The 144179-nt window shown below is 37.7% G+C and overlaps 5 protein-coding genes across 10 annotated transcripts in view; 2 read left to right on the top strand and 3 right to left on the bottom strand.

Annotated features, from left to right (window-relative positions):
* LOC129726050 (paternally-expressed gene 3 protein-like) overlaps nt 1-23506 on the top strand; it is a 31389-nt gene extending 7883 nt beyond the window's left edge. The window contains exons 2-3 of the mRNA XM_055682612.1: nt 20444-22672; nt 22730-23506. Coding sequence (XP_055538587.1) covers nt 20444-22672; nt 22730-22981 — 2481 coding nt within the window. The 3' untranslated portion in view covers nt 22982-23506. The remainder of the gene's footprint in view (nt 1-20443; nt 22673-22729) is intronic.
* On the top strand, nt 9502-48685 carry LOC129726051 (40S ribosomal protein S4). 2 transcript variants are annotated; one of them, XM_055682614.1, is made up of 4 exons: nt 9502-9506; nt 47488-47746; nt 48024-48121; nt 48177-48685. In XM_055682614.1, exons 1-4 carry the CDS (start codon nt 9504-9506, stop codon nt 48603-48605), a joined length of 789 nt encoding a protein of 262 aa, XP_055538589.1. In that variant the 5' UTR covers nt 9502-9503; the 3' UTR covers nt 48606-48685. The 2 variants fall into 2 exon arrangements, with proteins under 2 accessions (XP_055538589.1, XP_055538588.1); XM_055682613.1 differs by lacking the exon at nt 9502-9506 and adding an exon at nt 46915-47030.
* LOC129726049 (serine/arginine repetitive matrix protein 1) lies at nt 23502-31614 on the bottom strand. Of its 2 annotated transcripts, none has more exons than XM_055682610.1 (6): nt 31271-31614; nt 29990-31131; nt 29868-29929; nt 29616-29805; nt 28754-29272; nt 23502-26510 (listed from the first exon to the last, which is right to left on the bottom strand). In XM_055682610.1, exons 1-6 carry the CDS (start codon nt 31280-31282, stop codon nt 24803-24805), a joined length of 3633 nt encoding a protein of 1210 aa, XP_055538585.1. In that variant the 5' UTR covers nt 31283-31614; the 3' UTR covers nt 23502-24802. The 2 variants fall into 2 exon arrangements, with proteins under 2 accessions (XP_055538585.1, XP_055538586.1); XM_055682611.1 differs by having other exon boundaries at nt 29616-29757.
* An 8602-nt stretch (nt 48686-57287) lies between the features above and the next one.
* Nucleotides 57288-125097, bottom strand: LOC129725282 (uncharacterized). The gene is made up of 4 exons (XM_055680900.1): nt 124439-125097; nt 100049-100388; nt 85169-85343; nt 57288-58009 (listed from the first exon to the last, which is right to left on the bottom strand). The coding sequence occupies exons 1-4, from the start codon at nt 124469-124471 to the stop codon at nt 57820-57822; spliced, it is 738 nt and encodes a 245-aa protein (XP_055536875.1). The 5' UTR covers nt 124472-125097; the 3' UTR covers nt 57288-57819.
* A 10249-nt stretch (nt 125098-135346) lies between these two features.
* On the bottom strand, nt 135347-143932 carry LOC129722978 (nucleolar protein dao-5). 4 transcript variants are annotated; one of them, XM_055676878.1, is made up of 4 exons: nt 143515-143930; nt 141460-142992; nt 138435-138608; nt 135347-137067 (listed from the first exon to the last, which is right to left on the bottom strand). In XM_055676878.1, the coding sequence occupies exons 1-4, from the start codon at nt 143614-143616 to the stop codon at nt 136912-136914; spliced, it is 1965 nt and encodes a 654-aa protein (XP_055532853.1). In that variant the 5' UTR covers nt 143617-143930; the 3' UTR covers nt 135347-136911. The 4 variants fall into 4 exon arrangements, with proteins under 4 accessions (XP_055532853.1, XP_055532850.1, XP_055532851.1 ...); XM_055676875.1 differs by lacking the exon at nt 135347-137067 and adding an exon at nt 137136-138191 and having other exon boundaries at nt 143515-143932; XM_055676876.1 differs by lacking the exons at nt 135347-137067; nt 138435-138608 and adding an exon at nt 137136-138191 and having other exon boundaries at nt 143515-143932.
* Nucleotides 143933-144179: the final 247 nt, after the last annotated feature.

Here is a 144179-nt window from a genome sequence, read left to right as displayed (position 1 = left end):
CTTGTGTCTTCGTTGGAGGGTAACGATCTTTACGATACAGCATTGAAAACTTGAAAATGGTTTTAAGAGGACGAATATAAAATTGTTGGATTGGCCGGCCTAGTCTCCTAACTTGAACCGTATCAAAAATCTATGGAAGATTGTTATTTCCTACGTTGCAAAGCATCATCCAAAGAATGAAACAAACTTATGGAACGTCGTACAGGCAGTGTATAATGCTAGTCCAGCTTCTACTCGTGAAAACCTGGTTGTAAACATACCACGAAGATTGAATATGGTTTTACAAAACAAAGTACAAGCCACAATGTATTAAAAGTGACAATTGTAACGTGAAAGGTCACTTTGCTAACGTTATGTAGAGAAATAAAGCTTATTTGGAATGTTTTGTATATATATTTCAATAGTGTATTGATTATTTTCGCCACCTTAAAAACAATGGCTCAAGCAAAAAATTTTCGGAATCACCGACACAGAAAAATTCTAGTTATTTCTCTGTTCCTCTTTGAAAGAGAGTGTCTGCAGATCGTAATGACGTTACATAACATCATATAACAACTAAAATCAGTGCCCAAAATATGGAAAACTAACCTTAACTGCAAGTGTATTTATTATTTTCTCCATGACTGTATTTCAACCTACGAAATTTATAAAATTCAACTTTGACTAATGCTTTTCTTAAAACAATGCAAACCTCTCCTATTAATGGTGATTTTATAATAACGAAAAATTTTCATTTGAAACTTATTTTTAATGAGATATTTTGAAAGCAACTCAAATATCCTACTAAAGGCATAGCGAGATATGATATCAAAATTTTATAATATTTTCATATCCATGCATGAAATGTGAATATCTTTCGAATAACACGATAAGTTCTCATATCTAAATATGTTATTCATAAGTTATGATTTTGTTATGCTCTCCTGCCCGGGGAATCATTCACATGATTTACATGTAGTATTATTGTAGTAGCGGTCTTATCAGCATTTCTAATGATCATTTTCATTTCAAATGATAGTTTATGACTTTAGGTCTCATTTCACTAGGACTACTAGGAATGCTGAAATAAAAAATAATAAATGATACTATCGTCGTTTTCTCAGCACAACAATTGACCGTCTTGCCAGAAAGGCAAACAATTTTTTGGATCACTCTGATTACCGAAAAAATAATATTTTCACTAAACTATCTTCACCTCCATGTTTGAAATATTCCCATCTGTTTCTATGTCATTGATAACTACCGTTTTCTGAAGTTTTACAGCAGCAGAAGCTATTTGAATCACCTCCAACCTTTTTTAAGTAGTTTGAATTTGTTTTGCAGGGGATTTTCTTGAGCACCCGAATGGCACCTGTATGGCTGCAATTTTGTTTGATTTTGATTTAAAACAGTGTCCCTCCATTGAATATTATTAAAGTTTGCAAAATCAGTTTGGGGCCATCCACATACCTAGTGGACAGCTTTGGGGAGGGGGTGGGGTGTTATGTCTAATGTCTATGGTCCATACAAAAATTTTAGATTTTCTATGAGCAGTCGTCTAAGGGGGGGGGGATGAAAATCGTTTAAAATCTGTCCACGTGGTATGTGAATGACCCCGTTTATAATCTAAAAACAAGTGCTACTCATGTTTGTATTTAACTTTACACATCTCGAGTATTTTATCTCAATACACAGAGGGCTGATAAGCTGCCTAAAATAGGTTCCCTACTCTATCAAAATTTTTGTTTTAGCGATTTTTCATAACTTAACCGTTTTTGCATTTGAAATGCTTTATACGTCAGCCTTCAGGTAAATATTTTTCTAACATTTCATCACCTAGAAATTTTGAACCGAATTTATGTTAGTTATTGTTTCAACCTCTATATTTCACTTAAAACATTAAGAGAAATATGAATTAATTTGAATTGTTATTTAAAATTTTAAATTTCTGTCTTTTGATTTGTCTCAAAACAAAAATTTGTTTTAGTGTTTATCTTTTCACATAGCGTTATTAGAACGCTACTACTCTATACAAATATATTAAAGTATAATGCTAAATGGTAAGCGATTTCTCCGCTCATAAAAAATATAAACTTTGCTAAGCCAAATACATATGCATTCAAGCCGAAACCAGGTGGAATTGATTGGTCGATCATATGGCGTGAACATGTTTTCATACACACAAGCATCGTTATTTACCTATAAATTATCAAGTTGTTACCGCTGGTCTTATTCAGGCCGCCATTTTCCATTCTAAGTGCTCTTGAATTCGTTTTGTCACCCAAAACTTGCGATGGTTTACACTTGTCCATATTAATCTTTTTTGTTTGTCATCGGTGATTAATTAATAAACAGGAAAAAAATCCCTAATTGCATTGGAATATTTTTGTTTCAATGCCCATTCATCGCAAAAACTAACTAAACCTTTGACAGCACATTGAAAATATCTAAACAAAGTGCAATAAATATATAAAATGTTTGTATCCTCTTATCAACAGAAATTCTAGACTTTGTCTCAAGAAAAAACTGTTAATTTACAAACAAATATTTAGACCAGCAATGTTATATGCAGTCCCCATCTGGACAAGTTGTTGTACAACCAGAAAGAAGATGCTTCAAAGAATTCAAAACAAACTTCTGAAAATGATATTGAAGCGTCCTCGCTGGTTTAGCACGAATGAACTACACAGGCTTACTAATGTGAAAACATTAGAAAATATTCAGTGCGTCTTGAGCTACCCGACAGATCAGACGTATTTTCGGTTGCTTGTGGACTGGTCTTTGACTGCCTATAGCTTCAAAGTTTGTGTTTTGTCAGTATGTCTTTTAAAGATTACCTGGAAGTTAACTTACATCAGTCTTTCTCAAGACTACCTATTTCTTTCTTTCTCAATACTTGCAATTTGATATTATTTTTGAACTTTTTTCGTATCACCTGAAATGGCAGGACGAAAAAAGAAACCACGCATCGCTACGGAGAGGAAAAGAGAGGCATCTCTTTCTGAAACTAGCTTATGCAGTGAAAATTTATATGATATTCTGCCTGAGCAAGAAGCCGGCGAACTTGAAATGTTCGAAAGTAAAACTATTCAAAGTGAAATTTCTGTAAAAAAGGAGATTGTTCCACCTATTGTACCTATTGTGGTAACTATTGCTTCTAAATTTAATATTTTTAAAAGAGAACTTCCTACGTTTCTCTCCGACGTCAAAGTTACTTATCAAATTGGCCGAAGAGGCGAATGCCGTTTACTGGCCCAAACATTGAAAGATTGGAATCGTCTTATTCAGTATTTAACTGAAAAGATGTATAAATTTTTTACATATGATACGAAGAGCGCCAAGCCGTTCAAGGTCGTATTGAAAGGTCTCACCAACGATCAAACCGTTGATGAGATCAAAATTCCTTTGACAGAATTACTTGGTATAGCCCCTACCCAAGTAATTCTGATGAAACAAAAATCACGAGGCGAAAACAGTCAGCGAACTGGAATTTCCCTTGTAAATTATTTAATTCATTTTAACCGCAGTGAGGTTAATAACTTTTTTTTTTTTTGAAAAAACACATGCTTTATATAACGTGCGTGTAAAATGGGAATTATATCGAAAGTTTGGCGGAGGTGAAAAGCATATCACCCAATGCCGTGTTTGCCAACATTATGGCCATGGTTCAAAGTTTTGTAACATGGACCAAAAATGCCTCATTTGTGGAGACTCTTCTCACAAAAAGGACACATGTCCTGTGAAAGAGAGTAAAAATTTTCGCTGTACGAATCATGGTCGTAGCCAGAATTTCAAAATGGGGGGGGGCAAGCTCTTCAAAATTTTAGAAGTAAAAAAATGGTACACTAAGGTCGCTTTTCACGCGGCTTTTTTTCACGTGGATCCCGGAATTTACGCGGTTTTTTTACGCGGATTCCGAAATTGACGCCATTTTTACGCGGATTCCGGAATTTACGCGTTTTTTTACGCGGCACGTATCCCCCGCGTAAAAAGCGACTTTAGTGTGTTTTGAAAAATAGAAATAAATACTAGTCTTTAGTGATTGTTACATCAAGGCAACCAGTGAAAAGTTGCCCTTGACATCAGAGTGGAAAATTTGATTATTCTTTGTCCAACCTCGAATATAAATAGATGTTCTTTACTAAAAACTTTTAAGTTCATTTTAACCTTTGGACATATTATTTTGGCGACGAGGATCTCAAGAATCCACGAACATGGCAGAAGATAGAGTTGATCAGCAGCCGCAACCGGGAATTCGAGATATGATTCACAAGATGGCCCTAATTTTACAGCGGATAGCGGTCCAGCAGCAGCGTCAGTATCAAAGTCAGATTTTGAAGTCCCTCTCTTCGAACATCATCGAGTTTGTCTTCGACGAAGAAAACGGAGTTACGTTTGGATGTTGTTGTTTAACCGCTACCAGGACTTCTTCGAGAACGATGCAGGCCAGCTGAATGATGCGGCGAAGGTACAGTCTTCGGGTATCAAACGTCAGACGTTCCGGAAGCGGTTCATGTGACTTTTCACGATTGTTGTTGACCATCTGCCGATGAACACTCAGCAGGCAGAGAGCACTCAACCGCTGTTCAAATATTGTTGTGCTGAACGAGCGTTCAATCGTGCATGTTTCCATGGTAGAGCAAGTGCAATTCTAACTGCTTTCTCAGTCGCAGGGAAGAAAGAACGGGCTTTAGCTAGCAGGTCTATAAGATCCAACTCTTACAAGTTTTTACGGTCTGCTCTCATGCTGCTGCAATGTTTATATCAAACTTCCACTTCTTCAACAAAATTGTCAACTTCATAAAAAATTACGAAATTTTCGCTTTTGAGCTTGAACTCTTCCAACGAAATGCGTATTACGTTAGCGGGATGCAGCAAGGACAACACGTAGGCAGGTGCACTATCTTCATCGAACCGTGTTTCCAGTGAGGTTACAAGAGAATCAAGGTAAGGAATTATCACAGCTCGGTTCCAATACTCCAAGCTAGTTTATGCATGCGGATTTGCCCGGCACTTTTGTCGCTGCAATATCCTTGGTGGATCAACTGAAAAACCTGTGCAATTCCACGCAACATAGCGCAAGCATTTCAATCAATTATTTTTGATCTGGCTGATACTTTACACAGGTGTTTCTATGGGCTGAAGATGTCGTTTTGTGCTATTAGAGTTATTGAAAACAAAATTCTGCACCAATAACAACATTTAGGGGGGGGGGGGGCAACGGCCCCCTGCCCCCCTCTGACGGTGCGAATTGTAACGGCAACCATATGTCGAATTTTTATCAATGCCCAGCCCGTTTAGCAATTGTTAAGGCAAGGCAAGGTCAACAAAATTCAGAACAAACTTCAAAACAAAATTCTCCGAGCGTACCAGTGACGCATAGTTTACCTACTCATTTGCATACCCGTTTAACTTATGCACAGGTTACAGGTAGTTCGAACATTCTACCGCCTAGTGTTGGTAGTTCGAAAATGACCGTTAATATGGGTAAGCAAAACACGCTAGAAAATAATTGTACACCTATTACTCCAGCTAATATTGCTGCCGAAAATATTTTTTCTAATGTCAACTGCCTGGGGCCTATTACGGCAGGTAAACTTTCTTTTTTGCAACAGGCAATGTTCGATCTTATGAACGCCATGTTGCAGGCAAAATCAATGTTTGAAGCCATTCAAATAGGCACAAATTTTACTCAAATAGGCACAAATTTTACTATTAAATTGTTTCCAATTTAAAATTTAGCAATGATTTTAAATAAAACAATTAAAATATTAAATTGGAATGCTCGCTTATTGAAGGCCAATGAGAATGAGCTTTTTAATTTTTTAACAGTAAATAATGTGCATATTGCAATTATTACTGAAACATTTTTGAAACCTAACATAAAATTAAAATATGATCCCAATTACGTGGTTCATAGATATGATAGGATTCAGCGTTCCGGCGGTGGAGTTGCAATTGTTATTCATCGCCGAATCGAACATCGTGCTCTTCCCCACCTTGAGACGAAAGTTATTGAAACTTTGGGAATTGAAGTTCAAACTGAACTTGGGATTTTATTTATTGCCGCAGCATATTTACCATTTCAATGCACACGCGAGCACAAAAATTATTTTAAAGGAGATTTACAAAAACTCACCAGAAATCGTTCGTAACTTTTAATATCGGCGATTTTAACGCTAAACATCGTTCATGGAATAATTCTCAAAGTAATTCCAATGGCAAAATTTTATTCAATGTTTGTTCTTCAGGATACTATTCTATTTTGTCTCCGAATAGTCCTACATGCTTTTCTTCTGTAAGAAACCCTTCAACAATTGATTTGGTGCTTACAGATCAAAGTCATGAATGTAGTGATTTGATCACACATGCTGATATTGATTCTGACCATCTTCCAATAACTTTTTCTTCATCACATGAATCAGTTTTAAACCCTATGAGCGCTGTTTTTAATTATAACAAGGCTAATTGGGAAAGATACAAAACTCATATTGAGAGAAATTTCAATAATGAGCTTGATTTGCAAAACGAAGTGAATATTGATTCCGCTTTGGAAGCATTAAAATGTGCAATTGTTGATGCCAGGAATTATTCTGTTCCAAAGGCTCAAATGAAATTTGATTCACCAATAATTGACGAAAATCTTCAACTTCTAATTCGTTTGAAAAATGTCCGCAGACGTCAATATCAACGTTCTCGTGACCCTGTTTTTAAAACTATTTATAAAGATTTACAGAAAGAGATTAAACATAGATTTACTCTTCTGAGAAATCAAAATTTTGAGACTAAAGTTGAAGGTAATATTGCTGCCGAAAATATTTTTTCTAATGTCAACTGCCTGGGGCCTATTACGGCAGGTAAACTTTCTTTTTTGCAACAGGCAATGTTCGATCTTATGAACGCCATGTTGCAGGCAAAATCAATGTTTGAAGCCATTCAAATAGGCACAAATTTTACTCAAATAGGCACAAATTTTACTATTAAATTGTTTCCAATTTAAAATTTAGCAATGATTTTAAATAAAACAATTAAAATATTAAATTGGAATGCTCGCTTATTGAAGGCCAATGAGAATGAGCTTTTTAATTTTTTAACAGTAAATAATGTGCATATTGCAATTATTACTGAAACATTTTTGAAACCTAACATTAAATTAAAATATGATCCCAATTACGTGGTTCATAGATATGATAGGATTCAGCGTTCCGGCGGTGGAGTTGCAATTGTTATTCATCGCCGAATCGAACATCGTGCTCTTCCCCACCTTGAGACGAAAGTTATTGAAACTTTGGGAATTGAAGTTCAAACTGAACTTGGGATTTTATTTATTGCCGCAGCATATTTACCATTTCAATGCACACGCGAGCACAAAAATTATTTTAAAGGAGATTTACAAAAACTCACCAGAAATCGTTCGTAACTTTTAATATCGGCGATTTTAACGCTAAACATCGTTCATGGAATAATTCTCAAAGTAATTCCAATGGCAAAATTTCATTCAATGTTTGTTCTTCAGGATACTATTCTATTTTGTCTCCGAATAGTCCTACATGCTTTTCTTCTGTAAGAAACCCTTCAACAATTGATTTGGTGCTTACAGATCAAAGTCATGTATGTAGTGATTTGATCACACATGCTGATATTGATTCTGACCATCTTCCAATAACTTTTTCTTCATCACATGAATCAGTTTTAAACCCTATGAGCGCTGTTTTTAATTATAACAAGGCTAATTGGGAAAGATACAAAACTCATATTGAGAGAAATTTCAATAATGAGCTTGATTTGCAAAACGAAGTGAATATTGATTCCGCTTTGGAAGCATTAAAATGTGCAATTGTTGATGCCAGGAATTATTCTGTTCCAAAGGCTCAAATGAAATTTGATTCACCAATAATTGACGAAAATCTTCAACTTCTAATTCGTTTGAAAAATGTCCGCAGACGTCAATATCAACGTTCTCGTGACCCTGTTTTTAAAACTATTTATAAAGATTTACAGAAAGAGATTAAACATAGATTTACTCTTCTGAGAAATCAAAATTTTGAGACTAAAGTTGAAAAATCGAAACCATATTTGGAAGCTGTCGAAGATTCTTAAGAAACCTTCAAAGCCTATTCCAGTTTTAAAAGATGGTGAACGTTTTTATGTATCCAATGAACAAAAGGCTCAAAGACTTGCTCAGCAGTTTGAGAGTGTTCATAACTCAAATTTGAATTTTGTGAGTCCAATTGAAAATGAAGTCACACGTCAATTTGATTTAATTTCTTCCCAGAATTTTCTACCTGCAGAAATAATTGAAACTAACTTGAATGAGATTAAATCAATTATTAAAAATTTCAAAAATATGAAAGCACCTGGTGACGATGGAATCTTTAATATACTAATCAAACATCTCCCTGAGAGCACAAAGAATTTTTAGTGAAAATTTTCAATTGCTGCTTCAAAATTGCATATTTTCCCAAATTATGGAAAAATGCAAAAATTACTCCAATTTTAAAACCGGATAAGAACCCAGCTGAAGTTTCAAGTTTTCGACCAATCAGTTTGCTTTCTTCAATAAGTAAACTGTTTGAGAGAATTATTCTTAACAGAATGATGTCACACATGTATGTATGTATGTATGTATGACCTTCTAGATTCCACTGTCTGGCAGTGATAGGGTGAAAAAAAGACAATGCTGTTGATTCTTGTTCCTGCGTCTGTCTTGTTTTCGGAACCTAGAAGGTGTTAGCTCTACCGACCTTCCAAAGACCCTTTGCAGAATGACTGAGTACTTGCAGCGCATTCCGGAGTCAATTTCCATTCGGTAAGCCCCGCCTCGAAATAATATTAGAATCTAATAGATTTTATTATTATTCTCAGACTTTCAATTCATTTGACATATCAATATCAAAAAAATTGTTAACAGAATGATGTCACACATCAACGAAAATTCAATTTTTGCAAATGAACAGTTTGGATTTCGCCATGGACATTCCACAACTCATCAATTGCTCAGAGTTACTAATATGATACGAGCTAACAAATCTGAAGGTTATTCCACTGGAGCTGCTCTTTTAGACATAGAAAAAGCATTCGACAGTGTTTGGCATAAAGGTTTGATTGCGAAATTGCAAACTTTTAATTTTCCAATTTTCCTAATCAAAATTTCAAAAAATTATCTTACTGATCAAACTCTGTAGGTTGTCTATCAGAATTCAAAATCTGAAAGATTTCCTGTCAGAGCAGGTGTACCTCAAGGTTCAGTCTTGGGTCCAGTCCTGTACAACATATTCACTTCAGATCTTCCTGATTTGCCTCCAGGATGCACAAAGTCATTGTTCTGCGATGACACAAGCATTTCCGTAAAAGGAAAAAGCCTTCGTGTCATATGCAGTCGATTGCAGAAAAGTTTAGATATTTTTTCTTCCTACTTGCAAAAGTGGAAAATCTCTCCCAATGCTTCTAAAACTTAAATGATAATTTTTCCGCATAAGCCTAGGGCTTCTTTCCTCAAGCCAAACAATAATCACGTTGTCAAGATGAATTGGGTTATTTTAAGTTGGTCCGACAAGGTTAAGTACTTGGGACTAATTTATGATAAAAAACTTATTTTCAAAGAGCACATTGAGAGTATACAAGCCAAGTGCATCAAATATACGAGATGTTTATATCCTCTCATTAACAGGAATTCTAAACTTTGTTTAAAGAACAAACTTTTGATTTACAAACAAATTTTTAGACCAGCAATGCTTTATGCTGTACCGATCTGGTCAAGTTGCTGTTCAACAAGGAAGAAAGCGCTCCAAAGGATTCAGAATAAAATTCTAAAAATGATTTTGAAGCGTCCTCCTTGGTTTGGTACACTCGAATTACATAGACTTACTGGTGTTGAACCATTAGAAGCTATGTCAAATAAAATTATTAACATTTTTCGACAAAAATCGTTGCAATCCTCAATTGCTACGATAAGCTCTCTTTATAGCCAATAAGTTAGCAATTAAGTTAGTTGTAAGTTTACTTCCCCTTTTCTGACAAGTAAGTTTAAATTTCTACGAATGATAAGTCCTAATTGCGAAAGCAAACAAATCCTAACAATCAAAATTACAAATTTCTAACAGTGTTGAGAAGTCACCATTTGTGATTGGACATACATACTCATTATTTACTAATATTTATCATAAATACTTAAGCTACTAACAAATCCCCCCTTTAAAAAAAAAAAAAAAAAAAAAAAAAAAAAAAACATTAGAAAATATGTCAAACCAAATTATCAATCAATAAGTTCCAACAAAAATCGTTGCAATCCTCAATTACAACGATTACCTCACTTTATAGTCAGTAAGATAGGTGTAAGATTAGAGTAAGGTTTAATTTTAAATTCCCTTTTTTCTTGACAAGTAGGTTTACAATTTTCCTACAATTATATTCACTTAACTGCGGAAGCAAGTACAATCTTTTTATAAAATAAAGCTTTAAATATACATATGTAATAGTGTTGATATGTCACCGTTTGTGGCAGAACACACAATAAAAACTTTAAATAAATATTAGTAAATTCATCACAATACACCCCCCCCCCCTTAAAAAAACTAAACCTCTGACTTTTGTGACTGTATTAACTTTGTCTCTTTTTCAATTTTCTTTACCGATGAAGCTTTACAATTCCTTACAAATCTAGATCATAAAATGTTGCAATGCCATTGATAAAGCTCATAAGACTTGGCGTAATGTTTTCATATGTTCAATTTCATAAAAAACGGGCAACCATTTTAATCGACCATGTTTGATCTGGCTGAAACTTTGCACATATGTTCCTATAAGCTGATGAAGATGACATTTTGTGCTATTAGGTAGTAATTTTTTAACCACGACTAGTTTATAAGCCAGAACGCTATGTTTGATCGTTGTGACGTCTTCGGCGAAGTTGTAGATAATGATTTTGACTTTAATTTCTTTTTCTTATTTTTGACTTTTACCTTAAAATTTGTGTGTCTCATTTCTTCATAATCAATCAAACACTAATGTTTAACCAACCTTTTGTAGGATTTATTAATAGAACTAAAAACATGTTTAAGGGCATGAGCCCAAATGTACAAAACGCAGGCTACGGTAGCCGGTGAATGTGAAAAATTGAACACGATACCAATAACATATACCGTAAAACGGGGTGAATAGATACAGTGGGCCGAAAAGAAACATAACTTCCGAACTTGGAAAATGTTTTTATGAGTCTTTTAAACATTCGAAAATCATGTCGAAAAATTTTCTCGGATAGTTCAATTTATGGGTTACAAGCACTGTCAGTTTGTTTAAAAAATCCAAAATGGAGGCTCAAATTCAGAGCGTTTCCGAGAGCCAAAAATATTACCTTTGTGAGCCATTTTGTTCCACTTTATGCTTGTTCGTGGGCTGTACTGAAGGAATTTGAGGATTGCTGTGAAATATTTATCAATCTATGTTGTGTATGTAAAACTACCGGTTCGCTAATATACGGGGCGAAAAGAAACAGCGCCATAGCGAATATATTTACACAAAAACAAGTAGTTTTGAGAAAAGCAACTATATATTATTTATGTAGAATGATACCTGAAACATGTTTTGTATATACTCAGCCCATCTTGGTCAGGACTTTTAAACAAAATGGTCTAAAAACGCACAAAACCCGGATCTACTATGCCTGATGCAGGCTGCAGAGAATGTTATGTAGAAAAAAGCATGTCCCTTCGTCAATCGACCACGAAATATGAAATCAACTTCCTCAGCTACCATCAGAACCCAATCCAGCAGACAACCAAGCTTTCAGCCAAAAACTTGACAAAAGTCTGATTCATTTGCTGCGTGATGCTTGACATGCATTGACAAAGACATCAACAACTCGACAAAAAAAAAACAGACTAAGATCCCAGTTCTACCATTGCTACTAGAGGCCGTGTCTAGACGGAGTAGAAGAAGCAATTGTACCTTTTTCTCCAAAATAAAATTCGAATCCTTCATCAGAACAAGACAAACGCAGTCGACGGCGGGAAAGATGATGCTATGAGTAGTGAGCTGACGGAGATCAAGAGTGTATTGTCATCTTTGTCTCAGTCGCTTACAGATACTCAAAGCGAAATCGAAACCCAGATAAACAGCGCGATTGCTAACGGTATCGATAGTATTTTAAAATCGATCAGCAACTCTCTTCGTGAGAGTATGGCAAGCATTGAAGCCAATGTTGCCAGAAAGCTGGATGATTTTAAAATAAATGTTATTGGTAACAATGATCGGGATAAACATGCTGCAATGAGTAGAAAGAGGTCTAGAACTGAGAGAACGATTCACTCTGAGTCGGACTCTATTCCCAACAAGAAAAAAATAATTTCGAATAAGCGGGACGAACCAATTGAAGACGTAGCTAAGCAAAATGACGAGGTTTTTGTTTCTGAAAATGCTTTGACATACGCGAACGTTTTAGCGGGGTCAAGTGGGAATGCAAATAAATTGAAGCGAGTGGAAAACCGTAAGACTCGGCCGGTCATTGTGATTAAACCAGTCGAGTCTTCTCAATCTAGTGAAGATACTAGAATTTTTTTGAAAAATAATTTAGATCCTAAAATACACAAAATTAGAAACTTCAGAAACGGGAAAGCAGGTTCGATAATTGCTGAGTGTGCAACAGGGGATAACATTGAAGTCGTGAAAAAGGACATTGAAAGCAATTTAGGTGAAAAATATAATGCTGTTATTCCTACAACCGCTAAGCCTAAGTTGAAAATTGTGGGAATGAGTGATCAATATTCCCCCGAAGTCTTTATTGACTTGTTAAAAAGTCAAAATGAAGACCTCGGTATCAATGAAGTCAAAGTTATTGCTCAATTTGTAAATTCAAGCTTCAAATATAATAAGTATAACACTATTATTGAAGTTGATAAGGACACTTTTAACCACTTGATGACTGCTGGTAAAGTAAACATTGGGTGGGATAGGTGTTCGATTCAAGAGGCCGTCAATGTTTTACGTTGCTTTAAATGTGGAGAATTTGGTCATAAAAGCACAGAGTGTGTTAATCCTGAAACATGCTCCAAGTGTAGCAGACTACATAAGACATCGGAATGCTCATCGACTGATTTTAACTGCGTAAATTGTTTAAAATCTAAGAAAGAATTTCATTTGAACTTGGACGTAAAACATCCAGCATTTAGCACGCAGTGTCCGGTATATCGGAGACTGTTTGAAAAAAGAAAAAGCAACATGTTGTTAAGTAAATAGCAGCTGAAGCAAATGCAATGTGAGAGGAAGCGAGAGATAGTTTATCTAAATATTGCTGGTTTATCTACAAATTATGCCGCATTGCGGCATTTTGTGGAAACAACACGTCCGATGTTAGTATTGCTGGCTGAAACTCATATAGTAGAAGCTGATGCATTCGATCAATATAACATACCGGGTTACAAAGTTGCTTTTTGCCTTTCACACTCCAGACATACTGGAGGGGTTGCTATTTACGCCAAGGAATCTGTTAAATTCAACACTCGGTTAAACGAATGTGTTGAAAACAATTGGTTCCTGGGTATATCAGTTGAAAGAGGCATGACGATGGGAAATTTCGGAATTGTAAACCATTCCCCCAGTTCAAGTGACCAGCGTTTTTTGGAAATTTTAGATAACTGGTGGGAGAGTTTTGTAGATTTAAATAAATTAAACGTTATCGCTGGTGACTTTAATACTAATTGGCTTAATGAACCAAATTCGAATCAATTAAAGCAATTAGCAGATTTTTTCAATTTGCGACAAACTGTTTGTCAATATACAAGAATTTCCAGACAATCTCGTACATTAATAGATCACGTGTATTAAAATTTTGATAATGTTCATTCCTTTACAGAGGCCGATTACAAAATTACAGATCATGAGACAATTTTTGTTTTTATTGAGAATGACCAAAACCGTGATGATAAAGTAAAGATAAAGTGCTGGAACAGATATTCGAAACAAGCAGTGTCTCAACTTGTTTCGAGAAGCTTGGATTTTCAACCAGTAACTGGTGATTTGGACAATAAAGCAGCTGTTCTTACCAACACGCTGAAAGAATGTACCAATAGTTTAGTTTTAGAAAAACATGTAAACTTGCATAATGCAAACAGCTGGTACACTTTAGATCTTCTGCGTTTAAAACGAAAAAGAGATAAAAGGTACAAGCAGTTTTACAGAAGTAACAGTAACGATGATTGGTATAGGTACACCGCGGCGCGTAACATATATACACGTGCCTTGAAAAAGGCTCGATGTGAATATATACAGCGGAAGATTGATCAACATCAAAATAACAGCAAACAGTTATGGAAAATTTTGAAGAAACTAATGAAAAGTAAAGATTGTAGCCCGCAATCCATAACTTTTAATGGCTTAGAAGAACAATCGGCGCGAGTAATAGTAAATAAATTTAACAATTATTTCGTTAACAGTGTTCAATCGATAAATCATAGCATTGATTTGGTCAATGAGCCGGACGAGATAATACAGCCGATCAATAATAACTGTAGCTTTGATGGTTTTCATCCTATTACTTTTGCTGAGTTGAAAGATATTTGTTTTTCTTTGGAGAGATCGGCTGGTATCGACAATGTCAACGCAAAAGTAATACAAGATTGCTTTCATGTCATTGGACACGACCTGCTGGACCTTATTAATGAATCACTGCAAACAGGGCACGTGCCTAAAGTTTGGAAGGAATCACTTGTGGTTCCTATCCCCAAGATTACTGGGACGGATAAAGCCGAAGAGTTCCGTCCCATTAACATGTTGCACACATTAGAGAAAATATTAGAACTTGTTGTAAAAGGCCAGCTGATGGATTATTTAAATCGTAATGATTTGCTAATTCCAGAGCAATCAGGTTATCGAGAGGGGCACTCTTGTGGCTAAAGAAACTATTCTTGCTGTATTTTTGGATCTAAAACACGCTTTTGAAACAATTTCTAGGCCCTTATTGTTGCAAACATTGGAGCGCTTTGGTATCGTAGGGACAGCATATAAATGGTTTGAAAGCTATTTGTGTGCTAGAACTCAGAAGACTCGTTTTAATGATTTTGAATCGGATTCCATTGCTAATACACTTGGTGTACCGCAAGGAAGTGTTTTGGGGCCCATTTTGTTCATAATTTATATTAATGACATGAAGCGAGTTTTACGGTTTTGCGATATAAATTTATTTGCCGATGACACTGTTCTGTTCATTGCAGCGAAAAATCCAAACGATATTGTTGCACTTTTGAATCAAGATTTACACTATCTGGCGAGTTGGTTAAAGTTTAAACAGCTTAAATTGAATATTAGTAAAACACAGTACTTGATTATTTCTTCTGCCAACTCCAGACCAGACGTAAACATTGTATTTGATGGTGAGACGATTGATCGCGTAAATGAATTAAAGTATCTTGGAGTTATTATTGATGACAAATTAACTTTCAAGTCTCACATAGATAATGTCATCAAGAAAATGGCGAAAAAATACGGTATTTTGTGCCGTTTGAAAAATGAATTGACTGTTAGTAGTAAAATTAGTCTTTATAAGTCAATCATTTCACCACATATAGATTTTTGTTCATCCATAATATTTCTTGCAAACAATACACAAATGTTGAGACTGCAGCGCTTACAAAATAAAGTAATGCGATTAATATTAAGATGTAATAGATACACTTCCTCGAGTTTTATGCTGGGCGCATTGCAATGGCTTTCTGTGAAGCAAAGAGCATATTTTTGACAATGGTGTTTCTATATAAGATTTTGAATAATATGCTGCCTCGCTATTTGTGTGATCGAATTGATAGAGGAAGTGATTTTCATAGGTACAACACTAGAAACGCGGATGATGCTAGAACACCACATTTTTTATTCGGAAGATCACAGAACTCTCTGTTGTACAAAGGAATAAACTTTTTCAATTTGATGCCAAGACAAGTAAAACGTTCAGCAACAATGGCGGAGTTTAAAAGGCTTTGTATTTCAGACATAAAGTCTGTCTTGTAGACAGATTGTATAGAATTTTTTGTAAATTAATGACGAAGATTGTAAAATTTAAACTTTTTTTTTAATTTATTGGGTACATCAAGTTATTATGTTCATTGATGATGATGGATTTTTGTTTGGATATAGTTATATAATAATTAAAATTAGAGTTGAAAAAAAAAAGAGTCGGCTACACATGTTTGAGCCACGCGCGCGTAGACTGACATAGACAATCTGGATATTGAGTACATCAGGTTTAAACCCCTGAAATTGAAACGAAAAGCATAACGGGTTGATAAGTTGCTTTTTGGGTTGCTGTCACCTTTATTTTCTTAATTTATTTGCTTTTACGATTTAAAAAAAGGGTTCGGAGAAAAAACCTGAAAAGGCTTGGGTTTGCCTGTGGACTGTAGAGCTCGTTATCGGGAATTATAGTGTCAGTCTTTGTAATTGATACAGTTGCTTAAGAGCTATTATGATTTGAAAACTTCCATTCCAAAATCGTTACATATTCATTTCAGTTTCCAGAATGTACCCCAATATAGTAAAGAAAGACGTAGTGTTTCTTTTTATTTATGTTTGCTGTTGAAAAAAAGTTTGTCCTTCACGGTGTAAAAAAGCAAAGCTTTTTAAGTGTACAGGACAATCCTGCTGACACTAAGTCTCTCCCGAGCCGATACTCGAACCTACGACGAATGGCTTGTTAAGCCAGCATCGTACCTCGAGACCATCTGGGACAGTCCTTCATGGTGTACCTTTATTATTTTCGGAAAGACAAAACTATTATCATACAACCTTACCAAAGACGTAACACCGATTAAACAGTTGTGGCTCTAATAATATTTGTAATCATCAATACCTTTTTACATTAAACCTTTTTCACAAATTAATCGAGATTCAAAAACAAAATACTAAAAACACTAAATGACATCTTTAGCCCATAGGATGCAAAGTTTTAGCCGAATTAGAAATGATAATTTAAAAAAATATGTAAATTAAGAAGCCTGTTCAGTGTTCTAAGCAAGAATCAAACTATTAGGACTCTTTAAATCTTTTGAACGAAAAAAAAAACAAAAAACAATCAATCATCTCTTCTGTATCAATATAGACATAAATTGCACAATAAAGGCAACAACTGCACATAAAACTATCTTTGTTGCTTCTAGATGTTGCTAAAAAGCATAAAATAGTGTTCCATAAAAATCAATTCCATGCAATTTTGATGCTGCAGATTCTCTTTTTTTTATGTATTTATTTATTTATTTATTTATTTATTTATTTATTTATTTATTTATTTATTTATTTATTTCGTCAAGCAAATGTAGACTACAGTTATAATAATACAATGTTTAAAAATGTATAGAGCTCCGCTATTGACGAAGCCTAAAACTATGAACACTTGTGGTTCATGTGACTTGCCAGCCATCCCATGGAGATCAAAGATGAATCTTTTTTTGGTCAAGTTATCGTAGTACTTAAATAAGAAGGATTGGTCTGTCTATCCTCATAAGATGGCTGGCAAGCAATGTGTTTGTAGTTTGTATGACACGAACCCGAAATCCTTTAGAAGGGTATAAACTTCAATTCTAAGCAGGATGAATCCAACAAATTAAATAACTCATCTGAATATTTTTTTTCCTGACATAACTATGTCCCAAACATTGACATGAAATACAACATGACTAGCCATGCAAAATCAGGAGCATAAATTTAAATTTGTTAGAAAATAAGAAAAAATCTTATTACCAATCCCCACCCCCCTCCCCTTAAGCACACTTGTCAGTAAATCGAAATTGATGATATTAAAAGTTGTTTATCAATGCATCAGGGCGCCTACGTCTCCTACAATCACGCTTGTACATGAGTTTAAACTTTAAACCTCAGCGTGTTTTTGTTCGACCAAACAAAATACTTAAGATTTGTAATAAAAGGAAAACGAAGCGGGGAGCAGCAAACAACAAGTATTATTGTGGATAACAGGTAAAGCCCAGCCACCAACGCCGTTTAGCCCAATAGTGCCCTCGCCAGAAATACATAGAATGCAAATTTTACTTCTTCAATTCTCGCAGTATTTGAAAAAACTCAAAGATTCCTTGCCAAAAAGTGGATATCAGGTCCTGAAAAAGACGCACCGCAGATTCTTTCAGCTTCAATTGTCGTCAGCAGGGGCGGCAAAGGCTGCGGAATTGTGAAGTTAGTTCTCGGCAAAGAGGACGGATATAAAGTGCAGCGGATAGCGAAGTGAGGGTAAAAGGTGGTGCAAGCTGGAAATAAAGAAGATGCCCCGAAGAAAATTAGGTTAGCTAGACTTAAGAACATTAGCGGTGGAACCAGAAATTAGACGAACAAACGGTTTGGAGAAGCTATATCCACCGGTATTTCAGGTAACCCGTGACAATGGGAGTTTCGTAGCCGCAAGGTTACAGAGTCCGCTTTGATAAGCGAGTGATCATGGGTTCGAATCTTAGTAGAATCAGGCCATTTGGTTGTCAAAGGACTTTAACATGGGTTTATTCTCAGGCTCTCCACAACATACCCTTCCTTCAAACTGAATTCTATAGTACCTCTGCTAAGGCTGATACAAATTTCGGATTCTTTTTATGTCCAAGGTTATCAAAGTTAGCAGAGGGGGCAAAAAATAAATAACACGAGACGAAAAAAAAGAAATATATTTGATCAAAGTTTGTGTTCAAGTTATGACGTTTGTAACTTGCACTCAAATAAATGTTGAAAAATAACACTTTATTATTATTATTATTTATTTCGCTAGCCTTTCGACGACACTCTCGCTGTCACCTGACTTGTTTGTTGCTAAATTAAGCATTTATGCTGTCGGAAAACCAATGAAATGAACAAAACGGTTTGAGCTTTTCTTTCTTCCCCTTCCAATATTCAAGATTTTTGAAGGGGGGGGGGGGTGACATAAAATGAAAATAAAATTTGTAACGGCCTAACTTTCATTATAACAAAAAAGTCCCTCTCATAATAAAACTGTTCTGAGTAACGTATAAAAGTTCTCTTCAGGGAATTGTAATTATGGCGCGGTCTTGGCTGGAGGAACGAGGTTTCGATGAGACTCCTTCCTCTTGACAAAATATAAGTCCTACTTAAAATAAAACTAACCAGAGATGAAGCATTGAGCGCCTCTTCACCAGAGGTGAAGCATTGAGCGCCTCTTCGATAAGACTCCTTCCTCTTGACATAATAAGTACCTCTTAGACTTAACCTGGCCAGAGAGGAACGTTAGGTGTAGCCTCAGTTCAGGGAATTGTAATTTGGCGATATTGGTAGGATAGAAAGAGGCTCGGCAAGCTTGAAAACAAAAGGGTAAAATTCTCACATACAAGCACGGATATAAATGAAAAGCGTATCATTCACTTCAATAGTGATATTGCCAATAATAGGAAGTGCGGAATACAGAAATCACCTGGGCAATATCACAATATCACAATAGATCAAATGTGTCTGGTCGCAGTGATGAGTCCACACAGAGGAAAAAAACTCGTGACAATTAAAGAGAAGTATGCCAACCCTGAGGTATTATTCAGGGAATCTCAGCAAAACTCATGATTGGAACTATCGGCAATTTACAAGACTTAGCCCCCACACCCCTACATGTATGTACCCTGTATAAAACGGTTACAAAACGGCTGTTTCCTAAAGGCACGAAACGTGGAAAATGCTCGCAGAGGACTTGCGAGCACTTGTAGTCACTACCTGTCAAAATACGGTTCGCTGGGAATCCAGTTGGCATGGAAATTGAAAAATTTAGCGACGAATCGAGAACGACGGAGAAACCCAAGCTACGTTATGAAACGTAATGTTTTATAAATGGTTCAAATAGCTAACAGATAAAAAAGTTGCCTTTTACGATGCTCCAAGATGTTACTTCTTCCAATCATTCTATAACCAGAAATGTTTCAAATTTTGCACTATGAAACCAGATTCCGATTTTTACTTACGTATGGTAGGCAGCGAAAATGGTCATGTCACCGACCATGTATATTTGGTTTATTGACCTAATAAAATGATCGGTGTAAAATTTCAGCACAATCGGACATGATGTAGGAGTACCTCAAAGTGTTTAAAGTTTTGATGTTTTGACCCTCGAAAATGTACATCCCTAATAGAAAATCTAGTTCAAGATGCCTAATAAACATTAAGATGATTCACCATACCACATGTAAATCATTTCAATGTTTATTAAGCATCTTGAACATAATTATCTATTAGAAATGTAAAATTTCGAGAGTCAAAACACTGAAATTTTGAGAGCTTTGAATCATGTCTGGTTAAGCTGAAATATTGCACAGGTTATTATTTTGGGCAAATAAATAATACATGGTCTGTTCTTTAAATTCGATGATGCTTCAGGAGTCAGAATTAGCTTTAAAAAGAGCTTAAAAGACAAACACGTCTCATAGTGACCGCGACGTAAAAGTAGCACTATCGAATGTTGATTTAAAATTCTCTTTTTTTCTTTCCATAGGCATTCGCTGCAATTTTGATTGTGGCATTAGCAGCACCTAGTTTAGGAAACCCAGCACCGGACTGCCCACCCAGTGGACACAGCGGATATTCTTATCCAGCACCAGAAGTACAATTGTCCGTAGGAAAAGCAATCAACTCTGTCAGTATCACACCCGGATTTTCATCGTACTCCGAGGATGGAGCAGTGAAATACGCATCCGTTGGGCCTTCGTATAGCTCTTACGAGGCGTCTCCAGCATACTCCGCCTACGGTAGTGATGATGGGCTGAAGCTCTCGAGCTATGTTCCCGCCGTGAAAACTATTTCTGCGACTCCAGGTGTTGTCTACGCTAATAAATCACCAGCAGCAACATTCGCTTCAGTACTCCCAGCAAGTATCACTAAAGTCGCACCAGTATCAGCTTATGTTGCTCCCGCTGTGGCAACCAAATATGTGTCGAGTGGACCAGCGTATGTTTCGAAAGAATATCTTCCCCCGGTTAAAACCGTTGTTTCAACTGGACCTGCTTACTCTTCATACGTCGCTAGCCCGGCAATTTCATCTTACTCTGCAGCACCGGCTGTATCATCATATATTTCTACACCAGCTGTTAGCAAGATCGTAAGCTCTCCCGCTTACAGTTACGCATCAGCAGCACCTTTAGCCAAAGTCTCGTACGCTGCCCCAGTGGCTAAAGTTGCGTATGCCGCACCAGCCGTCAGTTACGCTAAGGTTGCTGCTCCAGTAGCCTACGCTTCTTATGCTCCTGCAGCTAAGGTGGCTAGTTTTGCAGCCCCAGCTGTGTCTTATGCTTCATACGCACCTGCCGCTAAAGTAGCAACATATGCTGCTCCAGCAGCTTATGCCTCGTATGCTCCAGCTGCTAAAATAGCGACCTATAGTGCACCAGCAGCCTATGCTTCATATACTCCTGCCACCAAAATTGCCTATGCTGCCCCGTCCGTGAGCTATGCTGCCCCTGTTGCGAAAGTAGCTGCTGTTGCTGCTCCTGCTGTATCATATGCATCCTACGCTCCGGCTGCTAAAGTTGCAAGTTATGCAGCTCCTGCTGCTTATGCATCGTACACCCCAGCTGCTAAATTTGCATCCTATGCAGCCCCTGCTGCCTATGCATCATACACTCCAGCCGCTAAATTTGCATCCTATGCAGCCCCAGCTGCTTATGCATCGTACGCTCCAGCCGCTAAATTTGCATCTTATGCCGCTCCAGCTTCCTATGCTAGTTACGCACCTGCTGCCAAGGTAGCGTACGCCGCTCCAGCGTCCTACGCCAGTTCATATGCCACCAGCTCAAAGATTGCTTATGCCGCACCTGCAGTATCATATACAGCCGCTGCTCCAGCCATAGCCAAATACGTCTCTGCTCCTGCAGTTTCCTCTTATTACGCAGCCCCAGCTGTCGCCAAATATGCCACAAGTCCTGCGATTGCAAGTTCTTATGTATCAGCTCCAGCAATAACTAAATATGCACCATACTCTGCTCATGCATATGCACCTGTATCATCAGCTTACGTTTCGCAACCCGTTGTTTCGAAAGTTGCTTATGCTACTCCAGCCGTAGCAAAGTACGTATCTAGTCCGGCCATTTCTACTTACTCAGCAGCACCAGTAGTTTCATCTTACCACTCTGGACCCGCTATATCTAAGGTAGTATCCAGCCCAGCTTCATACTCATACGTTTCAAGTCCAGCAATTGCAAAGGTCGCAGCTGCTCCTGCAATTTCAGCTGCATACATCGCTGCACCGGCTGTTGCTAAATACACTACCGGACCGGCTTACGCTGCCTACAGTGCTGGGCCCGCCATATCTAAACTGGCTGTTTCGCCTGGAGTTTCAGCCTATAGCTCTGGAGCGGCGTTTTCCAAAATAGTTTCAGCCCCAGCATACTCCAGTTATGTTAGCACTCCAGCAATATCCAAAGTCGTTGCCACCCCAGCCGTAGCCACATATGGTGCATCTCCAGCATACTCTGCATATGCCGTTGCCCCATCAGTAACCAAATATGCGGCTAGTCCCGCCATCGCAGCATACTCTACTGACGGTGATCATGGTTATTACCACGGTGGCTCAGTTCTCTCATCTGCGCATTATGGAGGATTAAGATATGCTGCTGCTGTGCCAGCTATCTCTACTAGCTATGCTGCCGCCCCAGCTGCTACCATTTACAAATCTGCTGTTCCTGCAACGATCGTGAAGACAGTCGCCGAGAAACACCTCGAATACTACGTAACTGATGGAACATATTACTGGCATTTCTTCAGCTAATACTGCTTTCTTTTTCAGGATGACCACCCGAGATACGCCTTTGAATATGGAGTAAATGATCCTCTAACAGGTGATAACAAACATCACAAAGAGGAACGCGACGGCGATGTCGTCCGCGGCCAGTACTCTCTGGTTGAACCTGACGGTAACGTGCGCACGGTGGATTATTATGCCGATTGGGCCACCGGATTCCACGCTACCGTAACCAACAGTAGGGACCAGGTCCACGCGACTAAAGTGCTAGGAAAACGTGCCGTTGTTGAAACGTAATACTCCAGGCTTCCAATCGCTGCCGAAATGACCCACGAAAGAAAATGAGTTTGTTTGTAGTTTTTAGAATGTAAGTAACGAAGAAAAATGCCAACGCAATTTATTTATTGATCGATGCAATATGTCAACAGTAGCGAACGGAAGAAAACGATTGTAATGAAACATCCTCTGTTTGAACTTTCTATTTTTTTTCTAGCGATGATTTTCATTAGCACCATTTCCATCCTACAATCTCTTGTAAATACTAATTTTAAAAAAGTTAATTTTCACGACACAAATAACCTAATGCCGTTTCCTGTATATCTGTTTTTTTTTTTCCTGCACACGACCTCTTTCTCACCTCACCTCACCTCACCATTGTTCTGTTAAACCATTGTTAACGAAATGCCAGCGAGAGTAACGAGTAGCAAGCATTTGACTCAATCAAAGGAAAAACGCATGATTTCAATGTGATAAACGTGTCATAAAATATTACTTGTATTTGTCTGAAAGAAGAAAACGAAATAAAAACACAAGAAAATTCCATCGAAGTGTTTATTTGTTCATTATTCACAAAAAAAAAATCGAAAAATGGTCCTGAACGGTCTCTGCTGCAAAGAAAAAAACTACCGTCAAGAGCGGATTTTATGCTAGTCGTGCGTAACTTTACTTTTTTCTTTGTAACTTAACAATGTGATTTTTATGTATTGAATTAGAGATAAAACAAGTTTTAGTTGTTACGAGTTTTGTAGTCAACTTCAGTTTGACGAAATAAATGAAAGGTGGTCCTAAACTATCACCTTATGGTAGACTAGAGATATGATGTATGAATATTGTAAATGTGTGAATATTCAAGTTCAAGATGCTAGTAGTGAATATATTGTTTTGACAAAATAGTAATTGTATTAGTTCTATTGTTCTCTTCCTACGACGTAATATAAACTTCTAACACTAAAATATTTATGCAGGCGGAGTACTTATGGTCTCTCCGTGTTACCTTTTTTAAGAATTCATGAGAAAGACAAATGTAAAAAAAAAAAAACAAAAAAGCATGTAAATCGGATGATATTTTTATTTATTGTATATGTCAATTATAGTTGTACCATTCACAATTCATTAAATACTAGGAATTGGTCGTGTTAATGATTCCAGAACGTACTTTGTTTTAAAGCTGTTTATCGTTGAAGTAACCGAAGGCAGCCAGCTTGAAATAATCTAAACAGGCACACATGACAGTTAAATGAAATGGTGACAAAAATGGAATCTAATGTGTGCACAAACGACATTAAACGACACCTAAAATAACGAGAGACCAGAAATATCTGCCACACTGCTAGCGTAAATTGAGAACATCCATAGATCCTTTGTGCAGTTATATGACATGTTCAACTGCTGAAGTTATTTTACAATACTAATTATATTGTGTATGATGCTGTCGTTTAATATCCAAAATTTCGATTACGTTTTCGTTACAGAGATATGACATTTTGGGTTGCTATGAAGCCAAAATGAAAAGCACATTAATGTTAATCTTAATTTTAATGAAATATTCAGAAGGAACTACGAACATAACTATTGGGGAAGCTGCAAGTGCTGTCCCAATGTATTTTATGTCACCGTTGCAAGTTACAATTTTTCTGAAAATCAGCAGTTTACATGTAACTTTGTTGATTTGTAAACCATTTTATTCTCTTTTATTATTCATGGTACAACAACACTTTACAATCAAATAGTTTGTAATTTGTTGAAGCATTCCGATTAATAAATCTGTGTGGTCTAAAAGTAAGTCTACAAGTTGTTCTTTCACACAATTCTGCGTCGAAATTTTTGTTTATATCGGTCTCAGTCGGAAATGCTTTGCTGTTTCTTCATCGACTTCAGTGCGCGTTCGCGCAGTTGCTTTTCCAAATCGTCATTTACCGCACCTCCTCCTGGACCACGGACATTTTCTTCATCATCCGATGAAGAACTACTGTCTCGTTGTTTGCCTTTGCCTTTCTTGTGTTTCTTATGTTTCTTATGCTTCTTTGTGTGTTTCTTATGTCTCTTGTGTCTCTTTTTCTTGGTTCCATCTGAATCGGAAGAACTGCCATCGGAAACGTCTTTCTTTTTCTTTTCTCTGCGACGCTTCTTCTTTAAACGTTCCGATTCTGAATCACTAGATGATGAGGACGAAACCTTTTCCACCTTTTTTTGCTTGACTTCTTTAGCCGTAACCTTCTTATCATCAACATGCTTTGACTCCGAACTCACTGTTCGCTTACGTTTTTTGTGATTTTCTTCCCGCGCTTTAGAAGCTGCCGCTTGAGAAGCGGCGGCAGCAGCAGCAGCTGCTGCTGCAGCTTCCTTTTCTTTTTCCTGCTTGAGAGCAATATTTTTCTTACGTTCTTCTGCCAGTATCGCTGCAGCTTCTTGCTTTGAAGGTTTTTTCAATGATTCATCCTCTCTGTCGCTTTCATCAGATGAATCTTCCTCACTGGATGTCGATGAATGTCTGCGTTTCTTTGAGGGTTTCTTCTTCAATTTATTCTTGCGAGATCGATCCTCCTCCGATTCACTGCTACTTCCTGTACTGTCACTTCCGCTGCTTTCTTTTTTATTTTGAGTCACGGATGCCTTGGTTTTGGCTTTATGGCTAGACGTTGACACTAGACTGGTTTTTGAAGTCGTTTTCTCCTCTTTATGCGTCACTGCATTATTGGTAGATTGGGACAACGTATTGGAAGCTGCAGAACTTGTATTCACTGTAGTTGAAGAAGCTGCAGAAACTCGCTCATGAGACTTCAAGAAAGGTGAGGGGGTTCTAGATAAGCTGCTGCTGTACCTAGATCTTATAAGAGGTTTCTTTTCCTCAACTTTGACAACTTCTTTCTTCGACAACTCTTGTTTTTTAACAACTTCCTGCTTTTTCGATACTCTTTTGGTTTCTTCTGGCTCTATTTCACGTTTTCTTTCCTTTTCTTTATTGACCTTATTATCAACAACAATCGGGGCGCTGTCTCCATCATCCCAAAGTTCTCCAGAGTCTAGAGTATCTCCTTCTGATTTCGCTCCGCTAGTTTTCCTATCATCGCTCCAACTGTTACGTGTATCAGTAGGTTTACGTCTGGTATCAGTTTGTTCCCGATTATTTTCTCTACTCGCGTTACTCGTATTGCCTCGTCTGTCATCAAATCTAGAAACAGGGGGCCCCATCGGAGGACGACCGGATGATTGCTGATCGTCCGAACGACGCCATTGATTAGAAGCTGGTTGATCGCGTGATGGTCGTCTATTGTAATTGTTGAACTCCCGAATGGGACTGTCCGCTCGGCGAGATGAAGTTGAGTAGCTACCACTGTTACGACTTCCTCCTCCACCACTGCTTCGTTTTGGCGAGGAATTGCGACGATTCGAGCTGCTGTTGTTGGAAATCGGGCCTCCTCTGCCTCCTTCGCTTCCACCACCGCCTCCTCTTGCTACTTCGTTTCCACCGCCTCTTGCTGCTGCTTTGTTTCCACCGCCAGAACGACCAGCACTAGAACCACGTCCGCCTGTAGAAGGTTTATCGCTACAACGATAAAGTAAAATAAAAATACCTACTTTAGCAACTTGAAACACATTAAATAGCATGTTAAAATTTGTTTGTATTTCTAAACTAGGTAGTGATTGCCATACTCTTACCATTATACCTGCAAGATTCGAAAATCAAAAAAAAAATATTTGAATACCAAATTAGATTCAGTGTCATAAATGATTGAGAGCTTTATGTTTGTCGCAGTAATTTTCTGCGACTAACAGATCTTTTTAAAATGATATTTAGGGTTATGTTGCTGTAAATAAAATATTTCATATGAGTGTTTCAGCTTAGCATTCCATCTGGCTATATAGAACCATGCGCTTGGCACAAAAAATGTAATAAACGAAAATTTACCAATGAATGATTGGAACACTATCCTGCATTGAATTTTCCCGCTGCTAGTGTTGCGCTACCAGAATTTAACTTCAATTCTAGCCTTTAAGAACGAGGAGGATGTTACCAACCACGGTAGGTCGATGCATTCAAAGTGTTTTCAGAGTATAATAAATTTCAAAAAAGAAAAAAAAATCGAACGGGTTTCGCACAAATGTTGCATCATATCGTTCATTCAACATCATAAAAATACACATATCTGCGTTGAAGCTTTAAAAAGCTGGTTCGCCATGAAAATTTATAACAACAGAATATTCAGGAAATAAGTTTTAATGTTTGTCATTTAGACAAAATAATTACAAGTAATTACATTGTAGTCTAACAACTTGAATTCGTAACTCGATAGTAAACTCTAAGGTCTGAAACGCTTTGACAGCAAACTAGATTTACATGATTGACAGCATGAACGATTTAATTGGGCAAATTGACAACTAATTTAATTGCAAGCTAAGAATTGAGTTTTAAATGAGTGTAAACCAAACAAAATTTTGGTTCTTACAATAACATGTGAGTCAATCAAACACCAATAGTTGAAATTTGTTATGAAGTTTAAAGAATGCTTATTTAAAAACAATATTTTGTTAGTCCCGTATTTGCGATTTCTGCATAGAAATTAGACAAGGTTTTAAATTAGACAAATATTTATCTTAAGCAGTCTTTCAACTTTAAGACCTGCGATTGAATTTTTAATGACAATAGCAACTCAAAAACAAAACCTAAAATTTACATTGTAGATGTGTGTAACTATCGTTTATCAATTCCTTAGAACGGTATAATTTTAAAATCATTCATGATAAAGAGCTTGGAAGAAGAATTAAGTTCCAGTAATGATTGATAATCAATATGCTAACCGGCTATTCGATGTGGAGCTGGACCATTCTTATTATCGTATTTGATACTCATCAAAATCATGTACAGAAAGGAACACGACTTCTGATCTGAATGAAGCTAGAAACGGAAAAATGTCGCTCGTTTGAGTATAACTTACGCGCCTACCTCTCTTCATCTTCGTCTCTATAATACGTGTCTCGCTCAGGACGGTTTGTAAATTGGCATAGCAGTGTTTGAATCAACAAGGAACCAGTCAGCTATTAAATGCAACTACCAGTTCAAAGGCATGCCCGGGACAGGAGGTGATCAGCTACGATCCTGCTCTGTTGCAAATGCTCAGCAGGCACCCGGTTGTATTGCGGCATTGTTCGGTGATATATTTTTTCGGATAAAAAGTATGCAGTCCGTAGGCCTTGGCAGGTTCAATAATGGTCATCAAAAGTGGCACATCTCGACGCAACAACTTGTCATCATTGACCAAAACGGAATACCAGATTGCCTGGTCGATGCTTTTGGATCCGAACCAGCTCAAACACCGTGCAAATTCTTGTCAGACAAGAAATGCTGAATATATGCCGCAGTCTTTCGGATAGTTTCCTATTCCACCACGCAATTCGTCCGGAATCAATGTCATCTGTTGCCAAAGGCTCAACCATTCAGGAGTTGGGCTGAATAGAAATCAATCAAACGGTGCGCCACAGTAAGCAGATGCAAACCAGAAAGGCCAGCCGCAGTTGCCGCAATCCGATACATGCAGCTGAGCACAGTGTGCCGTAATTTGCATGCGCCTGTTTTCGGCAACTGCTGTTCTAACTGAGGAAAGTGAGAAGGTCGCACAAATAAGGTAACACTTTCGAGAGAAAGAAAAACGAGGAGCGAGATCAAATGATGGTCCATTTGAAAATGTTCAAAATAAAACAAGAGCCTACAGGCGATCGTGATCTGGTACCAGAGATCAATCTACTGAAGAGTAAAAATAGCAATGCAGAAACCATCTTGCAAATACATACCGATTGTTTCGTCCTCTAGGTGAGCGTGACCAACGTTTTGGAGAGCGGGATCGATTGCGCGAGCGAGAGCGGTTCCTTGATTTAGAGCGATTCCTGGAGCGGGAACGATCCTTTCGGCCTCTGGAAGAGCGACGATCTCGTCCACTGCGATCATCTCCCTTTCGAGCGGTTCCACGATTGCCCCGATCCGGTTCTGAATCTGATGAATCCTTGTTGGAGCGATAGTGTCGCTTCTTTTGAACGCTGTTCTCCTTTTTCTGGATTTCAAAATCATCCTTTTTAGTAGGACGAGACGACGAGCGACTGCTACGGGAACAGCTTCTAGATCGTGATGTATCCCTACGACTGCGACTGCGGCTGCGACTTCGGCTTCTGCTACGGCTTTTACCAGTGTGCGGCTTCTTCGCCGGTGGTTTTTTCCTGCGATCTCCACTGCGGCTGCTAGAAGATGAACGCGACGAAACTGAGCTGCGAGAAGTTTTCGAATGTGAGCGTGACTTGCGTCCTCCTTTGCGAACTCTAAAATTAAAGATGGAAAAAGGAATTAAACCTATGACATAGAAATAAAATCTGCCGCATACTAGAAACTATTAAATTATCCTTATCCGCGTTAAGCGATGCTTAAAAATTGAACGATTTTCTTCGAAATTTTGAGAGCCTGAGGTAACTAGAAAGCACATTTAAGTTTTGTTTTGAGGAAAGCGGAATTATTTTGTCAATTTATAAAACTTTGATTGACCAATTCTACAAAAAAAAACATCAAATACAACAATACAGTCTACGTTACTATTTGCCGCGGCATAGGCCTTTAAGTTTTGCTTTTTATTATTTATTAATTGAAGTAGAACAAAAAAAAACTTACTTGATCTTTGACTTGGACCTGGATCGTGATCGAGACCGGCTGACACTTTTTTTCCGACTAACCGAACGAGATTTGGAACGGGAACGCGATGTTGATCGGCTATGGCTGCGACGCTTAACGGCTGGTGATATTTTTTTACCCTCTGCAAAATTCATTAATTTTGACTGCAACTTCGACATTGAACCGTTGTCTGGCAAAAGTTCGATACCTTTATTTCTAATTATTTCATTATAAACAAAAACTAATACATACCAGTTTGGTTATCCCGAGATTCGTTCTTCTTAGGTCGGGGGGGACTTGGTGAACGCTTGGTGCTGAAATATTTTTAAACATTCATAAACCCAATGAACACTCGGAACACAAGACAATCTTACCGCGTATCACGCTTATCCTTTGGCGAACGGCTGCGCTTTTTTGGTCTATCTGGAGATCGATGTGGAGATTTCGATCGACGTCGATCTCGAGAGGATTTACGATCCCGTGAGGACCTACGATCTCCAGACGATTTACGCTCTCGAGAAGACTTACGCTCTCTAGACGCCTTACGTTCCCGAGACGATTTACGATCTCGGGATGATTTACGTTCTCGAGACGGCTTTCGATCACGAGACGACTTGCGATCCCGCGACGACTTGCGGTCCCGAGATGATTTGCGATCCCTTGACGGTTTTCGATCACGTGATGACTTACGATCCCGAGACGTCTTCCGCTCCCGAGACGACTTGCGATCTTTAGAGTAACGTCTGTCGCGTGATCTACGCCGATCTCGGGAACGCGAACGATCACGAGACTTTCGGCGTGATTTCTCTGTATTATTTTCTGTCGACTTATTCTGTGTTTCTTTATTTTTCTCAGGAGACTTTTTGAGGTTTTTCTCGAGTAACATTTCTTTCGAAATCGAAGAGATTTTAGCCTCTTCCGTTTTCTTTGGTTCTTTATCCTTCGAAATTGGAACGTCAGCTTCAATAAAATCTTCAATCATTTTTTCCTCATCATCAAGATACTCTTCTGGTTCAGGCTTATACATTGGCCGAGCCTCTTTTTTGCTCTTTCTGTGATCATCCCTATCGCGACTGCCACGACTGCGCGATCTTCGCGACTTGATCTCTTCGAGTAATTTTGAGTCCTCTTCCCTCTTCATAATTTCATCCTTTTTCTGTTCTATAAACTCAGCTGGAATGCCAGTATCAGAGTCTTGCGCCGACAGTAAAAGAGCCCACAAATCTTCCATAAAAACGCGTGCATTTTTACCATTCAAAAAACCAGTCATGTTAATCTGCATCTTTTTTGGACATGGAAACTTTTCTTCTTCCAGTTGATTGTAGACAAATTCCACAATAACGTCATCCTCAATGTTGAGCATATCGGTTATTTTCTTGCTGATCCAAGGGCGGAGTACGTCCAGTTTTACTTTGGACATGTCCACCCGTTTGTTTAGACTATCTCCAAATTTCATCTGTTTTAACAGCTTTTTTTCCTTGTCACTAAAGCGAGTATCCTGTTGTTGATTGGTGCCCTATCGAAAAATGACACCATATATCACATCAAAATAAAGGTAAAATATTTCAATTTTAAACTATTTTATAGAAAATATTAAAATACTACAAAATTGTCGCAACAGCCAAACTGAGCCTAACTGCGGCTTCTTAACTCACCGTGAACATCATTTTAATTAATTTTTGTATAAACCTTTTAAACTCAAATGGTAGCTAACGCGTTCCCGGAACACTTTTTTTCAACCAAGTTTTTTTTTTCACTGATACCAGCCGAAAAATTTACTGACCAACACCTCTGTGCTGAAAAGTAACACAACACCGCCCTGAGAGACGTATTTTCACAACTCAATTGTTTCTAACAAATCAAACCGAGCACGGGTGCACTTTGCGGCTTATTTTTTCACTAAAATTCACTGCTTTCCGAAGAATGAAATATTTTCTCAGACAGATTGCAACACACGCAAAATGGCGCTACTGCGCGGCTATCGTTTTGCAGTACAAAAAAACATTTTGCGACTTTTTATCTCGTTGACAGCCGAATGACAGATTACTAAAGCGTCGCGTTAACCAATGACAGCCGGCGAGGATCACAAAAATTAACATCACACCGAGGGGCAAGGTAGCTTTTATCTGAGATACTCCGCAGAATTACTTTTTGCTTGTGAGTAAATCTAATTTACTCAATATTACTCCGAAATTTTCAGATGATTCACATCTTTGATTACCTTGAGAACAATAAAAATATATAAACGGTGGAAACAAGCAACATTCATGTGTTCGACATTTGACGTTTTGAATAAGAAGAGGCGAGTCAACTTGCTGGGAACAAAGCAAAATAATCTATGAATGGTATGTACATCTATATGCTTGTTGGTGGAAGTACTTTATTATTCAAAGGCGTTTCACGATCCCAGTTGGATCCGTTGAATTCCGGTTTCAACTGTCAGAGTAATATTTATTTTAAATGATAAATTTATCGAAGAATTTATTTAGTTTTACAGGAATCACACCTTTGTTGGGATTTTGTTTTTCAAATCCGATGCCATGTGAATTCACCTTTTAGTTAAGCATCATGTGAATGATAAGCGAAGATGTATATTGCGGTAGGAAAAAAGCTTAAGGATAGATATTCAGAGACACGAGAGTTACTCAAATTTGCTCTTTATTATTCAGTTTTTCACGGAAAAACTCAAATTTATTTTTTTGACGTCGAGGGGCAAGACCTCAATGTCAACAGAATTTTAAATTTTTTTTAGGTCAGAACAAGCACTCACTTAGAATTCTGTAATCAAATATAATATTGTTATATGGCAATGATTTAGGCGACATCCATAAATTACGTAACGCAAAAAAACCCGATTTTCGGACCCCTACCCCCATACGTAACGAAAAGTAACGCCAACACCTATCCTCCCATAAAAATTACGTGACGCTGCAGAAGGATTTCCTTGATAAAAATGCTCTCCCTCCCCTGTGTAACAAATTGTAACGCTCAAGGATACCCCCTCTCCCCCCTATGAGCGTTACGTAATTCATGAATGCCGCTTTAGTGCTTAGGGGCCAACCACATTCCAAGAGGAAAGCATGGGGGGGTATGTGTAATGTCCACGGTCCATACAGATTTTTTCGAATATATATGTCAGTTGTCCACGAAGGGGAAGAGGGGGGGGGGCAAATTCTTCAAAAATCTGTCCACGTGGTATGTGGATGGCCTTTTACTGGTTACTTGGGTATTCAGTTTTTTACGCACCATAATGGCGGGTGCTATAATGCGTGTTCGTAATTTGCGAACCTCTTTGCTTACGTCAGTTTTGTGATTTCTGGTGTTTTGACAACACTAATGTTGCCAGATTTATTGTTTTTCTTGCGAAGTACATGAGAAGTAGCAATACTCAGAGGGAGAGATATGCGAAGAAAGTGTTGTGAGCCAAACGAACTTGTCAAAATTCGAGCCAAACGAACAAGAAAGGTAACACATTGAAAGGTATTGCAATAAGGTTCAATTAATAATATATTTATTTTAACACGTTTTTCATGTTTTTTTGCTAAAACATGAATTGAGAATGCTCCAAAGTTGCTTCATCACAGTGATTTTTAACTGGTGGTTCAAAAACCCTTTGTATATTCTACAGAATAATGATGAAAGTATATAAAATCAAACATAAACATAAAATTTAACACCTTCACGGGTTTTTGTGATACACTTTTTTATTCCCCAGGACTTCCACCGTCACCATCAGTTATACGAGTCGAATATAATAGTTAGTGAACATTGCGCTTTGAGAAGAGATCTGGCACCTCTGATATGTGAAACCTAGTTGCCAAATCAGCGGTTTTTTTCATCGCTTATCTCTCCCAAACTGACGTAAGCAGAGTTGTCAAAGGGGTAGGTAACATATTGCGAATTTTCCATTATAGCATCCGTCATTATGGCGCGTAAAAAGCTGGATAGTCCTGGAAGGGAGAAACAAATACTACACTCAAAACAGAGAACACGCACATGCGTCGTTTTCTAATAGTGTGTAACCACATACATAAGACATACGTAACACTCAGGAAGAAATCTTCCAAAAAAGTTGGTACAAAATGAACTACTCGGAGGTACCAACCTCTGTAAAAAAAAAACCTCTGTTGTAATTTATGGAGGTTGTATACCTGCGCAGCCCTGCATTTGTCTCGTTCCTACTCGAAAAATGCTCATTGATTTTGTAAATAACTTTTCGACAGTTCCTTATGGGATTTTCTTTGGGGCTCGATAAAGCCGAGAAAACGAAAATTCATTTTGTTCATTATTTGTCGAGCAGTTGGACAGGAGGAGGTACGGAGTACTATGGGGCAACGTGTACCAGAAAAAAACGCCAGTGTTACGTATGTCTTATGTATGTTGTAATCCTAAAATTGCCGTAAGCAGAGAGGTTCACATATTACGAACACGCGTTATAGCGACCGCCATTATGGTGCGTAAAAAGCTGGATAGGTATCGAATACTATTTGCTCGAAACTCGTTATTGATTTTGGTAAGCAGAGAGGTTCACATATTCCGAACATCACATATTACGAAGCCATCATGGTACGTAATATGCTGGATAGGTATCGAATACCATTTGCTCGAAACTCGTTATTGATTTTGGTAAGATATCTGTGATGTTAAGCGAGCTGATCATATAAAATGCTGAAAACGGCTTTCCTGTTGAATACGACGGTGCAGGAGCTTTCAGTGCGAATTCGGTTTGAGTTAACGGCACAGAAGAAGGAAGGAATTGCTGACGCAGTACAGAAAAAATACCTCTTCGAGGCTGGGAGCAACACTTTCGATTGGAACATTTTACCACCTGGAGACAATACTGGCTACTGCGTACATGTTTGGCAAACCATACCGAATCCTTCTCGATAATTTCTTTCTCTGCCAACTTCGATGCAGTCGGATCGATGTATTCTGCAAATACAGGATAACCATCAAAGTTAATGTTACTTCAAACAGACACAAGTGTCTGTCATGCATTAGCAAAATTTTGCGCTACAAGCTTGGTAGGTATATGTCGTGGGAACCATAATGATCGTGTTCCAGAATCAGTCTAAAAAATTCTCGATTGAGAGGTGCCATCCTTCTGTCTACTCTTTTATAGGCACTCCTCCCAGGAGCGTTCGTCACGACAAATAGAACATCAAGATCGCGTGTAATAAAGTTCTGCACGGCAACTTAGATCACTTCCTAATATTATTCTAATATCGTCAAACGAGGATTCTCGTCCGGGCCCAACAATATTGGGCCGTTCCCAAACCACGTGGTCATAAAGAGGGAGACTGGGGGGGGGGGGGGGAGTGTCAAAAGACCACGCACGGAGGGTTAACGGAATGACCACGGGGTCGTTTTTCCTGACTTATAATTTATTGTTGCCACCAAGTCAAGAATGAAGCTTTTGCATTTTAGTAACAAAGAATGTACTGAAAGTTTAATAATAAAAATGTAAAGAAATTAAAGGAATTTTTGGCACTTGACAAATGAAAAGACTACGTGGGTAAAATCGCAAGGGCGGGGGATTTGGCCAAAAGACCACGAAAGACCACGGGGGTATAAAAAGTGATTGAAATATGATCACGTGATTTAGGAACGGTCCCTCTTCTCTGGTTGAACGATGCCTCTCGACTATGCTATATCCTCAAATTCAAGAAGTTGGAGCAGCCTAGCATAATTAAGACCATTTGAAAATACCGTGCACCATTACCTTCAATAGCTCTGGCGTTGAGTCTTCAATATGAGGTCTTCCCGATGCAGAACGAATGCTTGGGATATTATTCGCTTCCGGAATCTCTTCCTTCAGCTCGTTCAAGGAGTGCTTGATGTCATATCGGCGCTTCCACGATAATTCTTAATCACCAATTTTCTTTTCTAAATCTCCCTCCAGATTTTTCTTCTCGGTTTTTAACTTGATCAAGCATTTCTGGTCGTCATCTGTTGAAAAATTACAAGCTTCAATATTCACTCGTTGACATCTGCTAGCGTGGTACGATTTCGTTCTTGGCAGAACGTTTCAATGTTTTGGATGTTGACGGAGCTGGAAAGCAGGCACCACGACAACGAAACAATGAAAGAAAACGTTCAGACTCCTGAGTGGGACACGATTTTTGTGTGCTCATTAAAAGGGAAAGCGGAAAAAACGAAAGACGGTTCGAAGCCGAAGCAATCATCGTCGCTTGAGTGGCCTGAGTGTAGAATGCCATAGATGGAAAGATTTTGCTAGCTCTCGCTGTGAATCTTTCTACGATATTTTGTTGTTAAGTTTTGTGTGAAGGTTTAGGTACAATCATAAATCATTCCAACAAGGGGTGCTTTAATTTTGGCAAAAATAAATTTTGGTTGTCCTAAAAAAATGCTACGTCGATTTTCTCTAACAGTATGTAATATCAAGTATTACAAAAGTTCACATCAATGGACAACATAATTCTAATTCCTAACAAAAAAAAATTGTTCGGAGGAATTGCTAGGGCACACATAACACACATTTTTACCAAAGAGCATACATCTGTAGGACTTTTCCTTACAAAGTTATATCATATTTACGCTCATTTTTTCGATAACTTCAAGAACGTATAAGGTAAAAAGGGGCAAGTGGAATCATGATGTCAATACTTTTCCTTGAAGATATGCTCAAGTACTTGTAAGTTTCATTTGTCCCAATCCACCCATATTAGAGTAGGGCGAGCATATGTTACAGTAGGTTTTCATACATTAAAAATACTAACTTTTTTGTGTTAAGAGATAGAGGCATGATTTATTTGGCAAAGTTTTAGAACTTTCAAAAATATGAAACTTTGCTGAACAATCAAAATTTAGCATATTGCCTGAACTTTTTCCATCAATGTCCGATTGATTCTTTCACTTACACCATTCTGCTGGGGTGTGTAAGGGTCTGTGAATATCATCTGAATTCCATTTTCTCTACAAAAATGGAATTCATTTCCAATGTATTCACCCTACCACAAAAGATCAAAATAATGGGCGCAGTGGTCCAAATCTTTCAAAAAAAAAATGTATTCACCCCCGTTATCGCATCTTATCTTGGAAATATTTCGACTGAAGTGTCTTTCAACCAAGATTTTGTATTCTCCAAACTTTTCCTTGCTATCAAATAAGCAATCGTGAAGTGCGTATAATCATCGGTAAATGTCACAAAATACCGATAGCCATGATACGTCATTTCTTCCATTGATCCACACACATCTGAGTGAATTATTTCAAGCGGCCTGCTCGATCTAAGAAGGCTCATTTGTTCAAAGCGCTTACTACTTTGTTTTCCTGCTAGGCAGCTTTCGCATACTCCTAGACTTTTCTCTTTTGAGCAAAGTTTTTTGCTCATCTCATTACATTTTTTGACCGAAAGTAGATTGGATTCTAGACCAGGAATAAACAAGACATTATACAGTGCAACCGAGGTAGTTTTATTCAACCCAAACACAGATTTCAATCTTATTTTCCCTAACTTCGTAGCCCGAAGCTCCTGGCCTGTTTTGGCAGTAGTTATGGTTATCGGTTTTTCCAAAACCAGGACATTTTCCAGCAATGCCTCGTCTCGCACCAATTGCTCTGTAGCCCCAGAGTCTACGATGAATCGAACCTTCTTTTCTCCCTTGGGGGGTACTGCCCGTACGCCCGGCATCATTGCGTGTACAGCAGTCTTTTGTTCTTCTTTATCTCGTTTTTTACTTTTGGACAGCGGATCTTGTAGTGTCCGTACTCCTGGCATCCAAAACATTGGACATCTTTCCTGGTTGATTGGTTCACCAGGGCCACACTGGAGCTATCCGGTTGTCCACCAACCTTCTGATAGGTTCGCGTCAAAATGTCCATCGCTTGTTTCGCGTAGGTAACCCCTACGAATTTGTTGAGAACGTCATTGTTGACGGCCATGACTATCTCATCTATCGCGTCGATATCCTCCTCTCTTCTCTTGCGGTATTTTTCGACACGAACAGCTTCCTCTTCCGGTGTAGCACCAGGACTTGGCATCGCGAACACTTCTTCTTCCGGTGTGCGCTTTAGTGGATAAGGTCCATCTTGGTCCGATGGTGTTCTACCCTCCACTTCCACGCGGCGAAGTTGCTCTCCGTCCCGTCGAACACGTGGCTTCTATTTTCTCGGATGAACCCTATCTGGACGTACGACCTCTCGGTAGTAACCCTCGCTTCCTGCCTGAAGTCCGCTAGCCGCTGGTCCTCACTTGCACCGTTAGTAGCTGGTTCCATAGACATCTTGGTGGGTTGGGCCTATAACCTGTTGAACTTCGTTGATTCCTGGTATATTAGTTAACCACTAATATCGTAATTAAGTTAAACCACTTTTTTTACTGTTTGGAAAACGATGAATATATTTCTATTACTTATCAATAGTCAGTATAATTGGACTTGTTCAAATAGCGATATATAAACTACTTAACAATTATCTATCAATCTGCTAAACTGGTTGCACTGCCCGCGCAACTAATAGCGAATTTCTTTATTCCACTGTGTGCGGGCAAAACTGCCGAGAAATAATAAAACGTCATCGCTATTTAAGACGCAAGTAAGAAAGAGATGTCAGATAATTGTTCACGAACTTAGCACGTGCGGTGGTGGGTTGAGCTGGTGGTATAAAAAATGCGGTATAAGTAGAACATAACAAATGAATCTAACTGACAACATGGTTGTTCTGTCACAGTTGATTCTGCTCTATTGGCGTTGACGGTGTTGCTGATATTTGTTTGGTTTCTGCGTGCGAAAAAAAAGAAGGAAATATTTTTGCTTTTGTCATCACGCACATTTTGACAATTACATACGGTAGTTCACGTAGGTGCGAACAGCCTTCGAAATCTCTTTTAACGCGAATAAACCGAATTACTATTGGTGGAACGACCCGAAGGAGAATTGTTTACCGAAACAGTGTTTTTGTGATATCCTCACAAGTATGGCGTTAGTGCGCGAATATAAATTAATATTAATCACTGTTTATTTTCAGGTATTTCAACAATTCTGTGACCGGCGATTCAAAGCTAATAGGTTATACCGATGCGGATTGGGCATCCAATCTCGACGACAGACGATCTACGAGTGGATACGTGTGTGTAATGCAAGGCGAAGCAGTATCTTGGAGATGTAGGTGTCAAACCACCGTATCACCACATACATAAGACATACGTAACACTCAGGAAGAAATCTTCCAAAAAAGTTGGTACAAAATGAACTATTCGAATAGTACCACACCCTGAATAAAATCACCGTTTGAGTTGTTTTCGAAGGCAGTGTACCTGCGCAGCCCTGCATTTGTCTCGCTCCTACTCGAAAAATGCTGCATTGATGTTGTAAATAACTTTTTGACAGTTCCTTATGGGATTTTCTTTGGGGCTCGATAAGGCCGAGAAAAAGAAAATTCATTTTGTTCATTATTGATCGAGCAGTTTGACAGGGTGAGGTACGGAGTACTATGGGGCATCGTGTACCAGAAAAAAACGCCAGTGTTAAGTATGTCTTATGTATGTGGTATCACTATTAACCTGCGTAGCGGAGTACATGGCCACATACATAAGACATATGTAACACTCAGGAAGAAATCTTCAAAAAAAGTTGGTACACAATGAACTACTCGAATGGTACCACCACATACATAAGACATACGTAACACTCAGGAAGAAATCTTCCAAAAAAGTTGGTACAAAATGAACTACTCGAAAGTACCAACCTCTGTAAAAAAAACCTCTGTTTGAGTAGTTTATAGAGATTGTGTACCTGCGCAGCCCTGCATTTGTCTCGTTCCCACTCGAAAAATGCAGCATTGATTTTGTAAACAACTTTTTGACAGTTTCGTAAGGGATTTTGTTGAGGGCTCGAGTAGAGCCGCTATGATGAAAATTCTTTCCGTTCATTTTCGTCGAGCAGTACATACTGGGGTTGGTACCGGGTGATGTGGGGCAAAGAATACCAAAAAAATCGCCAGTGTTACGTATGTCTAAGTATGTTGTACCACCCTCTGAATAAAATTACTGTTTGAGTTGTTTTTGAAGGCAGTGTACCTGCGCAGCCCTGCATTTGTCTCGTTCCTACTTGAAAAATAATGCATTGATTTTGTAAATAACTTTTTTACAGTTCCTTATGGGATTTTCATTATTTGTCGAGCAGTTGGACATGACGAGGTACGGAGTATTAAGGGGCAACGTGTACCAGAAAAAAACGCCAGTGTTACGTATGTCTCATGTATGTGACATGGCGCTATCTGCTGCGGTACAAGAGGTGTAATTTTTTCTTCCTGTACGGGCTTCCTCACTGCAACCAGAATCGTAGATCTATTGTGAGATAAGGTGTCATAGTGGCGAGGACTGGTGTCGCATTTTAGTGATTGACCCAATCGAATTACGGTGTGACAACCAGAGCACGATTTGCTTTGCAAGAAACGGTGGATATACATCTCGAACGAAGCACATCGATATCCGGCACCATTTTATACGTGATGCACTGGATCGGAATATTTTTTCGCTGAACTACGTCAAGACTGATGAGCAAGTAGCAGATGGTTTAACAAAAGCACCGCGTCAAGCTCGAACGCAATCGAGCAAAAATGGGTTCACTCAACTGAAGTCAGCAGCTTAAGAAGGAAAGGAGTATTGGAAATTAGTAAGCTGCGACCCAGCTGTGTCCAACATAGCTATCTATTATTAAGAGAGCAACCAATAAATTTTATTATACTTCCAACTGTCATCCGAACTACAATGTAAAAAATCGACACGTTACTGCCAAGTTGATTCCACTTACTTCTGTGCTAATGGATGAAGCATTCCATATCTACGTGGAATACACTTGCGTTTTAGTACACAGCACAAAACCAAGTGTCTTACACTTCGCTTTGCTATGTCACACATACCAAGATCAAGCATAGGATAGGGGAGCTGCGTAGCCGCGAAGTTACAGAGTCCGCTTTGTCAAGCGGATGGTCATGGGTTCGAATCTTAGTAGAACCAGGCCATCCGATGTCAAAAAGGACTTTAAGCATGGGTTTATTCTCAGGCTCCCCCACCAGTTACCCTTCCTTTACGCTAAAATCTACAATACCTTTGCGTGACTTCCTCTTAACAAAAAATAAGTCCCTCTTATCAATAAAACTGGCCAGAAGGACGCACGACGAAACTTCTCCAGGGAATTATAACTGGTGATATTTGGCAAGAGGAACGACTATCGGTATAGTAGAACAGTAAGCGTGTAAGGAAGAGTATCACATAACACACAAGCACTGATGAACAATAATAATTAGCATGCCACTTCTCAATAGCGGTATTGCTATTAACAGAAGTGCGGGATACAGCAGACACCCGGGCATATCTCACAATAGATCTACGATTCTGGTCGCAGTGAGGAAGTCCATACAAAAAAAAACCTAAATTAATCCACCTAGCGGTCAGACTCAGCCTTTCTCATTCAAACTTATTATTTGTAAAAATAGATTTACATGAATGCTTAAATCCAATAAAGGTATATTCACTCTTTGGGTTCTTAAATATTGCTGTTGTAATTGAAGTATAAAACATGAAATTTGACGTAATGTTAGTGCTTAAGAAATAGCGAAATAAAAGAAATGGCTCTTAATTTCAAACAATTTAATCATGAGCGATACAGGGAACGTTTAAATAGTACGATACCACATTTAAATCATGTTGAGGCCATATATATTGATCAAAGCAGGTATAGTTTTAAATAATCTTAAAATTTTTTTCATTTCAAAACTTTTGAACCGCATATCAAATTGTTATGAAGTTTGTTATTTGTAAGTTTTAGAGATGACTCGTTCGTATGACACTAGTTATGTTCAAATAAGTCGTGTAATACTTGAGATAATAGACTTTCGTTGTTCTAACTATTTAATACATAACGGTTGCTTAAGTTAACTGGCCAGAAGGACGCACGACGAAACTTCTCCAGGGAATTATAACTGGTGATATTTGGCAAGAGGAACGACTATCGGTATAGTAGAACAGTAAGCGTAAATAACTTTTTGACAATTCCTTATGGGATTTTCTTTGGGGCTCGATAAGGCCGAGAAAAAGAAAATTCATTTTGTTCATTATTTATCGAGCAGTTTGACAGGGTGAGGTACGGAGTACTATGGGGCATCGTGTACCAGAAAAAAAACGCCAGTGTTACGTATGTCTTATGTATGTGGTATCACTATTAACCTGCGTAGCGGAGTACATGGCCACATACATAAGACATATGTAACACTCAGGAAGAAATCTTCAAAAAAAGTTGGTACACAATGAACTACTCGAATGGTACCACCACATACATAAGACATACGTAACACTCAGGAAGAAATCTTCCAAAAAAGTTGGTACAAAATGAACTACTCGAAAGTACCAACCTCTGTAAAAAAAACCTCTGTTTGAGTAGTTTATAGAGATTGTGTACCTGCGCAGCCCTGCATTTGTCTCGTTCCCACTCGAAAAATGCAGCATGGATTTTGTAAACAACTTTTTGACAGTTTCGTAAGGGATTTTTTTGAGGGCTCGAGTAGAGCCGCTATGATGAAAATTCTTTCCGTTCATTTTCGTCGAGCAGTACATACTGGAGTTGGTACCGGGTGATGTGGGGCAAAGAATACCAAAAAAAATCGCCAGTGTTACGTATGTCTAAGTATGTTGTACCACCCTCTGAATAAAATTACTGTTTGAGTTGTTGTTGAAGGCAGTGTACCTGCGCAGCCCTGCATTTGTCTCGTTCCTACTTGAAAAATAATGCATTGATTTTGTAAATAACTTTTTTACAGTTCCTTATGGGATTTTCTTTGGGGCTCGATAAAGCCGAGAAAAAGAAAATTCATTTTGTTCATTATTTGTCGAGCAGTTGGACATGACGAGGTACGGAGTATTAAGGGGCAACGTGTACCAGAAAAAAACGCCAGTGTTACGTATGTCTCATGTATGTGACATGGCGCTATCTGCTGCGGTACAAGAGGTGTCATTTTTTTTCCTGTATGGGCTTCCTCACTGCAACCAGAATCGTAGATCTATATTGAGATAAGGTGTCATAGTGGCGAGGACTGGTGTCGCAGTTTAGTGATTGACCCAATCGAATTACGGTGTGACAACCAGAGCACGATTTGCTTTGCAAGAAACGGTGGATATACATCTCGAACGAAGCACATCGATATCCGGCACCATTTTATACGTGATGCACTGGATCGGAATATTTTTTCGCTGAACTACGTCAAGACTGATGAGCAAGTAGCAGATGGTTTAACAAAAGCATTACAACGCGTCAAGCTCGAACGCAATCAAGCAACAATGGGTTCACTCAACTGAAGTCAGCAGCTTAAGAAGGAAAGGAGTATTGGAAATTAGTAAGCTGCGACCCAGCTGTGTCCAACATAGCTATCTATTATTAAGAGAGCAACCAATAAATTTTATTATACTTCCAACTGTCATCCGAACTACAATGTAAAAAATCGACACGTTACTGCCAAGTTGAGCATTCCATATCTACGTGGAATACACTTGCGTTTTAGTACACAGCACAAAACCAAGTGTCTTACACTTCGCTTTGCTATGTCACACATACCAAGATCAAGCATAGGGGAGCTGCGTAGCCGCAAAGTTACAGAGTCCGCTTTGTCAAGCGGATGGTCATGGGTTCGAATATTAGTAGAACCAGGCCATCCGATGTCAAAAAGGACTTTAAGCATGGGTTTATTCTCAGGCTCCCCCACCAGTTACCCTTCCTTTACGCTGAAATCTACAATACCTTTGCGTGACTTCCTCTTAACAAAAAATAAGTCCCTCTTATCAATAAAACTGGCCAGAAAGACGCACGACGAAACTTCTCCAGGGAATTATAACTGGTGATATTTGGCAAGAGGAACGACTATCGGTATAGTAGAACAGTAAGCGTGTAAGGAAGAGTATCACATAACACACAAGCACTGATGAACAATAATAATTAGCATGCCACTTCTCAATAGCGGTATTGCTATTAACAGAAGTGCGGGATACAGCAGACACCCGGGCATATCTCACAATAGATCTACGATTCTGGTCGCAGTGAGGAAGTCCATACAAAAAAAAAACCTAAATTAATCCACCTAGCGGTCAGACTCAGCCTTTCTCATTCAAACTTATTATTTGTAAAAATAGATTTACATGAATGCTTAAATCCAATAAAGGTATATTCACTCTTTGGGTTCTTAAATATTGCTGTTGTAATTGAAGTATAAAACATGAAATTTGACGTAATGTTAGTGCTTAAGAAATAGCGAAATAAAAGAAATGACTCTTAATTTCAAACAATTTAATCATGAGCGATACAGGGAACGTTTAAATAATACGATACCACATTTAAATCATGTTGAGGCTATATATATTGATCAAGCAGGTATAGTTTTAAATAATCTTAAAAATTTTTTCATTTCAAAACTTTTGAACCACATATCAAATTGTTATGAAGTTTGTTATTTGTAAGTTTTAGAGATGACTCGTTCGTATGACACTAGTTATGTTCAAATAAGTCGTGTAATACTTGAGATAATAGACTTTCGTTGTTCTAACTATTTAATACATAACGGTTGCTTAAGTTTGATTACAATCAAATGAAAAGGGAACGTATAGGGCAGCCAAACTTTGAAAGCACGTGTTCAATCATAATTTATCAGTTAACCCTTAACTAGCCCGTTCATCTAATATCAATATTGTTCAAATCGGTTGTGTAGTTTATAAGATAATGAAGTTTCGTGATTTTCACATTTCGATACATTAAAGACGAAGTTACAGTTCGATTACAGCAAAATTCAATAGAGTGTTACAAGGCAGCTACACCTTTCATTTGACACTAATTTTGTGGAAATCGGTTCAACCATGCCTGAGAAAAGTGAGTGAGTCCAAGTAGTCTTCGGAGTATGTTTCTTTTCATAGCTGGATTTCACATTTTTAAACATAACAGGCAAAGTAATAATCCGATTGCAAAACAAATCAATAGGGTCTTATGGGGCAACTAGACCTTCCATTTGACATTGATTTTATGAAAATCGGTGCAGCCATCTCTGAGACACATGAGTGAGATTAAATAGTCTCGAGAACACGTTTCTTTCCATAACTTTTGAACCACATGTCCAATCTTTATGAAATTCAAAAGTTAAGGGTTTTTTAGGTAGCCCGTTCATTTGAAGAGATATTGATGTTTCGTGATTTTCACATTTTGATGCATAATCTCTTAACTAGAAATCAGAATACAATGAAATTCAATAGGGTCTTATAGGGCAACTAGACCTTTCATTTGCAATCAATTTCATTGAAATCGGTTCAACCATCTCTGAGAAAATCGAGTGAGATTGGGAGAGCGTTACACACACATACACACACACACACACATACAGAAAATGCTCAGCTCGTCGAACTGAATCGAGTGATATACGACATTCGGCCCTTTTGAGCACTTCTATACCTATAGTTTTTGCAGTGATTGCTATACCTTTCTAGGAGAAATTTGGTTCAATGATGGCAATTTTGGTCACGGGTTGCTTTCAAACAAGTTAGTTCGAAACGTTGGCCTAGACAAAAAATAAACTTGTTTGAAAGCAACCCGTTACCAAAATTGCCATCATTGAACCGAATTACCAATTAGTCAAAACACCGATAGTTTCTAGGAGAAAGACAAAAAGTGAAATGATAGAAATGACTTTTTATTTCAACTTTAATCCCGAGCAAGGCCGCAAACATTAAAATTATACAATATCAAATTCAAATTATGTTGAGGCCACATATTTTGATCGTAGCTGTAGTTTTAAACAGTCTGCGGGTTACGTTTCTTTCTATAACTTTCAAACCACATGTTTAAACATTATGAAATTCATTGTTTATGGGTTTAAAAGCCCATTAGTTTGAATTCAATTATGTTCATAGCTTCTGAGATATAAGAGCAATTTTCACATTCTGACGCAGCGCCGAAACTAAAAGTTTGATTACAATGAAATTCAATAGCAACCAAAGCGGCAAATAGACTCTTCATTTGACACCAAGATAGAAAGAATCGGTCAGACCATCTCTGAGAGAAGTGAGTGAGGAAAAAAGGTGCATATACTCACTTACACCTATACATGCAAACATGCAGAAAATGCTCGATTCGTCGAACTGAGTCGAGTAGTATATGACATTCGGCCATTTGGATCACTTTTCTACCTTTTAATTAGCCAGTGATCGTTGGGAGAAAGTCAATATGTTTACTTTCATTATGTGATTTCACATTTTTATGAACAACAGACAAAGTTACAATCCGATTACAACGAAATTCAATAGCAACCAATGGTGCAACTAGACCTTTCGTTTGACACTAATTTTGTGAAAATCGGTTTAGTCATCTCTGAGAAAAATGAGTGAGTTTAAACAACCTCAGGATAACTTTTCTTTACATAACTTTTGAACCATATGTTCAATCATAACGAAATTTAAAAGTTAAGGGTTTTGAAGATAGCCCAATCATTTGAAACCAGTTTTATTGAAATCGGTTATGTGGTTTCTGAGATATTGATGTTTCGTGATTTTTACATTTTGATACATAACCTCTCAACTAAAAATCCGATTACAATGAAATTCAATAGCAACCTATGGCGCAACCAGACCTTCCATTTGCAATTAATTTCATGAAAATCGGTCCAGCCATCTCTGAGAAAAAAGAGTGAGAAAAAAAAGTTGCACATACACACACACATACACACATACATACATACATACAGAAAATGCTCAGTTCGTCGAAAGCGGTCGAGTGGTATATGACATTCGGCCATTGGGACCAGTTTTATACCTTTGGTTTTTCCAGTGATTGCTATACCTCTCTAGGAGAAAGGCAAAAAAAGATCAAGCATTTTACTCAGATTTTAATGCTTACATACGTCAAATGCCAAAACACGTTAAAATACCGTGGATTCCAATAAAAATTGACATGGGTCGACATAATAGAATGATTAGGTTCGTTTATTGACATTCATATGTAAAGAGCATTAGGGATTAGCGTGTGATTTATTTTCAGTGTAGACGTTCTCATTCCACACTCTCATTACACTCTGACGAAGTTAAGGTGCTGCCGCCTTCAATTCGTTTACTCTATCTCTTCAAGGGTTATGTGATAGCAACCATTTTGGTAATTCTCCCTAAAATTCGCTTACGGACAATTCAATGTGTGTGTAGGAGATGATTTTATTCCGTCAGGGCAAAAAGAACGATTGAGGAAAATGTTACTTACGACCTTTTGACATGTTGCACATGATTTGATAGAAAACTACAGGAACATCACATAATTTTCCACCACAGCGTCGCCGCATCGAACGTCAAATTTAACCGAATCCGCTGAACTGACTCTGACAACTTCCGGCATTTTGTCTTGTGTACTTTTCTTTTCGTCCAAAACTGTCAAGATGGTAAGTAACGTGCAATGTATTCTTGCAAATAAATAAAATTTGAGCTGTAATTATCAGTAGTGCATTGTTGTTACTAGCAGAAAAATATAGTACGTTAATATTTGTTAACGTAGTTACTTCGTTTCGATTATTTGATTGTGAGTTAGGGCATTAATTGAATGTTCTTGAGGCCGCATGTAAAGTTGTTGATGTGTATATGAGCTACTTGAGCTGGCGGCTTTCTAATGTGACCTGAGTTGCTTCGTTACAATGAATCTAAAATGTGAAAAACAAAAAGTGTTGTCAAGTGATATTTCAATAACGAGCAGAAATTGTTATTAATCGGGTTTGTTAAAAAAAAGGGTTTTGTTGACATTGCGTTGTAAGGCAGTCAATTTTATATTTTAACGGCTTTCAGAAATACCTATAACCTTACAGTAAACAAATTCAATAAGTAAAATACTGATTTTACTTGCAGGCTCGCGGACCCAAAAAACATTTGAAGCGTTTGAATGCTCCGAGAGGATGGATGTTGGACAAGACCGGGGGTACTTTTGCACCCCGGCCATCCACCGGGCCACATAAGTTGCGTGAGTCGTTGCCGCTGGTGATCTTCCTGCGTAATCGGCTAAAGTATGCCCTGACCAATAATGAGGTCACAAGAATCGTGATGCAGCGTCACATCAAGATTGACGGCAAAGTACGCACCGATCCCAACTATCCAGCCGGTTTTATGGGTGAGTAAATTTTACTCTGTTATGCGTGTTTGATTCCCAACGTTGGCCTAATCGAAGCTGATTAACAGCGAAAACCTTCGCTTTATCTGTCAAATATGTGGCCTACAGGAATATTTTCCGTCGACGGTCATTAGGAACGAATACTAAAGTTTTCTGATAACATAATTGATGGTGAACACTTACATTTTTTTCTGTAAAAACTGTTTATCTGCTAGAATCTACTTCAACTGTTTTATGAAATATGTTTCCAATTTATGATTATTTTATTTATTCGCAGATGTCATTACCATTGATAAGACTAATGAGAATTTCCGTTTGATCTATGATGTGAAGGGTCGCTTTACTGTTCACCGTATTACACCCGAGGAAGCTAAGGTTTGTTACTATCTTGTTTTTTAGTTCAATTTGTAACTTGTTTTTTCGCTTATAGTATAAGCTGCTGAAGGTGAAACGTGTCCAGATTGGACCGAAGCGAGTCCCGTACATTCTGACTCATGACGGACGCACCATTCGTTACCCAGATCCGATTATCCATCAAAACGACTCCATTCAGTACGACATTGCAACCGGTAAAGTGATGGACGTGCTTAAGTTTGAACCGGGTAATCTGTGTATGATTACTGGCGGAAGGAATTTGGGACGTTGCGGAACAGTTATCCAGCGCGAAAAGCATCCGGGATCGTTCGAAATTGTGCACGTTAAAGATGCAACCGGTCACGTTTTCGCCACTCGACTGACCAACGTTTTCATTATTGGCAAGAGCATCAAGGCGTTCATCTCACTGCCGAAGGGCAAGGGTGTCAAATTGAGCATTGCCGAAGAGCGCGACAGGCGACTGGCTAGCAAGGCTGCCCACTAAGTGGCAATGGTAATACATTTGGAAATCAACGTTCATGTGTATTAAACTACTGGAAATAACATAAGGAAAAGTTGAACATATCGCTGTTATTCTCTTTTGTACGATGACCACTGCTGAAACGAATCTACACTGGTACGGTTTACACTTGAATTTGTTGTAAACCAAATGTGGCACGTCAAAACTTAGACTAAACGTGATAGTAGTCCCAGAATGACGCTTATGAAATCTGATAGCTGCCTTTTCCTTATTTCAATTAAGAACAAAGCATTCGCTAGTTCAATCAACCAAAACACGGTATCGAGGAACGGAGCGGCCGTTTTTCTGCTCGCCAATGGCTTTTCCATAATCCTCTTTAGGTTGTTCCACAGCTTATTCTATTCCTGTTTTGCCACTTTTGTTCCTCACGCCGTATTACAAAAGCTTCGACGAGCACCCCGTCGCGACGTCTGTAACAGAGCGCTAAAGTCTGAAAATGTTCCTTTAACCCTCTAGTGCCCAATGCCGCCATTTGGCGGGCTTCAGTCAACCCTCTAAAAAGCTTCAATAAATACTTAAAAAGTGTTTATAGTGATTCATAATGATTTTACAGAAGCCCGTCTAGAAATTAACTTGGGCACTAGAGGGTTAATCTGGTTGCAATTCTTATCATTATACATAACCGGAGCCGAGAAATATCTGCTGCTCATACTTTCGATTGCTCTAAAAACCCAATGGCTTTCACCCAAGACGGCCTCTGTATTCGGTTATCGGGCGCGGATCTTGTGACTGATGAGACAATGGTCAGACAATTTTTCACAGAAAATATTCCAGTATCGGCTAGGAATAAATCTATCAGTTGAGTTGATTAAAAGTCGATTGCTCAAATTCATTTTTGTTCAAAAACGAAAAAAAACGATAATTTGGGCAGTATTTAGTTAGATTACTCGACATGCTCCTAATCTTTTTCTTTTATGAATGGATAGCTTGAATCAAGAGTTCTTCATTTTCATTTTGAGGAAAAAGAACTGCCAAATTTAAATGTATCTAATTCGATAGCGGGTCTTCTCTCACAGGCTCTTTCTTACTCTATGCTATTTCACACCTGTATAACTTTCTCCAATTATTTATTGCCGTGCGATACGATTATTGAATATAACTACCTAGATAGACTTTTTTTGCAAGCATATTTGTGAGACAACTTGCATGTAGATCCAGCACTACAAAGCAAAGCAAAGTCTTAGTGCTATATTCCGTATCGGAACTCGACCTTATGATTATTATACACAGACTTCGCAGCCAACTGTTAAGTGTACAGAACAATTGCGGAGCTAGCGCTACGATCCTACTGACACTAACAGTCTCTCCCGAGCCGAGACTCGAACCTGCGACGACTGGCTTGTTAAGCAAGCATCGTACCTCGAGACCAGCTCGGACAGTAGATCCACCACTACACTCTGAGTAAAAGTGAGCCCGCAGAGTGGCTTTTACCTGATAACCTGATGAGAATGGTCCGAAGCACTCAGAATAAACAGAAGGTCAAGATCCAGAAGTAATGTAATACCTGAGCTTTTTTTTATTGATGTACATTGGTTGATTGATTCCTTCAGTTTCTAAAGCTAGGAACAAACTGTCTTTACAAACGAAAGAAGATTCTCAATATCTTGCGCTTTTGACATGCTTGCTCCTCATCTGTTTAAGCCAAGGATTGTTAATGGACTCATCGCTCGTCAGAACCGCTGCTTTCTCCGGAGCTCTTCCTCGTTTTTGAGAGACTTGTTCTTTTGGTAGTGGGACGGGCATAATATCTCTGGGTCGAATAGGACATTTTCTTAGATGGTCGATTTGTCGATATTCCTTATGCGGAGCATATGTTTAAAAAAGTATCGCTGCGGATATTTTTTTTTTGTTTTTGTTGGCCAATGATCACCAGTCTAGGACCGAACGAATTAAAGATGTCCAGCTTTTTCTGTTTTGGACAGCCGTTCCCTGCCACCTCGTACACCAGCAGATCGTGCATCTTCTTCCACTGCTCACGTCCACCGAATGCGAAGCCTGCCACGGAGTCCAAGGCCTCTTCCTGGTTCTCTGCTGAAGATAGTTTGGGCGATTCTATCGTCAGGCATTCTGGATACATGTCCAGCCCACTGAAGCCTGCCCCGTTGTATTACCTTCACTATATCAGCATGTTTGTATACCTGGTACAACTCGGGACCTTAGCTGGTTACGTAATCTATAGAAAACCTGTTTGCAGCTGCATCTCGTCGTTTCTAAAACAAGCCGGTATTCGCCGATGAAGGACGATCTCAATCTGAAGAACGGGATACGAGAGAGCACTTTGTATGCAGAGTTGCGCAATGTAATGCCTCGATAGGTGCAACAATCCTTTCTTTTAGATTAGGCATATAAAAGTGCTCCTTACACCTTGTTGCAACTGTCAGTTTATCCGTAAGCAGGTTGCCGTCCTTGTCATTACGCATCACCGACATAGGAAAAATCCTGTTTCCGACTCTATTCTGAAGAACCAGTTCTTTCGACGAGCTGCTCGCAGGCAATCCGCTCGGGATCGAAAGATTTCGTTCTTTCAAAGAACTGACTCCTCTGATCAGCTCACGAGCGGATTGTCTGCATCTATATAAGATTCAGAAGATCAGTGAACCAGTTCTTTCGCTCTTTTCGTTCCACTTTTGTCATCCATAAGTGTGCGTACTCGGCGTTAGCCAACCCGTGTACTTGGGTTATGCATGGGAAAGCACACAGTCTGTGGCAGCTGGTTACTGGGAGTTCTATTACACTTTCGCGCGCCACTTTTCATTTGAGGTGTAAAGCTTTTACATGGCTCTCGCTTGCGGTGTTTGATCAACAAAATCAACTATCAGATTTTTACTTTGAGTAAGGGGGTAAAGTAAGGGTAAATCATTCACGCATTTTGAAGAACTCTAGTTTTTTGATTTCCCAACACTACGAAACCGGAAGCGGAAAGGGGCCGCTGCTATGCCACTGTAGTAGATGTATGACTAGAAATAAATGTGTGCAATAAGGTCTACTGCACGGAATTCCCTTCACCAGAATTCGGCCACCAAACCTTCTCAATCGCTGCGATTTCGACTCAATGTCGCTTTAGTTCTCAAACAAACAAACCATCAAATGTTCGTGGTTAGAAGAGGTTTCGGTATGCTACTCTGCCAGGGTCGCGATACATACATCCTGATGATGGGGCTACCATCTTCGTGGTAGCTGGTGGCCCTCACATGTAGAAACCTTTTCATCATTTACCTGACAAAAAGGAAGGAAGGAATAGAAGGAAAAGGAAGTACGAAGAGTGGAGAAGAAAAGGATAAAGAGGGGATTTGAAGAGGGAGTTAGATAGGAGAAGAAAAAATGAATAAAGTAATAATAATGATAAATAAATAAGTCAATAAGAATAAAAAAACATGGCATATCGTTGTCCTAAGAGTAATCAACAACGAACATTTTTGGGTAATTACGTAGAAACTCATTACCAACCATGATGTTCGTCTTCCTAGTCCTAGTCCTAGTAAAGCAAAGCCTTGGTGCTACATTCCAGTTTGCAACTTGACCTTCTGTTCTGTTATACACAGACTTCGCTGCCAACACTGACACTAACAGTCTCTCCCGAGTCGAGACTCGAACCTACGACAACTGGCTTGTTAGGCCAGCATCGTACCTCGAGACCAGCTGAGAGACCTAGTGAAATCCCTAAAAAGGGCTATAGTTCTTTCCCGCAACTGAGAATGAGCTTGACAATATATTTCAAATCAGGAGAGCTGTAATCAGACTCATTTATTAGATGACGACCGAAAATTCTGTGACGCAGTTGAGCAAGTCTGCGACAATTACACACTAGGTGAAAGAATGACTCATAATCACCCTCACAGACTGCCGGTACCCGGATAACTGTCCCATAATGAAAAACAACATGTTGAGAAAACGGCGATTTAATATTATCCGTGAATTTTCGGATTACTTACATCCAGAACCAATGACCATAACAGTTTCATGGCACCACAAGTTTATCGTTGAGAACAAAAAACCATGGATGGACTCGGTTTTACGTTATATAACATGAAAATAAGACAAAATGGGACAAAATATGCGGGTACATTTCAAAAGTACTCGCATATTTTGTCCCATCACATATAAATTCAACCAGTAACCGGCAGTATCATTGGCGACGTAGATTGTACTACAGAAAAACAACATTAGTCTAGTTAATTAAATGACATACTTCTAAATGCCTAAAATAATCCGATATACACTAATCTGGAGCAAAATTATATGTTTGCAGTTTGTACCACTATGCAGTGGGACTGTATTGCGGGTACTTTCAATATGGGACAAAAACAACTTGGTATTTTTTCCATGTTTTTCCATACAAAAGTATCAATTTTAATTTTTCCCAGAAAATATGATAACAATTAAGTCGATTCCCGATGATAACTCAAAAGTGACCAAAATCGGTATGGGACAGTTATGCGGGTACCGGCAGCAGAGGTCCCAGGCAAAAGTACTTGAGCGTTGCATGCTTGCTAAATGATATTCTAGACTACAATGGCCAGTTAACACTCTCATTAGCACACTGCAGTTCTTTTTTGAAAGGTTCAAAGATTGCTAACTTTACGTGCAAGTTTGGCAAATACAGTTTTGTTTGTCAACAGGAATCAAGGCTAAGTTCTTCTAGTAGGGTGCGGCATTCAATGACTAGTTTTGACCTAGAATTGTGAGAGCCAACTGCTTTGACAGCAGCTTGACTATCAGAGCAAATATCGATTATTTGCCCGATTACCTTTTGTTAGAGGGCTGCCAGCACTCCACAAATAATAGTAAAAAATTCAGCTTGAAGAACTGTGCAGTTTCTACCTAATAAGAGGGATTGTTGCAATCTTAATTCACATGAGTAAACTCCGGCTCCATCAATCAAAGTTCCATCCGTGTAAATAACAATGTGATCAGATATTTCTCTCCCTATACGACCTGATATCCAGTTATTACGTGCAGGAAGAGAAGTACTGAAATCACCATAAGGAAAACTCACAGGAAGAGTCAAATCACTTGGAGCAAGTAAAAGATCATTTGTGTCCACAAACGTGAGTGATAGATGTTATTGTTATTATCATGGTGCCACAGTTAATTTGCTTGTAATTGGTATGCACATGAGTAGGCTTCCTGTTTCAAGGGAATTCGCAACGGCTTCATGCCGAAAAGAGCTTTCAAAGCAGCAGTGAGTGTTGTAGAGAATGCACCAAACAATGCCATGAGACACATCCGCTGAAAATGATTTAGCTTTGTCTGAGTGATGCTCAAATCTCCCTTTTGCCACCATACGAGGCATCCGTAGGCTAAGATTGGTCTAACAATTGCAGCAGAGATCCAGTAAATGTATTAAGTTTTGAGACCCCAGCTTTTGTCTATTGTTCGTTGACATTGTCCAAAGGCCATGCATGCCTTTTCGATTCTGAGGTCGATAGGGGCAGACCAGTTAAGTTTAGAGTCTAAGATTACTCTAAGGTGTTTAATCTGGTCTTTGAAATAGACCTCAGAACCAAAAAGTCGAGGTGGACGAGTTCCAGTGATTCTTTCTTTAGAATTTACGGAGAGTCCAATTTTACGACATCACTTTTCAGTTTCCTTTAGAGCCTGCTGCATCAGGTTGAAGATTGTGCTTATTCACAGTCCAGTAAGCAACGTATGATAATCATCCGCGAAGCCATAGGAAGGAAATCCTAAGTTATTTAGTTTCCGTAACAGACCGTCCGCTACGGGATTCCAGAGAAGAGGTCATAGAACGACTCCCTGGGGACATCCTCTAATGCACTGCTTCCTTATATACGATTGTCTTAAGGACGAGTTCAAATAACGATTTCCAAGCACCTCATGTATCCACGTTACGGTAACTGAGGGTATCTCATGAAAGAGTGCCACTTTAACTATGGCATTGAATGAAACACTGTCAAAAGCTCCCTCAATATCCAAGAAAGCTCCTAGACAGGATTGTTTCTGTGAAAAGGCTTTTTCTATATCATGAACGACACGATGTAAAAGAGTTGTTGTGGATTTTCCTCCTTGATGTTGCATTTCATGAAGAGGTCGTCTCGACAATGTTTCATTACGGATGTTATGATCGATAATTCTCTCTAAACATTTCGAGCTCAACCTGATTGGCCTAAAGTTTTTCGCTTCATCATATGAGACACGTGCCCCCTTTGGAATAAATTTTAATTTAATTTCTCCAGGATTTTGGGATGTATCCTGTAGCGAGACTGCTAGTTTCATTTACACTAGAAACGTTTGTGCAAAGGTTTTTTCAACCCCGTCGTTCCCAGGATTTCAGAGCTTTTTAACAAGCCTTTCGGGCTATTTTAAAAGCATTGATTCCTTCTGTGTAACATCCCTTTTATTTCACCTATTTCGCATGATATGTCACACTCCAGTGCAAATGTTATTCGCCCTGGTATGGGACAGTTATGCGGGAAATCAGTGTTGCGAAATTTCGACACAGAAAAATGAAAATGATACAACAGCAGTTTCATTCTCTGCAAACTGATATTGAGTGTCACCCGAGTCAATTATCAGTCAATAATCATGTCAGTAATATAAATGATATATCTTAATTAGTATTATGCAATGCCTTGCACAAAGTCAATGAAGTAGGTAGACAACTTCACCCTACACCACATAAACACCGATAGAGCAACATAGCGTGTGCGAAATCACAGTCATGCTGCCAGTCAGCATTACCACTGTCAACTGATTGGAGCTGAAAGCAATTATCGCTTTAAGCTCGTTCGTGTTGATACTGATATTCGAAGTTTTCAGTTTCAACTGAGAATCTATCACTGACAGTGAGAATTTGCAACCCTGGTGGGAATAAATCTTCTTCCTCGCGTTAACTGCTCGTATGCGAATTTTAGGACAAATTACCAAAATGGTCGCTATCGCATTCACTTCTGAAGAAATTCCTATCATCTGCACATACTGAATAAACAAATTGAAGGTAACAACACCGTAACTCTGCCAGAGCGTATTGAAGTAAACAGCAAATACGTTAAGGAAATTTTTGCTGCTAAATTTTATGGAGCGATATTTTTTTAAATTCGCATGATATTTCGTGATGCATGCAAAACTTCAATTGAATTTTTTTTTTCAAGGAGTATAAATGGTGAATAAAACGGGTCGAAATGATACGGTTGGTCAGCCTAGGTATCGGACTAGTTCGAAAGCAGATTTTTACAGCAGTCTAAAACCTGCCGAGCAAAACAACTGCCAAAATAATCCGATACTCTATAACAGTTCTGATTTGCAACAGAGTTGTAAATTCATTCTACGCGCGCAAGATTGGGGAATAATTGACCACATTGCATATCATGGCGAATCCTAAACTTGCCCTATCCCATACTAACACGATCACCTCCACGTGACTTTAATGGAAACGCAGAGGTCAATTCGGTCTCGCAAAAAAATATATGACATGCTAACAATCCATTTTATCACAATAGATAAATAACATAGAAAAAAAAAACAATCCATTTCCTCACTTTCTCAAACGACCATAAAAACGTGGTAAGCGCCGTTATTGATCATAAAGCGGGAGATACTGAATTGTTGCGTATTAGCATTAATCAAGCTAGATTGTCATACATGATTTCATGTGTTAATATGGAGTGATGTAACGTTCATATTTCGTGCATTTTAACACATCTATACATTTAATATTATTTGTCTTTAACAGCATCTGCTTTGAGTAGTGTAAAGGCTGTTAAACAACAACGTCTGGGATGGTCGCGCGAAAACTTTCTGAAAACAACGTATTTCAACATTTCATTCAACATTTGTATCGATGTGTACTATGCCGCAGAAACATATGCGCTCTTCTAGGTGCTGCTTGTACAGGGTTTGAAGAGCATTCAGTTCAACACATGTTTATTTGTTAATGGTTGTCTCATAACACTAATTTCCACACCCGCTTTCAATATCGTTTCCGTGGAACCAATTAAACAATAATTATTAGGCCGCTAATTTTACTGTTGAATTGAAGCGGAAAATAAATTTTCCCGATTTACTGCAGCACAAACAACAAAACATAATCTGAAAGAAAAAGAATCGATTTTCGGTGCAATTTCAAAATGATGAATGCAGTTTTATGATCCTCATGTTTGAAAAAAAAAAAGTAAGTTGAAACAGATAATCAGAACAGGGATATCAGAAAATCAATTCTATGATTTTATGACTTCCCTTTGCAGATGCAGTAATGTATATAATTAACAGCCCTGAGCTCACAATATCAAACAAATGATGCGCTTTTATCAAAGTAAAGTTGACAGAAGGCTAGCACTTACTAGACAGAATTTCAGATAGAAATCTTGGTTATGCTTCAGAAAAACAGTAGACTAGTTTATCGTGTATTTTTTGAAAGCTATCGTGAATGTATCAGCAGACATATTTTTTACAGTTAGAAAATTATTGATTGCAAAAAAACGAAAATTAATTTCGAGCGTGAATAATGCATAATGATCGCGGATGATTTCCGGCGGGTGATGAATAAAGGCTTTTCATGTCTTCGTAGACTTATAAGTCGAAGCTATCCAAATAGTTAAGTTCCATAATAAAGCATAACATTATTTCTTTCAATCTTTTTTTCATTGTTTTATGATCTGAAATTTTTTCTACGGTACTGAAGTAATTACGTTGTGAGTTAAAAATAAATAATTTATTATATTCAAATTTCTCATGTACAGATAGTAAAGATAGTAGGAATTTAATTTCAACCCGAACAAGCCTGGAATATGTTCGATTTTTATAAGCATACTTCAATACTCCATTGTTCAGAAGTTCAAATGCTTGCTAGTATTAATTAGTTCTATTCGATTAAAAAGGGATTCATATTTACAAAACATTAAATAGTTATTCATCTACGCATTCTAGGCCCTAACTTGCAGTATTAATCAGTAAATTAAATAATCATAAAGCTATGGGCCTTGCCTCTCAGCCATCTCGCTTCAGCTTTTTGTTTCGCTTTAGTTTCGAATTCAAACTATCAGCTCACGATCACCAAACATGATCAAACCGTTGTCTATGTTGTTTTGTTTTATTCATCGCATCGTAAAGATAACATCACTTCAATTTACACGTTTCCTCTCCAGTATTAACGCTCTGAATCAAATCTCTATCCTCTTGTAGTTGGGTTGGTCCGAGTTCGGTTGCTTTCCCGTGGCATCATTCAGGGTATGAAGTTCCCTCCGGATTCACGGGGCTTTTCCGCGGCATACTTTGGCTTGCACACGCACCCACTCTCTACCAGAACATAATCCTGCCCGGTCAACGTCACCGGTCCCAGCGGAATCACCAGGAAAAGGTACGGAACATATGTTTGGGTGCATTCACCCCGAACCACGTCGCATTCGGACGATCTGCAAAATGAAAGCAAAACAAAAATAGCGTTGATGAATGAGTGCAAACAAAGCGTGAGATCAAAAACAAATGAAGTAATTAATCGTCAAATCGACTGGGAACATGAGACGGTATTTTTCAAAGTACCAGCCTGATAATTATTATAATCGCATACTATCGCACATAATGTAGGCATGAATCGACAACATTAGCATTGCTATGAAGTAAAATATATACGAACCAAAAGACTTGAACGCTGTCGGTATTTCTAGAGCGACGAACTGTGAGATGTTTTTTCCTTGAAGGTATAAATAAATTTAAATTGGAAGGAAATAATTAATTGGTGTGTCCAGTCAGTGCTCAACCAACCTTCACAAGCTTTATATTTATTTTAGTCATGGGCGCAACTACGGGGGGGCTAGGGGGGGCTGAAGCCCCCCCTAGAACGTGTTTAGACCCCCCCCCCCCTAGAATTTCCCAGAGAATGATTGTATTCAATATATATATATATACATTCCATGCTACTTATCAGAGCATCAAAATCAACACAAATTGAGATGTCGTCATTTATTGGCTAAAAACTAGTTCTGCACCCAGGATCGATTCTCAACCCTTGCTCTCTTACTCACATTACCAGTCAGAGGAGAGCTGTAGTAACTCGTGCTGTATCAAGAAGTCGCCAGTTTACTCGGTTTTGGGCTGTGTTTCACCAGTTTCCCAGACGTATCATCACTCGCAATTCTCTTTCGATGTGGTCGAGCCATCATGCACGCTGCGCCCCTTAATTTCTTGTGCCGGTAGGGTTGCTGAAGAGAAGTGATTTCACATGGCTGTCGTGCGGCATTCTTACGATGTGACCGGCCTACCGCAACCTATTGTCTTTCGCCAGGTGTGCAATGGGGTTCTCTCCAAGCAGCACTTGTAGCTCATGGTTCGTGCGCTGTAGCTATTATCCGTCGTCCGCTTGTGCTCCACCGTAGATAGTCACCTTCTGTTCGCCGATAGGCACCTTCTGTTCGGAAATATCAAAAGGACTTCCGTAGAGGACTATCGGTTATCAGGGTTTTGTAGTTTTTTTATCGAAGTGGTCTTGTCCGATCATCACCGTGATTGGTGCGTACGTTTGTAATGTCTGAGAAGAACGGGCCGTCGTTGAGAACGTGGTCAATTTGTTTCGCTGTACGTTGGTCGAGGAAAGAAGGGACTTTGGACTGCTAATCCGCGGGGAGCTGCGAAGTTGGTGCACAGCAGGCTGTGCGGGCCGATAACCGGTTTATATAAGTCTATCCTTCCGTTCATGTCCCCAACGACGATCTTGATATCTCTACGCGAGCAGCTATCGTACAGTTTCTCCAGCTGTGCGTAGAACGCTTTTTTCCCTGCATCAGGTCTTCCTTCGTGAGGGCAGTGCAAATTTGGAATAGTGTAGTTGTGGAACCGGCCTTCAATTCTCAACAAACACAACCTGTCGCTGATTGCCTGCCGCTTTGGTGGTACAGTGCTTTGCGGCCACAAATCCACCGTACCTTCTCTCCTTTCAGGCAAAGCTTCTGGAGCGCAACGATGTCGAAGTGGCGGGGTTCTAGCTGATCCAGCAGAATCCGGTCGACAACCGGGTCGTTAAGCGATCTACTGTTACATGTATTGAGCTTCTAATCGTCGTACTTATTTCGTCGGCTGGGTCATTGCCGATTGTTCCGGTTCGTTTTGAATTCTTGATTCTCCGTAGTATGTTTATTTTAGTATGCTGCCTTACTAGGGCTGCGATGCCTAGTCTCGCGACGGAGCTGCCGCCATGGATGTAGCTGGCGAGACACCGCATTTAATAGTTCAACCGTCCGGTCCGGATCAGTCGCTGTTTGAGCCGCCCCTAGCCTGTGGGGTAGACGCGCAGACAAGCTGCTCTCTAAGGAGAACAACTACCCCACCGGTTCACCGATTTTTCCTTGGTTGCTCGTATCCCAGTCGGTACCACGTGGAGGTAGGAATAGGGCATTAAGCCTTGAACCACACTGGGGTCTATTTTATTCTAACTAGTACGAGTGAACTGTTAAAAAGCACTGCCCAGCCGTTTACCAAATCTAGCTCTCCTAAATATCGAATCATTGTTGCTGAAAGAGCTTGGCGTTGACGATGTGTTCAAGATATTCAGTACATCATCGGAGATTCTATCCCGAAGTGATTTTTTCTGCTTCTACGATACTATTTTAAGCGTTATTAAATAAGCATATTCAAACTCTTTTTTCTCTTTTTTAAAATGGCATACATGAAAACTAGCCCCCCCTAGAAATTTTCCTTAGTTGCGCCCATGATTTTAGTTCCTAAATTTGTTAACAGCTGCATTTGGCGTTAATCAACATTAGAGCAAAAGTAAAGGATAAAAATACAAATTCTTATATTCAGTCACTTTTAATAGTGGATTTCAGCAACTACGGAAACTGTAATTTTTATATTCAAGATTTTCAGTAAAGTGACGCAAGTAAAACGCACCAATATCAGTTGTCAATATTTCAATGAGTAACTCAACTAATAAGGTAAGCCGAATATCTCAAAATAGAAAAATATTTTACTTATTTATCATATCTAAGGCGCTTTCAAAAGAATTGTTAGCAACGTGGAAGGTTACTGATGCGACCTTATGAGTTATTTGCAGAAAAATAATTCAATATCTTGTAATGCATATAATTAGTATCGATAGTTTTGAATTTCAAGCATTATTTAGGGGGGAACAGCTTTTTAAGAGTTATTCAGAACTTCTGAATATGACTCGCAATTCAAAATAGTCTTGAAAACCCATATTAAAAAGCCTTATTCAGATACGACAAAGATTTCAGAAATTTAAATTTACAAGCACTTACTAGGAAAACGTTTTGTGTGTGTGGGAACCTATTTCTAGATCCCACTGTCTGGCAGTGATATTATGAAAAAAAGATAGTTGCAGGTATTTTTCACTTTTGCGACTATCTTAGTTTCCGGATCTAGAAGGTGTTAGCTCTACCGACTTTCCAAAGACCCTTTACAGAATGACTGAGTACTTGCAGTACATTCCGGAGTCATTTTCCATTCGGTAAGCCCCGCCTCAAAATAGTATTAGAGTCCTATGGATTCTATTATTTTTTCCAGACCTTCAATTCATTTGATACATCTGTATCAAAAAAATTGACCCGTATTTAATAATTATATGTTTTATTTATTATACAGCGGATTGGCAAAACGAGAAGAAAGCCATGCATAGATGAACAAATGAATATTTTTTTGTATATACATATGTACCAATATATAACTTTTTTTCTAACACGTGCCAAACTAGTAATAATTAGTTATAATCAATAAAAAAATCCAGAGTCATTTGCTCAAAGGCTAGAAAAATCGAAAAAAATAATAGCACAAAAAAGCGTTTTGCAGCAAAACATCCAATAGTTGTGTAGCAAACATGAGCACCTCTATCACAACACAATCAAAGTGATCGTTTGTGCATCATTTTCGCTATCCGGCACAAAGGCAACAAGTTAAAAAAATTCTTATTAGAAAACCAGAAAAGAACTCGGTGTCGTGGTCGTTTTCGTAAACACATCGTACGAATGCTATACAATGCTAAAGAAAAAGCAGGAATACTTAGCAACTTTTGTCTCTCGCTCTCCCTGCTTGCACTCGTCCACCGTGTGGAACTAAAATCAAGCGTTTTCCACATTCCAATTGAAAATGAAGTCACACGTCAATTTGATTTAATTTCTTCCCAGAATTTTTTACCTGCAGGAATAATTGAAACTAACTTGAATGAGATTAAATCAATTATTAAAAACTTCAAAAATATGAAAGCACCTGGTGACGATGGAATCTTAATATACTAATCAAACATCTCCCTGAGAGCACAATGGAATTTTTAGTGAAAATTTTCAATTGCTGCTGCTTCAAAATTGCATATTTTCCGAAATTATGGAAAAATGCAAAAAATGCTCCAATTTTTAAACCGGATAAGAACCCAGCTGAAGTTTCAAGTTATCGACCAATCAGTTTGCTTTCTTCAATAAGTAAAATGTTTGAGAGAATTATTCTTAACAGAATGATGTCACACATCAACGAAAATTCAATTTTTGCAAATGAACAGTTTGGATTTCGCCATGGGCATTCCACAACTCATCAATTGCTCAGAGTTACTAATATGATACGAGCTAACAAATCTGAAGGTTATTCCACTGGAGCTGCTCTTTTAGACATAGAAAAAGCATTCGTCAGTGTTTGGCATAAAGGTTTGATTGCGGAATTGCAAACTTTTAATTTTCCAATTTTCCTAATCAAAATTTTAAAAAATTATCTTACTGATCGAACTCTGCAGGTTGTCTATCAGAATTCAAAATCTGATAGATTTCCAATTTTTTACCTCAAGGTTCAGTCTTGGGTCCAGTCCTGTACAACATATTCACTTCAGATCTTCCTGATTTGCCTCCAGGATGCACAAAGTCATTGTTCTGCGATGAGACAAGCTTTTCCGCAAAAGGAAAAAGTCTTCGTGTCATATGCAGTCGATTGCAGAAAAGTTTAGATATTTTTTCTTCCTACTTGCAAAAGTGGAAAATCTCTCCCAATGCTTCTAAAACTCAAATGATAATTTATCCGCATAAGCCTAGGGCTTCTTTCCTCAAGCCGAAAATAATCACGTTGTCGAGATGAATGGGGTTATTTTAAGTTGGTCTTGATAAATGATAAAAAACTTATTTTCAAAGAGCACATTGAGAGTATACAAGCCAAGTGCATCAAATATACGAGATGTTTATATCCTCTCATTAACAGGAATTCTAAACTTTGTTTAAAGAACAAACTTTTGATTTACAAACAAATTTTTAGACCAGCAATGCTTTATGCTGTACCGATCTGGTCAAGTTGCTGTTCAACAAGGAAGAAAACGCTCCAAAGGATTCAGAATAAAATTCTGAAAATGATTTTGAAGCGTCCTCCTTGGTTTGGTTCACTCGAATTACATAGACTTACTGGTGTTGAACCATTAGAAGCTATGTCAAATAAAATTATTAACAATTTTCGACAAAAATCGTTGCAATCTGCAATTGCTACGATAAGCTCTCTTTATAGCCAATAAGTTAGCAATTAAGTTAGTTGTAAGTTTACTTCCCCTTTTCTGACAAGTAGGTTTAAATCCCTACGAATGATAAGTCCTAATTGCGAAAGCAAACAAATCCTAACAATTAAAATTACAAATTTCTAACAGTGTTGAGAAGTCACCATTTGTGATTGGACACACATACTCATTATTTACTAATATTTATCATAAATACTTAAGCTACTAACAAATCCCCCCCTTAAAAAAATAAAAAAAATAAAAAAATAAAAAAATTAAAAAAAATAAAAATATATAAAAGAAATAAAAAAAAAAATTTAAAAAAATTAAAAAAAAAAATTAAAAAAAAATTAAAAAAAAAATTAATAAAAAGCGTTTTCCACATGCATTATTGATGAACTGACTCGTGCTATCCTGTTCGCAGTTCAAGCAAATCGCTATATGTCGTGCATTTTGTAATGTTCGTTTTTAATGATTTTTCACTACACGGTGCACTTTACTTGAATAACTTTTATCACTTCCGTATACAACGCGCACAAGTTCGCCGTTTTTAGAACTTGTTCTATTTTTACTAATGGAGAACACTAATAATTTGAAAATAAACTTGGAGCAAGCAGGACTGCGTGCTTATTGCCGTGCAGCCGTGCTCCCCTCCAATCACTTACTAGGAAAACGTTTTGTATACTGAAAATATTCCGTGACAAACTCATAAATTTTAAAATTTGCTATTTTACCATGATCAAATGTTGAGAAATGTTTTCGAAAGTAGTTAAATGGAACTGTATTTTAAGTAAAATAAATGCTAACATCGCAAAACTTCAACGAGTTTCTTCTTGTACAAACCGTTATAGAATGGAATAAAACCAGAAGATAGATTAAATCTTGAAATTTTGAAGCTTGAAATTTTCAAGCAGACAAAGTATGTACTGTGCAAATCGCTGGCCATCGAATCAATATCGGAAATTCCAGTTTCCGATTAGCTTGATTTTTTCTATTAGGCCGATGCAATTTTTGAATTACTTTTATGTCCAAGGTTATCAAAGTTAGCAAAGGGAGGGCAAAAAATAAATATGCGTTAAAACTTTAATTTTCCTCGATTTTTTTATTTTCTTTTTTGTATTTTTTTTTTGATTAATGCAATCTTACTAAACTCGCCGTTGCTTTTAAACAAGCTCGAATCCTAATGACTTCTAAGAAAAAGTTGTCTGAAATAATAGTGAAAAATAAGTCCCAATAATTGGACGCGGGGGCCTAGTGTGGTTGGTAACGTCTCCGCCAACCACGCTCGACGCCTGAGTTCGAATCCCACCGCCGACATAGGTGTCGATGGTTGTGAGGTGGCGTGATCCACTCACAACCAACCCAACTGGTCTAGATTCAATCCTAGCCGACACCGGGAGATTTTCTGAGGCGAAAAATCTCTGGGATCACGCCTTCCATCGCATGGGGAAGTAAAGCCGTTGGCGCCGGTCCGTTAATAAACGGGTCGTGAGTTAGGGTCCTGGGTGTGGAGTCGCCTCCCTGGGCGTCGGTGATTGGCCACAACAGTGGCGGAACTAGACCGACGGAAAATAAGCGAGAATGAAAAAAAAGTCCCAATAATTGTATAATATATAATCTAATCTCAACACTCGAGCAATACAGATAAAACAAAAATATATGTTTTTTGCATGAAACATGACAGGCTAGGCACTAACTCTAAAAGTTAGTTTGAAACATAAACTTTTTTTCTACGCAAACACGAAACTGAAAAGTAACAATTTACAGTCAAAAATGCATTTTGATGGAAATGTAGGTGAATATTCATCCAAAATTTGTAATCTTTTTGAATTTTTTTCCAGGAAGTCCGAAGAGGACCGCGACCGTGACTTCTCTGCATTTATCCTCGAAATCCTCAACCATCTATCTGTCAATCGAATTTCTCGACACGGAGTCTTAAAATTACTGTAAAGCTTAGACGCATCAAAGGGCTGGGCCTGACGGAATTGCTCTTCTCGTATTCTTGAAGAATACGAAGTTGAAGCCGAAAAATTGAAACACCACATATTGTAACAAACACTCTAGAAAATTTACAGTACAAAAATTTATGATTGTTAGAGGCTTAGGAATGATCCTAGCCAGCAAGCCAACTTTAGCAGAACATTATAACACAATCGTCAGTAAAGTAATTAGGATGCTGCATTTATACCACAATTTTTCAAGATCCGTACATTGTATATAACTTATGTAAGACCTATTGTGCAATTGTAATCTCATATGGAATCCCTATGCTGCCGTACACGAAGAACGCAGGGCTATTAGTTAGCCAAAAAGTCACTATTTCACAACAAAATGGTCACTAAAGCCACTATTCAAGCTTGTTCTTTCCAATGTTTTTTTTCCTGTAAGGACTCATCCTTGCGACCAGAGATTAGATCTATTGTGATATTGCCCAGGTGTTTTCTGTACTCTGCACTTCATATTATTGGCTGTATCACTATTGAATGTAAGTGATACGCTTATCATTCAAATCCGTGCTTGTGTGTAAAGCAGGTATTACACGGAGCAAATATTTACTATTTTTGGTACGGATTTTATTTTGTGCAAATAAAAATCGTACCAAAAATAGCAAATATTCGCTTCGTCTAATACCTGCTTAAGTTTTACCTTTCCGTTTCAAGCTTACGACTCTACTACACCGAGCCTTTGTCCATCCTAACAATATCGCCTAATTACAATTCCCTGGAGAGAACTTTCATACGTTACTCACACCAGTTTTTATAACAGAGGTACTGTAGAATTCAGATTGAAGAAAGAGTGGGAAGCCTGAGAATAAACCCATGCTAAAGTCCTTTGGCAACCAAATGGCCTGATTCTACTAAGATTCGAACCCACGACCACCCGCTTACCAAGGCGGACTCTGTAACATTGCGGCTACGGAGCTCCCCAATGTATTTTTATACAATATTAGTTATTTTTGCTCATTTCAAAATAACTATTATTGTATACAAAATACATTGGAAAGAATGCTTCTCATTTACCAAACATTTGGACAGTTCATTCGTTAGACTTTTTCGTTGACTTTTCCATCATAATAGTTCCCTGCCACGCAATGTTCTCGAACCTCTCATTTGAGTGATCAGTGCAGGGTAGATACGAGTAGACGTCTAAGAGCTGCCATTGTAAAAGCTTATTCTAAAAGATGCCTGCGTCTTTAATCAGTGATGTGCGTGAAATTACGTAACTAGTTCGATTTCCTTGTCGTAAATCGACTGTACTCTCCTATTTTACCTGATTAAAAAGGAGTAAAAAAATCGAAGTTATGGGTCGCATTACATAAGCTTCGACGAGAAACTTTTCTCATTTATTTATTTACTAGCTGATACCCGACCCGCGTTGCTGCGCCATTAAGTTTACGACTACAACCGCATATCTTTCAAATGTACATAATTTCGAACAAATATTAACATTACCATGTTATATCTATAAAGCTGTATGTATTCTGCCCAAAAATATGTATTTCTGAATCATGTTCTCCAATGTTCTAATTTCTATTAAAACTCGAATACATTCGGGAAAATAGCAATAGTCAAAAATGTTAGAAACATGAAGTTACTAAGTTTATTATTTTGGCTAGGAATAGCTGAAGTATTTTTTTTTTGTTCATACAAATTAGCTGAAGTATTGTCCTAAACTTCAACCAAACGTAAACGTAAGCAAATAGAAATTTGTTATTTCGGTTCAAAATAATTTGAAAAGTGTATGTGTTTTACAAATGAAAAAGGTATCCATCCATGTTGTTAACTACCTGAACATCATGCCCTGTAGTGTCCCTGAAAAGATTCAAAAATACATCTGGAGTCGATTTTCGGCCTCTGGATATCTTCCCGGTTTTCGGAAATATTTATATTAGGTGGTATTTGACCATATCTGGCTGTTACTTGAATACTGGGGGTTGCTACCTTGGATTTAAGGAATGGGACCGATTTCTGGACTCTGAACATTATTTTGATTCCGGAAATAACCAAGTTGGCTGATTTTTTTAAAAAAATATCATTTTGAGTGTATTAGTAGAATGACATCAAATATCAAAAAAATGAAATATTTCCATTAAATTATACTATCAACTTTGATAGTAGAATTGAATGGAAATTTTTCATTCTCTCGTTATTTCATATTGACTGGTACTTCGCCATTTTGGTTGTATTCCTTCAACCGGAAATCACAATCTTGGATTTCAAAATGGTGTTTGGATTTGGTTTATGGTCTCCGGTTATCATCTCGATTCTGGAATGACCATTTTCGGCTGATTTCCAGCAATCTGAAGTTGCCACTTAGAATTCGGCGTTTTTCACAAATTCTTTGAATTATAGTCGATAAGATTACGATGGAATATCTTGTATCAATATACAATGGTCTATCTTGTATCAATATAACTTTCACCAATCTTTTTTGGTTGTTTTCCAGAAAGTGGAAATCATCATTTTGGATTTGGCGTCTGGGGTCGATTTCCGACCTCTGGGTATCAACCATATTGGGTGGTTTTCGCTCATTTTCGGAAAGCGGATATCGCCATTTTGGATTTTAAAATGATGCCTGGATCTGATTTCTGATCTCTGGGTATCATAATGATTCCGGAATGACCATTTTTGGCTGTTTACCAACAACTCGACATTGCAATTTCAACAACTCGATGTTGCAATTTAAGTTGCCACTTCGGAATGAAAATGTCGTCAGGGGTCAATTTTTGGCCCAGTGCATCATTTCGATTACAAAAATCCCAATTTTAGGTAGTCATATCTGTAAACCGGAAGTCACCATCTTGGTTTTCAAAACAGCGTCTTGAGTTGATTCCAGGTCTCTTGGCATCATTTCGATTGCAGAAATACCCATATTTGGTGCTGTTCGGTCATTATTGGTTGTTTTTCGGAAACCGGAAGTCGTCTGTGTATGGTCTTTGCAGTCGATTTTCGGCTGCTGGCTATTATTTTGATTCCAAAAATACCGGATGTCGCCATTGTGTTTCTAAATAGCGTCTGGATTATCATCAATATCATTTTGGTTCCAAAAATAACCATAATGGATTATATTTGATGATTTCTGGAACCGGAAGTCGCCGTATTGGATTTTAAAATATCGTCTGGATTTGATCCCTGGTCTTGGTGCTATTCTGGTTTAAGAAATATTTAACCGGAGAACATCATCTTGACATCTTAGGTTGATTTCCGGTATCTAGATATAACCTCGGATTCAGAACTCCCCGCAAAAAAACGCAAAACAGGGGCAAAAAAGAGCATTTCCCGTGCCCTGCACAGAATTACACCATCACAAATCGACTTGTTGACCTATCCTACATAAAAAAATCTATATTCCAGGTTGTTGGCACCAATTAATGCCGCTAGACTGGCAGCCTGAAATATAGTATTTCTCATGTAAAATTGGTCAACGACTCGATTGGTGATGGTATTATTTTGTGCAGGGGAAATAATCGGATAGGAATAAATTGAAATGATGATAGGAATAATGATTCAGCTGCGCCACTAAGATACAAAAAATCAATATCACAGCATTTACCCTTCATTTGAGAACTCAAGTATACAGAATGATACGATGATCGTGTTTGATTTAGGACTATACAAATAACAAATTCGCTATTGCTAACCTCCTCCCTGACCACGCTGATGAGAAAATAAAATTAAAATTAATTGAAACAAATACGCTGCTATATGACTTATGTGTACCGAATTATATGATATTCGATGAGGCGGTTTCAAATTTAATAAAGATTGACAACATTTATCCACTTCCTTCCCCTCTTAAATGACAGAGTAATGTAAATACCACGCATCATACTCAGAAACGCCTGTATATAAATTTTCATGATAAATTTCTCAATATTTTGCATATAGTGCAGATCGAAATACCCCTCCCCTCTTGACTACGCCACTGAGAACAAACAGAAAAGTCTATGTCATAGATACTTTCTTGAGAATTCACTTATACATATTGACACGGTAATCAAGTAAGGTTTTGAAGAGTTTACCCCCCGCCCCCTTGTTACGCTTATGAAATACATTAAATTTAAAGTCGTTGAAATATACCACCCACTATAGCTTCCAAACACCGAATTTAATGATGATCGGCTCAGTGGTTTTAAAATCGTTAAACGGTGATGTCATCACCCCTCCCCCCTTACTACGCGAATGAAATACAGGAATCTCTCAAATGACACAGCAACACCACAGAAATACGCTTCATACCAATCTCTGTGTTTTAAGTTGCACGATTATTGTAGAAAACGTTTGCATGTTTACAGAGTACAAATTGACTCCTCCTTGCCTGCGCTAATGAGATAGAGCGAAACTAATATTTTAAAGTTACTCCCCGTACTCGAAAACCCTTATAAACAAATTTTCACGGTAATCGGTTCAGTAGTTTTTGAGTCTATGGGGAACAGACAGACATTCGCATTTATAGAAATAGATACACCCTCTTCCTTACTACGCCACTGAGATACAGGAAAATCATTGTTATAGAAACATACTTCACTTATACAAATTGGAACGGTGATCAATTTATGTGTTTAGGTGTTTTCAAGTAACAAATATTAGCTCCCCCTCCTTTGCCACGCTTATGGAATGAGTAAAATTCAAATTCATGAAATATATCAGCTACTGTAGATTCTACATACCGAATTTAATACTGATGGGTCCAGCAGTTTCAAAACCATCAAAGGTTGACATGTTAACCCCCTCCGCCCTCTCATCCTTACAACGCCTCTGAGAAACAAAAAAGTCGTCGGACAGTAACGACGCAAGAATACATCTCAGACTCAAAAACATCTGTATATAAGTTTGCACGGTTATCGTAGAGGAAGTTTTCTCGTTCATGAAACACAAATTCACCCCCCTTTGCCTACGCTTATGAGATAGAACAAAACTAATATTTTAGGATTACTCCCTGTGCTCGCAAACCCCTATGAACAAATTTTCACGGTAATCGGTCCAGTAGTTTTTGAGTCTATAGGGAACAGACAGACAGACAGACATTCGCATTTATAGATATAGATTTGTTTGCTTCCAACCAACAGACATATACTGTCCAAATGGTAACTAGACTACTAAACACTAAACATTAATACAACAATTGTCTAAACATAGCAACAACTTTAGAACGAAGCACTTCAACCGACAGATGAAAATCAAACATGGACGAAAGGCCAATGATTGCATTATTGGAGCTATAGTTTGTACAACGAAAAGGTAGATGCACTGCAAGTACCTCGCCAGAGTTCTGGCTGGAGCATTTATATTGATCTGACGAAAAATGTCTGGACAATCAATCTGTGCTGTCAGCATGTTAGACACAGTCATAGCACGAGCAGTTTCACGCCGAACTTGGAGGGTGTCAATATGGAGAAGTTGACAACGATCCTCATAACGAGTGTTCCACATAGGCTGTCTCCATGGCAAGAGGCGAAGAGCGTAGTGGACGAACCGGCACTGGATGCTTCCGATGTGTTGAACAGCGTTGTTGTAGTGTGGTGAACAGACCGTGGAGCAGTATTCGAGCTGCGACGGAACAAGCAAGCAATATAATGCGGTCAGACAACTTATGTCTCTAAAATCACGTGTCATTTTGAAAATTAATCCCAACTGCCTGGATGTTTTAGCGATAATGAAAGAAACATGTTGCTTGAAGGTAAGTTTAACATCGAGAAGTACACCAAGATCTTTGACCACATCGACACGCTGAATCGATTGATTGTTGAGGCTGTAATCGAAAAGTATCGGATGCATTTTTCGAGTGAAAGTTATGACCGAGCATTTGGAGGAGTTCAGCGTCATACGATTAGTTGCACACCAGTTCCCAAATGAATTTGATTGCTACTGAAGAGAGGATGCGTCTGAGGTGTTCACAATTTTGGAAAATAATTTCAAGTCGTTTGCGAATGACAGACGTGGTCCTTGTAACGAATTATTAACGTCGTTGAAATACAGCAGAAAGATCAGTGGTCCCAAGTGACTGCCTTGGGCGACTCAGTTGCAGGGAAGAAATCGAAGAGCTAGTCTTCAATCTTGTCACTGGTTGTTTGAACTGGTAAATAGGATTCCATCCAACTCAATAGACTGCCGCTGGAGACATAGCGTTCCAACTTTGCGACAGCAATCCGATGATTAACTTTATCGAAAGTAGCAGAAAGATCGGTATATATCGCGTCTGTCTTCGACCGTTTGTTGAAGGTCTCGAACACGTAGCTGGTAAAATAAAGTAAATTTGTAACGGTAGAGCGTTTTGGTAGAAAACCGTGCTGATCGTCTGACATGGCGTGCTGACAATGTGAGAAGATAGGCTGTATGATGACCAGCTCAAATAATGTTGATACAGCGCAAAGAGTGCACGGGAAACATATATGCCTGCTTCCAGCCGCTAGGAAAATTACCACTTGCCTTTAACCTCCATCCTAGCTTAAAAGTGTCTTCGGAACAATTGTTTGTATGAATGACCCGCATAATCGCAAATTGTCAAAAAGTATGAAAAGTTTACTATACTAAAAATAAAAAAATAACTTTTTGTGTTAAGAGATAGGAGAATAGTTTATTCAGCAAAGTTGTAGAAGATTCAAATATATGAAACTTTGTTGAACAAATAAAAATCCTATCTCCTTTTGGTACAAAGTTATAAAGTGTATTACATGGAACTTACTTAAAAGTTAGTTTTTTGTACTTGAGCAAGATCGCGCCAAATCACCGATGGATGGTGATTTGAATGAAACTTTGCACACGTATTTGGCTCAGCAAACTAAGCATTTTCCACAGATGGAGCGATTTTTTACACCCATGAGTTACATTTTAAAAGGGCGTATGCCTTTTGGCATAGGTTTTATTCGAAGCATTGTAGCCCAGAAACCGTTGGTTGTATAGAAAAACTGTCTGAGAATGAGTTGTAGGGAATTAAAAATGCACCATAAAAAATACACTGTACAAAAAAATTTTTTTTGACCAAAAAATATTAAAAATAAACATTACATTTCAATTTAAAAAAAAAAGAGTGGATTTTTTTTCTTATTTTTTTTAAAAAAACTTGACGTTAATACGCAACTTTAAAAAAAAAGTCCAGGATGGAGAAATGAAAAATAATTTTTTTATGGAAGATTAATTTTTTTATAAAAATTCTAATTCAAACATTTTTCAAAATATTTGTATTCTGATGATTTTAAAAGATGCAGAGAGTCATTTTGAATCAAAAAGCTCTTGGTAGTAAACATTCTAAACGCATTGGTTTTCGAGTTATTTTAAATTTAAGCTCGATAAATTAATTATATTTCGGAAAATACACGTTTTTCTTAATTTGTCCATAGTTCTCCAGCAAAAACCTTACGTTCGTTGGAATGCTTGATCAAAAATATACAATAAAAAAATACAATAAACTTAGCCTACCTACACGTTCCCCCTTGCCGAATGTTTTATAAAATGTTTGTCGTGCAACACTACCTACTTGTTTACTAATACTAACTGTTTTTAAAGTACGCAACCAATAACTACTAGGTTACTTATAATATCTGTTTTCGTATATAAATACGATTGCACTACTCCAGATGTGTTAGTAACAGTTTGCAATTTGTGAAGATGAATAAAGTGAAAATGGAATACACCAAGCCCAAATGCTGTAAACCCTTTCCTGGTCATCGGTGCTCATCAAGCTTACGCAAATTAAACGAAAACGTTATTGCAAAATTAAAAACATTGAACAGTCAAGCTCATTTTAATACGTCTTTATCAATTTGTGATTCGTTTAGTTATTTGAATGATAGTCAAGCCACCATTCATCCCTTCGTTGTTTACTATTCAGAATCTGGAACACTTAAGAATACCAGCTTCATCATAACATCGGAAGTACTCCATCATGATAATGTTGTGGTTCAGGTGTTCATTGCCAAATTAATGAGTTTTTCGAAAACAACAATAGAGTTGAAAAAAGCGATATTAATGTCTGATGGAGCTGCCACACAATATAAAAATAGAAGAAACTTTGCAAGTTCAAAACAAAATATAACGTCGATGCAGAGTGGCATTTTTTTTCGACTTTTCATGTTAAAGGCCCATGCGATGCAATTGGTGGCATATTAAAACGAATGGCAGGAAATGTAAGTTTAGCTATAGAACATGAACATCCCATTACAAGCGCAAAAGAATTGTATGATTGGTCTAATCAGAAAAGTAATAAAAATTCATCATATATGTCATTTAGTTGGGTATAATATGAAGAATATAAACAAGGAGTAACAGAATGGAGCGATATTTTCAAAAAATCTATAATAAAAGCTGCCACACAAAAGTATTACTCTTTTGTTTCGATTTCAGAAAATAAGATACAAACGAAGCTGTTTTCAAAAGATGACGAATCATTTACTTATGATATATGCAATATGAGGTGAAACTAGTTCTGTAAAGTATCTATGTCATGAAAAAATTTGTTCTTAAGATAATAAAACTCGAAAATAAATATTTGATTCTTATATATATTTATATCACTTAAAACATTTAACTCTTTTCTTGAGAACCGTTCGCCCAATCGTTTTGTTGTCAAAGAAAGAATTGTATATTTTTGATCAAGCATTCCAATGAACGTATGGTTTTTGCTGGAGAACCATGGACAAATTAAGAAAAACGTGTATTTTCCCAAATAATTATAATTTTTCGAGCTTAAATTTAAAATAACTCGAAAACCAATGCCTTTAGAATGTTAACTACCAAGAGCTTTTTGATTTAAAATAACTCTCTGCATCTTTTAAAATCATCAGTATACAAATATTTTGAAAAATGTTTAAATTAGTTTTTTCATAAAAAAATTAATCTACCTTAAAAAAGTTATTTTTTATTTCTCCATCCTGGACTTTTTTTTTAAAGTTGCGTATTAACGTCAAGTTTCTTCTAAAAAAAAAATAAGAAAAAAATTCAACTCTTTTTTTTAAATTGAAATTTAATGTTTATTTTTAATTTTTTTTGGTCAAAAAAAATTTTTTTTGTACAGTGTTTTTTTTATGATGCATTTTTAATTCCCTACAACTCATTCTCAGACAGTTTTTCTATACAACCAACGGTTTCTGGGCTACAATGCTTCGAATAAAACCTATGCCAAAAGGCATACGCCCTTTTAGAATGTAACTCATAGGTGTAGAAAATCTCTGCACCTGTGAAAAATGCTCAGTTTGCTAAGCCAAATACGTGTGCAAAGTTTCATTCAAATCATAAATGGTCGATTAAATTTTCGCGTATTTCCAGGCGATTTGAAATGATTCTGCTCACTTAACTTTTGTTAGTTACATTTTACACGAAAGTATTGTTCAGAGGAATTGTTAGAGCACACAAAACACACATTTTTGCCAAAGATCATATATCTCCAGGACTTTTCCTCACAAAGTTATATCATATTTTAGCTTATTTTTTCGATAACTTCAAGAACGTATAGGTTAAAAAGGGGCAAGTGGAATCATGATGTTAATACTTTTCCTTGAAGCTAAGCCGAAGTACTATAAACTCCTTAAGGTTCCATTTGTCGCAATCCACCCATATTAGAGTACGGCGAGCATATGTTACAGTCGGTTTTCATATATCCAAAATACTAATTTTTTTGTGTTAAGAGATAGAGGAATGGTTTATTCGCAAAGTTTTAGAACGTGCAAAAATATGAATCTTTGCTGAACAAACAAAATTCCTATCTATAGCACATTTCAGCATATTTTTTCGATAACTTTAACAACGTATAGAATAAAGCTTAGGTGGATTGGGACAGATGAAACTTATGACAGTTCTTAGAACTCGAGCTAAACTTCGAGAAAAAGTATTACCATCGTGATTCTACTTGCCCCTTTTTACTTTATACGTTCTTAAAGTTATCGAAAAAATAAGCTGAAATCTGCTATAACTTTGTAAGGAAAAGTCCTGGAGATTTGTGGCCTTTAACAAAAACGTGTGTTTTGTATGCCCAAACGCTTCTTTAGAACGACATTTTCTTGTAAAATGTAGCTAACAAAAGTTAAGTGCAAAAAAATAGCTTTTAAGTAACTTTTATAGAAAACACTCTGTAACTCTGTACCCAATGAAGATAGGAGTTTTGTCTGTTCAGCAAAGATTCATATTTTTGTACGTTCTAAAACTTTGCCGAATAAACTATTCCTCTATCCCCTAACACAAAAAAGTTAGTATTTTGGATATATGAAAACCTACTGTAACATATGCTCGCCGTACTCTAAAATGAGTGAATTGGGACAAATGGAACCTTAAGGATTTTATAGTACTTCAGCTTAACTTCAAGAAAAAGTATTGACATCATGATTCCACTTACCCCTTTTTAACCTATACGTTCTTGAAGTTCTCGAAAAAATAAGCTAAAATATGATATAACTTTGTAAGGAAAAGTCCTGGAGATATATGACCTTTGCCAAAATGTGTGTTTTGTGTGCCCTAACAATTCCTCTGAACAATACTTTCGTGTAAAATGCAACTAACAAAAGTAAAGTACAAAAAACTAACTTTTAAGTAATTTCCATGTAAAATACTTTAAAACTTTGTACCGGAAAAAGATAGGATTTTCATTTGTTCAACAAAGTTTCATATTTTTGAATCTTCTACATTTTTGCTGAATAAACTATTCTTCTATCTCTTAGCACAAAAAAGTTAATTTTTTTATTTTTGCCTTATTGGACCACTGTGGCAATGATAAGCGAAACAGATGTGACAGGGACACAAGAAGAGGTAAAATACAGCTTTTTAGCAAAGTGGCAAGAATTCCATCGGGTCCAGGAGAGCACGAGTGTTTAAGCTTCCGAGCGGCGGTAAGAATTGCATTGTCGTCGAAGTAAATAGATGCGATGCAACTGTTCCTAGTAGGAACATTGTTTCCGGCTTCAGAAATTTGCTGTGATAAGTGAATCACTGGAGAAAACTGAAGAAAATTTGCTCGCTAATAAGTTGCAAATGCACCAGCATTGCCAGCAGTCTCGTTGGCTGACACCATAATCGACGGTAATCCTGATTCCTTGCGTTGTTCGCTGACGAAATTCCAAATTTTTTTGGGATCGGATTTAGGTTTATCTTCGATACGCCGTCGGTGCACAGAAAAAATATTTCGGCTTAGTGTTTTGTAAGAGTTGTTAATCCGGCGAAAGTGATACGATATTTAGAAAATTTCCTAAATGCAGCGTTTTTTTACTTTTTTAATCAACGCAACTCCGGGGTTTGCCAGGGTAGTTTATTCGTATTGTTGAGACCGTTTTGGGGCAAATTGTTCAATTAATCTTGAGATTATGGAGCAAAATTTGGATACAGCTATGTCGACGGTTCATGAGAAATGATACTCCAATCAAAGTTATCAATGGCTCGAATCATCTCACTGTAATTTGCTTTTCGAAAATCGTAGCGACTCAGGCAAGTAATTTCCTGATATTCGCTGCTGTTTTTAGTTTCAAGAGCGAGAGTGAGGGCCAGATGTTGTGGTACGACTTTAACTAGGCGTGCAAGGGCGTAGGTTAATAGAGGGGCGATGTCGCGGCAACTAATGAAACACAGGTCGAGACAACGTTCGTTTTCGTTAGTATTGTCATTGATTTGCTGGAGTGTGGCTGTGCAGAAGCCATCAACCAATGCTAGGGGACAAGAATTGAACGTGGAGTGAGCCAAATCAGGGTAAAGAAAGCCGTCGTGTGATGGGCGCCTGCATAGATTTGGAAAGGTAAACTCACCGATGATAATTATTTCTTTGTCACGAATTTTATCAGGTGGAAGATAAATGACGCAGATAAAAACATTTCTATCGACACCCACTACTGTTCAAGATTATTCCAGCTTCTAGAATAGATTGTCAACAAATGCTGAAATCACGTCTAGAGCATTACGTTGTGATCCGGGAATGAAGCTACGATGAAACACTGACCCACAAGCTCCGCAGCAAGCAACTTTGTTTATTCCTTTAACACCTGAACTGCATTTTTTGCAAACAGAATCCATGGCTGGTTAAAAACAGGAACGGCGCAATAACAACACTGGAACCCAGGTACAATAGCCAGCGTTTGCAGTAGGCAGTCGAATCGATTTAATTGCTCTAACTCAAAAATGTTCAGCGTAATAAACAAATTATCACTACACAGCTATACTAAGCACGGCAAAAAAGCAGTATGTAAAATTATAGTGCGATAAAACATTGGAATTTGTGTATTAAACGATTATTTTAACGCAGTGGAAATATAACTGATTCGTCAGTTTTCGAGCAGAGTTGCCAAAAGAAAACACATGGACATGTCGAGTTGATTCGACTTATGCCTTGTTCAGACTACGCCGCATATCACCTGATATCGCCAGGTGATATCGGATATCACCTCGGGTGTTCACACTACAGTCAGATGATATGGTTTGACACTTGCTTTGGTAATTTAAAAGAGAAGGAAACAAAAACAAGTCAAGGCAAAAACAAGACAACAAGAGCGATGTAATTAGGTTAGAGATGTCAGCTAGTTGGCGCGCACCAACGCGAACTCTCATATGCAATTGTCAAAATGTGCAGGATGAAAAGAGCAAAATATATCCTTCCTTCTTTTTCGCATGCAACATGAAGTTCGAAATTTGTAGGGTTGCGTCAAATGTCTTTTGGTCGTGATACCAATTGCTGCAAATCTGGTTTTTATTGGTTTTCGAACATGATATCCGCGATATCATGTAGCCGAGGACAAGGATGGAAAAAATCGTGTCGCATAACAATCATTCAAGTATCATTTCTGAACTTGCTATTCATAAGCTTTCAATCCCAGCAAACCATCGCTATTAAAAGTTACACATTCTCACGCATGCAAAAGACAACTTATAGCAAAGTAATATACGGTAGCTACCTTTGATGATTTTGTTTCAGTATTGCCCGCTTTAGGTGGAGCTAGCAACATATAGCGAGTGTTTCACGAAAGAATCGTTAACGATTGCACTCGAGCGATCGCAACGATTCTTTCAAATATTGGTTGCTTGCAGGCGTAATTCGGCTACTCCACGTCGTGTTTTCACCGTGATATACCGCGATGTTTCCTAGTGATTTCAAATATCACATGCTAAAGCACCATGCTACCATTTCCGTAAGCATTGATGATTGATGATTGCTCCGGTAAGCAAACAGTTGAACGCAATCTAACGTTCATTTAGATTCATAATTTTGTATCACTGGCGATAAAAGCTCAAAGATTCTCGCGATACCGTTGAATGCAAGTGAACTTGGATACAATAAATACTATTGTATTTGTATTATTCAGTCTCCTTCTATGGTATTCGGAACTTTTATAAGCGAAAAACAATCAGCAGCGGAGTTTTTCTATGGAAAACTTGTACGCGAGTGGAAACAATTGAACGATACCTGATGAATCAAAGAACACATTTGCATGGAATATTGCTAGTGAGTGAAAATTTCCATGCATGGCTGAAGTGATATCCGATGACAGCTCGATTGTATGGGATATCAGGTAATATGGATGGTGATATGGCCTCGATAGCATGAATCGCCTGATATCAGGGGATATGCGGTGTAGTGTGAACGGGGTATTACGTAATATGGCTTTATAATCAGCATCCTCATGTTCGGGCCTCAATTCGCTGGATACTGGACAAGTGAACTTTTTTTTTATTGTTTCTCTTTTTTTAAGGAGATTTTCAGCCTTCGGCTGGTTCATCTCCGGGATCCCCGGAAGGGAGTTTCCCTGATTGTTATACATAATTGTTACAAATAGTACATTCGGAAAAAATGAAAGATTTTTCGTGTTCACTGTCGGAGTTTGTTCTTGTCTGAGTTATTTCATTTTCAGTTGCCTGTCTAGGTACTGTCGATGAAATGCTTGACGTCTTGTTTGTCATCGTGTCAGATTTGAGTATATATACCGATGAAACTTAATAGTGTAGCTTCCGTTGATGGATCGTTCGCCAGGGCATCTCTAATACTGTCCGGGATTCCATGGAAATCTCGGGTGCTTTGAAAACAGGGACAGTTTATAACCATGTGTTCCACCGTCATTGTAGCATTACAAGTGTCGCATCTTTTTCTCTACCCATATTATGGGTAAAACGCGTATGTCCTGATCGTGGGCGGGATAAAACGCGTTGGTTGCGCCAGTTCGAAACACCCACCCATTTGGTGGTTTCGCCTTTTACTTTACGGGTGAAAAGTGTCGTTTTACTTGACCATTCTGCAGACCAGAAAGAACGAAGAGCACATTTAACAAATTTTTTGGCGTCGTGTCCTGGGATGTATTTAGTTGCCAGCATGCCGGAACGGCCAAAAACCGCAAGATGGCCGGCCGCAGTGTTGCCTTGGATTCCACAGTGGCCCGGGATCCAAACAAAAACTGTATTCTGGGGGGCCCACTTTTGCACTGCTTGTATCCATGGGTGTTTTGATGTCGGTGATTCCAATGCAGCGAGGGCACTAGCGGAGTCGGACAGAATACATAAAGGTTTGTTAGCTGGTGTGGTGGCCGCGTAAAATATTGCTGCGGTTTCGGCCGAGAAGATCGAACATTGATCTGGTAGACGAGAAAAAAACGCTGCAAGTCTGATCGGCAATTCCGAAACCTACCCTGTTTGCAGTCTTGGAACCGTCAGTGAACCGGTGGTGAAAATCTTGATATTGCTTTCCCAGTAATTCCGCAACGTGTAAGTGCATGGCGCGAGAATTATCTCCTGCTCGAAATTTGTTACTAATGGAACGATCGATTTTCAGAGCGAGCGCATTCCATCTCCTAGTTCCAGTGGATGCATGCCACCGGAAGGATCTCTAGATGGGTGAGGGAGCTGAGAACTCTATTCCCCTCTTTGAGGCCTGAATTCGACTAGTGTTTGCACATCAGAGTCATTAGCCACTGGGCTGGTCTTTAGTGTTTCTTCGAGAGCGTTAACTTTCCTGTCCTTAACAACAAGTTTCTTGATTACTTGTTTCAGCCTCAATTCCAGAGTTTCAATCGTCTTATATTTACTACCTTTGGTCAGACCGGCGAGGGACTTGCTGCCAGTGGCCGTTTCAAAGATCCTTCTCGCTGCGGGATACGAGATTCCCTTGTCCACCTGAATCCGCTGAATGGCGTCTTCTTGTTGATATACCGGGCAATTGCGACTAGAGATTGAGTGCAGGTTTGTTAAGCATCTGGGGCAGAAAGCGATTGCAGTACAAGGGGAGTTTTCCACAATAGCGTGCTTCTGGGCACAGTGACCACAAGTAGAAGTTGGTTGCTGGTATTGCAGTTTTGTATGTCCGAAAGTGTAGCATTTGAAACACAGCATTGGGGCAGGGTAGTAAGGACGAGTTTTGCATCGGAGGTATCCGATATCAATGTGCTTAGGGATCCGTGTCCCCTCGATTGTGAGAATGATTGTTGCGGTGGGTTCCCTTTCGTTTCCGGGGCCGGTTTGTCTCGTGATCTGGCGAATACTTTCGACTTTTTGTTGTTTTAGATTTGATATGACAACTTCATCTTTTACCTGTGCGATTTCCTGGCAACTTATCACGCAGCGAACGGTGTTGAGATTTGCATGTTTGGTAATTTGAATCTTTGTTCCATCATCTAATTGGTTCCTAGAGAGCAAGCGTTCCACTTGCCATTTAGATCTAACCTTGAGAGCATAGGTTTTACCTCTAGCCTCGGGAATAGCACCGTCAATTTTACCCTTAATCCACCCTTCGATCGATGAGCGGATCATGATTGGGTTTGATGGTAATTTTCCATCTTCGAGAGCTGATTGAAGTTTTAATACCACCAGTTCGCCATGGAGTCCATTAGGATCCATGTAGGACGGTAACGTTGCGCCGGTGTACGAACTATCCAAATATTGAGATATTCCTCCCCCACCTGAATCAGGCAGAGGTGGAAACATCCCGCCCAGCTTCATCGCTGGCACGGGGTCAAGTAGTGATATAGGTTGTCAGCAGTTTTTTTTCCCGATAGCCGCTCAGATGAATTACAACCGATAAAGCGGACCGAAGGGATTCGCTCTACGAGAGAGCACTCACGGTAGAGAGACGAAGACTTGTATGCAAGTGACGCGCACTGCAATGGCTGCCGAAAAGATAGCGTCTTTGTGATCTGCCTGATTAGAACGAACGAATCTTTCCAAAAATATCACTCCATTTAGATCACTGGTTATAAACACTTTCACTTTTAGGAGGTCAGCAGTCGAGCCCTGAAATGAAATTAGTGAACCGATCGGATATATATGCCCGATTTCACGCGCGGCGACGTAAGACGTGGTTCGTTTAGACGAACCATGTTTTTCACAGGTTTTTCTTTCAAAACTAATTGAATTTTGAATGTCTTCACTTATTTTTGTTTGATATCATAAACTAAAACAAAAAGCATCATTTCTTCAAAAAAAGTGCACTTGATAGAAAAAAAATGCGAAAAATTAAAAATAAGCTGATGCATTCGTTTAGACGCACCTCAAGTCAACGTAGTAAAAGCTCAAATTTTCTGAGTCAATCAGTTGGCTAATACTTTGTAGCTCCTCCCTTACTAATAATAACTACAAATACTCTTCTGGGCATTGAATTGACAAGTTTATGAAGAGTATTTACAGATATTTGTTGCCAGCATGAACGTATGCATGATTAAGGGTCGTTTACTGTGTTGAACTGGCATTCATTGGCGTAAACTCTTGCAGCTAAAATACTCCAGTGGTTCCTGATCTTGTTGCAATCCGGACTACATGCTGGTCCATCAAGTACGGTGATGTCTTTTATAAAAACCAGGCCTTGGTTTATCGGCAAAAATGAATAGTATCGTTTTCTTGCTGATATACAATAGGTTCATCCATATAAACCTCCAAGTAGGGAACCAAAACGTCTTTCAGAAGCTCGCAGTAGTTGCTGGAATACGTTTTGGTGGTGACCCAGCAGATAGGAAGCTTTTCGTCATAAGAAAATCTTTCTCATACCTTAACCTTTCCTCCACCAAAATTTCGCTTAGCTCGAGGGACATTAAATTTCACCAAATCGATCCAGTAGTGACTGTCACAGGCCATTTTTCATCAGGAAAAACATAACCTCGATGGCCCTGACTGTTACAGCCAATACTGGCAAGATTTGGTGGAATTGAATGTCACTTGACCCAAGTGAAATTTTGGAGAAGGAAGAACTAGTGGTATGGAGAGGATTTTCATATGACGAGAAGCTTCCTACCTGCTGGACCACCACCATAATCAATTCAAGCAGCTACTGTAAGCTTCTGGAAGACGTTCTGGTTCTGTATTTGGTGGCTACTATGTACACGCAAAACTTTTCCTAATTACTTTAGAAGCAATAGCGCAAAATTACCTTTTAGGTAACAAATCCATTACTAAAAAAGCAATAAAATTCTTCCCCAGTCAAGAAACAACACATACTGTCATATATTTAGCACGTGTTATGAGATTACGACTATCTAATAATGGTCGTTTCAACCACATGCAACGTTTTTTCTGCCGAAAAATGCTCCCTTTCCACCTCAAGTCAAAAAAAAATCACACACCGTCGCATAAGTTGCACATGTTACAAGTTTTTTCAATCTCCAATTCATCCGGTGGGCGTGTATTAGTTCGCTCGTTGTATGCATACGGAGTAGCGAAAAAATATGACAAGAGCTGCCAAGCAACATTTTCCCCGTCATAGAGTATGCAAACGTTGATGATTTCAAAGACTTGAAATGCGCTTTAAAATGACATCACGATCTGTAAACTGCGTCAGAGAAAAATAAAAACATTCGCTTTCTTGCAAGCTATCTACAGCACATAATCATTGGTTCATGGAAACTCATTTGGACCTGTTTGAATATACAAAACTCGTGCCCATTCAGAACAATATTCGCAACTTCGGCAACTCTGGTCAGACAGTATTACATATTTCCATTTCAAGTAAACACTGGGGGACGAAACGAAAGTGTTTCTAATTGGACATTTGAGGTTGACGGTTGAGATTCTGATTATGTGTGGATGAAGGGAGACAAAAATGAACCAGATCGTTGCATCAATACAAATGCAGCGAGTGAAGTCTTGCCAACACATGCATTGCGGTGCTTGGCTGTATGTTCTCCTGCAGAAACACATACAAGCGTGTGGCCGTCATAATTTTTATTACTTTTTGTTTGTTACTTTTTGTGTATAATGCGCAGTCATAAGACTCAAAAAGTAATAAAAAATTGCCCAAAAGTAATAAAAAATTCCCCGTTTGCGTTGGGTGTATGAACCGGTTGTAATTCAGCAAGACAACGCTTCAAGTCATGTTTCCCAACAAACCAAGGCCTGGTTTTCTGAAAATGACATCGCCGTACTTGTTTGACCAGCATGTAGTCCGGATTGCAACCCGATCAGGAACCTCTGGGGTATCTTAGCTGCAAGAGTTTACGCAAATGAACACCAGTTCAACATAGTAAACGACCTTAAATCATGCATACGTTCATGCTGGCAACAAATCTCTGTAAATACTCCCCATAACCTTGTCAATTCAATGCCCAGAAGAGTATTTGTAGTTATTATTTGTAAGGGAGGAGCTACAAAGTATTAGCCAACTGATTGACTCAGAAAATTTGAGCTTTTACTACGTTGACTTGAGGAGCGTCTAAACGAATGCATCAGCTTATTTTTAATTTTTCACATTTTTTTATTCTATCAAGTGCACTTTTTTGAAGAAACGATGCTGTTTGTTTTAGTTTATGACAACAAACAAAATTAAGTGATGACATTCAAAATTCAATTAGTTTTGAAAGAAATACCTATGAAAAACATGGTGCGTCTAAACGAACGCATATCACTGTATAATGAGATGACGTCCGACCGCGACAAATCGAAATGACGACTGAAGTGAACATTTTAAATATAATAATAAATTAGTTCTATTGATTTCATAATCCGCACATTATAACAACCATTTCAATGTGAAATAATGGTGAAGATTTTACTTCGAGTTTATGTTTCAAAAACATATTTCAGATGAAATATAGTCTATTCAAGGTTGGACGATGAATTTTAAAGCTCTATATTAATGAATTTATGGTCACTTTTTGATCAGTATTCAAATGAAAAAAGTCACTAAAGTCACTATGTATTTAGCTATTTCGGAAATTAATCCCATTATTCTTTTAATTACTAAACTATGTTTAATCAGCTTCTTTTTGGCTTTTTGACATTTGATGTCTCATGCTATGAAGTCGACTTAATTTTTATAGTAAAAAATCTAAACTTTCCTTCGGCACCAAAACTATTCCTTCTTATTTAAACGCTGGAACGCTTAGCCCAAATCTGATGACTCAGTGTTCCAAAATTAACCATACTCTGCTTAACAAACAGTTTTTCATTGCTGAAAATATTTTACATCATGTGATTCTACGATGCACAATTTATGAAATTAATTTTAAGGCTGGTGATCTAGTGATAGCCGAACAAATGTTGTTATTCACCGGCAAAAATTTGCAACCCTAATTTAAAAATGAAAACAAATATTTTCGCAACTCTTTCCGATGAAAGGGCCAAAACCTGAATCCGGTTGGACTTACTTTAAGTGTGTGAAGCATTTGACAACATTGTACAATATTAAAACTAATTTCTGTGGACATAAATAAACTCCACGAATTCAGAATGCATGATTGCAATGTGTCTGAGCGCAATTTTAGCAGTTTAACATTATCTACAGGGATCAGCCGGTTTCTTCGCTCATCAAAAGCAAACAGTAGTATTCCCCGACAAAAGTGAAATTCGTATGATTTTTGTTTTCCGAAAGGCTTCCGAAAATGTAGCAAGCAAAACAAACAATGATAGCGACAGCAGTGAAAACAGCTCATGGAAGTCAATTGCTCGGTCAGAAATAATATTTATGGCCGCTCTCTCGTCATAATCGAAAGTAATGAACAGCACAACGGTAGCGAAGAGAAACTTTTTGTATATATCCCTAGCCAAATCAATAATAACCTCGCGGCAAACGCAATGCGCACGTTTCCCGGCGCAAGCGGGTATCAGCCCAGCAGCTAAAGCATGGGAGACGTGGGCAAGGAAAAAAATACACTCACGTTGCCTGAGTTCAGCCATTGCAGCCGATTATCGTTGAAGAGAGTCAAGCTGAAGATCGAAAGGGTACTTACTCGCATACTTCGAAGACGACCTGCTGCAGTAGATCGGGGAACTTTTGCACGATCGTTACCGGCTGACCGGAAGTGAGACTCACGCCGTACATCGGAGCAGTGGTGTTGTAGCGGGTTTTGCACAGCCGGGACGGTGTATCGCTGCGGCATTGCGGTGTACTATCCACGGAGCGACCTTCGAAAAGCGGAAAAAGGAAGAATAGTTAGATTTTCGAACAATACGATTGAGTGGAAATTGATTTCTTATTTGGGATCAATATAGATGATCGATATTGCGAGCACGTTTCCGAACGCTACCGATTGCTGTACGCAACGGAAACGCAAATGAGAAATGTTATAATCAGTATTGTGGGGGTACGCCAAGTTTCTGTGGCTGATACAATGTTTCAGTTTGTAATTTTTTTCTATTGAATGCCATAACCTATACGCCTCTTGACTGATTGAAATGAGCGGGTAACTGGAATTTATTACTTTGATGTGGAAAGTGAAATCCATCTTATCCATCCATATAGCGCCAAATAGAGATATAATGGATAAAATGAAATTTGATTATTTCTATAGCCTTTGTGATTCTATCAACCATTTACCATATGAAAACTGAGGTTACCTAATAAAATCAGATAGCTAATATGTAACATATATATGCGTATCAATTCAATAAAGTTCAATAAAAAATGCCCGGTTCGTTTTAGCTATATTCTAGGTTATATATTCTGAGATAAATTGAAACGAGAATCCATGTTTTCTTAAACATAAAACTAGCGAGTTCAACTTTCTCAAAAATAATAATCATGACATCAGCCTAAAAAGCCTTTGAAATGCAGAATTGGTACCAATTTTCAAAAAGGTTGCTCAATTTTTCACTACAAATAATAAATATTTTAACGAGAGTACACAAACATCAGACATGTATAACAAATTTCAAATTGGGTACCGGCTCTATTACCGTCAGGTTTGTCCTATTATAGTTTCTTTATTAAAGTCATAAAGAACTAATATTTTGCAGGAAGATGCTCTGGAATGTGAAGAACCATCATGCAAGAAATTAACGCTCAAGAACATCATTTACTCCCCTGACGATAAAAGAGCCGATACTCTAGTTGATTTGATTTGATCGCGCAATGGCTTATTGGAATAAACTGGCGGTTGATACTAATCTCCCCTCACATGTTAATTCTAGCTCGTTTGTTTGACAGTTATTTAGTCTCATAGCCACACTTCTACTAAGGGGTCTCGGTAGATTAGCTCCGTGCGTCATAAATGGACAATAATCGACATGATAATCCGAACCGTTCAATTTACTGTTTTCATGGTCATAAACTACTAAAAGTACATTCGACCAGCGAGTTGAAACGAAGAAGTTGCCAAAAATATTGTTCATGCTACGCGGAAAATGATTGCCTATCATTGCATGCAAAAGCATTCAAATGTTCAGTTGCAATAATATTTATTCATCTATGGTTTCGAATAATAAATAGGTACAAATTATGAACGGAAGTAGATTGGTTGTCGAAATATATACGTTGCATCACTGTTTCAAGTACAGTTTAATTTTTTTGCACTGTTTTCACTTTCAGATACTTAAGAATTCATTTACTTACGCTTGAACTTACCTATCTAAAGGGAACAATAGGCAACACAGACAGGGCGGGTTAGACGCGGGACCGTTGATTATTTCCATATGAAATAATCAAAATAAATTCACCCTCGTCAGTACATCAATCCGATGTAGTTTTTGCCGTTTAGGCTTCCGCTGATTTAAAGCTTGCAAAAACTGTTTTCTTAATGGCATTAAAATATTTTGGCTCTTTTTGACGTAGGATTACGTCTCGCTTTTGTAGGGTGACATGAGAAGGAAAGTATGACGAGAATGTGCCCTCTTGAAATGCGTATAATCATGCTGTCACTGAACGGATGCTGCACACCAATGTCTTGATTGACGGGTGAAATGTTCCACAAGCTTGTGGCATAACAATTAGGATAACTTTTCAATAACAAACTAGCAAAAAGTTGAGTTGAAAATCGTGCATATTCAATCAAACACAACCTCGCTTTCGACTGACAGAGGATGCTTTCGCTTAGGTAATTATCATTTTTAAAGATATCGTGATAGCAACCATGATGAGTAGAACATGGTGTAACGCATGATGAGTAGAACGTGGTGTAATGGTTTGACCAAAAAGTAGGCGCGGGGTGGGGAAGCGTTTTTTCCACTTTGGAGGGTTGGAGACGAAGTAATCACTATTAAGGAAAAAACGAAACTTGATAGCAGAAGGCCAGAACCAAGTTTTTTTTGTTCTTTTTGGGGCCCCTAACTATCCTAAATTTATCGGAAGTCGATTGGTTTTGTCTCCGCTTGGCGCATTGCATTTCAAATTTATATCGAGATGGTAAGGAAAAACCACATTTTTGCATTTTGCATTCTAAAGAGCTCAAAATGGCTCAAACCAAAGGTTTCATGACTTCAAATGGTAGGTTTTTTGATGCCTAACAACTTGGCCGAAGACACTAAAGAGCTAGGGTGTCCCAAAAAAATACTGGAGCTGTTCAAAGTAGAGTATGTCGAAATTTATGTTGCAAATTGTTTTTTTCTGCCAACACTGCCAGTGTACCGGCGTCAGTCAGATTTCCATCAGAAGTGACCTCAGAAACACGTTGTAGATTCTACCTACGCCTAGAATGTTGACCTAAATTTGTTTGCTTGATTCAGCTGAGTGTATAAACTCGTTACGACAGGTTAGTTCTGATGGGAATCCAGCTGACACCGGTACATTGGTAATGTTGGCAGGAAACAGGATTTTCTGCATTCAAATCGACATACTCAACTTTGAACAGCTATAGCTCTTCTTATGGACTTCCTAGCTCTTCAGTGTCTTCGGCAAAGTTGTTAGACATCTAAAAGACTATACTTTAACATAATGTAGTGCATTATTAAAGTATTATTGAGCTCTCTAGTAAAGGTAAATGCAAAAAAGTAGGTTTTCCCATATAAATTTCCATACAAATTTGAAATGCAATGCGCCAAGCGGAGACAAAACCAACCGACTTCCGGTAAGTTTAGGGTTGTTTGGGGCCCCAAAAGGAACCAAAAAAGCTTGGTTCTGGAAAATCGATCATTTTTCCCCACCCTAATCACTATGCAACAGCGAATAACTTTTTCGTGTTTGTTGATATATCTTCATTAATTAGGCAATTGAATACCGCATATTCAAATGTTTTATGTTGGAAATTGTTTCTTAAATTAATGAATATTGGTAGCAAGGTATGTAGCATTGCCATATTTATAATTTAAATGCATCCAAATGATATATTAAAAGATGCGATCATTTTTATGCCCTAGTTGTTAATGAACAAACCTTCTCGCTGGCCTTTTTTTTCAATATGGCCGATTCTGCTTTTGACATATCGTTACACCATGTCTTTATACATCATGGTGTAACGGTTTGATCGCAAAGTAGGCGAGGGGTGAGGTAACAGTTTTTTGCTTAGGGAGGTTGGAGACGAAATGTAACTATGCAACAGGAAGAACTTTTTCGTTGTTTATTCATGTGTCCTTGCTCACTTAAAAAAGAAACCCTCCAGTTTTCAGTGTTTAACTTGTGAGTTGCTTTCAAGAAGCATAAATATTGATAGCAGGGTATGTAGCATTGTTATATTTGCAATATGAATCATGAATGCATTAAAATGATATATTCAACGATACGAATTTTTTTCCCAAATGCTGTTTAACAATAAATAAACTTCTTCGCAATCAAATCTGTTTCCAATATGGCCTATTCTACATTTAACACCATGTTACACCATGTCTATATACATCATGATAGTGAACAATATGTAATCAAAATTTATTGCGAAAAAAAATCATGTCTTAGCAGTCCGGGAATAAAAAATGCACTGTTACATCAAATCGCAGAGTATATCAGGCTCCTTTTTCAAGTAATAATTCAAATGAGGATTGTTTTATTTATGTTTTATGGTAGTTTTATTCAAGCATTTCAGAATCTATCTAGGCGGCATCCATAAATTACGTAACGCTCATAGGGGGGAGGGGGGTATCCTTGAGCGTTACGATTTGTTACACAGGGGAGGGGGAGAGGTGAGTTAATCGTTACGTAACGAGAAATCTCTGAAGGGATTCTCCAAAAACGAGCATTTTTATCAAGGAAATCCTTCTGCAACGTTACGTAATTTTTAATGGGGGGGTAGGTTTTGACGTTACGTTTCGTTACATATGGGGGGTGGGGGTCCAAAAATCGGGTTTTTTGCGTTACGTAATTTATGGGTGTCGCCCTAGTAAATTCCGGAATCCGCGTAAAAAACGGGGAAATTCCGGAATCCGCGTAAAAAAAACCGCGTAAATTTCGGAATTCGCGTAAAAAACTCGCCCTAATTCAGCAATCCGAGTGAAGAGAAACCGGAATCCGCGTAAAAAAAATACCGCGTAAATTCCCGAATCCGAGTAAAAAAAACGCGTCAATTCCGGAATCCACGCAAAAAAACGCGTAAATTCCGGAATCCGCGTAAAAAGCGACCTTAGTGTATCTCTAAAAACATCCTTCAAATCTGGTGAGAGTTTTGCCAAAATTTTATTTTATCTTTAACATCACTCAGCAGTTCTCAACTTGCGGTACGCCTAAAGCCTTCAAGGGGTACACGAAAGAAAAATCAGTAATTGCGGACAAAGCAAATTTTTCTTTAAAATACTATTTGGTTTTCAACCTTACTCTTGAAACATGACTGTAGCAGTCAAACAAGCCATAACTCAATTTAAAGCCTAATCTAGACTATTACTACATGATTTACCACTTCTTTCACCCACTCTGCGAGAACATTCCAAGCCAGGAGGTACAATTGATTAGGGAAATATCGCCAAGGGGTACACGGACAAAAAAGGTTGAGAACCGCCGAGATAACTGATGAAGGCTAGGAGAGTTGGACTAATCACTAATGTGTCGAAAACCAAGTATATAATGGGAGAGAAACCAACATTAGCTTCCCACGGTCGGTGATCATTGACGGCGGTGAAATCGAAGTGGCAGATGAGTTCGTACTTATACCCAAGTATAATCTCCCTTCATCCAGGAGCATACGACGGCGGACGAAACTAGTGATGTACAAAATTCTAATTAGACCCGTAGTTCTCTATGGACTCGAAACCGTGACGCTGCTCACGAAGGACATACGCGCACTGGCCGTAATTGAAAGGAAAGTTTTGCGGACAATGTTTGGTGGAGTACAAACCGAAAGCGGAGAGTGGTGCACGCGTATGAATCACGAGTTGCAGGCGCTACTTTAAAAGACCACCTGACGAAGGCTGGGAGGCTACGACGGGCCGAGGATGCCGGACATCAGCGCGGCAAAATCTGTTCACTTCAAGGATCCCACCGGCACCAGAAACACCTTACGTGCTAGGTGGCTTGACCAGATTGAACCGGATCTGCGAGTGTCGAGACGCCTAGGAAATTGGCGATAAGTAGCCTAGAACCGAGAAGAGTAGAGGAAAATTCTTGATACGGCGCGAGCCACCACGGCTCTAGGCTTTTGAAGCAAGTAAGTATCTTTAAGATGATTTTATCTTGAAATAGCGCCCATAAAAATCTTTTAAAACTATTTTATATTATAGAAAAGAATAAAAGAATAAGAAGTATCTGATATAAAGAAACATCTCTTTTGCACTGATTCTATTCTGTCTACATGTGTTGCAGAAAACGGAGACCATACAATGCTACAGTATTCTAAAAGTGACCTGACATAGGAATTATAAAGTGTTTTTATTGTGTATGGATCTTGGAAGTTATAGCAGAAACGTTTTATAAAACTGAGCATGTTACTAGCCTTATTGATAATTGTATTGTAATGATCAGTGAATGTTAATTTTGAGTCGAGTATGACTCCCAAGTCCCTGACTCGCTCACATTTCTCTACTACCTGATCTCCTACGGAAATAATAATGCTTGGTATGTTTCTTTTTCTGCCAAAAGCCATAGAACTACATTTTTTTACGTTTAGCTGAAGAAGGCTTTTTTTACACCAAATTTAAAAATATTTTATCTCGTTACGGAAAAAGTTTACATCATCATCGTTTTAATTTCAATGAAAAGTTTTATGTCGTCGGCATAAATAAGAGTTTTTACATGTTTTAGAATAAAGGAAATGACGTTTACAAACAATATAAATAGTAGAGGGCCCAAGTGAGAGCCTTGAGGAACTCCTGAGTTTACCTGAATAGGTTTCGAAAGTCTACCTTTAAATTTGACTGTTTGTTGACGATCTGTCAGATACGATTCAATCCATTTGAGTAATTGTGAATGAATTCCAATTTTTCGTAACTTGAAAAGAAGCAGGGGTATATCAATGCGATCGAAAGCTTTGCTGCAGTCAGTATATAAGGTTTCAACATAATTTCCTTTATCCATTGCGTTCAAAGAGAAATTAATAAACTCGAGTAAGTTAGTTGTGGTTGAACGCCCTTTAGGTATACAAGAAAGAATGGCTATGCCTCGATAGTTGCTAATGTCAGATTTTTTACCAGATTTGAACACAGGCACTAGATATGAGTTTTCCAGAATTTCGGGAAGCAACCGGATTTCAGCGACAAATTAAAAATAAAGAACAGTGGGGAAGTTAGTTCTTTAGCTAAATGTTTCATAAATGCTGGCGGAATTCCGTCTGGTCCCGGACCTTTAGACGCATCCAAAGCTTTTAAAGTATCTTCAATTGCGCGTGCGCTGACATGTTCAATATTGAAATAGTTGGGAAGCTCAGGAAAGTTGGTGAAGAATGTATAGTCACGAACAGATTCTGAGAAAGTTGTATAATTTTGTTGAAAAAAATCAGCAAATAGATCGGAGATGTCTGCCGGGTTCTCTTCAACTTTGTCATGTAGTTGCATTTTCGAAGGAAAATTTTCAGATTTTAACTTTGATTTAACATATTTGAAAAAAATTTTTTGGGCAAGATTTTATTTCAAGCTCAGTTTTTAGTGTGAACTATTCAAACGCGTTACTAATGGCATCGTTAGGACAATAGATGTATGGTATTAATAAAGAAGCTATCGCGGTACTTAATAAATCTTGTTAGTCTAGCATATTTAGTTTTTATTTCGAAGGCATCTTATAAAAGACTAAGAAAACGAGGCAAATATGGCGAATAGATTGTGATTGGCTCCGTCAAAATAATAGCCATTTGTTAATATACGCTGACGCTTTTCAATGCTACTAATCATTCTAGCAGCTTAGAAGTAAGTGTGAACCATAATCAGGCAAATCGCAAACTTAATGAAAATTCAAATATTTTATTATTTTCTAAATAGATTGTTAATTTAATAGTAATATCATAGCCGGTTGGAAATTACAAGCTCGCATAACACGTATAATCTGACCGTGGCTTTCAAAATTATCAATTAGGAACTTGAAAATGCATAAGAATTCAACCAACCAACCAATTGAATTGACCTCCTTTGACCAGAACCTCCTTGATCTTATGAGGGATTTCTGGCTGTTTTGCCATAGTTTGAGGGAGTAACAAAATTTATGCCCGCTTTCAAAAGACAAGCAATCCAAACATTTTTATGTGCATCGGAAATATATATTGTAACTTGGGATATCCTCATGTCTTACTTGTTCTGTTTACAAGCTGCAAAACCAAATAGTTGGCGTGCAGCCAAACCGAATCAAGCGCCAAAAAATTATTTCGTGATTATAAATACATTATTTCTAGATTATTGTGACATTTTGTGACATATGGGGAGGGAGGGGTCCGCTTGAGTTTGACATCACATTTCAACTAAAAGAAAGACACAGCCATGCCACGGAGGTACCTCTTAGAGCAAGCACACGAGTGGCTAAATTAAGGTTGCTAAAGCTAGCTTGGCAACATACACCATAACCACACCGAGTGTTGCTTTACTGATTTTGGAAATAACAACCCCTAGAAATAGCTATGCGTCACCTGTGAAAACGCTATTTTATGTTTACTGTGGCGAAGCAAACATGAAAATGCTTTTTCACAGGAATCGCATTAAAAAAAACTATTTCCGAGCCATGTGCTTTTGAAAGTCTGATGTGATGACTCGAAGTCGGCCATTTGTGGCCTTAACACTGTTTCACCTTAAGATTTGTTTGAGTTGAAAGAATAATTTCTTATTTAAGGTTGAAAAGCACAATGTTCATTAGTTTTACTTTACCGTGCATGTTTGTTTATGAATGGCAGCGCAAGTGCATTCCTTTTCTCAGTCTCTATCAAACAACGACACCTTTGTTATTTGTTTGCGAAAAGTGAAATTTGTAATCATGAATCGAAGTGATCTTTTCAACTCAATCTACGTACTTAAAAACATTTCCTGATTAAAGCAAAAGCGCCAGTTGAATGCAGTCGCTTTTTAAATCAATGAAAAGGTAAAAACGTCGCCGTCTTGGAAGAAAAAGTTTACAACAGAATCAAAGAAAAAAAATAAAAAAGAAAAACTTCTTCAGGCTGGGGAAAATCTTTGGATGCTTCTAAAAAACCAGCCATGAATCCAGTCCTAGCATCACAATGCGAAAAACTTTTCAAATAAATTGAGGATATTTCTGAATAATATATTAGCTACATTAGGCCGTACACTCGAAACAATAAAGTTTCAACATTTCAGAAAACTATCTTTCAACCCGAAATTCTGCGGGCCGCCCCCGCCTCGAAGAGCCGCAACCAGAGCTTCTTAAAAATCATATGTGACCTTGCACTGCACGGTTCTGGGGCTCAAGAAAAACGACGCGATAGGAGGATGAGGAGTCTCAAAACTTTGGATGAGTTAACTTCTGCACTTCAAGGAAGAGGATACGCCATCAAAAGATCAGCATCATACCTCATACCTCACATCATCAGCATCATACACTGCGGTTGATATCAAAACACGTTGATTCATGTCATGACGTCCTTCCAACACGGTGCCAGTGAAGCTGCGGCGTTCGAGCCTGCCCATCATAAAGACCATTGCGATGGTCTATTTTGTAAAGCGACCATAAGGGCATTGGAAGAATTTTCATCTATACTTGGACCCAATGAAGTGTGAATCATCAGTCAGGACGACAAGGCGCGTGTGGCAATTAGACTCATGGCTGCCAACAAGCAGTCCCCAATTCTCATGCATGTTGAGTACCGAATCAAGCTTGCTGACCATGACTGGATCGTCGCGAATGAGCATAAACTTATCCCATCAGTTTACGCTGGTATAGAGATCAAACCGAACGGGCATGGTAAACCGGAGGCAACAGGATACTCTGGACCAACTAACGTACCTATTCGTTCATGCAAACATTCATTTTCAACAGCATTTTCAGATGTCTTGAATTTCAAGCGATCGCTTACTCCGGAAGTATTCGTCAGTATTCTAAAATTTGATGGATTAGTCAACCGGTTCTAGTTTTTACGGTCGATGGTGGACCGGACGAGAACCCTCAGTACCGCAAGGTCATTGAAATTGCGATACATCATTTCAAGAAGTATAATTTAGACGCGATGTTTGTTACAACAAATGCACGGGGAAGGGGTGCTTTCAACAGAGTGGAGCGACGTATGACCCCTTTAAGCAGGGAACTTTCCGAATTGGTCATACAGCACGATAATTTTGTATCCCATTTAGATTCACAGCTTCGAACAACGGACGCAAATTTGAAGAGACAAAATTTCTAATACGCTGGTGAAATACTGTTAGAAGTCTGGAGCGATTTGGTAATCGATGGTCAAACTACGTTTGGCAAAATATGATCCTGATGCGCAGGAGATAGATCCGAGCTCAATCCACGAATATGATCAAAACTGGTTTGCAGTACATGTGAAAACTAGTATCTGCTTCAGATGGTAAAATGTACAAATGAGCAATTTTTTTACTAGTTACTGAAGGTTATAAGTGATAAAAATGTATTATTTTTATTTTCAAAAACTGTCGTTCGCCACTTCGAAGCAGTGTCAAACAGATAAATCCTCTAATGGCCCCCTCCAATCTCTCTGTCATAAACATCCCATGGCTTGATTGAGACGTCTAAGGACGTCAACGGTTTCCTTCAATGTTCGTGTTGAACTCATTACAACGTGAACAAATCTTGCCACAAACTATGTTGGGACCAATTTTTTTCAAATTTCGCGTGACATCATTAATGGAACGCCACTTACCACTTCTCCTCGCAAATCCTTATCATTTAGGCAACTGTCAGTAATAATTTTCGTTCGATGAGGTAATTTAAGGTGAGATGATAGCGTGAGAAGACTGCGTAGGCTACAAGTATGTTTTCATAACGGGTGGCAACTAAAGATTTGCAATTTTTTTAGGCTCTCTTACTCCACAACAACAACGCGTTAAGAAAAATGAGTGTGTGTATGTAAGCTCTGTCTCTCTCGCCTCTTTATGCTAGTATTTTTTGTTTTCGTGCCGAGTTCTATCCAAATGGCGTCGAAACAAGGAGCATTCTGCAAGCGCATTGAACAGTTCGCTATAAACTGCACAACAACTTTGGCAAAAAATTCATGGTAAACTATTTTGAAAACGAAAATCTTCCGGTTTCGACTGTGTATAACTTCCTGCAAACCTCAACAATAATTTACCACGAAGGTAGTGGAAGACCGGGACAAAAAAATAATTTTTCTTATTTGTCCAAATATTGAGTAGGGTAGAAGCACCGGTTTTGGCCATAGCACCAGTTTTGGCCATGATAGAATAAAATTGATAATTGTGAAAAAGTATCTTAAATTACTCCTAATTCGAAGTCTTCTATTGAACCTGCCGATACTATTCAACAAAACTATTACAAACTTGAGCAGATAAATATGCGTATTTTAGTTTTAATAAAGGAACTAACTATGCTTTCTCCAGTTCACTATACAGCCTAACGTTGAGGTAGTTTGCAAGCTATTTTTCATAGAGCATAACTTTGTTTAAATTTGCCCATTTCTATAACAAATATTGTTACCAGCATCAGGCACAACTTACTACAGCACATGGATAAAAATATAGACATTTTGGTGTGATTTTTCTCTGCAATATCAAAATTACCTACAGCTTCCAGAAACGTTCATTGATCCATTCTTGGCCACATATTAATGCAATTCCATGATTCATAATCCTGATATTGGCCATATGTAAACAAAACCATGGTAACGTATTGATGTTTATGCAAAACATAAAATGTGTGGAGTTTTTCGGGCTGGTATTTTAATCGCATGAGATATGTGAAACTACAAAACTGGTTTGGGGTTAGAAAGTCTTCGTTTGTTCAGATTATTCACAAATCTATAACTTCATTTGTATTTACCAAAACTAACGCTTCGGATTCTCAACCTTAACTTGACTATAATAAATGGCATTCGAGTTACCGAAGTTTATGTTAGGCAATAATACGAAAAAGTTTCTATGTGAAAAAGGAAAGAGCGGAAGCTTTTTAATGTAGATCAATGACAGCCGAAAAATTAATATTGGTCAATGATGTGATGTCAGTGTTATTAAATATCCTATTAAGTTTCAACAAATTCTTACTTGGAGTACTTTGCCCTGCTAGCTATGTGTGAATAAAATATTATTATTGAGTTTGATTATTATATACACTGGCCCTTTGGTTATTTCAAAAACGAGGATTTTCTGCTGTTAAAATATGTCTATGTGATAAAGTCAAAATATAAAATAAATTCGTGTGACTTCAACTTTTTCGCGAATCGGCCACAATAGGAGACCCAAGTGGCCAATTTAGAAATGCTTTGACCAAAACAGGAACCTAGAGAAGTTTTTTTGATTGGAAAATATGTAAACAATACAACATAATTTGATTATTTAAACTCATTGTTAGTGCAGAATATAGACGATTTCATCCGATTTCCCCGTTGAAATTATTCAATTACATATTTTTCGAAGGAAGAAGGACAAATATCTCTCATACATAACATACTATGGCCAAAACCGGTGCCTCTACCCTAAGTCTAGTGGTTTGGCTATCAATTAAGATGAATATTTCTGGCAATATTTGAACGTTCTGGGAATATTTGAACAAAATTTAAATGTACTTTATTCCAAAAACACTATACCGATGAAAGGTTTATGTTTTGGCCAGCTAAAATATCATCACATTACGTCAAAAAAACACAAACTTTCCTGAACAAGCACTCGACTCTAATTGTACCCCAAATACGCAACCCAACGAATCTACCTCAGTGTCGTTCAATCGAAGATTTCTTTGGGATTTTAAATTTCTTCGGTGCAAAAATAGCTGAAAATCAATGAACTGCAAACAGTTGATTGGTAGAATCAATCAATCAATCGGAAAGTTGACGTGAAGGCTGTATCATAAAAAAGCTCCGTCGGAAGACCGATAACGGACCTACGCTTCGGATTCTCAACCTTAACTTGACTATAATAAATGGCATTCGAGTTACCGAAGTTTATGTTAGGCAATAATACGAAAAAGTTTCTATGTGAAAAAGGAAAGAGCGGAAGCTTTTTAATGTAGATCAATGACAGCCGAAAAATTAATATTGGTCAATGATGTGATGTCAGTGTTATTAAACATCCTATTAAGTTTAAACAAATTCTTACTTGGAGTACTTTGCCCTGCTAGCTATGTGTGAATAAAATATCATTATTGAGTTTGATTATTATATACACTGGCCCTTTGGTTATTTCAAAAACGAGGATTTTCTGCTGTTAAAATATGTCTATATGATAAAGTCAAAATATAAAATAAATTCGTGTGACTTCAACTTTTTCGCGAATCGGCCACAATAGGAGACCCAAGTGGCCAATTTAGAAATGCTTTGACCAAAACAGGAACCTAGAGAAGTTTTTTTGATTGGAAAATATGTAAACAATACAACATAATTTGATTATTTAAACTCATTGTTAGTGCAGAATATAGACGATTTCATCCGATTTCCCCGTTGAAATTATTCAATTACATATTTTTCGAAGGAAGAAGGACAAATATCTCTCATACATAACATACTATGGCCAAAACCGGTGCCTCTACCCTAAGTCTAGTGGTTTGGCTATCAATCAAGATGAATATTTCTGGCAATATTTGAACGTTCTGGGAATATTTGAACAAAATTTAAATGTGCTTTATTCCAAAAACACGATACCGATGAAAGGTTTATGTTTTGGCCAGCTAAAATATCATCACATTACGTCAAAAAAACACAAACGTTCCTGAACAAGCACTCGACTCTAATTGTACCCCAAATACGCAACCCAACGAATCTACCTCAGTGTCGTCCAATCGAAGATTTCTTTGGGATTTAAAATTTCTTCGGTGCAAAAATAGCTGAAAATCAATGAACTGCAAACAGTTGATTGGTAGAATCAATCAATCAATCGGAAAGTTGACGTGAAGGCTGTATCATAAAAAAGCTCCGTCGGAAGACCGATAACGGACCTTTTTCAAATGATCATATTTTTTTTTTGTTCATAATGAATGTATCTTCATGAAAAATAAATAAGTTTTTCTTTAAGTTTATCCACCTTTTTTGATAACAGTAGAAAAAAATTCCATACTTTTAGTTGTCACTCGTTAGTGTTTGTGTAGACAGTAACATACCGAACAGAATAAATCGTGATCTAACACTTGAAAAAAAAAACTGTCCGTTGCTGTCTCATGCTGACGAGCTTTTTCTACTTTCGCGCCGTCGTGTTCATCATCTCATTTCACAGTAAAAAATGCAACCAGCAATTCGTTTGAAAAGTAAAAATAGGAAAGCAGACCCCTTTTTGCCTAAAAGTCTTTTAAAAAATTATTGAAATATAAGCAGTAAAATAATGAATATATATGTATGTGTGTAAATACATCCTCTGAATCAAAATGTGTGTGTGTCTATATTTTAATTTTATAACAAATTTAACCTAATTTCATAACAACTCAATACTAAAATTATCCTTATTGGTCGAAGATAATGATACACCACCTAGTGTTTATTGGGCATTGAAATTCCGAAAGTGTTAATTGAACTTGCTAATTTTTCCGCACGGAGAAAATGCTTCAAGAAAGCAGACGATTTCATTTTGCCATTATGAGGAGCCAACTTTTTAAAACAATTACCCCCCTGAGCATTATTTGACACTGCTTCGTTGTGCGGGTGTTGAGTAAACTCGCCAAAATAATAGATTTGCCGTATACTCAGCCGTTTCATGGGACCATCTGCTAAAACCAATAAACACCAATTAATCATTGCTATGTGTACCGGTCGATAAAAATCTTCCACGGTTAAATACTTCATAATTATTGACACGATTGAGCAGTCTCTGGAAACGGGATCACCATGAAGAGCTGTGATTGATAATTATTTATCTTGAACTCACACCCATTCAGTACCCAGTTGCACAGTGCCAAGTGTTCGTTATTATAACAGAGTGAAGTTCCTCAATAGGCTCAGCTTTTTGAGCGAAGTTGAGTCAATCGAAGTTGGTATGAGAAAAATAATCATAACGGAATTGTGTGGAAACCGCCCCTTCTGGCAGGTGATGTTCGCACTATGAATTCAACAGAAGTTTCTCTTTGTATTGCACGATTGTTATATTTTTTTTTCTTGTGGTTTTGGACAGAACAAGTCACGTTATATATCAGATCAAAATTTAGATTAATGGCTTTAACACTTATATCAGAAATAAACTGTATAAGTTAAAATCATTACCAAAACATTCGAAAATGTTCATACATCATTTCTCATCATTTCGAATAAATATTTAATAAGGAAAAATAACGTATTCTTCATACATTGATGAGCTTGACGGACACTTTTAACCTAATCTTGTTATGAGTGGACAAAACAAAAACGAATGAAGGTAATGAATAAGAGAGATTAGTAAAAAAAAGTTGAACTTGAACCACATTGATGCTATTTATTATATGTTAGGAAAATACTTACTGTATCTTGTGCGCACATCTTCCTGCAATTGCTCTCCATTGGCATCCCCATACACTTGCAGCAATGTTCGCTGCATTAGCTTCGGATCCACCGTGGGAAGTTGACTCATTCTACCTCGTCTGGAAGACCCACTTGGATTCCAGCTGGAAAATGTTCGGGCTACCACATTGGTTGGATAAGGAGCATCGTTAGGACCTATACAATTCGGACTGTCCGTCAATGCGTTACCGGAAATGTATTTCAAGTTCCCACTGCTGGAGCACTTCTCTGCGGATAGATTCGGCCAAAGCGCTTGTGCCGCTCGAGCGATTTGCATACAGGTGAATAGTATCGCGAGTACCTGCGAGAAGTAAAAAAACTAGTAAAGATAAATAGCCCAGAGTGTGATTAGCTAATTAGGTTACAGCTCATAGAAATCTGCAATCGGCGCCATTCCGACAGATTTTTTTGCAACTGAGTCTCAAATCAAAAGACTCTTCACAAACCGGATTTCAATTGATTTGTAAGCACTAGCGAAAACTTAGAAAGAACAATATAAGACGTCTAGATGGAAGACATGCTACCTACATTCGAATAAAAACTGAATAATGCGTGGAGAGAACGGTTCTTTTAAACTGGGTTAACAAGATAAGCAAAATTTGAATATTGATCCACCGGTTGTACTATGCTGTAGCCTTTGACTAATACTATGACTATTCAATCTGATCAAGCCGGCGCGCTAGCATCGTTTCGGAATCTGATTGCCAACCGATGCGATCGGATATGAAAGGGGTAATGAAATGCAGTGCCACCGCGGTGACCTACTTTGGACGTTTCTCTGCCAAGTTTTTGATAAAACGACACAGTGAAAATGTCAGAGAAAAAAAAAGGCGCGGGTTGGTGTAAATGATTTCGCTCCGGTACATCAGACCCGCTTGTGAACTCGCAAGCCAATCTGTGTGACTGAATCAAGTTTTGTATCGCGTGATAGGGAGATTTTCCGGCGCACACCTTTCCAAAGAACAATGGAAGTGGATGTAGGTGAATGAGGAGGAATTGGAGGTAATTGTAGAGATCGGACAGATAAGAAAGGCTGTATGAGATGATAATGTGTGGAAAGTATATTATACCATAATATTTTTATTCTTTACTTCAAGGTCTGAACGAAATATTGAGGCGTCAATAAATTGATATACATATCTATCTACTTTATACGATGCAAGTAAAAAGACTTTCGATCATCTCACTGCTATCATTCGCTTTTTTATCGACTCAGTCGATCATGGAATTATTCAAAGGCCTATTTTGTACTCTTGAAAGCACTATAACATTTTTGCACTGTGATTCAATTCATCTTTCAAATTTCAGGTTACATACAAACAATTTCATACCAAGGGACATATCAGTCACACTCGACCATCTTCAATTTAAATGAAGCTTTGTACACGTTTGCGGTATAAAAAATCTCATTTGAATGAAATGATATTTTATCTGAATATGATATGTTCACTGAAGAGTTTTTTTTTTATAGGGGAGATTTGTTAGTAGCTTAAGTATTTATGATAAATATTAGTAAATAATGAGTATGTGTGTCCAATCACAAATGGTGACTTCTCAACACTGTTAGAAATTTGTAATTTTAATTGTTAGGATTTGTTTGCTTTCGCGATTAGAACTTATCATTCGTAGGGATTTAAACCTACTTGTCAGAAAAGGGGAAGTAAACTTACAACTAACTTAATTGCTAACTTATTGGCTATAAAGAGAGCTTATCGTAGCAATTGAGGATTGCAACGATTTTTGTCGAAAATTGTTAATAATTTTATTTGACATAGCTTCTAATGGTTCAACACCAGTAAGTCTATGTCATTCGAGTGTACCAAACCAAGGAGGACGCTTCAAAATCATTTTCAGAATTTTATTCTGAATCCTTTGGAGCGTTTTCTTCCTTGTTGAACAGCAACTTGACCAGATCGGTACAGCATTAAGCATTGCTGGTCTAAAAATTTGTTTAAAAATCAAAAGTTTGTTCTTTAAACAAAGTTTAGAATTCCTGTTAAAGAGAGGATATAAACATCTCGTATATTTGATGCACTTGGCTTGTATACTCTCAATATGCTCTTTGAAAATAAGTTTTTTATCATAAATTAGTCCCAAGTACTTAACCTTGTCGGACCAACTTAAAATAACCCCATTCATCTTGACAACGTGATTATTGTTTGGGTTGAGGAAAGAAGCCCTAGGCTTATGCGGAAAAATTATCATTTGAGTTTTAGAAGCATTGGGAGAGATTTTCCACTTTTGCAAATAAGAAGAAAAAATATCTAAACTTTTCTGCAATCGACTGCATATGACACGAAGACTTTTTCCTTTTACGGAAGTGCTTGTGTCATCGCAGAACAATGACTTTGTGCATCCTGGAGGCAAATCAGGAAGGACCCAAGACTGAACCTTGAGGTACACCTGCTCTGACAGGAAATCTATCGGATTTTGAATTCTGATAGACAACCTGCAGAGTTCGATCAGTAAGATAATTTTTTAAAATTTTGATTAGGAAAATTGGAAAATTAAAAGTTTGCAATTTCGCAATCAAACCTTTATGCCAAACACTGTCGAATGCTTTTTCTATGTCTAAAAGAGCAGCTCCAGTGGAATAACCTTCAGATTTGTTAGCTCGTATCATATTAGTAACTCTGAGCAATTGATGAGTTGTGGAATGCCCATGGCGAAATCCAAACTGTTCATTTGCAAAAATTGAATTTTCGTTGATGTGTGACATCATTCTGTTAGGAATAATTCTCTCAAACAGTTTACTTATTGAAGAAAGCAAACTGATTGGTCGATAACTTGAAACTTCAGCTGGGTTCTTATCCGGTTTTAAAACTGTAGTAATTTTTGCATTTTTCTATTATTTGGGAAAATATGCAATTTTGAAGCAGCAATTGAAAATTTTCACTAAAAATTCCATTGTGCTCTTAGGGAGATGTTTGATTAGTATATTAAAGATTCCATCGTCACCAGGTGCTTTCATATTTTTGAAATTTTCAATAATTGATTTAATCTCATTCAAGTTAGTTTCAATTATTTCTGCAGGTAGAAAATTCTGGGAAGAAATTAAATCAAATTGACGTGTGCCTTCATTTTCAATTGGACTCACAAAATTCAAATTTGAGTTATGAACACTCTCAAACTGCTGAGCAAGTCTTTGAGCCTTTTGTTCATTGGATACAAGAAAACGTTCACCATCTTTTAAAACTGGAATAGGCTCTGAAGGTTTCTTAAGAATCTTCGACAGCTTCCAAAAAGGTTTTGAATATGGTTTCAATTTTACAACTTTAGTCTCAAAATTTTGATTTCTCAGAAGAGTAAATTTATGTTTAATCTCTTTATGTAAATCTTTATAAATAGTTTTAAAAACAGGGTCACGAGAACGTTGATATTGACGTCTGCGGACATTTTTCAAACGAATTAGAAGTTGAAGATTTTCGTCAATTATTGGTGAATCAAATTTCACTTGAGCCTTTGGAACAGAATAATTCCTGGCATCAACAATTGCACATTTTAATGCTTCCAAAGCGGAATCAATATTCACTTCGTTTTGCAAATCAAGCTCATTATTGAAATTTCTCTCAATATGAGTTTTGTATCTTTCCCAATTAGCCTTGTTATAATTGAAAACAGAGCTCATAGGGTTTAAAACTGATTCATGTGATAAAGAAAAAGTTATTGGAAGATGGTCAGAATCAAAGTCAGCATGTGTGATCAAATCACTACATACATGACTTTGATCTGTAAGCACCAAATCAATTGTTGAAGGGTTTCTTACAGAAGAAAAGCATGTAGGACTATTCGGAGACAAAATAAAATAGTATCCTGAAGAACAATCATTGAATAAAATTTTGCCATTGGAATTACTTTGAGAATTATTCCATGAACGATGTTTAGCGTTAAAATCGCCGATTATAAAAAATTTCGAACGATTTCTGGTGAGTTTTTGTAAATCACCTTTAAAATAATTTTTGTGCTCGCGTGTGCATTGAAATGGTAAACATGCTGCGGCAATAAATAAAATCCCAAGTTCAGTTTGAACTTCAATTCCCAAAGTTTCAATACCTTTCGTCTCAAGATGGGGAAGAGCACGATGTTTGATTCGGCGATGAATAACAATTGCAACTCCACCGCCGGAACCCTGAATCCTATCATATCTATGAACCACGTAATTGGGATCATATTTTTATTTTATGTTAGGTTTCAAAAATGTTTCAGTAATAATTGCAATATGCACATTATTTACTGTTAAAAAATTAAAAAGCTCATTCTCATTGGCCTTCAATGAGCGAGCATTCCAATTTAATATTTTAATTGTTTTATTTAAAATCATTGCTAAATTTTAAATTAGAAACAATTTTAATTGTTCACTGAAGAGTAATTTTGCGAACATGGGTTCGTTGAAGACTAAAAGGTAGAAAACAGATAAATATTTCGAAATATGAAATTTTTACCAAAATGTCCAATGGATTCAAATTTTAAGATAAACAAAGCAACACATTCCGTAGTTGCTCCTCCGTGATGGATCTGTGCTATTGAAGTTGCACAGAGAACCACGTACATGGCAACTTGGAATCAGTTCACCATCTTCAATGTACAACATTGTACAACAATTGCTTTGTATAGATCGGCCACGTCCTTACGGTCGTTAGGGTGAGGAAAAAGATGGTAAAGAAGGAGTTTTAGCAGTCGTTGTTGTCGGAGACCGAGTTTACCTCTGCATCTCCATGACTGCGATGGAAAGGAAGGGTTGTGTCACCGTGGTAAGTGACAGAATTGAACAATGTTGTGCGCGAAGTTAACTCATTACGAAGGCATACGATGAGTCAAACACCGCGAATCTCTGCGAGTGGCGTGCGCGAAAACCATCCACAGCTCAAAGCCTCCAAGTGTTTTAAGTATTTGTCTATTACCATTTCCGAGTACCGAAGTACGACGAAGTTTTAACAAACGGATTTATTTAAGATAAACTATTTGTTTTGGTTTCTATTCATATAGTGATTGTTTCATTGAAGCTTGTAAATGACGAAGTTTTATACGAACGGATCTGATTGTGTTGTAATATTTTATTTATATGTTTTTATTAAATTGGACTTTTCTAAATTTATAACAGCAAAACTACTGTGTTCGTCACTGTGATGATGATGGATTTTTTTTTTCATTTATATTGTAGCTTTAAAGAAAAATAGAAAAAGACTAAAAAAGCTTGAGCCTCACGCGCGGGTTTCAGATATAAATAATTTCTTTTAGTAATAAAATTGAAATTGTTATTTGAATGCTTAGAGAAAATCATGAAGTAGTTGTGGTTGGTCTGACTGAAGGTCATGAAAATTCTGTACTAGTTTTGTGTGCTCTATGCATCAATTTGTATAACTGATTAAAAAGTGACTACATTAATTATCTATAGATAAATCGTCCACCTCAAACCTTTGTAGAGATATGTGGCGGGACCATCATCATCATCACCCTAAAAATAAACGCATTTCAGTAGACGCGGTTCGGTAAAAGGTAGACATTGAGTAGTCATTAGGTTAATCACGATATTTATCGACCGAACGACACCTATTCCGATTTACGACACGTTTATATAAAAGCAACGGGTGGACAATCTTCAACTCAGACGTCAGACGGTCAGACAGAGGCCGAGGTTATTTCTTTTCAACGGTAAAAAGGTTTATGTTAGGTATCATGTTTTCGTGATAATTGACGGAACCGAACGATTTCATTATATACTGTAGAAGACAAGACAAAAAACCTAAATTAATCCACCTAGCGGTCAGACCCAGCCTTTCTCATTCAAACTTTTATTTGTAAAAATAGATTTACATGAACACTTCAATCCAATAAATGTATATTCACTCTTTAGGTTCTAAAATATTGATGTTGTAATCTATACATATAAAAATGTAGTCCGGTCTGTCTGTCTGTTTGATCCATATAGGCTCGAAAACTACCGAACCGATCGACGTGAAAATTTGTATGTAGGGGTTTTTGGTCCCGATAAAGGTTCCTATAATAATTTGAGACCCATCCCTCTTTTGGAAAGGAGATGTTCAATACAAATGAAACATACATTTCTACCAACTCAAGAACAAACCAAGCAAATGAAACCGAATTCGGCATGTGGATGTTTTAAAGGGTAATAAATATGTCCATAATGGTTCGACGCCCCTCCCTCTTATGGAAGCACATGTTTCTGCACAAGTTGGAACCATGGAACCATATTTGGCAGGTGATTGTTTTTAGTGGTAACAAATCTGTTCCATAATCGAACTCAGGCAACCTTTTGGATTGTAAGATGGCAACTTCCGGTTTCTGGAAAACAGTCAAAAATGGCCGATTCCCGTCTAACATGAGTATCTCCGGATCTAGAATGATACACAGCAGCTGAAATCGACCATAGACCCCATTTTAGATTTTAGGTTGGTGACTTCCGGTTCCTGGGAAACAGCGGAAAATGATCGAATTAGACCAAATATGGGTATTTCTTAAACCAGAATGACGCTCAGAGACCAGAATATATCTTAAATACCGTTTTTAAATACAAGCTGGCGACTTCCGGTTTGTGAAAAATAGCCTAAAATAACCAAATACCATCCAATATGAGTATCTCTGGAACCAGAATGATGCAATGAGCTAATAATTGACCTCAGGCACCATTTTGAATCGCTGAATAGCAACTTATAGGAAATAGTCGAAAATGACCAAATAATACTCAACATGGATACGATTTGTCTCTTGATTTTGATCATATCCTATGGCCGATTCGTCGTGCATTTGCAGACTTTAAACACATCGCAAGGAATCAATGAATTTGGAACGTTCAAATAGTACAAAACCTCATTTAAATTATGTTGAGACCACATATATCAATCAAAGCAGGTATAGTTTTAAATAGCCTTTGAATTTCTTTTCTCTCCATCACTTTTGAGCCACATATCAAATTGTTATGAAGTTTGTTATTTGTAAGTTTGAGAGATGACTCGTTCGTATCACACTAGTTATGTTCAAATAAGTCATGTAATCTTAGAAATAATAGACTTTCGTTGTTTTATCAACAATTTAATACATAACGGTGGCTTAAGTTCAATTATAACGTAACCTATAGGGCAGCCAAAATTTTAAACCACGTGCTCAATCAGAATTCTTCATCGTTAACCCTTAACTAGCCCGCTCATCTGATAATACGATTGATCAAATCGGTTGTGTAGTTTCTGAGATAATGAAGTTTCGTGATTTTCACATTTTGGTACTTTACAGACGAAGTTACAGTCCAATTACAGTAAAATTCAATAGGGTGTTATGAGGCAGCTAGACTCATTATTTGACACTAATTTTGTGGAAATCGGATCAGCCATCTCTGAGAAAAGTGAGCGAGTTCAAGTAGTCTTCGGAATATGTTCCTTTTAATAGCTGGATTTCACATTTTTAAACATAACAGGCAAAGTAATAGGCCGATTGCAAAACAAATCAATAGGGTCTTATGGGGCAACTAGACCTTCCATTTGACTTTTATTGTATGAAAATCGGTCCAGCCATCTCTGAGAAACATGAGTGAGATTAAACAGTCTTCAGAACACGTTCCTGTTCATAACTTTTGAACCACAAATCCAATCTTTATAAAATTCAAAAGTTTATGGTATTTCAGGTAGCCCGTTCATTTGAAACCAATTTTGTTCAAATCGGTTGTGTGGTTTTAGAGATAATGATGTTTCATGATTTTTACATTTTGATACATAACCTCTAAACTAAAAATCCGATTATAATAAAATTTAATAGGGTCTTATGGGACAACAAGACCTTCCATTTGCAAATAATTTCATGAAAATCGGTCCAACCATTTCTGTGAAAAGTGAGTGAGAATAAAAATCTGCACATACACACACACACACATACACACACACGCATACAGAAAATGCTCAGCTCGTCGAGCTGAGTCGAGTGATATATGCCATTCGGCACTTTGGAGCACTTTTCTAACTTCTGTTTTGCAAGTGATTGCTATACCTTTCTAGGAGAAAGGCAAAAATCTACGCTTGTCAGCGATAACTCTGATTAACTTTAATACAAAGAAAACAAAATTTCGATTACTACTTGCACTCTATTCCTGAGAACTTTTTTTTTCATGAATATAGATTATCAATTTCCACATCCCCTAGTTTTTAGTTTAGCTACATTCAGACCATTTGATAGTTTTCAAAAATCTTATTCAAACACAATTGAAATTATTAAAATTGCAATAACAATGTCAAAATTGCTACGAGCCAAACCCTCTACTGCCCAAGCTCACTTTTGCTAATGTATTTTTGAAGAGTTATGTTCAATTCTATGTGCAACAAACGATTGTGTTTCAACTTCTTTTACAGTATGCGCGTATCAAATTTCCAGAAAAAATATTTCAGAACATTTAATATCCGTTTTTCTAGACATAAACCGTAAAAAATAAATGAAAGAAATAAAACACAGTAAAAAAAAAATAAAAATAAATAAACACATAATAAAACTGACCAGAAGAACGCACGACGAAACTTCTCAAGGGAATTATAATTGGCGATATTTGGCAGGAGGCACGAAGCTCGGTAAAGTAGAGCAGATCGCGTGTGAAAGGAAGTGTAAAATCACATTACACACAAGCACGGATAAAAATATAATTTTTTTTATAAGCATGCCACTTCTGAATAGTGGTATTGCTAATAACAGAAGTGCGGGATAAGGCATAAACTCAGGCATATCTCACAACAGATCAACGTTTCTGGTCGCAGTGAGGAAGTCCATACAGGAAAATGATCACATAGCACAATCAACGAATGATTTGGGCCTTTGGATAAAATCGCACTTAAAATCGCCTAGTACCTTTATATGTGAACTAGTTGACCCGACCCACCAAAATCTTCGGTTTCGAAGAATGATCAATTGTTTGATGTTGATTGCTTCTTCGTGATTACAATCTACTGATTTATTCATACAATATGTTGAGTCCTAAGAATTTCGTTTTAAATAATAAGATTCAAATCGTTGGCTTTTTTGTTTTTCGCCCTCAGGATTGCAAATACATTCAATCATGGTTCACACGATTCGGAAACTCATTCATAATGAGTTTCTCGTTCGTTCGATTAAGCGGCCAAAATTTTGCGGGATCGAAATCAAATCTGTAGTCGGATGCTGAACAATGAAATCAAATAGCTCAAATAATCACATAGCGGGAATGCCATCTAAAGGACTATTTAAGAGAGTTTCCTCTGGTTGATTCTCTACATCAAAAACAAACAATTCCTAAAATCGATTCTTGTTGTTTATAAGTATAAATCTCATGTTTGTTATTACAACAAAATACTACAAGGTATACAGCCCTAGGGGTTGTATGAAATGGTGACGTAGGACTAGATGTATATATTAGGCATCGTACACAAATTACGTTACGCTAAAAACCTAGATTTCAGGCTCCCTCCCCCTCCTTTTTAACGATAAGTAACGTTCGATATGACTCTTCCCTCAAAATTACGTAACGCTGGACAGATCTGCTACCCCTCCAAATTTCTAATTTTGAGCAAACATCACAGTTACGTAACGGTCTCAACTACCCCCCCCCCTTTGTGTGAACAAAAAAAAAATGTCGCGTACTCTAAAAGCTATACTCCACTCACTATTGTGTGACAAACTAGACTGAAGCTAAATTTTCTACACGCAGTCTTTTGTATCGAGTTCAGCGTAGATTTTTGCCATGAGGGCGTGGTCACGCAGTTTCGAGAAAGACAAACGGAACAAAACACTTTGTCGAGTTAAAATATGTAGGCAGTGGAATTTATTCCGTGCATGTTATTATTATCCGTGCTCGGGAAGCAAGCCAATAGCGAGGGAAATGTATGGGAAAGCTTGACCTTGGAACTTTTCACCTTTTTTTACCATTAAGCAGTAAAGCAACAATGTTAAACTTTATTTCAAACAATTGTTACATATTTTATCTATCCACCGACACATAAATGACTAAGATGCATTAAGTCGTTCGCTTGTTATAATCGTTTGAATTCTGATTTCACAAACTGTAATCTGGTATAGAAAACAAAGACGTAGTCCTACGTCAAAAATAAGAAGGGTTGTGTGCAAAGCTACGACCGCAAGGTTGACGTTGAACTGTGTGCTATTCGATCATTTTAGGCTGTTTTCCAGAAACCGGAAATAGTCATCCTGGATTCAAAATTGCATGTGGAGTCAATTTCTGGCCTCTGAGCACCATTCGATAGGTATTTAGTAGCACCGTATTCGATGGTATTTAGTCATTTTAGGTTGTTTTCCAGAAACCGGAGTCACAATGGTTTACTGTGAACTTTTTGCCGAGATTTTTGCCACTTCTAAGACAATTAATTTTTCTCTTTTTTATCTTGATTTTTTGGGCTGTTTCATTCCTTAGAGAATTTATTCTTCCTAATTAGCCAAATATTTGACCAAAATCTAACAATTCGCTGTTGAATCGTGCAGGTAAGTTCGGGACACGGAATAAACGATTTTTATTTCCCAAAATTCTTTAATTTTATTAAGAAATTGTCAGTCTAAATGTAAATATAGCTAGTAACAACTGACCACCTCCCAAATCGATTTTCCCCACATTTATAACCATAATCGGAATATCTTATTCATGCTGAACCGTCGCACGGTGTTATGTGTAAATTTATTTTTATCTCGTTTCTAACGTATAGAACAACTTAAAATAAAAAAAAAAAAATCTATTCTTTGCAAGATTTGAAGTTACAGAATGATTAATCTGTATCTGTGGGCTGGCTTCCCAAAACTTATACCGTGAAATGGGGTGAAATTGATCAGTGGGGTTAAATTAATTACCTGAAAATTCGTGATAGAAATACTAATCAAAAGATCTTACAACACTAGGCAATGTTAACATGTCCTTATACGCAACTTTTGCATGTTTTACATACCTGTCAAAGTTAGCCCTTGCATGCCCGGTGCAATTTTTCATATTTTCGAAAAATTCTTCTAACTCAGTCAAAACTCTATCAAATTTGATCAAACAAGTTTCCAAAAAAAACAAAAAAAAAATATTGAATTTACTTAAAGTTTTCTTAGTTAAGGGTTAATTACGTTAAATTTGGAGAAGTGAGTAAAAATTGATAAAAGCTCAAAAAAAGGAATTTTAAACAATGATCATTCCATACCATTTAAGAAATACTGATGAATTTGCAGGAAACCACAAAGATTTCAATTTCAGAGTTAGTTTTTGAGCTTCTGCAACAAACCGAATTGAAATCGGTCTAACGACGATCAAATAAGAGCAAATATAGCAACAGGCAGCTCGTGAACCAAAATAAACAAATTTTAACCTGAAATATCGTTATTTTCGTTTCCAAACTAGCTGTAAATGATATTTTTAAGTATAGAAATATTCATTTATCTTTAGCATATCGAAAAAACAGCACATTGTTAAAAGAATGTATGGATTTCAATGGTGATCAAGTTTACCCCAGTTTACCTCATAGTACCTTCTAGAATTATCGAATTTATTTCATGAAGTAGACGATAGAAATTTCACCAATAGCAATAGAGGTTTACTGGAGTACATACCAGTACTTGTTTTAAAATTATACTATTTCGGGTAAAATGTACATGAAGCTAGTTAGTTGGAAATTGTTATAAAAATTTATCAATTTTACCCCGTTCCATGGTATCCGATAAGTTTTCACTATCATTGCAAAACCCCAAACACTGGACTGGGTCCTATAAAGCTATACTTTAAGGCTTGCGCTTTTCACTCCATGACCCAAACAAAACACACGGCTGGTCTGTCTGAGATGGACCGGTAGAAATGAAAACAAAAAGCGCTTTAGATGGCGAGACAATTGAGAGACATTCGAAGGCGGGTAATCGTACGGTTGGATGGGGTTACGTTTTGTTATCGCTTACCCGGCGGAAATTATGGAAGTCGGGTGTCGGTTTTCGTAGTGTAAGCATTTGGACAGACTAAGTTGTTAACCATGTGGCTGCAGTTGAAGCCGCCGGTATGCTTTTCATTTTCTACATAAACATGTTTACGGGCGACTATTGCTGCAAGAAGGAATTTGATGACCTGTTTCTGGTAGGTACATACATACTGTAGCGCATGATGTACCGACGTCATTGTGAGAGAATGTTTAATGCTCAGACAACCATTGAATCTATTCAGTGTGAAGCACCACTGGAGCCGATGAACTCATGGAATAACCCCTGCTGTACTGCGATCGGACTGTGGGAGCAAGCTCCTAGAAAAAAAGACAACGTTTTCGTGATGCTGCTCAATCGTGGGGAAAGGGTACTAGTGGGATGCAAGAAACAAAAAAAAACGAAACTCATTGTAATTTATATTTTGTTTCCCTTCAGCATCATCTTGGCTTTTCCTTGGAAGCCATTCCGTTATAACAGAGTATTTTTGCAATTTACAATAATTTATTCATATGCATGCAAGCTCGCAGAGGAAAGTTCTTATTAGCGCTACGGGTATAACCCGAGAAACAAACGATTCGTAGTTTACGGTTTAGAGCTGATGAAAGTTCCTCGCCTATTTATTGAGCAAGTCTTTTGTTGAAAAATAAAGTACCTTTCCAGAAAAGCCAGGCGATTGAGGATTTCGTTTGAAGCTTGTATTTTAAATACACCAGTACTATATTGAGGTTGTAATATTAAAAGTACAAGCATATTTTTATCAATCACAGCTTATAGCAAGCGTTCTTTCCCTTCAATTGATTTTTAATCTAGATCCGATTATGTATGTAATACAATTGTAGACGATGGATGTTCGTTCATCATGCATCAAAAGCATATGAGACGGCTCAGTGGATGCGCATACATGCTACGCATTGTATGCTTTGCTACAAGTCGGTAGCATTTACTTGGCCAAGCCCCGAAGAATCAGTTTAATCAAATTATGGCAAAGACTAATCGACTCTACAGTGTGTGAGCTTCTTTCATTTGCATGAATCAGTTATCTTTCAGACTGATTTTTTTTTAAAGAACCGTCACTAGAATGCGAATCATGGTTATAAGCAGTTTGCAATTGTTTCCAAGTAATAATTATTTATTAAATCAAATAAAAGTAAAATATTCAAGAAGAGCTTCGTAGCTGCAAGGTTACAGAGTCCGCGTTGACAAGCGAATGGTCATAGGTTCGAATCTTGGTAGAACCAAGTCATCCGTTGGCAAAAAGAACTTCAAGTATGGGTTTATTCTCAAGTGTTTGAAGATCTATGAACGCAAATAAGTTTCAAAAAAATTGAGATGTCGAATTGTCATATACTTTATCAACAGTAACAGAGCGTAGTGTGATTTGAAAAATAAGGTTATAGAAATATGATGTGGCTCTTAATGATCTTATTACACGGGATTCATCTTTTTTTTCCCAAGCCGTTGAAAGAAAATATCTCCACAGATCTGATTATTCCCTCTTCATTCCGGCTCGCTTTTCTATGCCCCTCCTCTCCTCCTCCTCTCTTATCAATAGTTGTCTACCGGCTCCCCGCGCACCGTTTGATCCCCCAATCTTAAGCTGGGCTCACTTAAGACACATCCACCCTTTGCGGCGTCACGCAAATCCCCGAAGCTGACCAACTCTAACTAGCAAACCTACTGCCCTCACAACACAATCAAAGGAAAAAACCATGGAATCTCACGTACCTTTGCTAGCACGTGTTATCCAGTCGTTTTTTTTTTAAACTTTGGGGAGATTACTTTGTCCACTACCTTTATTGATTGGTTCTGCGACTGTCACTGCAACAATATCTAATATTCCGCCCTAAGAGTACTTAAATCGTTATCACCCATGATACTTTCGACGTCGTAGCACGAAATAAAAGAGGAGTTTCTCTTCTAGTTTGATAGCTGATCAGGCCCGGGTTTAATGGGGGTACGGGAGGGAAAGGCACCGAGCCCTCAGATTCGAGGGGCACTCCTAGTCATTGTAACAGTATTTTTTGCAATAAGTTTCTGTTCCAACTCTTCCTCTTTTAAAATTCTACACCGCAGCAGCTTCAAGGATTAGATAATACAAATGCTCCATTCGACAGACACTGAAAAAAACATGTCACTATCTGTGTTTTTACATAAAAATTCCTAATCTATATTGTACAGGAACTGTTTGCAAAAAACTAGCAAAAAGTACCATTCCAGATTGATTTGTACATGTGGCAACGCTGTTCGTGTCACATGTTTGAAGTTATATTTGTCCTTCGTCAATGAAATAATAATAAACAAAATAACATTGTCAAGCTTTTTAAAGATTGCGGTACGATATCTTTCTGCTGCTTCTAATTCACTTTTCAAATTAAACAAAACCAACCTCTCACCTTGAAAAGCCTTTCGTTCTTTTTCGACTTGTAAATTTCTGTTTACGTTTCATCTTTTTCTCTCCCTTCAATACAATAATACCTTCTTATTCCAGTGACCTATATATGTATATAAAATTGAGATTTTTATTTTCGAAAGCTGTAGCGTATCATAAACGCAGACTAGTCGTCGTCGCCATCTCACCGTTTTCTTAAGCCTGTTGGTTTACGCCACTGCCTCTACTCTGTGAGATTGTTGTTCCCGGTCCAGGAACAACTGGCTCTCAACTGGTGCTGGCTGCGCAACGGTCGGAGAAATGGGTCGAATAGAGTCGAGTGCTTACATATGCCGCACCGATTATACAAGCAACGGATAAAGTGCATCGATCTTTCGAAAACGAAGGTGTTAGGAAGCGGTATCCACCTTTTTCTTTCGATAGGCGAGAAATTCAATCAATATAAATCGGTTTCACACATATAACTAATCTAGTTTGAGGCAGAAAATAGTAATAATGCGACAAAGACTATCGTAACACATTTATTCGTCTATGAGCGATTTCCGGTTCCGGTTTGGAACGGCGAAAGGAAGTTAGGAGAGAAGCTACATTTTTCTTACTTTTACTTTTATATGTGTGTCAATAAAGTTTATGCGAACGTAATTAAGATAATCAGTTTCGCACATAGATTGGATCCAATTGATCGTGGTATGATTATCGTAAAATGATGTATCGATTGCAGATTCACAAAATCGTATCAGTTGTATAATTAATTTTATCGGAGTACACCTAATCACTGTTACGTATGAGGTAACCAATTGCGCTGATGGTGTATGATTAACTGAATAATGATATATCATTATTTTGTCCTATGGAGAAAATTATCAAACCAACCTTCATTGTCCAAATTTGCATTCAACAGATGTTTTGTATTTTACTTCTACATTTTGAATTACAGAAAACTACGAATCAATGTATTGGAGAGGTATAATAAAATGAAGTATGTTCAATACGCACAATCATAGAGGAAATAACAATCAAAATATTGCAAGTTGGTAAGTAGAGGGGAGCTTCATAGCCGCAAGGTTACAGAATCCGCTTTGGTCCGCGGGTGGTTGTGGATTCGAATCTCAGCAGAATCAGGCCATTCGATATCAAAGGACATAAGTATGGGTTTATTCTCAGGCTCCTCCGTACGAAAACTACTCTCCAGACTGAACAACTCGTAAGTACCATACTTAAATGACGTAGCATTCATGGGGGTGGGGGTTCGTGGTTGATTTAAAATCGACGTAGCATTTATTTTTAAATATAATTTTTTTGCAGGAAATATGTATACTGAAAATGCACTAAAACACTGCATAAAGTTTTGGTTGCAAAACTGTCAAAATCTGTTATCTGTGGCATTCTTGAATATCCTGAAGATCATACAAAGTTGTATAAACACCTTCGAAGCAGAAGACATTAATCTAGAGCAGAGTTGACATCATATGAAGGTTAACATCATATGAAGGTTAACACCATATGAAGGAGAGGGGGGATTCAAAATCATGGAAAAATCGCTACGTCATTTAAGTATGTTCCTTCGGAAATTTCATACACCCATAGCACGTTATACCTTGAGGCGATGATAAAGTCGATAAAGAAGATAAGAGAATAGAAGGTCTTGGGAAATACCAGCACTAGGGTAACGAGGGCATTTTGGCCAGCTTTAGGAAGTAATTGCACAATTTTTTAGAAAGAAACACGATTTTCCAACAGAATTACCTGCTCTATCATACCATTGCCAAAAGCTAAGTGTCTATTTCAACATACATCGACTAACAATGCAATTTATTAAAAATTATTGTAGAAATATCAAAATTTCTACGAAGTACCAAAAACATATTTTGGACCACCAAGTCTATATTTTGGTCCACCGGAAAAATGCCCAGAGATCTTAAAGCGATCTCAGATATCATTTTAAATTCCAGAATGGTGACTTCCGATTTCCGAAAAAGTACCAACAATGGCCGAATACAATCCAACATGGGTATTTGCGGAATCGGGAGGATACCCAGAGACCTCGAAACGACACCAGACGAACCAGAAGTCATCACCTTGGATGGCGTGTGAAGTTGATTTCCGGTTCCGGGTTCGTTTAATAACATTCTGCGTAACTCTTTCATGATGAATTATGTTATGAAACGAAATGGGATACGAAAATACTCAAATGCAGACAGTGTTCAACGGAAATGTTGTATTATGCTTCATGCTTCGTACTATCTACTGGGTAAAAATCAACCAACAACGACAAAGTGATCATTAAAATGCAATTTACATTCTGGTTTTTTTTACTTGAACTGAAATGATGAATTTTTCTAGGATAAACAATAGAATGCAGACAAAGGGAAATGAAGAATTCAATGCCTTAACGCTTTGTGAGATGAATTTCATCAACCGCAGAGCATGAATAATCAAAACCATCGATGCATTTACCCGCATGAATACATCAGATGCACTACAGACGTCTGCTTCTAACCACAGAACAGAGATTCTATGGAACCGTTTACATTCAGCATGGCATCGCTATAACTCAGAATTACCACCAGCAGAAAATCATGTTTATTATTTACTCATTGATTAATCTTGTCGTGCAAGTTTCTTGTCGCGATGTTGCCATTCACCCTGGTAAGAGACCACAGCCTCTGGCATCTAGTATCGCATGCGTCTTTCAACTTTTCACAAGTTCATGGTGTTGTACAAGGGCACACTACAGTATGAATATTACCAGTTAAAGAACCATAATATGGAAACACCGCACCAAAATCACTTAACATACTTATTTTGCCAAGAAAACATCGGCACCGGCCATTCACTTACTTTTATAGTTTTTCCTTGCTGAGAAAGGTTAATTACGAGTTCCAGGAACCTCTTTTTTTCACCTATTTAATGTAATTAATTTAAAAACTAGAAGCTTCAATTCACTTGCTAAGATTCAATCCTTTGTTTCATTGAAAAAAGAATCTATACACACAAACACAAGTGTTTCAATTATGGTGACATGGACCAACATTGGTCTTAGTCGTCCAATGGACAACACAAACGAAAAAAAGTTTTTTTAATTACAGATAAGAATTGTAAGGAACATATAGTTGGTTTCGTGCAACACTAGCACAACTCAAAATTTGGCATTTTTGAGATTTTGATGGCAAACGATGACAAATATTGTTAAGTTTCATCCCACAAAACCACGTTTTAGAATTCTTAAAAAATCCAGAGTCATGAGTAGAAGTGCCTTTGCTGCACAAATCGAAATTTCTTTATAAAGTTAGTCAAAATAAGGTTATAACTTGTACAACGTGGTCATAATATGTGCATAATGGACCTAGAAGTGTTTGATAAGGATTGGAAATCTTAAACTTTAAAGTTTTCTTGAAAATCGAAAAATAATTTTTCTTCATTAATTTTCAAATGCGTTTTTCTCGAAACTATGGTTATTGGGTTGTACCAGTGTTGCACGAAACCGATGATATATCAATTGAAACGTGCTATCGTCATATGATATATTTTATTTTTAAATGCTATAAAAGTTGTAGGGGAATTGTTCCATCGTCGATCTCAGCTTTAAAATTCATCTCATACAACTCAATTGAAAACAAGAAAAAAAAACATATTTCCTTACGAAATCAATATGCCAATCCATGGAATAGATAACTCATTTTTTTAGTATTCTCATAAAATAGAATCGTAAAAAACCTACTTAAAAGTTCTAAATTTAAATCTTCACTCAAAAATGTATTTATTTCAATCACCTACCCCAAAAAACGGAATCGTCGTATTACTCAATACGGGTACAACAGGATTTCTGAACAGATGACTAAAGTTTTTCGATCATTATCGAACCACTTTTTATGAAAATTGCATAACGCAGTTCAAGAATTTACTTTATAAATGCTCGCTTTTGGAGTAAAATCATAGCCTTGCCGGAGTTTTTTTGTTACGTAATTCTGATCTTGGAATTTGATATTGCAATATTTGCTGAAAAGATAATCATACGCGTAAAAGGATAACACAGTGCAACAAAAATTGACTTTTTTCTGCCTTGGTTTCTATATATAATTATTGTGTATTTTGATGCAAAACTAAATTTCCCCGAGTTTGAACATATTTCAAATTAAGGGGCAACAATGGCGCCATTTTGAATTTTTGAGAAATCAGAAATTTTCGATGTTTTCTCGACGCCATTTTGTTTTAAAGCCAAATATCAAAATTCTAAGAGTTTGTCCACATATTAGCATCCTCTTACCCATCTTAAAAAAAAACAGATCTTAAATCGGACAAAAACTGAGCCCAAAACGGTGATTCTATGAAACCGGTTTTGGCATGGTTTCAGTATATTTCACAAAGCAAAACCATATCGAGTATGTCTGATCATCAATGGTAATGCGCTAATATCTACAAGTGGTGGTCAAAGTATGTTATGTACCGAGTGAAAAAGTCTCAGGAATCGATTGGTAGGTCTCTGATCCACGTAAAATGTCAGCAACATATCAATTTTGCCTCAATTCCCCTATAATACTAAAATAGGTTCTTTTCGACGTTAGGTTAACTTATTTGAAATCTGTTTAATGTAATATCAAGAGTGTAGGCGATACTCAAAGATACAATAACAATTTGTCTCTACATGATCCTCTCTCCTTTGCCGGAAGGGCATAACATAGAAATCTCGCTTCAGAATCTCCGCGTCTTCGATAAAGTCAAATGCGACCCCCTCCCCACAAAAAGGAGCGGATCATGTAAAGGCAAATTGTTATTGTATCTTTGAGTATCGCTTACACTTTTGATATTACATTAAATAGATTTCAAAGAAGTTATTTTAACGTGGAGATACACCTATTTTTGTATTGTAGGATAATTGGGGCAAAATCGACATATTGCTGATATTTTACGAGAAACAGACACCTACCATTCGATTTCTGAGACTTTTTTACTCAATATAAGATATAATTTGACCACCACTCAATGCTCAGACATACTCGTTATTATTTTGCTTTGTGAAATATACTAAAACCATGCCAAAACCGGTTTCGTAGAATCACTGCTTTGAGCTCAGTTTGTATCCGATTTAAGATGTTTCTTTTAAATGGGTGAGAAGATGCTAATATGTGGACAAACTCTTAGAATTTTGATATTTGGTCTTAAAACAAAATGGCGTCGAAAAACATCGAAAATTTCCGATTTCTCAAAAATTCAAAATGGCGCTATTGCTGCCCCTTAAGTTGCAATATGTTCAAACTCGGAGAAATTTATTTCCGCATCAAACTTCATCAAAAAATCATACATAGAAGCCAAGGCAAAAAAATTGTTGCACTGTGTAATCATACGTCAAAATGACTCCCGACTTTCAAATGATTAAAAATGCAACTTTTTCTTTATTAATTAGCGATGAATGGTCATTACGGTGTTAACACATCGATAAATAACAAAAACTAGAATTCAGGTTTTATTATTTCTCTATCGGTTAAGAAAAAACGAGAACAAACTAACACACTGTTAGACGAAAAGAGCACAACATTGCTAGAACCGAGGAGTCAAAATAACGCAGATTATCTTTCCAGGGTTAATCTGGCAACTTTGTAGCGATGACTGATTGAGTGAGAGACCCATATAGACCTTCCTATCTGCGCTTGTATTAAAAAATTTCCTCCTGCCCCGAACTTTTATTCAAGTTGTAAGTCGCTTTTTGGTTTTATTTAATCTATTTTTCCGCTTAAACAAAGTTTTTTAAAACAGGTTACACTAATGAATTAGGATTCATAAGTGAAATAATTTTCGAAATTGAATATCAGCTGCTTTTTTAGTTGAAAACAAATCGATTTTATAAGGATACACGACAAAGCCTGTATTGGTGAGATCTGGCGTAGAAAGCTCTATAGCCAGACCCGGATTTGAGGGGGGGCAAAGGGGGCAAATGCCCCGGGCCGCCCGATTCAAGGGCCCCCTCTAGTCCTGGGCGACCCTTTTTTTTGCTCGTCACCTTCCAGAACGTTACCTCTAAATGTTTAAAGAAAAGAGGGCCTCACGAACAAATTTGCCCCTAGCCCCCCAGCGCCTGAATCCGGCCATGTCTATAGCTTTACAAAATGGTGTGTGCAAAAAATGAAACAAGAAGTACCTGTTGTGAATGTTTTTGATCGGCATTTTAAAGCTTAAGTAGGTAAAAGTTATAACCGTTAAAGCGAGCTTTGACATGAATACAGAAGTGTTGTGAAAATGGTTTATTGTACAAAATTTTGGGTAAAATTTAGCTAAGTTTACTATAATTCCATTGCTAGGCGATTCCATAAGAGCAGGTGAGCGTATTTTGTTTATTTTTTCAATGATTTCGTGAAATTTTGTTATTTCAACCGTGCATTCTCCGCGAACGTCGGTTTAATGAGATGAATAATGGAGCAAATAGCCTATGATTGCATTGAACGAATATTTTGTTTTCTCCTTAAAGGGCTCTGTAGCCGCAAGGTTACAGGGCACACTTTGACAAAGTGGTCATGGGTTTGAATCTAACAGACTTTTTATACGTTTAGGTGTTATTTTTAGCTCATCTTTACACCGAGTTGTACATTACTCCGGTAAGCTCATAATGAGTAAACAATCACAGAACGTAAGTACTGATAAAAAATAATGAAATGTTATTTACTTCTCAAAAGTGATGTAGGAAATATTAAGTGAAATTAAAACCGAGCCCTCGTGTGAACATCTCCTTAATAATAAAAAAATTTCGCCGTAATGTCACGATGGACCGTAATGAGTAACCGAAAAATTAGTGCTCAGCAGTTGAAAAGTATGTTCCAACAACTTTTGTACTCCCAGTCCAAAAGATTCCCCCGAGAGAATCCTGTGCCGTGACACTGAAGTAGTATTTTTGGTATGTAAACTTCAATCAGAATTTGGAAAAAAATCCTTATTTAATACAAATAAATAACACAAGCTTTGATGATTTGATTATATGTTGCATAGTTCATTTATCAACAACATACACTAAAGTTGCTTTTTACGTGAGGGATGCGCGCCGCGTAAAAAAACGCGTAAATTCCGGAATCGGCGTGAAAAAACGCGTTAATTCCGAAATCCGCGTAAAAAAACCGTAAATTCCGGAATTCGATTAAAGAAAAACCGGAATCTGCGTTAGAAAAAAAAATCCCGCGTAAATTCCGAAATCCGCGTGAAAAAACCGCGTGAATTCCGGAATTTGCGTGAAAAAACCGCATAAATTCCGGAATCCGCGTAAAATAACCGCGTAAATTCCGGAACCCGTATAAAACCCGTGAAAAAAAACTCGTAAAAAGCGTCGTTAGTGTACTTTATTAATTTAGAATTAGAAAAGATTGAGAGGAGCTAGTAGCCTCAAGGTTACAGAGTCCGCTTTGACAAGCGAATGGTCATGAGTTCGAATCTCAGTAGAATCAGATGTATGGGTGTATAGGGAAAGGCCGGTGCCGTTATCGATCCTATACAAAGCGGGAGCTATTGAAAAGTATTGTGAAATTTATCACAGCGAAGATCAAAATTTTGCATAACAATTATCATGGTTCTAAGGCCATCTTTTCATCAGACCTAATATCGTTTACGATAGAGAATGTCCTTTCCAGTGGCACGATACTGCCAGGAAGACACAAAATGTACTCAGTAACTTCAACGAGTTCCTGGTAGCTTGGAAACATATTTACCATTACGTAAAATATTTAAACGCAAGGGTTTGCAACTTTTACGGACTCTGTGTTCATTGGAGCATTATTATTTTACCCAAAAAATGGTTCAAAAAGGCAAAATGATGGGACGGTTTAAAATGACCGAACGGGTGTGATATTTTTTGTATTTTTTGTGTTATAATTAGATTGGTGCCCGAAAGTCTAACGAACCAAACGAAAAACCACCAGTCGCCTATTTCATTAGGGCGGGCGACTAATTAATATCACTTTCCATCCCATGATGACTCGCAATCGTTCGATATTGATTTTAATCAGTATGCAGGCGTCTGGTAAGGTTATGCAATGACTTGCAATTTTGGTATAGCAGGAGCTGTGCTGAATCTTTTTTATGCTGATTGTGCAGAATAAAACGTTTATGAATAGTTGACCTAGAGACGACTGAGAGACAAACGGTGAAATATCTCTTGGGCATGATAAAAGAACCATTAGTAAAATGGCTGACCTGATGTAAATATGTAACCCTCACCACAATAAAAAATCAACTATTCTTGTCACGGATAAAACATTAATTTCGCGATTACCCGTAAATTAGCGAAGTATTATTTGCTGCCGTCTGCAACCAAGTGGCTTATTACTTTCATTTAGACCCAACGAAACAAAAAATGAAAGTGGAATGGCCGCCTGGACTTGAATTGTTTTGACCCCTATTAGGAAGTTGGTTACTGGGGAATCGTTATTATACTACGCTCATAAATTAAAATTGATTAAAAGGCCAAACACTAAAAAGAACAACGGCATGAATGATGACTACACATTACAAGTCTCTAGGTAAGAAAAAGCCTACCACTGACCACGAAAGTAAATATTGCAAAATTAATGTTGGCGATCTCGGAAAAGCGAGAAAGTACAGCAGAAATAACTCCAAATGTTCGAAAAACCAACATTACTTTCACTTTTTTTGGCTAGCATAAAAACGAACAGGAAATTAAATTTAATTAAATCACAAAATGAAATGATAGTTGATTGCTGAGTTTTTGTGCTACCGTATTGTCATGCGGGGAAATCAACCGGGAAGAGATCACTTCTGACGTGAGCTGAAAAAGTCCAATATGTTTGCAGCAGAGAGTAATTCGTAGTCAGACGAATGATTATGGGCGCGAAAAAACTTATAGTTTGTCGTATATCTTAGGCAAGGATCAAATGTTGATGCAACTTGCTACTGTATTCAAATTTTGTAGATGCTATTTCAATTAACTAACAGAACAACACAGATTTCGATGTATTCCCCTTCAATTCATGTCTAAACATATGAAAAATATTTCTGTTTTTTTTTTGTACACATTAACCCTCTAGTGCCCAATGCCGCCAGTCAAACCTCTAAAAAGCATCAATAAATACTTAAAAAGTGTTTATAATGCTTCATAGTGATTTTAACGAAGCCCGTCTAGAAATAAACTTGGGCACTGGAGGGTTAATTGATATTGCAAAAAATATTTATAACCTGGAAACATTTTAGGTCAATGTCATTTATTTTGACTCACGGAATTGTTTTAAATTAATACCCATAATTAAACATTTTGTAAAATTTTGTAAATGGAAGACATAAGCAGTTATGTTTTTCAATTCCTAATCACAGAAATTGTATTTTTGTAATACTATTTCAAATGTATACTAAACAGCATATTAATATATGAAAGTTTCGTTATATTTGGTTCAAATAAGATCTAGAATTCTCATAGATGTTAAAGGTGTCATTGTAAATCAAAACCGTACAAAGCAGGAAATATGTAAATGATTTCAGCGAAAGGAGTGACCCATGTTTCATAGTGATTGATGTTTAACGGGACGCAACAAGTAGCTGACAATCTGGAAATTACCGATTTTAATTGTCTAGTAAGTAATAATAGATACCCATTATTTTAAGAAACAACACTTTTCGTATGTTCATTCACTTTCGAGCTTCTGTAAGATAGACTGGGCCAAATTATGTTGTAAGACCGGGAGGCGCAACCAAGTATAATACATTTAAATAGTTTGATATGATAGGAATTTTAGAACTGATGATCAAAAGATCAAAATGAACATCGTTCGTAACATTTACCAATAAAAGACCAATTTTGTGAAACATAACTTGTTTTATATTCAAAATTTCCGATTTTTTACTTCGAGTTCTATGAATTTCAACTATACAGCTTACAAATTGCATTAATTTTCTCAGTTAATTTAAATCCGACTAAAATTAGGATTTTATAACCAGCCAAGGAACTTGACGCATTTCACATCTATCAAACAACACTAAACTATTGCATTTGCAACTTCACTATCTGTGTAGGAAATTCAAACGTACAACCAGGGAAAAAATCAACCACATACCTGAGCCAACGAGTAGATCCTCCTGTATTCCATCTTGTTTCAGTTTCTTACAATTGTTGTGTATCCCAAAATCACGAACACAATCGCTATGATTCTCTTTTTGCGCGTACGGTGAAAACCGAGTGCTCGTTGAAGTGTTCAGCACTCAAAAAAAGCAACAACTTTTAGCACTATAATTAGCAACCAATAATTAAAATTCTTCCAAGGGAGCCTTCTGATGAATGTTTCCTTTCTGTGCAACGTTTTAGGTTTTCATGTGTATATTAAAAGGAGAAATCTCACAAACAATAATTTTACTGCTTCAGGCACATATTTTCATACGATTATATTTTTACGCGCACTTCGGAATAACCGTCTATCTTTAGCTAGATAAGGATTATTGCTGAAAACCATTGAACTATGTCTGTAATTAGTTTACTACTTACGCACAGTACGTTAACCGAACAAGAAAAGCACTTTTGCAGCTAAAGTTCCTGGTAGAAACACCGCTTACACGTAGTTGGGAACAAAGAGCACCAAAAGCAGGAATACGAATAGCAGGGAACAGGTGACCAAACTTTGCCCAAGTATACAGGCCAGAGAAAGATTGACGTTGCTGAGTTGAAAGCTTGGTACGCGTCTTTACTGTACGACGGCCAGGTATCAACTGACTGGTGGGCCGCTGTTCAAATTAACACCAGCCACCCGTCCGCCCGGAATCGGAATCGAAGACGAGCATGAGTAAGGAAAAAGAATTTGATTTCTTGCGTTGCGTCCGTCCTCTACTGGAGGTTTCCATCGGCAGGCATGTGCGAATGATCTGCTCAAAAGTCGCTCTACCGCCGTCATTTGCGAGAGTATTGTGGTCGCTCCATGAATGAGAGAAGAGATACAAATAAACATAAAAAAGTAATTTCCTCTTATAAAAAGCACCCACGAACATCTTACCAGATAGCTTCCAAACAATCATCTTCTGCCAGTTGCGATCATCGTCATCGTTTTGCCATTCAACTACTACATATTTTTGAATGATTGAACGGTGGGCTGAGCATTGCGATCCAATAAAAACGCCTGGTTTCAACATAGTATTCGTCAGTTGGCGCACCATTCCGCTAATTCACTAAATCACTTTAGCGGACTGGCAATTTCGCTGGCTAACAGAATTGTTAGCGTCGCTGAAAATTCGACCTTTGATATGCTTATTGCCGATTTACCAAATGCAACGGAGCGAAGTTCCGCTTAGAGAGTTTAGAAAAAGAGAATCAACTTTTTCTAGTTTCCATGTCCGAGATAAACCTTCTTCCCAACTTATTTCCGGTGCAAAAAGATACGTCCAAATTTTGATATGCAATCGTATCGGGTAAATATTATATTTTCGATGATTAACGGGAAAAGATTAGAGCCCTTTTTCATATTGTTCTATATGAAAAAGGGCTCTAATCTAATCTCTAATGGTTTATTATAAGTACTTTTTCCGAACAATTTGGTTGGATAACAGCTTATTAAGCTTAAGGTGAACTAAATTCACTTAATAATGTTGTGCTTGTTGAGCAGTTCGTCAGATACTCAATCGGTTTGAAGTAAATAACTTTCTCTATTAGCATAAAATTATATTCCATATTATTGAAAGACTAAATAAATTGTACTCATATACAGTCATGGAGAAAAAAATAAATACACTTGCAGTGTTGGATGATTTTTCGTATTTTTGCGCACTGATTTTAATTGTTGTATGATGTGATGTTACGTCATTATGATCCGCAGACACTCTTTTTTAAAGAGGCACGGAGAAATGACTAGAGAAATTTCTTTATCGGTGATTCCGAATATTTTTTTTCGTTAGTTAGTGTTTTTAGAGTGGCGACAAAAATAAATACACTATTGAAACATATATACAAAACAATCCAAATTAGGTACATTTCTCTACATATTGTTAGCAAAGTGATTTTTTACGTTACAAAACTCACTTTCAAAACTTTGTGGCCTGTTTTTTGTTTTGTAAAGCCATATTCAATCTTCCGGGTATGTTTACCACCAGGTTTTCACGAGTAGAAGCTGAACTAGCATATCACGCTGCCTGTCCGACGTTCCATAAGTCTGTTTTATTCTTTGGATGATGCTTTGCAACCTAGACTTTCCCAATCTTCCACAGAATTTCTAAAGGATTAAAACTAGGAGTCTGCGCTGGTCAAACTAATAATTTTATATTTTCGTTTAAAAATCATCTTTGTGTTTTTAATGCTGTATGTTTAGGATCGTTACTCTCCAACTAAGAAGCATGTTTTCTTTGGTATACGGAAGCATTGCGCTACGTAAAATATCTACACAGTCGTTAGTATACATAGTCTATGTTATAAAATCAATGGGTTCCATACCAGCATTAGAAAACAGTAGTACACCGTTTTGTGGTCACTTCCAAATTTTACTACTTTCGTGGTTAATTGTGCGTTGAAGGCAGTATTCACCGGTCTTCTCACCAGCTGCTGACCGTTTGAACCAAAAAGGTTAAATTTCGACTCATCCGACCAAAACACGATGTGCCATTTAGCTGCACCCTAGTCTAAAAACTTTTTAGAAAATTCGGTTCTTGCCAAAATGTGTCGCTTTTGAAGTAGAATAAAGTTTCCTGTGTACCTAGGTGGTCGATTTTGCTTCCATATGCCGAAGAAAACATGCCACTTTGCTGGATCTCTTTGCAGTATAACGATCCTAAACATATAGTATTGAAAACACGAAGATGATTTTCAAACGAAAATTTAAAATTATTAGTTTGACCAGCGCAGACTCCTAGTTTCAATCCTTCAGAAATTCCGTGGAAGATTGGGAAAGTCTAGGTTGCAAAGCATCATCCAAAGAATAAAACAGACTTATGGAACGTCGGACAGGCAGCGTGATATGCTAGTTCAGCTCGTGAAAACCTGGTGGTAAACATACCCGGAAGATTGAATATGGCTTTACAAAACAAAAAACAGGCCACCGAGTTTTGAAAATGAGTTTTGTAACGTAAAAAATCACTTTGCTAACAATATGTAGAGAAATGTAGCTAATTTGGATTGTTTTGTATATATATTTCAATAGTGTATTTATTTTTGTCGCCACTCTAAAAACACTAACTAACGAAAAAAATATTCGGAATCACCGATAAAGAAATTTCTCTAGTCATTTCTCCGTGCCTCTTTAAAAAAGAGTGTCTGCGGATCATAATGACGTAACATCACATCATACAACAATTAAAATCAGTGCGCAAATACGGAAAATCATCCAACACTGCAAGTGTATTTATTTTTTTCTCCATGACTGTATATACCATAAAATATTTACCTCAGATGAATGCACATACACACACGCGCGCGTGCTACACACACACGCACGCGCTACACACACACACGCACGCTACACACACTCCCGCGCGCTACACACACTCCCGCGTGCTATACACAGACTATCGGCAGCATCCAAACGGTTCTCAAGTCTTTCAATGATCCTTTCCAACAGATTCCAATGATCCCTAGTGCCGATCACGTCCAGCCTCGGGCTGTATTCCAACAATGATATCTGAATTAGATTACCACTAGTGGGGTCCATCTCAAATCCAAGGGAACCCGAATTGTTCGCCTTGACGTAGTAGTAAGCTTTTTTTATATTATGAGTTTGTTTGGTTTAAAACAAAAGAAGTTACAAGTGATTTACATTTGAGTTTTCATCTTTGATTTTTGTGTTTTGGTTGCTATTTTAAATTTTGCTGAAGATTTTCAAGTAGTTTTTGTAGAGCACATTAGTGACTTTGGTGTCTATTCAAGTTTTAAAAAGTAACTATCAGTGGTAAGCACCATTTCCGGGCAGGAGGGCATAACAAAATCATAAATCATCAATAACATATTTAGCTATGAGAACTTATCGTGTTATTCGAAAGATATTCACGTTTCAAACGTGCATATGAAAATATCATAAAACTTTAATATCTCGCTAAGCCCTCAATGAGATATTTGAGTTGCTTTTAAAATATCTCATTAAAAGTATGCTTTTAAGTGAAAATGTTTCGTTATTGATTATTAATATTACATTCAGTTATGCATTTAGTGTTCAATAACTTGAAAATATTTGAATAGGTCATTCTTGTGATTTTTAATGCAAATTATTGGTTTATTCTTGAAATATCAAGCTTTGCTATTCATATAGTCTTGGAGGAACAATATTTTTGGTATTATTTTTTGTTATTTTACCAACTATATAAACCATATTAAGATTGAAATGAGGTGTATTTTCAATATCTGGTTGTGATATTAGGTAGTAGTCCTAGATAAGTGACTTCGGAAAACCACTCAACCCCTGTACCGTTCATGGCCACAACCAGGGATTGTCGATGGAGAAACATAATTGTTTGGGCTTCGGAAGCATTGATTTTAATTTCTAAGGTGTAAGCGTGTTCGACAAGGGCGTCCAGGCATCGCTGAAGTTTGTTGGTGATCTCACGAGGCATTCTTCCCTTGACGGCAATTACAGTGTCATCTGCGAACAGAAAGAGCACGCAGCCATCGCCTAGGTTGATCGGACAGTAGCTTGATGCCAACGCCGGATCTTTCGCGGGTTTGCGGATCGGTATGATCTTGGCTATCTTCCAAATGCTTGGATAGTAGTACAATTCCAAGCATCTGTTGAAGATAGAGCTCAACAACAACCCTGTTGCTGAGCTTTTTTAAGACCATATTGAAGAACCCATCAAACCCCTTTATGTTCTTAGTACTCATCAGCGCTGTGCAAACCTGTTCTGCTGTAATTTTATTTTCTTGATGAACGCTACAAGGGGAGCTGTGGAGGTTGCGGACGCACTGCCCACCTGGTCTTCCGTTGAACTAGCCATGGTCGAGCCAAGCAAATGCGATGAGGCAATGTGATCACTTACCGCATTCGCTCTCTCGACCGGCGCAGCAAGAAGCCTCCCTCCGACCCTGAGGGGAGGAACCGGTTTGGGGTGCGATTTCAGCACCTTGGCTCCTTTCCAGAATGGCCTGCAACGGTCGTCCAAACTTTGGACTACATGTCCGAAATTTTCATTCCGGAGTGAGACCGTTCTGAAAACAATTTGCCTGTTCAGATCAGCCCCCTCGAGCTTAATGTCCAGACCCCTGGTCCTGTGGAACTGGCATCTACGCACAATCCGAAATCTAATTAACAGCCGGATATGGAAATCAATAGCAAGGAACTTACCCAACCCCGTGTACAAACCATGCTGGAAGAGTTGGCAACCGTCCTGATTTTGCTGATAATTTCGCCAAGCCTCGTGCCGAGGATTCAGGTCTCCCCCAACGACGAAGCGGCAGTTGGTCCTGGTGATGGTTGCCAGGTCGTTCTTTAACTGGATGGCTGTACCGTTGCTGATTTTTCACTGGCGAAGACAGAAGACGACGATGAATCGGATCAACCCGGTTTTTGATTTGACCTCCACACTACGGGCTTCATTGATGGCGGTGTGCGGCAAGATGTTGTATTTGATCCTTTGATCCCCTTCCTGACGATGATCGCGATCCAAGGGGGGGGGGGGCTGGAGTTCCAGGAGACTATGGAGAGGGGCTTAGGATCCATACTGGATGTTGCGACATACACGAAGAGCATTGGTCATGCTGCTAAAAATTTTCAGCTGCTCATCCGCAGAGTACTTCTCGGACTCAGAGCTCGGTGGTATTGTTGTATGTGGACGCCAGTAGCCAAAGGTGAGGTGACCGTTGACCGCCGGATTGTGAGTGTGGAAAATCAGCTTGCGCACGCGTACTTGATTGTCTTGTTTGCTGGGAGCGACGCAGAGGAGGAAAGTCTTCCACCCTGAAGACTTTCGGTTGGTTTGTGTTTCTGCCTACCCGGTTGATTGTTTGACGAGGCTTGTTTGCGGATATGCTTGAAGCTATCCCTTTTTGGGTATTGTCGATCAGAGCCCTGATAATCCCATCCACAATTCGCACACTTAAACTGAACAGCACTGGCACCATCCACGGGGCAGTCCGATGTGGTGTGGTCCTTGGCGCAGATGTTGCAACGCGGTTTGATGTTGTAGTTCCGGGTACCATGACCGAAATTAAGGCACCCCTGACACTGCGCAACGTCCCGACGGCTACCTCGATAGGGCTCCCAACGGATGATGATCGAGAACAGAGAGCGGATTGCTCGCAGTACGCTTAGCGTGACTGCCCCTTTTGGAAAATGAGCCAGAAATAGGCAATCTGGTTATTTTCTTTCGTTTTCGTTCTTGCGTAGACAGCAATTGGGACCAATATGTACCGATCCTTGATTTTGGCTCAGATCAGCTTGGGATGAGCTTCTCTCCATGCTGAATGTCCTTTTATAGCGTCACTCAATATGGAGAACTTGGATGATTGGGGGAAGAACTAATCACGTGCAGGCATCTCTGCTTCCTTTCTACGTCGCTGACGCGAGTGATGAATGCGATGTCAAATGGCTGTCATTGATAGCCAATAATTGAATGCGTGACACCATTTCACCTATGTTTTTGATGTCTGCGTTAGGGAAATAATCCAATCGTATGGAAAATTTATTTGGTTATTCAGGCTTGAAACTTTTCCGTGATTTTCACGGAGTAATAAGAAAATGGTAATTAAAATAATCATGTTATACAAATCTTGTAGATTTTAACTATTCAACGGTATATTAACTATTGAAATCGGTACAATTGTTTGACAGCTTTTCGCAACTGAAAACCATCATTCCGCCTACCAAAACGTTACATGTCCTTTTCAGTTTTTACAGAATGTATAGTGAAGAAACAGAATGTATTGACAGTATAGTAAAGAAAAACGTAGTCCCATGTCAAAAATATCATCTAACAATGTTGAAATGTGAAAAAGATTCTGATTGAATCTTAGTAAATGGACAAAAAATGACAAGCACTCGGAGGCTATTGCCCTTCTATAAATTTGTATTTTTTAAGAATTTACTCTTTCGATATTATAACCGTTGCAAAAATGTTCAATTCTGGTTGAGTAACCATATTCATGGATTGAACTGTTAATAATCATCAGCAGCCGCATTCCAGTTTTTCCTTGATTGCACACGAATAGATATTGTGTACAATGATAAACACCAGCGGCACACTGCTCCCAGGGATGCCACATCATTAATTAATCAACATTAATCTGTATTTTACAGATTTTTGGCCCAAGTAACGGTGCAGAATCTGGGTATACAGATATACAGATTTTTGTCGAAAAGTACAGATTTACAGATTTTTCGAAATTGACATTAATTTTTAAAAACAATCCAAATTTTATTTCATTAAATATTAAGCAAATTGAACATATTTTCAACTTCTCACACGTTTTAAGCTTAAAATTTTGTTTATGTACCATAAAAACTTAAAAAATACAAAGTTCTTTATGTTTAAATAATACAGATTTTTTTTACAGATATTTTTGTTCCAGATACAGATGCTCAGATTTTTTCAAGGGAAAACACAGATTTAAATGTGGCAACCCTGACTGCTCCACCTGTACTGTACGGTAAAGTTGCCTTTACCAGTATGTTTTCTTTCAAGACATCAGTTTTAATTAGGTTTCAACACCGACAAATTGTTTCAAGAAAGAGAGCTGTTTCAAGCTTTTCGTAAAACCTTAACCTTCGAGGCATCAAATAAGTCTAAGTTTATGAAAGCAAACAATAATTGACCTAATGGGACAAGGTGGCGGTTATTTTTTTTTTTTTCAAAGAGAGCAGGTTGCAGCGGGGGAGCTCTTTTGTCAAGGCCTGCTTCTGTTCCAATTGATTCATAACTCGCACGCTTTCAGACGAGGGTAGCCAATGTCGGTCGGATAGGCACTGTTGACGTTTGAGTATGAATCAATTAGCAAATAAATTGAAATATAAGGTAAAAACAAATGAAAGGTTTGATTGACTCACCTTGTGACAGCTAGTCTATTTAGTACCTCATTCCGTTGCGGTGTGTTGTAGTTCTTGTAGAAGTCGTCTTGTTGGTTTGTTGTAGAGTACTGTTTGGTCATCGATTGACCTGGGTGGATGAATTGCTGCTTATTCTTCGAAATTTGTTCGTATCGCTAATGTATTTAGCTACTACGATTGCCGTTCCTCCACCCTGCCTGTCTCGGAAGTATCCTTCTGTGTTGGCATTGAACCAGATATAGTTTTTTTGTCTCTATTGTGCATTGTGCCAAACGGGTTTCCTGCAATACTATTATCGCATAGCTATTGTTAGCGAATTGATCATCCATTGCATTCCGTTTCGCTTCGTCCGAGCATCCTCTTGCATTCCAGCTTGCGATAGTCAATATGTCTCTGTTTTGGGTGAATCGAGTGGATTCTTTAGACTCCATTCTCGATCCTAAGGTTAATTGTGACATGTTCGCACCTGCGTTTTTTTGAACTTCAGTAATGTATGAGCTTGGAGGATTTAGTCCTTGATTGTTGGAGCTGTTTCTATTCTGGTTGCAGTTAGAGGTAAGTTTTTGCAGAACGCTATCATAGTGGTTCCTAGACAGGGTCCTCCTGCTCCTGATCCCCGTTTATACGCTATTCTCAGTAGTCCGTATGCTCTGTAGGTGTTGTCAAACGCTATAATGGGACCGTCTTCATGGTAGATGTCAATTTTTTTCTGAAGATTTCTACTGCCGCTGCTATGGTTTCTTCTCCGCCCCATTCATTAGTCTCAGCTAGGCGTTCAAGGAACTTCGCAATCCTTACTTCCGAAGTTGCACCCAAGTGTGTCATTTCTTCTGTAGTAACTGCTAAGGACTCCCTGAAGTTTGCCATGTGGTTCGTTATATGCTCCACAACCGCTCTTCGTAGTTCCATGATTTTCATTAGGTATTCTTGTGTACCTATTTGCGTGTTATATTCTTGTAGCACTAGCGCTGAGAACAAACCGTTATATCTCATGTGCTCCATTTCGTATTATCGTAGCTTTCGTAATCTCAGAGACAATTGTCGTGGGAGAAAGAGAGATGAATAAAATAATTAATATGATGTTACAAGCGGTAATGTTTTTAAGACGTGGCCATTCAGTATTGTTCGACGGATGCCAGAGCATCATCAGGTGATCCTTGCAAGCGCCACAATTCGTTCTGGCACTGCATGTGATGACTCGTGTGCCCGGTCTTCTATACTAGATCATGCGTGTTCAAGTCAAGTCGATGAACCCCACGACTCATTTAGTTGACTCTGTGGTTCTCCGGCTCGGCCACATCCCGCGCGACATTTCATATAGACAGGTCACAAGAATCCATGACAGAGGGTCATCACTGCCGAGCGGATTGTCTACCGTTTGTTCTGTAGACTTGTCCAGAGAATGAATATTTTAGGTTTTAAGTTCAGAATAATTATTATATAGTGAGGATGCAGCTTGACAGAGTGTCGAAGTAACGTATGCTACCCGCTTTTTAACAATGTGACCAGGGATATCTATGATATTGTTCAATGCTCGTCAGTGGCGACCCACTGTCATCGCTTAAGTTGGTAGAACGCGCCCAGACCCTTACTGAACCAAAGGGCAGGGGGGACGAGGTGGCGGTTATTTTTATACTGATATAGAGGATATCACAATAAATGGTTGGTGTCTGTTCATGTCGTCTGTGCTGGGCATGTGATTGGTTTATTGTTAACGTAAATTTGTCCTTGGAGCTTTTAATCAATTTTTACTGCTGAGCAATGAAATAATAATGATAACTGGTCCAACATTTTATCTATCCAACAACATATTGGTTATTGTTATCCATCATGTGAATATGCTGTTATCACAGACAACAGACCTGCCATTCGATGACGATTTCATCGACTAGAAAAATAACGATTATTTTGAAATTTTGCTTAGTGGGCAATAACGCCGCTAGTGTTGCTATAAGTAAGTGTGCACATTCATTATCAAAGACAAAAACCGTCAGTAATGCCGCTGGTGTTTATTTAAGCAAGCGTGCACGTCCATTATTGCTCCCAACTTCATTGAGTCAATGGAGTTGTCAAGTTTCTTGATAAAAATAGATTGCATATAGTAAAAGTAAATACTAGAAAGTTAGAATAATATAAAAACAGGATAACTTATAGTAGTTTTTCCGGTCATTAAGCAAAATGCTCGTAGAAATTTCGATTTTACTACCACTATCCAGTGGTGGGCACCATTCCGCTAATTCGCTAATTAGCGACACTAAAATTCAGTTAGCGATTTCGCTAATTTTTGAGCTGGTTAGCGAAAGCTTGAAATTATGACAACTTTGGTTCTACTTTTTCGATTCAGATAATAATTGAATTTCTATGAAAACATTCCAAAGAGTATCTATTTTCAATGCAAGCTAAATAACTGTTGTTATTCTTGTTTTTACAAAATCAAATATGAATACCGTTTCGTGAACCTCTTATTGTAAATACTTAGCTTTAAAAAGTAATTGTTTTCGTTTGTTTAACCAAAAAAGATCAAAGTGGTCCAAATCTTACAAAACACGAGCAATAAATATAGTGATATGACTATTTACATATTAAAAAGTTAGCGATTAGCGAAAGTTCCGCTAATGTGGGTTTAGCGTTTAGCGATTATCGAGCTAAATTTTCCGGTTAGCGGCTTAGCGATTAGCGTCGCTAAATTTTCGTTTAGCGGTGCCCACCACTGCCACTATCCCTGCGGCGTCATCTCTTAGCATTGAACATTGTTTTCGGGTGTCCAATTTTAACATCTTTTGCTTGCAGTAGCCTGGAAAGATTCCATTTTGATCGTTGGCGATTTACACGTGCTTTCGAACAGAGTTTTACTTCCTTTTTCAGTATTTAGACCATTCTAACTCAAAGCCTTTCCAATCAGAAGAGCATAACTGCATAATTCTAGCCTGTTGTAGAGCTAGGAGCCTGTTGGAGAGCTACGCATCAATTATTAAGAGTTAATGTATGTGATATCGCAGTTAGTAGAAGAAAGGAAAACAAATCTTAACGTATGAATATCTTTTATTTTCGTTCAAACTTTTGATGACACTGCTAGGTTGAAAAAATCATGAATATTTACCTAATACAAAGGTATTTCGTGTACGAATAATCAATACATGGAAAAAATAATTTATAAAAATAATAAAAGCATTCTTACCATGTGACATCCATCTAATCATCAAATTTTATGGAATTAACAGATTTGTCGATGAATCCTCCTCGGTAGCCACTTCTTTTCTTTTTCGTTTTTTCATGACGGAATGATTTGCCCCGAGTGTGCTTTAATATTTCATTTGCTCTCTCACCGAAAGATCCACGTGCATTTTTCTGTACGAATTTTAAAACAATTTTATGATACAGTTTAGAATAAGCGTTCTTCAAATGAAACCACTAGATAAGGATACAACTAGATTATATTTCTGCGAAGAATAAAGCATAGCCTATAATTAGAGCGTATTCCATGCTGCTTATTTTCACACGAGGTGCCGTGTATCTTATGGTTTCGTTTGAAGAATGCTTAACAGATAAGCATATCGATTACTGAAGAGAGGGTGGAAGAGATGTAGAGACTAACGATATACTTTTTAAAAACTAGGTATATTAACTTCACAGCTTTTGTGAAATAACCAACACTACATTCAACTAGAATTTCGCTAATTTTTGAGCTGGTTAGCGAAAGCTTGAAATTATGACAACTTTGGTTCTACTTTTTCGATTCAGATAATAATTGAATTTCTATGAAAACATTCCAAAGAGTATCTATTTTCAATGCAAGCTAAATAACTGTTGTTATTCTTGTTTTTACAAAATCAAATATGAATACCGTTTCGTGAACCTCTTATTGTAAATACTTAGCTTTAAAAAGTAATTGTTTTCGTTTGTTTAACCAAAAAAGATCAAAGTGGTCCAAATCTTACAAAACACGAGCAATAAATATAGTGATATGACTATTTACATATTAAAAAGTTAGCGATTAGCGAAAGTTCCGCTAATGTGGGTTTAGCGTTTAGCGATTATCGAGCTAAATTTTCCGGTTAGCGGCTTAGCGATTAGCGTCGCTAAATTTTCGTTTAGCGGTGCCCACCACTGTCACTATCCCTGCGGCGTCATCTCTTAGCATTGAACATTGTTTTCGGGTGTCCAATTTTAACATCTTTTGCTTGCAGTAGCCTGGAAAGATTCCATTTTGATCGTTGGCGATTTACACGTGCTTTCGAACAGAGTTTTACTTCCTTTTTCAGTATTTAGACCATTCTAACTCAAAGCCTTTCCAATCAGAAGAGCATAACTGCATAATTCTAGCCTGTTGTAGAGCTAGGAGCCTGTTGGAGAGCTACGCATCAATTATTAAGAGTTAATGTATGTGATATCGCAGTTAGTAGAAGAAAGGAAAACAAATCTTAACGTATGAATATCTTTTATTTTCGTTCAAACTTTTGATGACACTGCTAGGTTGAAAAAATCATGAATATTTACCTAATACAAAGGTATTTCGTGTACGAATAATCAATACATGGAAAAAATAATTTATAAAAATAATAAAAGCATTCTTACCATGTGACATCCATCTAATCATCAAATTTTATGGAATTAACAGATTTGTCGATGAATCCTCCTCGGTAGCCACTTCTTTTCTTTTTCGTTTTTTCATGACGGAATGATTTGCCCCGAGTGTGCTTTAATATTTCATTTGCTCTCTCACCGAAAGATCCACGTGCATTTTTCTGTACGAATTTTAAAACAATTTTATGATACAGTTTAGAATAAGCGTTCTTCAAATGAAACCACTAGATAAGGATACAACTAGATTATATTTCTGCGAAGAATAAAGCATAGCCTATAATTAGAGCGTATTCCATGCTGCTTATTTTCACACGAGGTGCCGTGTATCTTATGGTTTCGTTTGAAGAATGCTTAACAGATAAGCATATCGATTACTGAAGAGAGGGTGGAAGAGATGTAGAGACTAACGATATACTTTTTAAAAACTAGGTATATTAACTTCACAGCTTTTGTGAAATAACCAACACTACATTCAACTAGAATTTCCGATTATGGAAATTCAGATTTATAAACACCTTCATCTCAATAATCGATATGAAGAAGAAAGTAGAAACCACAGTTCTATCCTCTTGCTTGTAACAAATAAAAATCATATCGTAAGAGGTTTCAGTTCTAAACACTTGTAGCATTTCAAATTTCTAGCGAAGTTGTTACGTCTGCATTTGGAACAGCTCCAATCTCCCGCTTTTTTCGTTTTCTCAATGGGCGTGCTTTGCTCTATTTTACTGCTGTTTTTGATCAGAGGACCATTATTGAGACAAATCACACATTTCAATTTCCTTATGTTATTATCGTGATTACAGGACTCACAGTTCCAAATTAACCTTTTCACTTTACAATTTACGCATCGTAGCCGAGATGCAAAGTTTAGCATTTCACAATTTTTGCAGTACCACTGGCCGTAAGCTGCTTCCCTCTTTCGTTGTCCACATTTATAACAACCTTTTCGATGGGCATAATTTACAGCAGAACATGCTTTACAGTCCCATTCGCCATCCAAACGTACGTTCTCTGGGTTTGGGTTATTAGCCTTGCATTTGACACAGTTCTTAGCTTCACGAAAATTGATGCACTCACAGTCCGGACAGACCCAGCTTAACTCCAGTTTTTGTTTGAATGCAGCGATATCTTTGAAAGTGTCACATTTTGAACAGAATCTATCAAGCTTTTCGTTAACGGTTTGGCAAACCAAGCATTTCCATTCGGAAAATCGCAGTTGTTTCTGTTTAGGTACTTTCTCCACTTCAGTGTACTCCGCTTTTTTGGCAAAGGATATGAACAGCGGCTGAAACCATCATTAAATAAGAAAAAAAATTTAATCATCACACAAAAAGAAACGTGCTATATCAGTAAGTGTGCTACTTCTTAGTCAAGACAAGCATAGATCTTCACTACCGTTTGCACTGATTGAATTCTTTTTGCGCAATGATTTAAATTTAAAATTCACTTCTATTACGATAGATTTTTTTATCAAGCAAGAGGATGACAGTTATCAAACGTGTAGATCAAGAACTAGTAGCACACTTACCTTTGCTTCATATGAATTGTCACGCAATCGATCATCTATCTCAATGCGTTCCTCTTGAATGCGACGGAACCGGTTTATACCCCGCTTTTCATCGCTATTCAATGGTTTTTTATTAGCACTTCCGGCGCTGTTCGACTGCACTGTGAATTGATGTTTGTTTGGTGGAGTAGAAAACTATAAAAATACATTTTATGAATCAATTAGATCATATTAGTTTTTTTAAAGGACTAGTATTTTCAAGGAATAAAAGTAAGTAGGTACTATTTATTTGAGTTCAAAATAAATGAATGCTTTTTATCGAAGGCAAAGTACGAAGGCGAGTACTTTTAAAGATGTAAGGGGCCTATTACAGAAGACGAGGTGAGCGGCAAGTCAATCGTCTTATCAACTTTGGTATTACAGATGGCGAGTCGGCTGGGTTTTGGACGAGTCGAGTAGCTCGTCTGCGAAACTACTCGACTCGTTCGTGAGTCAGCTTTCATCAACCAGGTTTCACTCGCGTTCCGTAATAGAACATTCTGCTCACCTCGTCGGTGACTGGAGACGAGGCGAGTTGCTAGTCGCTTCTTCTGTAATGGGGCCCTAGCATCATTAAGAACTAACTGGAAAATTTAAAGAACCCTTATTCATAGAGTAGTCTTCTTTGATCATAAAAATACCATTTATTTAAATCCAATATATTTCATTAATATAATGTTTGCAGACAACATATGTTAGATGACAAATTTTTAATCATACTGATGTGACTGAAAAGAATGAATATGTCAATTTGAAGTTTCACCGGCACAAAGTGAAAAAAGCTGCTGATCAAGTTGTGTATAATTATTCGCAGCTATTAAAATACACTTAATATTTTTCTGTGTAGTCTTGAATGACATTCAAAACATGCTTTAATGCAAACATGAAGATTTTTATTCTTCAAATGTAATTTTTTTATTTGACTTAGCACCATCCCTCTCAGTAAAACTTTTGTTGCCAAAACCTGCACCACCGCGTTGCTGGCCGAACTTTCCACCTCCTCTGCCTCCTCTACCGCCTCCACCAAAACTTTTACGCTGTCCTCCTTTATCGCCTCCACCATTAGGGTTGGGGTTTTGGCACTTAAAGCACGAGAACCTGCTTGGGAAATTTGAGAAATTGCATTCAGGGCAATCCCAATTTCCACCCGTGCCGTTCGGGTTTGCAGTGGTACATTTGAAGCAAGATCCTCGCCTGGCGAAATTTGAAACGCCACAGCTTGGGCACTCCCAATCTGCAGGAAATTGTTTGTTGCCTCCATTTTCTCCACCGAAACTATTGCGTCCTCCTCCACCACTTCCATTTGCAGCATTGGGTGTTTTGCACTTGAAACAAAACCGCCGACCAGGGAAATTTTTGAACCCACAGGAACATTCCCAGTCGTTAGAATCATCTGCATTTTTATTGAATGCCTTACACTGTTTACATGACCGCATATCCGCATCATTACTTGTGTTACATTTCTCACACTCCCATGCTGGCCCATCCTTTCTACTGTTTTGCCTGTTGTTGAAACCGCCAAACGATTTCCTTTCGCCTTTATCATGTCGCGTATCCTGAGGTGGGTCGATCAAATATTTGTCAAACGTAAACATATAAAAAGAAAGGAAAGAAATGGAGAAACGTTAGCACACTCGGTTCACTGAAATGGAAGCTTAAAAATCGATTTTCTTAAAATAGCAAAAAAAGAAACATCATGAACACTTAACGATATTTTAATGCCCGGTGCTCTATTTTCTCTATTTCTTTCCTTCTTAAAGCGGAAGAAGAGCATCGGAAATAGTAGTATCTACGTGTAGATTGATGTTATGTGTGGAACGTTTGTCAACAACGCGGCTATCAATTAACCACATTGAGTAAACAACTGATCCACTGGATTGTTTTAGGAGAATCAATTAAACGCAAAATGCAGAATATTACACAAAGCATTCCTGAACATCTCCTGTATCGCTAAGTTAACTATAGCACAATATTATGTGTGTTTTCGACTACAAGACGAAAAAGCGATTGCAATATTATGATACTCAAAATCGGAACAAACTTAACAACTCATTGCGCAAAATAAAATATGAAAAGGTGAATATATGAAAATATAGTTCAATTATTCAATGTAATCACAGAACAGATAACGCTATTCTATTTTGTGACGGTCTACATATTGTCTACAAGGTAGGTCGCCAACAACCGAAAATCGTTGTTTATGATGTAGGTATTCCAATCACCTATTCATTAATAATGCAAATTCAAACAAATCCAAATTAAATATTCGGTTATCAAAAAAAAAACAACCAATTTATTGATATACACATTCATTCTCGGTTTTAAACAACAAGGGTATTCATATCAAGCTTGTATTCAAATACCCAGCCGTAAAAATACTCACGTTCATTGACGAGTAATGAAAGATACACAGTTTAAGGCTGGGTGTTTGTATACGAGCTCGACGTGAAGACCCCCAATATATAGAATTCAAGCTGCACAAAGGTGGTATCAATTTGATTACGTAACTCTGTAAATCCAAAATTACCACAGCGAAAATTTTTCGCAAATCAATCGTTTTTGTAACGGAACATTATTCTTAATACTCGCGATGTGCGATGCTGGTCTAGCAAGTTAGCTATCGTATGTTGAGTTTCAGGCGGGAGAGACTGAGAGTTCAATAGATTTTAGAACTAACCCCTCAAATGCCTTCTACATTAGGCGTTGGCTAAGTCGCGTCAAACAAAACATAAATTTTACAATGTAGGCAATATCATTTTTTGGCCCCTATAACAGAAGACTACGCAAGCAACTCGCCTCGCCGCAGTCACTGTCGAGGCGAGCAAAATATTGTATTATGAAACGCGAAGACGAGCTATTCGTCCAAAATCCAGCCGACTCACCATAATAGTGAACATAACAAAACCCTGCATTTCGCCATTGTCAGACAAACAATGCATTATCGTAAATATTTTTCATCCTTCTAGTGTTAAGTATAAATCTAAGATATAAAATTATATGTTCTTACCTTGTTATAGTTATTACTTTCGCCTGCTTTCACGAAGTTATTATAGTTTGGTTTTTTAGCAGGTGGTTCCTCCTCGTCTCCTTCATTTTCATGATGTGCCTTTCTCTTATCGGTTTTGGTCACTGGTTGCTTTTTCAAAACTGGTTTTTCTTCCGGTTCATCGTCTGAAGAACTTTTATCCGAATCATCTTTCTCGGCCTTTGGGGCAACAACGAGGGCCTTCTTTTTAGGCGACTGTTCTTCTTCTTCATCGCTGTCATCAGATTCTTCACTTGACGATGCCTGTTTCTGCTGTGATGGAGCAGCTCTTTTAACTGCCGGTTTAGTATTAGCTGGTGTTTCTTCTTCTGATGATGATTCATCACTAGATTCTTGCTGATTTTTTGTTTTAACAGATGTTGCTTGCTTCTTGTTCTCTACTGTTTTTGCAGGAGGCGTTTCCTCCTCCGAACTAGAATCGTCGGAAGATTCCTTTTTATTCGCGACGACGGTTTTAGCCGGTGTTTGTTTCTTCACTACTGGTTTAACAGTTGGCGTATCATCTTCGGAACTGGAATCATCGGAAGATTCATCCTTTTTTACTGTGACAGGTTTAACTGGAGTCTTTTTGGCAACGATTTGCTTGGTTTCCTGCTCATCTTCCGAACTACTGTCTGAAGACGATTCCTGCTTCTTGGATACTGCTACTTTAGCAGTACTAACGGGCAATTTAGCAGTGGTTTTTTTCGTCGTTTTATCATCAGAATCGTCTGAATCGGACTCGCTGTCACTCGTTTCGGGTTTTTTGGTAACCGGGGTACCCTTAGTAACCTTTACCTGAACTGGTGCTGCATTTTTAGGTGTTTCTTCTTCAGATGAACTGTCTTCACTTGACGATTGCTTCTTACCCACAGGGGTTTTTGCTTGTACATTTTTTTTCGCAGCAGGTGTAGCCTTTGCTGGAAGTTTCGCCTGTTGTACTTTTAACGGTGTCTTGGCTGAAACTTGTTCTTCTTCGTCGGAAGAGGAATCTTCACTACTAGAGGCAGCTTTAACTGGCGCAGTTTTCTTTGCAGCTGGTGTACTCTTTGCAGCAGGTGTACTCTTCGCTGCAAGTTTCGTCTGAGTTGCTTTTACAGGTGTTTTAGTTGGAACAGTTTCTTCTTCAGATGAAGAATCTTCACTGGAAGATTTTTTGTCCTGTGGTTGAGCTACAGCTTTTGCGGGTGTTTTTGCCGGTGTTGGCGCGGCTTTTGTTTTTGACGTTTTTGAAACAGGTTGTTCCTCCTCAGATGAACTGTCTTCTGAACTTGATTCCTGCTTTTGTAATCCGTTTCCATTTAGCTTCGCGTTTGATTTTACTGCTGGAGTCGGTTTTCCATTAGTCAATGATTTCTTTACCGGTGTTTTAAATTGATTCACCTCTTCTTCGGAAGAATCTTCTTCTGAGCTTGATTTATCGGCTGTTTTGGATATGCAAATTTCCTTTTTACCTTTATCTTTGTACCAGCCTAGAATTTCCTCTAAACGAGGAGATCCTTTCGTAAGTACCGGCTGCAAAAAGAAAAAAAAGCATTGGTTCCATTAGATGAAATATTTTCAAGTTATTTAATTATAAAGGAGCATGCATAAATGACGTAGCTTTTTCAGGTTAAAAATTAAGTCTTAAGACTCGTACTACTATCGTACTATCAAAATCCATTGCTATGAATGGCAGTTCCGCTCAAATTTATTTATAAATTCAAATAATTTATCAAAATAGGTACCATTTATTTCGACGCACATTTTCTGATCATCCATTCAAGGTCACTTCCAATCAATACATCCGAGTGTGTACAATTAAATGTATTAAATTCATTTTGCGACTGCATTCATACATTATAGAATCATTTATGAACAAACCTACAATTGTGTACTAAATGATGAAAACACAAATCGAAGAACTGCCCGCTTTAACATTTTACTCAAAACGTGTCTCAAAACACGTGTTTTCTAGAGTTCATACGGGTTGATGTTTAAAAACATAAATGCATTTGTACTCATATTTCCATGGAAATAATACTCATAACTACTCACCGAACTAAACTTTTTCTGATACACTTCGGCAAATGTTCTATCTTTTCGGGAAAGATAATCCAGAACGACTGCTCTTACGACAGATTCTTCCACGGCAGCCATTTTTGTCACAAATTAATAAGACCAACACACAACGCGACGTCTGCACTTCACTACTCTTATCCCTTACCAATCACTACCACGACAGAAAACCGGCAAAATCTTATGCTTTGGTTTCAGAAAACACAAGCAGTTTCGAGGTTTACTTTACAATGCTTGATTCTTAACAAGCCACCTTGTCACAAACACGTTTTATTTCAATGAGCCGGGAGAAAACCCACGTGCTACTCGCTGCAGTATTGTTTTGGAATGCCTCAGTCTTCCAATCCAAAAGCATGCGAAGTGAAAAACGAAATCGCAAACACGAGTTTATATTATTTCGCACTTTTACGTTGGCAGTGGGTTTAGGCGATCCTATTATCGATACTTTCGTTGATTTCATGGCTTGCGACAAGACGCCATTCGCAACTAGACTACACTGAAAATAATTCTCACGTTTATGCCAAATGCTCTTTACACATGAATCGATTTTATTAGAATTTACGGTATTTTGACGTCTTTTGTATTAAGGGATTTACCCAAAACTCAAAGGCAATCAAAGGAATCAAAGGCCGCGCTGAGTTGCC

This window comes from Wyeomyia smithii, chromosome 2, assembly GCF_029784165.1.
Source record: "Wyeomyia smithii strain HCP4-BCI-WySm-NY-G18 chromosome 2, ASM2978416v1, whole genome shotgun sequence".
Lineage (NCBI taxonomy): Eukaryota > Metazoa > Arthropoda > Insecta > Diptera > Culicidae > Wyeomyia > Wyeomyia smithii.
The sequence above is the reverse complement of the archived record's forward strand: the minus strand, read 5'-3'. Positions and strand labels throughout refer to the sequence as shown.

Coding starts and splice junctions, on each gene's coding strand:
- LOC129726051 (XM_055682614.1), top strand. Junction 47,747..48,023: donor CTATCCAGCCGGTTTTATGG/GTGAGTAAATTT, acceptor ATTTATTCGCAG/ATGTCATTACCATTGATAAG. Junction 48,122..48,176: donor TTACACCCGAGGAAGCTAAG/GTTTGTTACTAT, acceptor TTTCGCTTATAG/TATAAGCTGCTGAAGGTGAA.
- LOC129726049 (XM_055682610.1), bottom strand. Junction 29,273..29,615: donor AGGTCCAAGTCAAAGATCAA/GTAAGTTTTTTT, acceptor CTTTAATTTTAG/AGTTCGCAAAGGAGGACGCA. Junction 26,511..28,753: donor CCTAGAGGACGAAACAATCG/GTATGTATTTGC, acceptor TTATCGTTGTAG/CGATAAACCTTCTACAGGCG.
- LOC129725282 (XM_055680900.1), bottom strand. CDS start 124,471: ATGGAATACAGGAGGATCTACTCGTTGGCTCAG. Junction 100,389..124,438: donor GGATCTACTCGTTGGCTCAG/GTATGTGGTTGA, acceptor TACTTCTCGCAG/GTACTCGCGATACTATTCAC. Junction 58,010..85,168: donor GTCGTCTTCGAAGTATGCGA/GTAAGTACCCTT, acceptor TTCATTTTGCAG/ATCGTCCGAATGCGACGTGG.
- LOC129722978 (XM_055676875.1), bottom strand. CDS start 143,616: ATGGCTGCCGTGGAAGAATCTGTCGTAAGAGCAGTCGTTCTGGATTAT. Junction 142,993..143,514: donor ATCAGAAAAAGTTTAGTTCG/GTGAGTAGTTAT, acceptor TTCTTTTTGCAG/CCGGTACTTACGAAAGGATC. Junction 138,192..138,434: donor ACAATTCATATGAAGCAAAG/GTAAGTGTGCTA, acceptor TGATGGTTTCAG/CCGCTGTTCATATCCTTTGC.